The sequence below is a fragment of the Patella vulgata genome, chromosome 6, assembly GCF_932274485.2.
Source record: "Patella vulgata chromosome 6, xgPatVulg1.2, whole genome shotgun sequence".
NCBI lineage: Eukaryota > Metazoa > Mollusca > Gastropoda > Patellidae > Patella > Patella vulgata.
This window is the reverse complement of record NC_065884.2, coordinates 49,614,015-49,758,193: the sequence shown is the minus strand read 5'-3', so window position 1 is coordinate 49,758,193 and position 144,179 is coordinate 49,614,015. Positions and strand designations below refer to the sequence as shown.

The window sequence follows — 144,179 nt, the reverse complement described above, 5'->3', positions numbered from 1 at the left end:
AAATGAGAGTTAAAGACAACACATTTGGAGAGATTAACCAAAGCAGCGCCAACAGTGCAGCCAATCAATATACTACTCATAATTTTAAGGATCTATCCGTGGCCAATCAGACCATGTTATACACCTTGTAACTTTAAATGATGTAGTAAATTTGTCGTGTTTAGCTATATCAGTAGGCAGTGAACATGGGCCTGGCAAGATCTGCACAGGTTTTTTTTTAAAAATACAATTGCTGGACAGTCTGAAATCGCCCTGTTTGGTGTACATATAAGGATAAACATATTACAGTAACTCATTATAAAATTTGGATGTTTTGCTTTGTGTGTACATTGACTTTCCTGGTTGTATCTCAGAGGTGAATTTAGGGCTAATCACTAACCATATTTGTACAATGACATGAATTCTTATGTTTGGATTTAAACTTTCAAGAAATGGACAATATTATTATAAAGATCAGTAGGACGTTAAACCCAATTTCATTCCATTATTATTACGATAAAATGATGAACTCTGTATTCATTAAGTCGAACTTTGACACTGTGACCTTTATAAATAAACATATCGTGTACGGTAAGTAATGCCATTGCAATCAAATGACATACGTGTATAAAGTGACATTAAAGATACGTACAAACTGTGTAATTTGATGATTTATTTGGAATAAAAATATTAAAAGTATTTTATATTTCAATATTTTGCTTCAAATGCCGCTCAAAATTTTTAATCGAAAAAAAAATATATATATCCATGCCCCCTGCCGCAAGATTTTTTTTTTTTAATTTTTTTTATCAGCCATGTTTATCACGGGACTCCATTGGATGAGAATCCAGCGTTATCTTATATTTGTCGTAAGTCACGGTCTTTTTACCATAAAATAAATCACTGGATTTCCTACTGCCAACTTTTCTTTTCGCCATTTAATCGCAGTCTATTGGACGTTTATTGCGCTCAACGTTGTAATAACGGTTAGCCATTAGATCAAACATAGGAAGTTCTTCTCACAGCTTTCCAGGACACAGAGTGCCCGTCAGGGACGCACTAACAGTTTTGTCTTGTGCCCCCCACCCCCCTGGGTATTTTAGTAAGAAGTAAGATTAGGTGTCTCTACTTTTGATTTATTGCCATATTTGTATTGGATATAATATATAACTACTTTCGAGGGAATCCATCTTTAGAGTAACGGTTTCAGTTTTATAATGCTGGGTTCGGAGCTTCGGAAGCATGGCTAGAAAACGATTTATATAGTACAATAAGTAAAATATCCACGTCTATTTCGAAATACCAAAATAGTAATTTGCAATCACGAACCCCATCCCCAATAGCGTTAAATTAACATATCAGTATCTTTAGGAGAAAATTGTTATAAAAACTATAGGCGTAGAGTTTAGTGTACTGAAATTAACAGTATAATGGACTAAGCGCATAGATGAGATGTTGATATTATACCTAAACTATTTCTACATTCTAAGATAATCCACACAATGGAGGTGTGTGTGTGTGTGTGGAGCTACATTCCTTTTAAACAGAACTAATATCAGTCCCTGAATCCTTTTTCTTTGCGCTTACATCAGCTTTTTGCCTCTCCGTTTAGTAAAGGGGCCATAACCTGTCCACCATCCAAACCACATATTGGGAAAATTGGCTGTAGACTTTGTTAGAATTATAGGATTGGATATTCATTTATACCACCTATTTATATTCAACAAATACACACATTGACAGTGTACATGTCACACAAACCATTCATTTATAACACCTGTTTATATACAACAGATATAACACACATTATAAATTAGGATTTTTATTACAAAATTAAAAAACATGTAAAAACTGTAATCTTGTATAAATATGGCCAAAAATAAGCGTATATAACCTAAGAAAAACTATAAGTTTTATTACAAAATTCAAAATTCTTGTATAGATTACTGTATATAAAGTAAAAGATAAAGTATTGTAAATATTATTCCAAAATGATAACAAATAAATACATTAACACCCCCCTCCCCCACTTCCTTAAAAAGAAAAGTTCCCCCTCTCCGTATCACTCTCTATTTCAATAATAATAAAATAATTCTTTGTCCATTCATCAAAAATCAGCCGTGACTGGTACTTTAATTCATACGACACAAACAACATATATATATATTTGAATTAGCACCTAAAACAACTTTCAAACACGCTTATTGGCAAATATAACGGTTAAATTAACACTCAACAACAACTTCCGCCAATTCTTATTCATATATATATTCACACTTAAAACAGCCATATCCTATTCTTATTCACAAACATACTGTTGAATTTAAAATTAAATTGAAGCAACTCTCGCACAACATACAGTCGAATTCACGCTTGATGCAACTCTCACAAACATACATTTGAATTCAGAATTAAATTGAAGCAACTCTCTCACAAACATACAGTTGAATTCAAGCTTACTACAACTCTCACAAACATACAGTTGAATTCAAGCTTACTACAACTCTCACATACATACAGTTGAATTCACACTTGATGCGACTTCCACAAACATACAGTTGAATTCACAGTTGATGCAACTCTCACTAACATATTATTCCCAAATAGTAGATAAACCAGATACAACATCAATAAAATATGATTTGGCGTTGATTCTTTGTCTGTTAAAATGCAAGTTTCTGTTCATCGCCCATTCTGGTATATCAACGGGTTCATCTTCAGAAAGATCATCAGCCCAATTAACAGAAGCTTTTGTCAAATTTTCTTAAGATTCACTATCTAAACCTGATACTTGAGCAGGTCCTACTTGGCTGATTTTAGTAGTGACATTAATTTTAAAATCAGGAATCAAAGCCCAGCTAGGAATGTCTACGGCTCCTTCATACACAGGTTCTTCAGCCCAGTTAATGACATATGTATGGTAAATTGGGTCACATTCTTCAATATTTTCTTGGGCGATAGAATAGATATCACGGTCGTAATCTAATCCTGGAATCAATGCCCAGTCAGGGACATCTACGGGTCCATCATACACAGGTTCTTCAGCCCAGTTGATAATATATTGATGGTGAAATTGTTTGAACTCATCAATATTTTCTGTGGTAGAACAATGTCTTCTAGAATAACCATCTTTAGCATGTCCATTAAAATCCAATCCAGCTATCAAGGCCCAGTCAGGAACATCTACGGGTCCATCATACATAGGTTCGTCAGCCCAGTTAATAACATACTGATGGTGAATTTGGTTGAAGTCATCAATATTGTCTGTGGTGGAGCAATTATCTTTAGCATGGTGATCAAAATCTAATCCAGGTATCAATGCCCAATATGGAATATTTGTTGGTTCTTCATATGAGACTTCGTCAGCCCAGTTGACCACTGAATAATGTTGGTTTTGGTTTAAGTTCAGCTGAAAAGTGTCGCTTAATTCTTTGTCCAATTTCTTAGTATCTTCAGTGCATGATACTGATGCTGATGATATAGGTGATCTTGGAACTTTCAGTTCACAAATCTTCTCGTATCCTTGGTTGGATTTCTTATAGTAAGATACAACTGAAAAAGTGAAAACATTGTAAGATATGAAAATAAGACTGTAAAAGACAAATAAATAATTGACCCTATATAATAAATAAATGTTCAAATCCTCTACATCAACCAAGTAAAGTAGGCCTACGTAAAACAAAGGTCTTCGTACATAGTTTGGTATTGCGCATAACAATATTGCTTGGCAGTTGGAAACAAGGAGTAGGCCAAAACGCCGCCAATCCCTTCCCCATCACCGTATTCAACACACATATATATATAAATACAAAATCCCGTATGTTCGTGTCAAACGATAAGTCGACAACAAGACGTTAGGACCTCGGTCCATTCAATAAATTAAGAATTCCAACCATTTTATTTGTGCGATTTAATCAACCGCAAGCTGATTTTGGTCTTAATGTAATGTAAACGGAGACCGTAAAAGTGTTAAGACTTACTAGAAGTAATAACGGTAGGGTTGATTAGTAACGCGTTAGACTTACTAGAAGTATTTATTAGAGTTGACTAGTAAAGTGTTAGACTTACTAGAAGTATTAACTTTAGAGTTGTCCAAATCTTCATCAGTTAATATAACAAACATGTTATTATCATCATATATCATCTGACTTAATAGATCACCATAGTCTAAACTACTATCAATATAGTCTGGTATTTCTCTGGAATAAATATAATACAAAATAAAAGTAGACGTAAGAGAAAGTAAAACACTCTTTATGGTTCAAACTTCTTTAATTTGAAAAAGCAAAAACCTTATTCAAAACTTAGAACAGAGAAAACCAGTTTATCTATTTGCTTTTACAGGTTCTCAGCTCGACTACGAAAATGTGAGTTTTTAACGTTTGTTTTTTTAATTTTTAGAATTCTTTACAATATAATTAAATATACTTACAATACAGTCATAGTTGATGTTATACTTTCCTATCTGGATTCACAAAAACGTAGAAAATGTAATTAATTTCAGAAAATTATCACAGAGCGTCTTTCTCTTAGCAGATAAAATAGCTCAATGGTAGAACAATAAGATGACGTGTTACCTATTGTGACGTCATAATTAAAAGACGTCAAAAGTTTTTTATCGAAGTTTTCCAAAGAAAGGATATTTCCTAACCGATTCATAGATTACTGTTTTTCCTATTTTAAAGATTCATTTTCGACCAAAACAGCTAACTTTTAAATACTGAACACTGTCATCTTTACCATGTTAATGGTAAAACTCTGATAGTTTTTGTTCAATATTAATACAAAAAGAAACACCATATTGACAGCCTGGTGTCAAGCGGAAGACTACTTTTCCCCAAATGACTAAAAATATGTTCCAAACCTTCATATTCATATCTGAAATAGTCAAAATGTTAAAAGAATTCGCAGTCAACTTTTACGTCAAAATTACCGCACATGAATATGGGATGTCTTTAAAAGATCGGAGGTGTGGTGGCTCAGCGGGTAAGGCGCCGATTCACTATCCTGCACCTCGCATACACGTTCGGGTGATACGAAAAACAGTGATCCCGTGAGATCATTGAATTCGAAATAAAAGTAGCCCTATAGTGCTTATTGTTTGCCGCGACAGTTCCTCGCATACTAGTGCGGGTGATACGAAAAACAGGGATCCCGTGAGATCATGGAATTCGAAAATAAAAGTAGGCGTATTGTCCTTAATATTAGGCATATAGTGCCGCTGTACGGTCACAATTTCCCCTATGTGCACTTCATTAGCCCGGGTGGGGCAACAAAACAGGACGCTAATCGCTTCTTCTATATTTCATGTAAAGACTTTTTTTTACTTTAGATATTATTCTTAGCGAGGAACTGGATGCGATTATTTTATGATTAATTTTTCACGCATCTAGTAGATGTGCGGATTAAGTGTCAACTGAGTAATTAGTCAATTTCTATTGAAAACAATGGTGATACAATGGTTATTTTTTATAATCATTACCTGTGCTTGGACAGTGGCTTTTCTACCATTTCTTCAACGATTTCCAACTTCGAAGGATTGCTTTTACACGAATAGCATGAATCAAAACAAAGAGTTCAAATTTTGCTAGTAGTGTTTAGAAGTTTGAGAACGAGGTTAATGGTAATAACCCCAGATGTTACTTGAAATTGTTAAATTCTATAGACCTCACTAATCTGAACAATCCATATAAATTTCATACAGGGCGGGTGATAACATTTGTGGATTGAATGTTCAAAGTGATAAGGGGCAATAACTATAGAAGTTATTAAAGATGGGAGATTAGATTAACTATAATAGTTAAAAACTAGCTAATGTAAAGGCAATTTGCTGAAAATGTCAGTCAACGATGCCAACGAGAGTTGATTATGGTCTGGATAAGTTAATCAATGTCTATTTAATATTTAGATAACATTTCAGGCCTAAAGAAAGACCTGCAATAGGCAGATTTAGCTCTTGCATAATGTATGTTTAACTTAAACTTTCTTAAAGCGCTGAAATGCAATTGGATTCTTCATCTCACAATGTAAATATACAATAGACGAAAGGCAAATCTCTGATGAGTGTTCCCAAGAATTAGTGGACGGCAGACGGGCTGAAATAGGCGGCGCCGATATACAATAACAATTTTTGTTAATTCAGAAAAAATTAAAACTGTTCAAAAATACTTTTTATTTTGAATTCTAAGTTTAAAAATAGAAATTATTAGACTAGTATGCTCCACAAATCATAACGTGAACTAGTACCCACACTCAAAGGCATCCAGCTCACTATGACAAGTCTTCTTCAGTAAATCCATCAAATTCTACATCCTCGTCGTCATCGTTCAATATTTTCATAATTTCTTTCATGCTGGCTTCTAAATCTTCATCTCCATAGAACGAGTCATTCAGATCCTCCGTAGCGTTACCCAGATCCTCCTCCTCGCCATCGTTCGCGGAGTCCTGTGATATTTTCTTATATCTACGAATGTTCTTACGGAGTTTATGACGGTCCAAAAATCTTGTTGCCCAACTGTAAGAGGCCTTAAAAGGTCCTCTCCCACAATTTTGACCTTCAGCTATCACTAAGGCATTTGAACATATCTCAGATATTGAGGGGTAAACACCCGATTCCTGTTTACTCTGTACCCATTCAGCTAGCTGTTTTTCAATAGTAGGGTAATAAGGGGGACATCGTCTGTTAGATAACTTATTAGGACCCATGGCTAGCAATTCTTCTCTTGCTTGTTTCCATCGTCTGACATTACTTTCCGCTATGCCATATTTCCTTCCCGCTGCTCGGTTACCATGGAAATCGGCATACAGTATTATCTTTAGCTTATCACTAGCGCAATATGAAGCACGGTGGCCATTGTTTATGGAAGCATATCGGCGAGTATCAGTATCGGGTGTTTCATGGAATGCCATCTTTTTCTTTCTTTTGGTTTTGGTCGAGCTCTTTTTCGGAATGGATTTTACTGAATTCTCAGACACAGGGGTTTTCGAGCAAGTTTCCGTTGGTATGACCGGGCCATCTTTAATCGATTCCGTAGCAGATTGGACAGTAGGTATAGTCGATGACTCCGCCATGGCTTTTCGATTGGAAGCCGGCATCCGGTTTCTCGCTTTCATTTTCTTGTTTTGTGACAGGAGTGCCTTGCCATTGGTTGGCTTTGATAACCGCTTACGTTTTCTGGTTAAGCGATTTATCTGGGAATCGTCACTATCACAATATTCATCCGAACTTGTAGTTGCTTTATAACAAGGGTCATCCACACTGTCATCATCATCATGGATAAAAGATAATTCTAAAAATAAAGTATACTTTTAAAGGATTTAGTAATGTATCGATAAAAGCTGGTCTATTTGAATTAACACAAAGAGTAATAGAAGTTATAATTAATATTTAGGACTGTATAATCGTCATCTATTAAAAGGACATAAGTATTCGATCGTGAAAAATAAAAGATAAAATTACTAAATTTATAAATATAAACATTTTGAAATAAAAGATGTTTGTTCAAAAAATAGAAAATGATTATCATCCATTTTCCTATTCGAAGTACACTTAATTGTGGATGAAAGAACCGATGGCATACCGAGACGAAAATAGATATTATTAACAAAACACCGATATTTTAATCTCTTTTAAATAGTTTTGAGAAATTGCTCAAACTCTTTGGAACGCTATATGTTTATAACCGTACAATTAAGATATACCTTTAGATATTCTGTCCAGTTTATTAATATTTTCTTGGATAATATTTGAAGATTCTTCAACTTCGTGAAGTGTTTCAATGTTGTGTAATAAATTGGTTGAATCGCTCAATGTATGCTCTTCAGCTTCGTGAGGTGTTTCAGTGTTGTGTATTAAGTTGATTAAATCTCCAAATGTATGTTCATTAGCTTTGTGAGGTGTTCCAATTTTGTGTAACAAATTGATTGAATCACTCAATGTATGCTCATCAGTTTCGTAGGGTGTTTCAGTGTTGTGTACTAAGTTGATTGAATCACTCAATGTATGTTCTCCAGCTTCGCGAGGTGTTTCAGTGATGTGACGTGAGCTTATTGAATCACCCAGTGTTTGTTCTTCAGCTTCGTGAGGTGTTTCAATGTTGTGTAAGTTAATTGAATCACTCAATGTTTCTTCTTCAGTATCGTGAGGTGTTTCAATGTTGTGTAATAAGTTAATTGAATCACTCAATGTTTGTTCTTCAGTATCGTGAGGTGTTTCAACGTTGTGTAATAAGTTGATTGAATCACTCAATGTATATTCCTCAGGTTTAATCTTGTGTAATAGGTTGATTGAACCACTTAATGCATGTTCTTCAGCTTTGTGGAGTGTTTCAATGTTGTGTAATAAGTTGATTGAATCACTCAATGTTTGTCCTTCTGTATAATGGAGTGCTTCAATGTTGTGTTTTAAGTTGATAGAATCACTCAATGTTTGTTCAACTATATCATCATTAGCAGAATCTGAAAAAAAAAGAGAATAAATTGTCTGTATGCTATTTGTTGATTAGTCGAAAATAAATACCATTGTGATTATTTTTAATATTAAGTAGCGGTGGAATTGGACATAGGAAAGATTTTTAACAGTGCCGAACAGTGCCACCGAAAAATATGACACAAATTGAAAACCGTTAAAACTTTCTCCAAGAGAACATTCAGACAGATTTTGCTCCTTGAAGCATTCTCCAAACTTCGATACCTTCGTCATATCAAACATTATGAAGGGTGTGTCTTTCTTCTTTACTGTTAAACACAGGCACTTGAAGGGATTAAAATAAAACATCTTACTACTGCTTATATATTACTACTGCTTGACTGCATATTATATACATGTACTATAATATATAGTCAAGCAGTAGTAAGAAGTTTTATTTTAATCCCTTCAGGTGCCTGTGCTGTTAAATTAATCTCACTTGACTTGGCAAATGAAATTATCTTCCCCCATTATGTTTTAAAGCGTTTCAACTTGACTTATATACGACGTCCCGACTACGACTTACAGCTTTGAACAGGTGCTTACCTGAAGTCTGGATTGTTTCTGTTTTGAATTCCTTTTTATATTGTAATATTGGATCATCTGATTTTGCAAATTTAACAACCGTTGAGTTATTATTGAGCGATTTGTCGGATTCATCTTTTACTGAACACCGTGATTTTTCACTCGTGACGGGGCTATTATAATTAGGTATAATTCCAGTCCTTCCAGGAGATTTCATTTTATTTGGTCTGTCAACTGTTTGTTTGTGACTAGACCTCAAACATCTTAAGCTTTCACTGGCTGCGGTATGCAACGGCACTGGGGAATGTGAAGTCGTTTTTGGGTCTTCTTCACCCCGATTAGCTGAACTCGATACATTATGTTCAATTACATTAATAACTGGGGCATATCCTTTGTCTAAATCATAAGGAATGTTTAGTGAGTTAGCGTCATTCGGAAGGTCTGATCTGATATCGACTATTTTAGGCGAGATTTGTTCATAGCCTGAGGAGGTAATAACATTCCATTTATTTGCATTGTTTATCTTAATATCCTCAACATCTGGGATAATTTCTTTTGTTAGTGTAGATGAAGTATGCATGTGTTCCTCTGATGATGATAACCGGTTGCTCCCAGATGATGATACATTGCAAGAATTTACCTGGGCTGTCGAAGGAGAATTCAATACAGAAGGGGTGGAATTATTCCATGTATTTAATGGGGATAAATTAGTTTCTAAAAGCGGGCCATTTTTAATTACAAAGGTACAATGTTTGGGATTTTTAGAAAGTATACCAGTTGTTTGTAAATCTGTAATACTAATGGCAGTGTCTTTGTCCGAATTTTGACCAGCTGACCGTATATCGATTATCTTAGGAGAAAAATCATCGTAAATAGACGAGTTCTGCATGACACTACTATCAGTTGGCATAGTTAGCGTATTTTCTTTTGTTGTTGGTGGTGTATACTGTACGTCATCTTCTTTAATAGTTCCGACCATGCCTTTCTTAGACAACGACCACGAAGATGAACTAGGTGTATTTTGCGTGGTTACCACAGACGGATCCCACGACTCCTTGTTATCGTCTTGGGTCGATGGAGACGAGTTCACAATTGACAATGAATTCCAAATATTCCCATATCGTGTTGGATTCGATATATTTGCTTCAGTTGGCAGTGGCGAAATATGGGTAGTTTCATTTGTTAGGCCCAATGAGGGCGAATTACATACATTTCCGTTATCTGACGAGGATCTACACGTGATTGTTGATGGTAATGAATTGCACGTTTTTGCCGTCTCTAAATTCAAGGTATTTTCTGCAGGTGACATTTTCGATGTATTTTGAGCATTTTCCTCCAATAAACACGTATTTTCTTTTGGCGATACTGAAGGGTGTCCCGCTGTTTCGTCTGTTAATAATACTGGCATGCATACGTATTCCTTTGTTGAACGGCATTCTGTGGCAGATGGACTGTCTTTAAAACGCTTTTCAACATCGGTTTTCAAATTGTTAATAACTGTTCTATTGTTATTTTTTGTTTGAGATTGTGCTTGAAAACTGTTACTGGTAAACAAAGTCTCGCAAGAATCTGTCTTCGACACCACCTCGTTCAAAAAACAGTTGAATTTCGCAGAACAGTCTACTTTGATATAGATATGACCTATAACCTCTAAATTCTGGGTAAAGGGAACATGACCATGACAGAGAACTTGGAGGTTTTTAACCAAATATTTCATAAACTCTGTTGTGTTGAAATGGTGACCATCATTTATTTCGTCCATGTTATCTCCAATCGTCCTGGAAAAGTAAAAAGGTGTTGCTGACAAGAAAAAAAAAGACAAGACAGCAACACTTAAACGTGAAAAAAGAAATATCTGTTACTGTGTAATATATACTCTTCAAAAAATAGCACCATACACATGGGAGGGGTTCATTGTCAAATTTGACAGTTCAAGGAAGGGCTGATGAAAACTGCCGCTTGCTGGTTTATCCTATCCATGTTTGCTTTCCAATCGGTTCTTGCATACAATTTACTGTTTAGTGTATCTTTGCTTTAGTGTTACGTTTAATTTGATCGGGAGACGTGTTCGTCGACGTCAACATCAACCGACAACACTGCAACAATAATTGGCCGTGGCACTGCAAGAGGAGTGGACCAGATTGCCCCAAATCGTGATTGGGCGGTTGATTAGGAGCATACCACGACAAATTGCTCAATGTCTGAGGATTGGTGGAACAATTACTCATTATTAAGACAAAAATCAAAAACGTCAATTTTCACTTTTGACAGTGTATCTCTTTGCGAGTGAAATGGGCCCGTCAGATAAGCCGCCCATATGAACTGTTTATATGTTCATGTGTGCCCATATAAACTGTTTATGTTCATGTGTAGGCAATTGGCCTGGTATTAACATACACTGGTTGGCTCTAATAAAAACAGCAGTGCATTTCCGCTGTTTTGTATTGTTTCTGAATATCCCCTACTTTTTTTTAAGAGTAGGCCTATACATTTACACACTGAGTCGTCGGACGTTCAAGGGCGACATGTTGAATGGTAGAAGAACCAGACATGTTTAAATGACACAAAGTGTTCAATGTAAACGTTTCAGCTTCTGTGTTCATTATTTTAGCATGAACATTTACCGTTATATGTGCACTGTGTATGCCAAATGTAATGAGCAGCTTGTCGATTTCTTAAATTTGAAACACGTTCACATTGCAGGCCAGTCGGAAACAAAAGCAGCGACCTCGATACTGAACCTCTCTCGTGAAATGGAATTAGGTTTAACCGTTAATGTCCTATTTTTCTGCACCGACTGGGATAATGAAGGCGGGCATATATGCCATGCTATATGAGGGGAATTTTGTCCGGAAAGCAGCGCCACAGCATATGTCTTCTCTCGAATTTCAACTGCCAAGGCTTTATTTACGTGCAGGCCGCCAGTGTGTATAGCGACCTCGGGTTTTCGTCCCATCCGAACCACTATACGTTGTACCTTGCCAGGAGGTTTGAAGCAAATATAATATGTTGTTGTTACTGTAATTGGTTAAACAAATTACACAAGCACAAAATATGTAAAAATTGTAAATTCAGCCCGGACCACTTAATTATTTCGCCAACAAATTAATGAACCAATTATGATAAACAGTTTGACTTTGGTTACTTGTGATATCCTATCATTTAACCTACATTCATGGCTATAATGAAACCAGAAATCTATACTATATAATTGAATTTTACTGTTTCAATATAACTAAACTAGTCGTGACCTCCAGGTTGACAGTTTGAGAACGTAAATTACATAATTATACTACATTGGCCTTATAATAACTTCACATCGTGCCCTGCTCATTTATTACTAACCATGCGCTCACAAGTCAGGATTGACTTACCTTTCAGTTTTGCCAATATCTTGTAGTGTGGTGTAGTCTAATTATACAGACGGTGAAAGTAACTGACATATTCTACAGCCACAGAAACAGCTCAAGGCCAAGGATAAACAAGACTGGCCGAAAAGCAGCCATTATGAGATCATTTGATGGATTACGGATTGACTACAGAGTTTTGGCTCCATCTTAAGGCCAAACATAAAACCAGCTTACGACATGTATTTCCAGGAATTATTCTTGGAGATGGGTAAGCTTATTTTGAGATATACATGAAGTTGAAAGTAACAAATCTGTAATAAATTATCTCATACCTTTATGAAAATAATGGAATGCAATGGAGTTGAACACAATCAAGATGTGGAAGCAAAGATAGTAGCCTTGGTTATTCACTAAATTTTAGTCCATCGGATTAGCGAACAGATCAAATAAATGTTAATGTGAAACAAAATTAAAGCCGACTTCCAGCACCCACTACACTTTCTGTGTTCCTATCTGTATAATTGTACAGTAAAATGTAACAATTTCACTTATAATAAAATAAAAAAAACCCCAAAACAACCAAATAAACAAAAAAAACCCAACATGCACTGTTTATTTTTTTAAAAAAACACACCCAAATAAAACTAGTTCTAAATAGTATATCTGCAAGTCTCTGGTTACCATATTATTGTGGGTTACAGTATAATTGTATACAATATACATAAGATTATGACTGGTACATGTATTTTCTCTGTATATGACTATTTATACATTATATATAATAATATTCCAGAAGTGGTAGTCCATCGCCACCAGGTCTATGTTACTACTTGGTTTGAGCTACCCCAATACACCAAATTTCTGCCTCGGGACAGACCTAGTGTCGCCACCAACCCTGAACACACAAACGGACAAACAAACATTAATGGAGATTTTCAAAAAACATACAAAAATAAAACTAGTTATAAATAGTATATCTGGAAGTCTCTGGTTATAATATATATATTAATGTGGGTTACCAGTGTAATTGTACGCAATATACATTGATCTAAATAATGTAACTGGCTTGGTAGGCTATTTCGTGCTGTGTACAGTAGGCCTACATGTATAATAATAACGTATTTACGGTAATTGGAAGTCACAGTTTAAATATATTATTGTGGGTTACCAGATCATATTGATCTTTATAATTCAGTGCCTTACAAGTATATGGTATGGTGTACATAGTATTAGCGTATTTTCAAAAAAGCACTGATGTAAGTGTTTGATATGTTCAATCATTAGCACAATATTTCAAATTACAATCCTCTTTCACAACTCTATTAAACAACATTCCTAAAACATTCCCCTTTTTTTAAAACTGCTATATAACTATTTTCTACTTTTTAAAATGCCCATTCATAGTCAACTTGGTATTGAGCTTACACAACTGTTCTAAGAATCCATCATTTGGACACACTTCTCTTTTACTTCTGACCAATCGTAAGGCATCTCTTACAGTCATGTGTTGTTTTATCATTAAATAGGCGATAGTTATAGTGGCTGATCGACTCACTCCTTGAACACAATGAACATATACTTTCCCTGTAAAGAGATTAAATGATAAATCAAAGTTTTGGTTTACTCTAAGTCAAGGGTTGTTACTTTCCATAAAATTAAAAATCCCACGGCAAGCTTGAATATGTCAAGAAAGTTAGCTTACTTGCATCTTCAATAGAAGACTTGATCTTGTTTTAACACCCTAAATCTTATCAAGGCCTTCATGTAATACCCTGCATATTTGGGTACTAATTTCGATAGGGTTTTCACCCAGCTTGACGTGAGCCTATTAGATTCCTTGATCATCGCGAATATCAGTTCTTGCGCGTTTCAGCTAAAAATGTCTACCTGTGATAGTCGAGTTGCAAAGTTCAAAGTTCGTTCAATGTCAAGGTTTCTGTGGAGGTCGCTATAGTTGATTTGATTGTCTTAGTGTCACAACTTCTGATTGGACGCTACTGTTCACATGTCTGCAGAAAAGAGAGAAAATGTAGCTATAAGATGGGAATTACAAAGTAATCTAGCAACGTGCAGATGTCGTAAAACTTGCAGTCATCGCTTCATGAACATGGCTTTCTTGATGGTCACAATATGTCTTGGATATAATATGTATTTTGTTTAAAATACATCAACTTTTGATTCATATATGAGGGTCTATTGAACTGGATTTCACCGGATTGAAGCTAGGTCGAATAGGGTATTATTAAGATTAGGCACCATATATGTTTTTTTAATGACAGACATTACTAATGCAGTGGCTACAGTTTAACTCCCCTGAAAAAGAACTAGGTCATTTTGGGATTTAAATAGTAAATATTTATTTTAATAATTCGCCTGCTAGGCTAGCAGAGATCTTTTTAGTAACAGAGTTAGGAAACTGAAGAAAACCCTCAAGGTCAAAAACATGACACTTGACTGAACGATCTGGTTGAGATTATGGGATTGTCCGATTCGGATGTGTCAAATAATATGGAAATTGGGGTTTTTGATCTCTAATATTGGAAGATGTTTGCAGGGGCAGTCATGACACATCCTTTTTTGTTTCCAGTCCATCTTGAATTTACACACTTACCATTATTTTTAAGTGCTTCATGTATAAATTCAGCACAGGAATCAAAAAATGGTGTTAAGTCAAAGCTCATGTGATCTGTAGCTTCAATGCCTTTGAAAATTATATCATATTTTCTGTACATAACGTGGTTTGAGTTAACGTGGTATTTTGTCTTTCCCAGAGCTGTATTTACAATGTGTGTAATACCATGTTTCTTTAAAGTTCCGGGACTTTTGGCTACAGTGCTGAAAAAATAAAATGGGAAATTGAAATATTAATAAATAAGTTTTTCTCTTCGATCTTTGAAGACAGCCTTTAGACCATTATGAGAGGTGATACGTTTTTCCAAAACATAAAATACACAGAAAACACCAAAATGAAACCTAAAGCAATGAAAAACAGGTGTGAAAATGGATAGCCCCAATTAAGCTGTCAAAAATAAAATAGTTGATTTCATTGGATTTGGTACGTTGATTTGCTTTGTGGGATGAAAATCAAATCTGTATTTTTTTAAGAAAATTAGGACAGATAAAGCCAATGTTGAGTTATTCTATATTATATGTACCTGTACCAACACAAAATTTCCCCCTCTTGCATTGATAATTTTAGATTGACCAGAGTGTTTTTTTAAAAAATAAATATTGCTGTTTTTGTTTATTTGGTTGTTTTTTAAGTGGATTTTTTACATTTTACTGTACAATTATACAGATAGAAACACAGAAAGTATAGTGGGTGCTGGAAGTCTGCTTTAATTTTGTTTCACATTAACATTTATTTGATCTATTCGATAACTTGATAGACTAAAATTTAGTGAACGACCAAGGCTATTATCTTTGCTTCTACATCTTGATTGTGTTAAACTCCATTGCATTCCACTCTTTTTATAAAGGTATGAGCTAATTTATTACAGATTTGTTACTTTCAACTTCATGTACATATATCTCAAAATAAGCTTACCCATCTCCAAGAATAATTCCTGGAAATACTTCATCACAATCTGTATTTGGCAGCATGACAAATCCCCCGGTTGGAGCTGTTATAATTGCCATTAATTCTTCTATAGTACATGGTTTGTCTTCTTTACTATTAATATTTGCCATCTCTCTAGTTACAAGCTATAAATTTGTGAAAAGCTGTATTATTAGACAGACTCTGTTCTCACAAAACTGGCAGAGAACCTCCACACAAGATATTTCATAACATTGTAAACCCTTTATTTCATAACTTTACTTGTATTCGTACAGAGCAATGGGAGGCAACCAGATAAGAACAATGGGATTGAATTCATTAACCACAGAAGTAACAATAATAAAATCTGCCCCTCCCGTCTAGCTGTAAATCATCAAAATAGCCAGCTAAATATAAAAGCAATGGCAAAAGTCACAACAGTCGATTGTGTTTGACTTTATTTAACATCAGTCTTGTTAATACATTGGCAATAGACCACCAATTACTGTTGTTTACCAGTAAATGCCAGTTTTTATGACCCACACCAGTGGACAGTGTTCAGCCCTATGAAAATTAATTTAGGAATATCTTTGGTGGTCTGCGTCCAATTCTCCCAAGCAGAGTTGTCTTCCACACTCACCGCTAGACATGCACTAAGGCCAAGTCACTGATCTATATAATAACTGGATAGCTCATTGGCTGAGATGTGTGAAGTTACCGGAAGTACCAATTCCGCCATGTTACCACTCTCAAAACATTGGTTTCTACCGTTGACGTAGTTGTATTTACCTCAAGGTAAACTTCGATAATTAATACCGTTAATTGTTCTTTAAATAATCATAAATTTTCAAAATTAATTGCAAGTTATCCCGAATGAAATGTGCGACAGTTTATGAAAATAAAATAAACTAAAACGTGAAAATCACCGTTTACGTGGGCATGCCTTGGTCTTTCTTTTCATTCATAAACATATTCATAATCATCATAAATATGATCACATGGATGGTAAATAGACGTAAATCAGTCTTATTATTTTAATGAAACTTTTCACATCATAGAGGAAGGAAGGAGAACTGAATTCACGGGTGAAAAGAAAAGCAAATAAAAACAGTTCGACTTTATAGATTAAGCATTAAGGCCAAACATGCAGCTATTTATAGGCCTTCCATAAGGCTAACTACAACAGTCATATTTATGTATTTTAATATAATATAGTTCTTCAAGTTTTCTGTTCTTTTTTTTATATATATATATATATATATATTTCTTCTTTTATATTTATTTATTTGCTATTGACTTTGATTTAAAGAAAAAAGAAATTGGACACATATTTTGGCCTATATAATAGCCTTTTTTAAAAGAATAATCACTACATCCTGGGCTTTTTTCCTCTAGAATTAAGTGTACAATTACAGAATAGTAAAGAAGACAATGAGTTATGACTTAGCCTATAATACTATATAGTCCTATATGTATTTTTAAAGAATAAATTTGGACAGTGAATAAACAGTGAAAATAAAGAATTGTAAAGTATGAGAAGAAAATGGGATATAAGCAGGACTATACAATGAGTAAGGGTCTTTTAAGAAGAAAAAAGGATATAGGCCTAAGCTATGGAAGGGTTTTTTTTATCATACAATTAACTAATATATCTTTAAACTTTTCAAAAAATATAAGAGAATACAAAATAGCAGCAAAAAAAAAAAAAAAAAAAAATTCTTGTTACATGCATGTACATGCATATATTTCGTTCATTTTTATTTAGGCCCTATTTCCATTTTGTTTGTTTAAACATCAGTGAAAAAGAAGTAATAAAAGAAGCTAGACACATATCATATACACATAGACCTATAATTCTTTTATTATGTGAATAGCCTATATTTTTTTAAATAAAGACTTTATAATTACAGATTATTCTGTCCACAATACCAAAGAAATAACTAACTGGACATCAAATCTTAGTTTTTCCCCCACTAAAATTGACTGTGAAATTACAGAAAAGTAAAGACGAAAATGGTTTATAATGTAAGCCTATATATTTGTGAAAATATAAATTTTGACTATTTGTATGGGATATAGGCCTATAAAATATAGTTATATAATGTAATTCTATATTTTATTACAAATCAATTTGTGCTTTTATTCTCTCTGAAATTACCATTGAAAAACAGCATTGTAAATAGTAAAGAAGAAAATGTGATATAGGCCTATAATATAAGTAGTTTTTTGTTTTAAAAAACAGGATATAGGCCAATACTATAAGTATTTTTATAAAATAAAATAAAAATATGATATAGGCCTATAATATAAGTAATTTTTTTTAAAAGAAAAATGGATATAGGCCTATGCAATGACAGGTGTTTATTAATATAAAGACCCCACAATAAAATAACTTATATATAGTCCTATATATCTTTGAACTTTTCTAAAATTACTAGAAATCGGACGCAAATATAGGCCTATATGTGAATAGCCTTTTTTTTAAAAAAAAAACAACAAAAAAACTCTAAAATTACAGATTATACTGACCACAAGACGAAAGTAAAAAAATTAACTGAACAATACATCATGCGTTTTTTTTTTCCTCTCAAATTAACTGTGACAGTAAAACAAAAGTAAAAGAAGAAAATGGTGTAAGGCCTATATATTCCTAAAGAATAATTTTGACTGTTTTGTATTTAATTAACATTGAAATACAGAATTTTAAATTGTAAAGAAGAATATGGGATACAGGCTTGTAAAATATAGTTATGTATATTTTAAAAAAAAGATGAATTTGTGCTATTTTCTGTGAAATTAACACTGAAAACACAGAATTGTCAATTGTAAAGGAGATACATTTGTAATGGGATACAGGCCTATAATGTAAGTAGTGTTTTTAAAGAATATGATATAGGGCTATAACATTAGTAGGGTTTTTTTTTAAAGAAGAAAATATGATATAGGCAAATGCAGAGAAATGTTTTTATTAAACAATATACAGTTTCCATAATTACAGTTGACTATGAAGAAAATATACGACCCCCCTAAAAAGTAAAAAGAAATTCACTTCTATATCTTTAAACTTTTCTAAAATTACTAGGGCATTTAATGTAAATCTTTTTATATATACATAGACTCTAGAATTACAGACTATGAAGATAATAATATTATGTAATACCACATAAAATTAACTTTTCTATATATCCTGACCCTTTTTTTCTGTAAAATACTGAATAGTAAAAAAAGAAAATGGGTTATTTATATAAAGATCCTAAAATGTAAAAAAGAAAGTAGAATATAGGTTTAGATGTGTGTATGTATGTGTGTATGTATGTATGTATGTATGAAAAAGCTATAAAATTACATATTAGGATAAAGAAGAGCACACAAAAAATTAGCTGAACAGTATTTAAATTTGAATATTGTAATATGCCATACTTTTATTATTTTATCATGGACCCTATATGTCAATAGATATTATGTACTTTTTTTTTTTACCAAAGGACATGATACAATTTTAGTATTCATAAATATTTGAAATATAGTAGAAAATTCTGGACGAATACAACTGGCTGATTTCCAAACATTTTTAAAATCCAAAATCAAAACTATAATTAAAAAAACAAGGGGTGGCATCTTGCAGTTACATTTTCTTTTTCGTCAGATGATTTTATATTTTCCAAACAATGACTGATTTAGTATGTATAGTATTATTAATAGTAATGGTACTGGTACAAAAGCACATGCCTTACTCTATAATTTAGTATTTATCATTTTCAATTGTATATATAGAAATTGATAAATTCAGCGTAAAAATTAAAAAATCTGATTTACGGGCAAACTGTAGGCCCTATGGTTCGCCTCAACAAAACATTTTATCATTCATGGCCTTCAGCCGATATATTATAATGAGAATGTGCACTTTTAACTATTTTAAGAATAAAATCAATGTTGTACCATTGTGAATTTATTTAATATAAAAACGCCAACAATATTTTAGACACAATATAATGTTCTGTTGTTAATGTTTTCGTCGAATTTGCTTGTAAACAAAGCGCATACTGATAGTGGAAATAAGAGACTATCAGTTCTTCTGGGTGTAGCAAGATGGCGGACGGTGGCTTCAAGCTACATCATTTGTTGATTGCGTCATGAGCTATCCAGTTATTATATAGATCAGTGGGCCAAGTCCGTCTTTATTAGCCGCCAGTCTGTGCAGAAATGTAGGAAATTAAGCCCATTTCAATTTCAGGTGTTTTTGTATTCAGTCTAGAGATAGGGACAAACTCGGCGCTCCACAAAATCTAGTGTACTTGTAGTGATGTGCCAAAAATACTCCAAGTCTATAGGCATGGTGTTCAAGGCTATAGCCAAAATAATGATTTGTGTCGTATGATTTATCTTGTCATAATGATTAAAATCCTTGAATCATCTTACCTTACAATATGGTTATCTTATCTCTACATTTCCTCCCAAACCAATCCAGCCACGATAGTATAGTTGCCTAAGTCATAAGTGAAGAAATGACCAACAGTCAATAAGCACTATCAAGCCAGCAGACAATAACGATGAACCAAGCGAGCAGACAATGAGAAATTACCACTTGCCCACCCACACAGTGTTTATGTTCGGTTTTCTTCCTTAAAATAATTTAACAGCTTTCTACATTAACAATGGCAAGTGACTTGCAATTTCAACCAGATACGTTTTCTTTTTGATGAGTTTCAAAGTTAAAAAAAAAAAAATCTGTTTCCAACTAGAATATAAATAATTAAATTATTGCATACAATTAGCATCAGTACAAATTATAAGTTCAATTCTGTCCAAATAAATATTTTTTGAGCAACAGTTTTACCAATCTCGGCTCCCAAAGATAAGTTTACCCGTTGTTTATCTCTGGGAAACTCGCCGGCCATACATCGGCCATTTTGAATGTCATGTGATGTATTCTTCCATCATGATGACTCAGAAATTTCACCTATTTAGCCGAATCACTCACACTGTGCGCTAAAAATAGTTCCCAGTAAATCGTCAAATCGGCTGTTTTCGAATGGACTTTTGATGTCAAGCTGGGGGAAATGTTCCAAGGATTATTAATATCTAATCAGCAGTATTTCATTCTAACAAATCCTGCCAAGCAGGAGCCACTGGGTGCGGAGCATAGGACCCGATTGCACACTGATGAATGGCCGATAAGTTTTACCTTAGATAAACAAAGGGTAAAGAAATTATCTCTGGGGCCAAGATTGCAGTTTTGTAAATGAGTCCTACATGTTTCAATCAATAAAGATAGGTTGCCAGGAAACGAAACATACGCCCATAGCAGCTAAATCCTTCATGCGGTCAACAAGAGTTGTCGCATATTTATTTTTTTGTAGATAATTGGGGGCAATTTTATGCACATCAGATTATAATTTTCCTCATTTGAGGGTTCACAAGGTTCTACAAACGGAAACAAGGGCCTTAACTCTGGAAGTAATTTTTCGTTTTATTAATTTAAATAATACATATAAATTTCATACAGATCGGATGGTTCACAAAGTAAAACAAGAGCCATAACTCTTGTAATTAATGGAAGTTGCTGAAAATCAATAGGCTTATTCGTTTCACTAATTTAAATAATGCATATAAATTATTGGATGATAATTTTTAGCATTAGAGGGTTCACCAAAGTCAAACAAGGGCCGTAACTCTAGATATAATTAACGGAAATTGCTGAATTCAATAGGATTCTTTTACTAATTTAAATGAGGCATATAAATTACATACAGATCGGTAGATAACATTTGATGTTAGAGCATGCACAACTTTTTGCAATAATCATGGATATTTCATGACACACAGAACAACTCTTTGAATAAACATGGATATTTCATGATACATTAACAACTTTTTCATTATGTTTCAGGTGTCTTTGGCTATATATCTCACAACAATTTTAGTTCTAGATCTAAATGTCTATGAGGTAATGACCAAGGGGGAAGTAATTCATATCAAGACATACAAACAATGTTACAAATTTCACAACCAGTATAAATTTTATTGTTTAATCTAACAGTAGTAAAATTGTTTCATTGTGTATTCTTACACCAAATATTGAAATATGCATGGATGTTTGTACCACAATAATTACCTCTGTGTCACTATATAGGTCCATGTACAAAATAAAGATCATAGTCTTGATCACCCAGAACCTTCTAGTCTTTAACACAGGGAGGGTCTGGGTCAACATTTGCTAAAGAGTTCCATATGTAACCAGGAGTTTGGTTTCTTATGTTGTTAATTTTCCAGTAAATATCGTGGTCAAGTAATAGTTGTGCCCCTTCCCGAAATAAATCCCATAATTAACATTATTATAAACAAACATGAATCGTGATGACTTATTAGGATTAATTTTAAAAAAATCATAGATATGAAGATAGAAAGTTAATAATAAAAAATTGTTGGATATTGGACTTACAATGCAAATGGATTTTCTGAAATGGCAATTCTTAAATTAATTTCATTCTTAAATTAATTTCATCAGCATCGACATACTGTTTTAGGGTCTCCCCTAATTCATGATAATTAAAAGAACGGATAATCTAGCTAATTAAAGATACATTATGGGAGATTTTAATAGAGAGTTGGCCATTCTTGCTATAACAGTTCAAAAATAGATGATAAAAGAAGAATATATTGAAAATTTCAGTCAAATTACTTTATTCTGACCAAAGTTATCACCATTGTAATTTTTGACTAGAAATAGGAGTCAAATCCCTCTTCACCGTCTACGAGAAGGCAGGCCGTTTGATTGACAGGCGTTAACTCAACCTACATAATCTCGATTATCAAGTAACGTTTTCAATTCGTATCACATTTATTTTTACTACAAATTAAAAATAGGACTTTTATTATATAGATAATAAGCGAAAGTTTTAAAGGAATGGACCAAATCAATGAGGTATAATTATAGCCGACTTCTTCAATCTTGTTAGCCTGCGTGTACTAGCGAAGCAGACAAATTGAAATAGGAAACATTGATCCAACGGGTCTGCATGGGCTGAAATTCAACTGCCACTGGGGTGATGTTAGCTGCGATGTTTATCAATTTCCATAATTTTTCTGTAAACGCAAGTGACAAAAGAGCGTATAATACCGACATCCAAACTCTCATTTTAACCACAAATAAACATAATATCAAGGCCATATATAGCGAACTTTCAATCAAATTGACCGACATATGCGGCCTTGCTCAACAGCGGCCTCGCTTCGTACACTCTATCATTCAGCCTCGATCTAAAATTTCCCGGAGTATTACGTCCAATTAACGGTTAATCTCCGCTTAAGACGCCATTTAAAAATTTAATCAATCAATGAAATCCTGTTTAAATCCAAGCCATCCGTGGGTCTACAGAGTTGATTTTGTGCTTGTTGTGTAAATAAAGATCTAATTTATAATTTCTATGACATCTGAAGCCTTAATAAAGACTTGCAATTATCAGATTTAGCTCTTGCATAATGTATGTTTAAAGACCTAGTTATTCTCAAATGTTGACAACCCAGCCAGACTAATATTCGTAGAATATTTGACTGAATGATAGAGCCTATAAAGATCATGGAGATCAGAGAGATAACTATACCACTGTTTATATGACAAAATATAATCTTTTCTAAGATATATTTTTGTAGAATTTTTTATATATCACATGTTATGTGATTTTGTTCAATTAATGTACAAATCCAAACAAAACTGGACTTGAAAAAAATTAGATAAAGTCTGGTTTCAAAATAATTAACAAATAGCCACTGGCAATTTCTCATGTCACAAACTTTTCTTGCTTTACATTAATATCAGCATCCAAAACAGAATGTTCATTAGTGTCCACAGCCTCTTTTGCCCCACAATCCGTTGAAGTTACTGAATCATAAACTTCTAAAATTCCTGTTTTTTTCCAACCACTTAGAATCACGTCCTTGTTGTTATGCATAGTATTGAATGTTTTGACCATCCAACCAGCATGTAAAGGAGCTAATAACTTAAAATTTAAGTTAACACAACTGTCTGGTTCTTTTTCAATGCAATGCGCGTACCATTCGCAAAATTCGTTTTGGACTAAATTTCTAAACTCACTGTTAAAACCCAAATCCATGGGTTGTAAGTCCTCAGCATACCCAGCAGGTACAAAAAAAGGTATCATGGACCATTCATTGAGAATATTTATAATACTGTTAACTTGATCTAAATTATAAACATCCGAAATAATCAGAGCCTGCTGCGTTCTTGACAGTCCAAGTTCTTTTTTTATGTTATCTATATATTGTCTGAGCACATTTTTCGCATAATCTATCATGGATTGTTCATCCCACTGATGATTTATGTGTGAGACATGCCAATTGTTAGGAAACTGATATTCTGGACAGCATATGTCTGTTTCACCGCCATACAAAACCAATGGAGGAATCAACTTTCCTGATGCAGTCGATGCCAGAACAGCAGTTACTTCACAATTTTCCAAGTCTTTATTTGTTTGACTAGATAAACTTTCAATTGAGGTTGTCCAGTTTGATACTGGCACAATGTTGAGATGCACCTGAGAAAAATTAATTATCAATTCCTTTGGAATACCATATTTACTGACACATTTTTTAATATTGTCTAGAAAGGTACTTTTATCGTTGCCGATGTCTTGTGCAACTTTTCCTGCGGTCCTCTCACTTTTATGTTTCACTAAACCCATTCTAGTTAAAAATGATTGTGCCCAGGCACGAGTAATATCAATATGGCCACCATTTTCACGAAGCAAAGATTTATTTTCCCTTCTCACAGCACCTTTGGCAATAGCAGTCACAATGGTGCCATTTACTGTTCCACCTGTCTGGAGAATTTCTGATACTAGCTGAACTATTTTCTTATCGATGTCTCCCAGCATAAGGGGTCTACCACGTGGTGCCGACTTTAAAGCTTCTATCTCAGTATCCATTTCCTGCACGGACATCAAGTACCTTTTCTTTATTGATCGTACAGTACTCTCACCTACATCCATATTTAATTCTCTAGAAAATTTTTCTGCCGTTAATGAATTTCCATGTTCCACTGCATATCGACCAATTTTGGCACGTATTTCTGGACTGTAGTAGTTGTTTTTAGCTCTGCGTCTAATTCCAGCTTTTGTGATTGATGTTTCAGGAGGAGCAAACCAAGTATGAAGCGATGAATACATCTCTTCATTATCAGCTTCATTAGCAGGATGATTCATTTCTGGTAATAAAAATAAAGAAAAAAGATGAAAATATATATGTTGTGGGGTGGAGACATTAGATGTAAATGCCATAAAATCAAATTCAAGTGTGTATTCCAATCATATGTCAATTACATATTTTTTTTATATCTTGCTGTAACTGATCCACAGCAAATTTCCGCTCTGCCGCAACAATCACAGAGATGGATGAAACAGTTAAAGATGCATTATGTAAGATTTAGATAAAGAGCTGGTCGTTCTTGATATAACAGTTCCAAAATAGATAATTCAAAATTAATTTGAAAATTTCATTCAAATTACTTTATTCTGAATGATAATATCACTGTTTGAAGTTTTGACATAGTTTGTTTATTATCGTAGTTATGTTACTTGTTAATTGAGACTCAGCCTCGCTTCTCCATTTTTAAATTAAATGGCAATCTTATTTCATTCGGTTTACATCTGCGCTATCTGATGTTCTAGAGAGTTGATTATAGGCTTCTCACGTCAATAAAAATGTCAAAATAATAATTTATATAACATTTGAAGCCAAAATTAAATCCTGCAACAGGCAGATTTTGCTCTTACATAATGTATCTTTAATGACAACTGTTTACTAGCTGTAGATAAAAATCTGCAATTACTGTAACGGGTAAAACAAATTCGTGAAGAGCGGTATTCAGTTACTAGTTTGATACCCCATCTATTCAAAAGGATGGTATTCATCAAGGGAAGTAACTCCATTTAAAGAAAATCGTCTCTGTTATGAAATTATTTTACTTTTGTTTGTGGTACTTTAAGTGTAAAATCAATGTACATATCTTTTAATTTTAATGAAACCAAAATTAAAATATGATACACACAACTATGTTAAGGGTGTTGAGTACTCTAAAATGCATATTTTAAAGCTAGCACTTTAAGTTTTCTTTATATAAGATATGACATTTTTTGTTATTTAAGGTGATAAACTACATATTAATCACCCCAAAAAATACCAATATTATTTCCCAAGTATGTTCTAAACTTGGCTCAAAAGCATGATAATAAAGGTGGTTGATGACAGTAAAAGTCAAATTTGCTAAGTTATGAATCCATGGATTTTCATCAAATTTGGCATGAACAATGTGAAATGCAAGTTCAAGAAACCGGAAATTCTATGAGTTCATGCTAAAAAGAGATATCGATAATCACTCCCATAGATCAAAAGTAGAGGTTATAAGCGACATTTCAACACCAAACACATTAAAAAGATATATATCTGCTCAAAGTATTTTCATTATTTACTTTCATACGAGATTCTTTGAATACATCCATCTGTTACAATACAACAATTTGGATGTAAAAAATAAATATTTACTTCAGTAAACCATTTTATACATTCAAAACTGGTAGTCTTCGACCATCTAAAAAAGAAATTCAGCGATGTTCCAGTCGTGATAGATGGTAGACCTGGATAATCGTGTCTTAGACTAGAGGGAATTCCTTCTGACGTCCTATATAGATAGATGTCAATGGTCCAGTGTGAAACTGTTGCTGGAGACAAGGATTATGTGACCGATGTGTACAACGTCATAATTTATTCCAGAACTGATCTAGGTCCGGGAAACCTTCTTATTTGCTATAAATAGTTTTTTTTCTTCCATCTTGTACCTCCATTATTACATAACAAATTATCAGTCTGTTATGTGTCCTCTGGGTTATTTTACACATGGAACAAGTAAGCAAAGTTTTGATAAGATTGGCATTGAAAAGTTAGTGTAAATCTTAGACTACCTAATGCCCTTAAACATGCATTATGCAAGAGCTAAATCTGCCTATTGCAGGTCTTTCTTTCGGCCTTAAATAATATCTAAATTATTAATTAGACATTAATTAACTTATCAAGACCATAATCAACTCTCAATGCCATTGTTAACCTGCAATATTTCATGAATTTGAATACGTTTTGTGATGGATGACTTAACGTAAAAATGGATAATCAAGACTTTTTTATTATCATACCAACAGTAGTAATGACGGTCGAGACTAGCCTAAGCAATCTGACTGAAATTTTCAGCATATTCTGTTTTCATTATCTATTTTTTAACTATTATAGCTAGAACTGTCTACTCTTCATTAAATCTTCTCTAATGCCACGTTAATTAAGTAGGCCTTTTATTTTCAACAAAACAGAGAATGTCACATCATTAATTGTTCACATTTGTTTTAATGGTATTACACACATATTATTTTTCTTGGCCTTATCAGAGAATAACTCTCTAAGTCTAAATACTGAAATGAAATGAAATGGGGTTTAACGTCCTACTGTTCTGCTCCTATACTGGTCTAATGAAGACGGGCATACGCCATACAGTGTGCTATGAGGGAAATTTTGCCCGGGCAGCGGCACTATCGCCTACTCTTATATCGAATTCCAACTGCCAAGGGATCTTTTACGTGCATTCCAATGTATACACGGGAGCTCGTTTTTCGTCTCATCCGAAGGACTAGTCAGCTGTCCTTGTCAGGCCCTCCGTTCTGCACCACTGACAAGGGGAAACCACATCCGAAAATCTGGATGAACTTTCTCGGCCAATGCAGGGATCGAACACCCGACCTCCAGGCTAGCGAGCCAGCGTCTTAACCACCTAGCCACTGTAGCTCCGTCTAAATACTGGAATTTCAAAAGAATTAAATACCTGAAGAATGTGATTTTTCTGTTTTTGTTGGCTGAGTTTCTACAATACCAAGCGTATTCTTATCTGAAATCAAACAAAATTCAAAATTTTGCAATCCTCATTTTGTTTAACTTGGTAGAGAAAAACGACTAAATATCTTACAATTTCAACAAATAAATCCATATGTGACAATCTAGATGACAACTAATTAGGATTTATAAAAAGAAGTCCCAGTTACCATATAAAGGATCTTAATTCATATAAAAGATTCCTTCAAGTATGCACATCAAACACCAATTGAAGTGATAGCGTATGTACCTTGTTCGAAAGTTTCAGCTCAAAATATTAAGTTGTTCAAAATGAGGGCCAAAACCGTTTAAAGGCATTTTTTTTCAGATTTTTCATTGAGAGCCCTGATAATATTATTCAATACTGTTTGAAAAATTTGCCAAGAGATAATTAAAACACAGAAATAACCTGCAAAATTCTATGACTCGCTTAAACCATGAACATTCCTTAAACAACAGCTTAAAATTTGTTAGATGTACCATAATATAATTCAAGTTGAATGGAAAAATAAAAATTTTGATTGTGTATTGTCATAAACACTATATTCAGCCCTTTCCTAGCATGTTGTGGCTTTAATTATTTTAATATACAGTAGAATCCGTATTCAGGGATGACCTCTTAATAAAATCTCAGTGTTTATAAAGTTTTATGCATTGATGCCTTATTTTTTTATTAAATTATCATAATATAATTAAATACAAATTTTATATACCAATTATATCATATAGAACAAGCCAACAGTGAGGCTGATGTCCCCCGCCGAAATCCCAAAATAAATAGATGACACATTAATTAATCACACATTTATTTTTTTCAAAAGTATTGAGCAATCAAACTATACACTAAGTGTGACTAAGTTTCATCACTCTCTATCAGAAAGAATCAAGATTATCTTGTCCCAAAGCATCGACCAATGAAATTGATTAGCTCTGCTTAGCTTCAGCTCGAAATGTTAATCATTGAACTCAGTCAAGACATTCACCTAATGGACATCTACATCAAGTTTAAACATTCTACCTCAATTAAAAGCAGAGTTGTTATGTTCCAAACTGCTTATTGCTCCTTAGCCTAAGCAGAAATTTATCACTATCGAACTTAGTCAAAGCTAATGATATAATGAATCTATATTCAGAGTGTCATCGCTCTTATTTCAAGTTATCGTGCCCCAAAGCATCAACCAATCAGATTGCTTATCTCTGCTTACGGTAAACAGACAATTTTCATCATCGAACTCCATCAAGGCATTCACTTATTGCTCTGCTTAGCCTATTGCTCTGCTTACCCTCAGCAGAAAATGTTCATTATCAAACTTAGTCAAGGTATTGATGTAATAAAGCTATACACCAAGTGTCCTCACTCTCACTTAATTAGAACTAAAGTTATCGTGCCCCAAAGCATCAACCAATCAAATTGCTTAATTCTGCTTATTCTGCTCAAACTCCATCAAGGCATTCACCTAATTGACACCTACGCCAAGTGTGAACATTCTTACTTAATTAGAAAGAGAGTAATTGTGTTCCAAAGTCTCGACCAATCAAATTGCTTATCGCTCTGCTTACCCTGATCAGAAAATGCTCATTATCGAACTTATTCAAGGTATTGATGTAATAAAGCTATACACCAAAGTTATTGTGTCCCAAAGCATCAACCAATCAAATTGCTTATCTCTGCTTACCCTAAGCAGAAAATGCTCATCTTCGAACTCCATCAAGGCACTGACCTAATAAACACCTACACCAAGTTTGAACATTCTAGCTCAATTAGAGAGAGAGTCATTGTGTCCCAAAAAGTGTGACGGACGGACAGACAGACAGACGGACGATCTCATTTTAATAGTCCCCTGATTTCTTCGAAAGGCGGGAGACAAAAACAATGTGACTTAAATTTGGAGAAGTTTGAACAAATTGACAAAATTACTTCTTACACTGCGAATTTTGGTTCAGTATGGTGTCATTTGATATGACTTGTGAAGTATTTGGTGTGCTGTATATGGTTGAAGATTCTATTGGCTTGGTAGACCTTTTTTGAAATGTTGTCTTGGCTCGAGTTAATGATTTGTTTTGCTCTGCATTGCATGAAATCAGAACACCCTGTTGGACATCGTGTGAATCAGGTTCCGCATGAAAACTATTGCTTGTGACTAATGTTTCTTGTGATCCAGTTTTAGCCAAGACTTCATTTAAAAAGTAGTTGAATTTCGCGCTACAATCTACTTTAAGATATATGTGTCCTATGACCTCTATATTTTGATCAAATGGAAAATAATCATTGCAAATCGCTCGAAGATTTTTCACTAAAACTTTCATAAAATCTGATTTAGCAGCATTTTTGTGATGATTGCTTTCATCCATCCTGTCTTCCTCCATTGAGCTTCCATCAACCATATGTTTTTACTTTTTTCTGAAGAATTAAATATAAAATATTGCAAATAAACAATTTCAAGTCTTTTATATAGGACTTACTCTATTATTCAAATTTCCATCGGTCAGCTTAACAAAAGTTATCTAAACTCCACAAATAAAGTTTCCTCTTGAGATTTTTTTGTCTACTTCAGACGAGATATTATTTTAATACGTCCGCATGTGGGCGTATATTGTCTTCGCCCCTGTCCGTCTGTTCACAATTGTTTGTGAACAATCTACAGGTCACAATTATGATCCGATTTTGACGAAACTTAAAATAGAGGTTTATCTCCAAACGATCTTGGATCCTTTCGATATTGGCATGTATCGGATCAAAACTTCATGGAGTATGGCCCCTGATTGTACGAAAAATCATGATTTTAGTTTGTAGACACTCTAGAGGTCACAATTTTCATCTGATTTTGAACCCAAAGATCTTAATTGATTGTGATATTTGCGGATATTGGATCGTAGCTTCCTGAATTATGGCCGTTGATTGTACGAAAAATCGCAGTATTAGCTTGTGGTTCCTCTAGACGTCACAGTTTTTATCAGATTTATAAAACGTTTGAATATATCACTGTTACACCCTAATGATGGTTGAGTCGACTGGCCGCCCTTGTATGCCAATCGTGTAAATATATGGTATATCAAGGTTGTGGACCCTTTAGAGGCTACAATTTTGATGAAACTTTAAATCTATGATCAAGTGAAAGACGACCAACCTTGAGTTGCTGGTGTTGACAATATACCATAGATAACATTTATAACATAGGTGTTAACTGGTGCCAATACGACATCACTTGAGTCAATGTCACTAGTTAGTGGGGGCTGCAGTGGAAGCGTTGCTGCAGGGGTGGAGGCGCTCTGACTCTGATGCTGAAAGGTGCTACATTCATTAACTATAGAAACTATTCTAATCCTAAAATTGTTGGATGCAGTTATTAACAGTTGTTTCCAGGCTGTCGTGATTTCCTTTCTTATTAAAATATATTTTCATCCAAAGCTCTCATTTTGACAGAAAATTACATAGTCCTGGCCTACATTGGCTATGTTATTGGATGAAAATACTTTAAAATAGAAATTTGGAGATAGGCTATATTGTAGGCCTACTATAATTGAATGTTTATCACAGTGCTAAATGTACAAAAGAGCAATTAGCACCCACTACATTTTATAAAGACTCTGTAGGACTAGGGTCTAGTTCTTTCGACTGCTTTCTCGACCGTACCAACGTTTATGAACTGGAACAAGGGCCTTACTCTGGAAGTAATTTACAGAAATTGTTAAAATTTGATAGGATCTTTCGTCTTACTAATTTAAATAATACATATAAACTTCATAAACATTGGATGATAACTCTATAATTAATTAACGGAAATTCAATAGACTTCTTCATTTCACTAATTATAAATTTCATACAGATTGGATGAGAACTATTGTTGTTAGAGCATTCACATGGTTCAAGAAGGTGAAAAAAATAATCTTAACTCTAAAAGTAATTAACAGAAATTTCTGAAATTCAAAAGGCTTCTTCATTTCACTAATTCAAATGATGCATATAAATTACAGACAGATCAGATGATAAGTTTTGTCATTTGACCGTTCACAAGGTTCAACAAAGTGAAACAAGGGCCATAACTCTAGACGTAATTAACTGAAATTGCTGAAATTCAGTAGGCTTCTTCGTTTCACTAATTTAAATAAAGCATAATTTCATACAGATCGGATGATCACTTTTGTCATTAGAGCAACCAAAGGGTTTGACAAAGAGAAACAAGGGGCATAACTCTAGACATAATTAACGAAAATTGTTGAAATTCAATAGGATTCTTTGTTTCACTAATTTAAAGGATGTATCTAAATTTCAAAACAATCAAATGAATAAAAAAAAGTTCTCTCTTGAAAAATTGAATATCCACAAACTTCTGACATCGAAAAATACCAAAATGGAAACTGATTACGTCACTCTTCAGGAGAGATCATTTCGTATAAAGTGGTTTTCATGCCACGGTTTATGACAATTCAAATTTTGTAAAAGTAAAAGAACAAGCTATAATTCTCGGCTCGGTATTGAGTTTGGGCGTTTACAACCTAAAAGACACTTTCAGGGCTGCTGCAATAGATGTTATTGAAACAGTTATTATTGTATTGAAAGAATGATATCAAATTGATGATACACTTGTAGGCCTAATTGTCTACAGTTGATATTTTTCGTTGCCCAACCTCAAACGATCAAGCTTTGTTTTGATTGCAACATGTGGTTGTCAAAATCTCGGTAAAGTTTAAACAATAACCCCCACAGCTGCTTCACTGGTTTTGTCCGACACCTGATGAAAGCCATGTTGTCTTGAACTCAGTCAAAAATACAAATAAATATGATCAAATTTTTCAAGTGAGAACTTTGTTTTTATTCGTTGGAATATTTAATGTAGATGATCTACAATGGATTTTAAGGTGATTTCAAACACACAGGTAAGTTTATAATAACCAAAGTTAAGTAGTTTGTTCATAATCGAAGAAATCAGTTTAAAATGTATAAGATGGTTGAGGCAGTAGCCTTTTTTTTAGTTAAATCACACTTTTCCAAAATTTTAGTCTGTTTTGGATATTCATACACACGCTAATCAAAACTGGACGTCACGTTGCTTAGAATTGCTAATCCATTTTCTTGAATTTATCTAACAAACTGCTAATGAAGTTGGAAAAATTATCGAGACCCTTGCTTTAATTACCGTTTTTATTGTGTGAAATAGCTTTATTTAACGTCGCTTCCACCGAGGTGATATCGAGAGACAAGCCATTTACATTATCAGAGTCGGAAGTTTATAGACAGATTCACTCGGTCGCAGGGGGCCGCCATGTTGCCACGGATTGGCAGTGGATTTAGAAACGGTCGAGAGAGAGACAGAGACAGAGAGAGATTAAATTATACCTATTTTGAGAAAAAGTAAATGGTTTAAAGTGAACCGAAATGAATAGGAATAGTATCAATAACCCTATGACCATATCTAGCCCGATAAAGTTTAAGGCGCGGAAGGGGGTGGGGGTGCAACAATTAATGTTTATTATACTGGTTTTAAATGTTTTGAAGTTAATCCATTAGTCAATTTATAATTACGATTTCCGAAAAATGATCGATGCCTAAACGATGTCCCGCAAATCAGGACCCAGACAAGATGTATTCAATTAAAATAATGTAAAATTATTGTTTATTATCACGTAAAAGTCATATGATTTCAGGCACTGTATTTTGTCAACTAGAAGTCAATATTTTTTTCTTTCCCCAAAAAATGTTTCTGACTATGTTCCTAAACTTTTTGATAACTATTGTGATGGTGGGCGGTCAGGGGCGACCCAAGGAGAAAAGTTCTGAAATAAATTTAGGAAGATTCCATCCCCAACACACAAGTTCCTGAAAGATCTAAAAAATTATGTTTTTCGACTAATGTAGGGCCTATAATAATACCATATAAAGTTTTAGTGTTCTCAAATACTGACAAAACTGCATCTTCGCATTATTCTGACACTTTGACAGTGTTACTGGACTTTTCTGACAAGTTTTCGAGGTCCGAAGTTACTCCCGAGACGTGCAAAATTATCACATCAGATGTAGTGTTAGGAAACAAACAACAGTCCTATGGGACTGAGAAACAAGAATACCGAAGCTCTTAGCTACAACATATTACATAATGAGATAAGAATAAAAGAATATGCAAAAAACAGAATTATGTATACATGCGGGGTTTGACTAAATTTATAAAGGAAGTCATGAACAAGGTTTAATTCAGTCTGGCACGGGCGAGGGTTGGGTTTAAGAATTTGGGAGAGAGGTTATAGTGTACACATAAGCATAATATAGATTAAATTTATATACAAAGCTGATTTGATACTGGTCGCCGTTTTTGGTGTTGGTGGAGCTGATGGTCTTCCTTATGCGGTGCTTGTGATCTTCTGGTATTATTGTTTCTGAAGAAAAAAGAATAAATATGAGGCTCTCGGGCGAGAGCCACATTAGTGTTTCTTACTAGGGATTGGATTTTATAAAAATATTTTTGTTCCACTATCCCCGGGTTAGGGCTAAAATTCTTATTTTATTTACTAAGGGTTAGGTCTAGCGTTTGATATAAATTTGGCTTTGAGTTAGGACGAGGGTTGGTCTTATTTAGTCAAATTTACCGTGCACTATGTTAGTTTTTATATTTTTAGAATATGCAATATAAGTTTCTGTGTTAAGATTTTCAGGTGATTTTCTTGGAGATCAGTATAGTGTTTTCTGATGATTTTGTATGCACCTGCTGTTATTGCGCTAAATGGGACTACAAAGAGAGCTATTGCGCTAGCCGTATGAATATTCAAACCTAGAGGGGTTGTTGTTTTTCAATTTGTCAATCCAGAGTTTTTCTCTTGTTAGCCTAAAGGTTCGTCTTTTTTGGTGACTTTGTCTGACCGGTGACTGTTAATTCTTTCCCTAAGCGCATTTTGGGTCTAACCTATATGTAATGTTTGTCACATTGCCTACAGCAAATTGGATAATTATGCCATGCTTGAATTTCTGCATGCATGAAAGTTGGTCTTATTTAGGGAATTATGTGCTAGATGTTTTATTATAGAAGTGGTCGGATATGTTTATAATTTTGCATATTTGACATCTGGGGTGGTCACAAGTTTTGGTATCCTCTTTCTCTTAGTTTGCTAAATACTAGCGTACGTGCAGACCCAAAATCGGAGAATCTGAGATTTTATGATGTCAGAGAACGTATGTTTTGGGTAAATTGAGCTTTTGAACAGTTGATGTGTGTCGGTTTCTAATTTAGTTTCTAATTGGCCTGTGTTTTTGGTGTTGCTGCTTTTAAAGGAGCTAAGTCTCTAACTCAATATTATCCAAAATCTTCAACATTGAAAACACGATTTATTTGTCAAATTAAATCAACATTCATGTTGTGATCTTACCGGAAAAAGATGGGCTTTTGATATCCAATATTTAAGACAAAATAAACATTTTACCATTGGTACACGAACCGTGTACCATAATGCGCTTCAGCCCCAGATGTATCAAGAGACTCGAGGGACGAGGCTAGACACATTGCACCAAATCAAATGGCGTATGTAGACTTGAATAACCAGACGCTAGAAATTTGCACTCGCTTGAGACTGCTGGCTTATTTCGCCAAACATAACTGATTTGAAATTGGAGTAAAAACGGAAACCATTGAATGTAAATCAGTTTATATACATTCATATTACAGTATTATATGCGTTGCGACCCACTTTTGTCAATTTCTAGGTCCCAAATGTTAGCGATTTAGCTCCTTTAAAAACGGCGATTTCAAGTAAATCTATGCTGTTATGACATACATTTGTGACTAATTTGACAGATGGATGATGATTATTTAGAATGTCGAAAAACGTCCAAAATTCGTCTAGTGTACGTACGTCCAGACTATGAAAGCGTCATCTAAAAACGTCCATAGAAATCTGGTTTTAAAGGACAGAGTGGCAGAACTTCCCTTTCCCACTCCGCCATGAAGAGATTTGCATAACTTGAAAGTGAAGCCATTCCTTTGAGGATTTCTCCGTCCGGTCTTAGCTTGCGGGTTCCTAAGAAATGCTTTCGTAACCGCTTCAGCCTTCAACCCCTGTGTTATTGTGTAACTTTTCCGTTTCTGGATTTTTATGTATTTTTGGTAGCGTATAGAGATGTCGTTGTTGGAAGTCAGATTTAGCGAATAGATAATCATATTGTTTTGTTGTTATTACATTCTTTGTCTTGCAATTCGTATGAGATGTTGTTTATTAAGGTTGTGGTGTATTTAAAGATGGGTAATTTTTTGGTCTAATTTCATGTAATGTTTAGGGTTACTGACTATAATCTTACTAAACATACTGGATTCTCTGCAAAACACCCATTAGGCTCCCACAGGACCAAAATCTGACGTAACTGGCAGCCTGTCCGCTCGAGTGACGTAATTAATTAAGGGGCGCTTCGTATGTCTTAATCTAATGACTAACAGTTGTGGAAATATAACAGACTTAAACGTCCAGTAGACTCTGTGAGAAAACGGATGAAGGCGACAGAGGATAATCCAAGAATTTACTTAGGCTTTGATATTTATGGTAAATGGACAGAGAAATAAAACGACAAATGCATTATCCCTCAATCCAGTCAGGTGACAAACAAAACTGCTTAAAATAGTTTTCTTGCGACTAAAAATGTTTTCAGAGGGATTTGCATCAAACGTTTAATAGATGAATTAGTTTGAATATGTTTTTAATCCAAATATCATCACATCACACAGTTTGTACGCAGACGATATTGGTAAAATTTGTTTAAAACCTTCACTTTAATTAAAAGTTTCTTTTTTTTCTGGAACATTTAAAATACAATTTCATAATCCGAGTGACGATTTAGGTAAAATTAATTTTCAGCTGTTACTTTAACTCCACCTTTTGTATTTTTCTGGAAACCTTGAAATACAATATCATAATTGATTACGTAAGATATCAATCTAATATCGATATAAAATGATCATCTACATAAATTAAGATATCCGCAGATGAAGAGATTAGCTAAATTCTTTATTTTGAGTTTTTGATCATGCGACTACGAGGTATTGTTGAAAAACTTTCTATTGTTTAACAGTTTTCTTAAATAATTTATTGAATCAAAGACAAAACCTAAACCACAAATAAACACGCCAACTAGTCAATGATATGCATCTTTATTATCAATAGTTTAAATTTAATGTTCATGTAAATAGATTCAGATCAAATTTATCTAAGTAATTAAATTTCTTACTCGTTTGCGGCTAATAAATAAACAAGACCCCCGTATCTATTACTTAAAAGACACGCAATAACTTTTTATTGTAGTAGCCTACCTTTTGTTGTTTATGCTAAATGTGTGTTTGGTTCAATGCTTAGAGTTATTAATAAAACTTTGTCATCTTTCTATGAAAAAAATCGCGAATAAAGATGAAAAAGGTAAATATAGTTATATAATCAAACTACTGCAACGCATTTAGTCTATATATCTTGATTTATCTTTCCATAATCTTGCACAGACGTGAATGTCCTTCGAAGTTCATTGTGTTTCCTATCATCATCAGTATATCAGTTATTATAGCAATCTGGTTAAAACACAGCTCCTATTTCGTTTCGTTTTTATAGTTCAAAATTTCGTTTTACTTGTCTTTACTACACTTCATGCAGTCACTCGGCAAACCTCGGCAGATTCCGGTATCTTACATCTAGCCTCGGCTGTATGACAGTAAGTGATATGTACCTACGCGTTTAGAAAGAAGTTCTCAAAATTGCGTCGTTCGAAGAGTGTGTAGAATTTTCAGTGCAAATTTGTCCTTGTCTAAAGAAAATCGGATAAACTTGAAAGAAAAACAGCTTCAAACTTTGAAAATTTTGTAAGATAAAACATTCTTCAAATACGTCGTCATCAATGACGCCATTGGTCGTCATGGACAACGCCATTGTAATCCGGGAACGTGAAAGTAGTTCTAATGGCGGACTTTGTCATACAGCCGAGATTAGATGTAGGGTACTGGAATCTGTTGAGGTTTGCCGAGTGTTCATGTAGTGTAGGCCATCGAAAGTATAAAAAAACGAAACGAAATATAGATCTGTATTTTAATCAGATTGCAGTTATTATTGTTCCTTTTGATTTATCTTTGTGTTCTTAGAAGGCAGGTTCTGTAAAAGTCAATTAACCTAGCGTTTACAAGGTTTCGACAAGAGAGACAGTCACTCTGAATATCGATAGGGTTCCCCCTTATTGTTGATCGTAAATGTACTCCACCATCTCTGCAAGACTTCGTGATTTCCAATGTTATGTTGTTTACTTTGTCCTTGTTCAACGCTAAATGATACATTTGATTCACATTTCCCGAAGTTAAATATTTTCCAATTTTACATTTTCATCCATTTGTTATAGCTCAGTATCATCTCAAGCACGCTTAATGGGCATTAGACCTCCTGTAAATGCCCTTTTGAGGATCCCCATTTCAGGACCTTATGACAAGTTGAACAATTCCAAGACGCAAAATCACAAAAAACCTGGCCTGTATAGCGATTACAAGATTTGTGGGCCAACAGAAGTAAAGACAATATTCTCCAAGATGAAATGGGTTTGGTTGTTGTGTGTATAACTTGGGAAGTCACCGACTCAAATATGCAAAAGTTTTACAGTATGTAAACATAGTCAAATATCGATTTACTTGTATTTATTACTTTAAACTTTTAATTAGCTTGACATAAACCACTAATACAAATTGATCTTCATTTTTCTCACCAAGCTTGCTTTATGAAAATGAAAAAAAGGAAGAAAACTAATAAGTTTATCTATATTTTTCAGTCGAAAAAAAAAGAATACTAATTAATTCACTTAACAAATATGCATTTAACATTTATTCTATACGAGACAAGAAAGGCATGGAATACAATATTGAAGAGTTAAATATTCATGAAGATCGATCGAAGATGAGTTATGTTATTTGAATAGAAAGGATATTTGTTTACTGTCATAACATGGGAACACTTTTAATTAGTTGTATTTATAGAAGATATATATTGAATGCTAATAATGATTTCATAAATTGTTTCAATCATTTCATATAAAACCGAGATAAAAATAATAGATGGATTGTTTTGTCAAGATTTTTTTCTGTGGTTTAACGAGGGGTTTGTTGGTACGCCATTATTTATTCACAATTATCACTTGTTACAACAGAAGAGTTTAGTTAAATATTAATAAGATTCTGTATAATGGCGTTCTTCGACTGGTAGAATCCAATTACTAAACGACTATTATTTATAGGTCTGCTTTACCTTTTCACGTGCACTTCATTTTCAAACACTACATATTTTCTTTAATATATTTATTTCTATACGTCAATTAATTCCACGAATATCCTTTTATAATTACCATGAAGAAACATTTGAACACCTACTGGAAACGGAACGAAATTGGTGTCTAGGGGGACAGGGTATTCCTGACCAACCAATACCATGGATTAATTCAGTTTTACAGATACCAAAAAACAGTAATTCTAAATCGCATGTACTTAAAGATCAATACAAGATATCAGCACTTACTAGTCGAAAAAGGAGAATGCCGTTAAGGGTACTGTATTTTAATGGAGTAATTGATTGGACTTAACACTGGGAATTCTTTGTATCTAGCATGGCCAGGCCATACATTTAAAAAACAAAGCAGATAAGAACAATAACAATAATTTTATTAACTATTAATAAATTCTTAGCACTGTTTAAAAAAGCAGAAATTAACAATATACTAACAATGTAAAAGGGTACAAGCTGAAGTTTTAGAATAAGTGTTATACAATATGCACAATACATTTGATTTTACCAAAATAACATTTTAAAGCAGCTTAACATCTATGATTTCAGTCAAAATAAAGTACTGAAATATGTTAATGTGTTATGGGACATGCTCTATACGATTCAACATTTCTTTCAAAATATTAGGCCGAAGTCAGTTTAATTGCTCATTCTATATTCACGTCTTGCTTAGAGTTACTGTGCTAACAGAAAGCAGTGGAACACAAAACGGACATATCTCGACATTCGCTTTGTCTATAGACGTAACATTGTTCAACAAAGACAAATTGCCAGTCCACAAAACAAATCAACATATAAAATTCAATGAATTCGACATTTTTTTATTTATTTCTTTTTTTTACTAAAATCAAAGAGGTCTAGCCAGTTGAAAAGAATATGTTCAGGTGATATGCTAAGAATCTGCCCAGAAATAAAGCTAACAATATCATAACGCAAAGCTTACATTAAACAAAAGGTGAGAAATTCACCAAAATATATTAATAATACATTTACTAGTAATCCAAAACGGAATGACTGCTGCTATTATAAGTTCCTTGAAGGTATGGGCTTTTTTGACACAAATCAAATTGCTAATTTGAACTCGCTCTATTCCGTGACCCGGAATGCAAGTGATAGCTGCGCATAAAGTGTTTACACACACACAAAGTGAAAATTTCCTATATAAAAAATTTGTGGTACCCTAAAAAACGCGATCACAAATTTGTGTTCTCGCTGTCTGGTTATCGTTGTAAAAAAAATAGTGTTGTCTGTCAAAGAAATAATTATTGCTCATCAAAACTGGTGGTATTAATCAGTAGAAATATGTAAATAGAATAAAGTTCCGTGTGGTATCTATTCTCCAGAAATTTCTTTCTGAATTACTTTTATTTTGTTAAAATGATACCATTGGTGTAACAAGAAAGAAGAAGGCGTGTTTCAGCCCCTTTATAACACATAAGCTATTCCTTGGTCTTTACTATACTCTGCAGTATAACCATTCACCATGTGGCGTTAGCGTGGCATGTCACTTTCTTGAAAGTTAAATTCATTTTTTCGTAACAAAAGTTCAAACAAAAAGCAACACTAGATCTTTGATTGTTCAAGTTCATTTCCCATTTACCAATTACATAAGACAAAATAGTATTTGAAATCATTTTGTAGAACATTTACACTGTAGTGTCCAAAGTTATTAGCGAAACAGCCTAGCACAAGTTACTTTAAATAGTAATTTAATGAGTATAAAGATTTAGTAATGAAGAACATGGGATGAGAATTCCAGTCTATTAACACACACCTTTCCACAAGCATTACACTGCCAAGGATTATTGACATTATGGAGTCCCATATGCAACTGATAGAGAGTCTTGTCCAAATAAATGATTTTACAGTATTGACAATAAGACGAAGCGCCATGAGCAGCTAGGATTTCCTTGGGTACCTCCGATCCCTTGTCCATGGCGAGCGGTTCTCCCTCTGATTTGCTTGCGGAAGACTGCTCCCCCTTCTTTTGTTCTTGGTTAAGATGCTGACGTCTAACTAGGTTTTGCTTGGAGTATTTACGCAACAAGTGGTACATCTTAATTCGTTGATAATTCTTGTACTTTCCATGGTATTTTTTTTCGGCTAATTTAGTAGCTTTGATGCCGCTATCAAGGGATTTTGGTCGCCTCTCGTTGTTTCTTTCGTGGTTGTCCAGTCCAGCGTCAGAATAATGACTTGCGACGTCTCCCATATCCGATCTGGATTCATCGATTTCGCTCGAACAAACACTGAGGGGCGTATGGTTGGGTTCGTTCTGTAATAGCTGGTGTCTTATAGGGCTTGATTTGGGTGATTGGACTGGAGAAGGTGAAGAACTACGTCCGTGGGAGTCCCGTCCAGTAGACTCTTTGTTGTTCTCGTTTTCACTCCACTCCATTCGTTTCACTAACGCCACAGGTTCGTAGATGGGTTTAGATGGAGTGCGAACTTCTGTGGATCGAGCGTCAAACTTAGCCATATTCTCGTTGGTGAGATTGATAGCAGCATGGTGAAAAGCGGCCAAATTTCTAGCTGTCTGCATTTTGTTACCGGCTAATGCCAAAGCATTAACATAGTCTCTCATAGTGGTTGAAGCAAGGGGTGGCATCGGTAGTAGGTTCCGTTGTCCATCATCTTCGCCATCTCCTCGAGCATGAAACAGCATGTGCATTGCCAAGGAATCTTTGCTGTGCATTACTTCGCCACAGACGGTACAGGCCAGGGCGTCTGATGTGGGCGTCAATTGTCTGGTTGATTCTTGTGGCAGGTTTCTATATTCAAAAGCTTTTCTGATTGTCATTTTGTGCATATCCATCGTGGTATTCCAAGCAGAATGGCCAAAAGATGAGAGTATGGCTTCAATATTCATTTTTACTCTTTCGTTCTTTTCTTCCTTCACGTCGCACGTTAACTGAGAAAGTGTTGACTTTGCGAGGCTACAATTTTCATTCTTTGCTCGGAGCATCATGTGCATGGCGTATGTGTCGCGGCTGTAGAATATTTTTGCACATCCGTCACATTTAAAAGTGCCGTTTTGCTGATCTGATTTTGGTGAAAACTGTCCTGTGAAAGGAGAACATGGTAGAAAAGCTGCTGCCTGACCATCGCTAGAGTATCTGTGAGCATTTATATGGCCCCGGAAAGCACGAGCCGATCGAAACTTAGCAAAGCAAATGTGGCATTCATATTTCATCTCCCCGGTCATGTCGTCGGGAAATGTCTGTTTGTCGCTTTCATGAGACGTTACCGATTCTGCTCCATCACGTGACGTGGTTCGGACAGTAAGGACATCGGAATCAGACAGCCGAGATGTTTCGCCTTGTTGATATTTCTCTCTGTCATCGTGGAAAGACGTGTCGTTGACGGTGAACGGACCGATAAGATGTTGTCTGTAGGATTTCATGTCATCATTTCGTGCGTCTGCTGCTGCTGTATCAAGTACGTCAACGGGCTCCCTTTTAATATGACCGACTTTGACCGTATCACTAGCTCCGTTCATATCGTCTTCTTCAAACTGAAGAGAAATGAATGATAAAAACATTATGACAATTTCAAAGAAATCATTATTGCATATCAAAATTGATGCCAATGCATATTTTATTCAACGGTGGAAAGTGAGGTTGAACGAGTTCATTAGAAAGCAACTGGAGCCGAAAAAAAATATATGGTATTTTTTTTTTGTTTAACTACATTGCCCGTGAGATTACTATGGTTTATTCTGTCTACACGGCCTTATCTATATCAAATACAGGTAAATAAGCGATAACTAACCAAGAATGATTAAAGTAAAATTTACTGGAAACTATAAGTTATTCTTAAAAAAAAAAAATATTGGTTAATGGAGTATGGGCTGTATCGGTGAATAACAAAATTTAGTACATTAAAGCTGAGTTTATTATTAAATACAGATGGGGGTGGAGGTTATTTGGCATTATTTTCGTTGGTTTGTGTGAATTTGGTAGTAATTTATTTCTTTAAAAAAAAATTAAAAAAATATCGATTGTTGGTAATCTGAAAATAGATTAGGATATTATCGGAAATAACTCTTAAATAAAGACTTTATATTTCTCAGTAAAATCAATTTATTTTCAAAACGTTAATCATTAATAATAAAGAAAATATTATTGGAAGGGAATTCTTATATTGGTCGTGTAGGCACTGGTATTAATATAGTTCTGAATAATGTATGAGACATTGATTGATAATAATACCCAATATTTTTAGGATTATTTAATCTTTATAATTATGTTGAACCTGAAGCGTTAGCTTAACAATAATTTGATGCATACTCCTTTAGTTATTGGTAGTCGATAAATTAAAGGCGCGAATCTTAAGGGATTAGCCAGCATTGAATATCGAGATCTAACATGAATACTTATAAATATTGAACGAAATTATTAATGGCTCAATTCATATTATATAGTGCATTTTATAGTACGTTAATCATATTATGATATGATATAACTCATGACTGCAGATTGAAAACTTTTATATTCATTACTTTGACGAGATCGAAACGTTTGCTATGCATTTGGCTGTCCCAACAGTATAAATGACATCCCGAGCTTTAATTATTCAAAGGCTTCGGTCAACTTTGTTGGCGTCAGCAACGCCAGAAAAAATTCAATTCTGCCATAAATTGGTTTCAAACATTAATTTAAAAATAATTATAAGTAAAACTGTCAATTTCATTGATAATTTGACGTCTTCAGACAATGCAAGTAACCGATTTTGTGTTTCAATGTCGACTAACTAAGGCAAAAATGGAAATAAAATGAGTAAAATATCCAAAGAACAGTTTTGTCATATATAGCTTTCCCGATCGCTAATCGAAATGAGATTAAGAAGTTTTTTCCTATTCCTGTTTACATTGTTACCTGAAAAGCTCTATAATTAACATAACTTGGTCATTCTCTGTTCTTTTTAAATTATTCTTGCAGTAGTTATACACCACGCGGTTACTCAGTGAGTATGGCGCAGTACACAAAATAAAATGATAAAATAATGAAACCAAAACCAGAGACAGATTGAATTTTAATGTTTATGATCTATTTCAATCAATCTGATTAAAATATTGGGTCCGTATTCAAAGGTTTTCTTAAAGTTAAGTAAAAATACTCAATTCTTCCACTTAACCAAGTGTCTTACCTTAAAGGCTCAATACCACTCTTGTTGTAACTGAATAATATGTCCCAATCTTTATTCTGGTCAACAAATTGTACTATTTTAGAATATTTCAATTAATTGAAGATACAAATTTCATCTTAACACACCTTATTTTAAATTTTTGAAAAATTCAACATAATGGTTTGAAACGTCTAACGTAAACCTTTTTAAATGAAACTTCGATTTAAAAATATTTTCGAACCCTCTGGACAAGTAAAATAGGATGCAATGGATAATTTACACAACAGGTAGGACACTTAAACATCTAGTACTTAGATAGAGATATTATTTATTTTCTGGAGCTTTCAAGCCAGCAAGGGTGTTATTGTCCCTTTAATTCGGTATTCAAAGGCTCTATTTTGCATATACTTGGCTATGGAAAAACTTCAATGCACACTTAAAATATTGAATACCAACATTACACAAAAAGTACGAATTTCTAACTTATGGAATAACCTCCACTGCCAAAAATCAAGAATTACTTAATATACTCTATTAAAATCTTAGTTGTCATTACTAGGAAAATGTTTGTCGAAATATTATATTGTAACGCACGAAAATAGTATGACTATAATTTATGATTATGATGGTACGCATGTGTTATCGGAACAGGTAATTTCGTATAGATGTTTTTCAAAAAGAAAAAAAAAAATTTCAATAGCAGTTATCGAATAGTGGTAGTATAATGATGGGTATTGTAAACTTTATTATAACGAATAGAAAATAACATATTAGCAATACGCAGGGCTATTGGCTTTAAAGTTAAACTGAACAAATCATTCAGTGCTGTTTATCAATCTATCATTTGAGAAATTCATAGAAATTGTGTCAGTTCCAAAATTTTAGAATCCCAAAGGCCTGGCCATGACGGTACATTGTAAATCATTGGTGGAACGCTTTGGTCAGCAGTCATCATCATATACTTCATATAATATGTATATGGGAACGAATTGTAAAAAAATAAACCATGGCTTGCTTCTCGCGGTAGTATTGATATTTTCTGAAATCTACAATGGAATGTCATCGCAATGCCAAATTTACAAATAAATTAAACGCATCAAACTGTTTTATATGACAGTCGTGGCAAACATGATTGATTAAGCAATACGAAAATGATAGTAACCATTTCGCTGGTAGTAACCTTATGTATTGTTTAATGGTCGAGAGCGAGACATTAAGTAATATATGGTAACAACAAGAGGACCGTCAGGTCCGAGTGTTTTTACAATATATTACGCAATGTCTCAGCTCGAGACCATTAAACATCTTAAAATACAGACACTCCGCACGTGCGTTTACAGTGAAATACGTCACTCGAGTCTAATATTTGACAAGGTACGATTGGCAAGTTGCCCGTACGATTATTTGAAATAATGGTACGCCAACATCAAAGGGTGACGTCACATCTGTATTTTAAACACTATTATGGCTCTACAAAATCAAAGTTGATGATGGAAAAAAACAAAACGTTTGATGCCAGCTACGCTCAGCGACATTGTCTTTGTTTCAATCTCAATTCCCTAAAGGGGGGCTCAGATCGACCTTACGACGCGACTCAACTGCCGCCGATCGTCGCACGATTTCCGTCGCCGATTCTAGTCGATCTGAGTCTAGCTACGACCGTCGTGCGACAGTTTTTCACGATCGGCGACTGAGTCGCAGGAGTTGAACATGTTCTACTTCTACGACGCGACGGAACCAGTCGCCGACTCGTCATCGTCGATGTGTGCGTTTCTACGATCGGTTGCCGACTGCGCTATAAATTTTAGCCAATCAGAGCGGCGAATGAAAAATCAACATAATTTGAATCCCTCGAGGTAATTTAAATTGCTTTCTCACTATAATTTCGCTAATTAGATGGAGAGATTATGGAATAATTAGGCATATTTTGTATTTTTATGGGGAAAATTTGTGTGCGCGTACCTGCATTCTGTGTGGCGCCATTTTGAACAAGTCACATGATCTATTCGTGAGGACGCCACAAGTCGGTGTATCGGTGTCGATGTGAGCGCGCTCGCGTTCAATCGTACGACCGATAGCAACTGGTCGGCGATCATTGCTGAATTCGATCTGAGTGCAATCTACAATAGTCGCCGACAGTTGAGTCGCGTCGCAAGGTCGATCTGAGCCGGGCTTAACTTTTAAAATCGCCATTACGGGCCTGTTACTACATTGTGTACTCCGGTCAAAAGAAGTCATTATTATCTCACTTAACTTTAAGATACATCCCATAGGTCACTTAAAGTTAAGTGGATTTTTCTCACTTAAAGTGGCCCTTGAATACCACTAAAAGATTAAACACTTATAAGTTAAGACAGCTTAACTTTAAGGGAAAATTCGATATTTAACACTGCCTTTGAATACCACGTACCCTTAACTTACAGGAAGTTACGTATATTTAAGTGAAATCTAGTAGTTAAGTGACTATCTTAGACTTAAGATATCCTACGAATACGGACCCAGATCTATATTTCGTTTCGTTTTTTTTAAACTTTCGATGGCCTCTACTACATGAAGGTCTGGTCAGTTGTAGTGGTAGGTCGCATCAAGTGTCATACGAGCGGCTTTTACCCCGATGACGTCAGACACCTGATTAACCAATCAGCGTTGATGTCTCTAGTAGGAGACCCACAGTTCCGTGCATCGCACGCCAAGAACTCGCTGCATCAGACCGTTTCATTGGCTAATCCCCTAACAGAACGTGAGTTATATAACAACTCTTTCAGGGTAATGGTAAGTAAAACGAAGTTTTGAACTATAAAAAACGAAACGAAATGGGATCGGTGTTTTAATCAGATTGTATTTCAATACAACTAAAGTATCTTTGTAGAATATGACTAACTGCTAATTAGTTTACAGTTGAATTAGGGATGGTGGATGGGTGGGATAGGTGTATTACAAAGATTAAATAAGTAATCAGTACAATACAAAAAAGAAAATGTTATGTTAATGAACAGTCTGCAATAGCCATGTCGTTGCAGAAAAGTAGGACGTTAAAGTTAATGATCTCGAAAAGAACTGAAGTTGGGTTTAACCCCGACTGGGCTAATAAAAGTAGGACGTTAAAGTTCATGAACTCGACCAGAACTGAAATTGGGTTAAACTCCGACTGGGCTAATAAAAGTAGGACGTTAAAGTTCATGAACTCGACAAGAACTACAAGAACTGAAATTGGGTTTAACTCCGACTGGGCTAATGAAGACGGGTTAATGAAATCAAAACTGAACGACAGACTACACAATTCGAACAAAATAAACTGATGGAAATAATATGCTATGACTAATTTTAAGATTAAATTCGATAAAATATGATATGACATTAACTAAACTGAATGACTAGATTTGTTTGAAAAAGTAACGCAAGTTCGGTTAGTTGAGTAGTAGTTATTTTCCTCCTTAAATTGAGCTTTTTAATGTTATGTATTTTGTTTCATTGTTATATTAGAAGTGTAGTGTGTCAAAACGTGGATATATTGTGTTGGATAATTAGTATAATGCAGGCTATTATAATTTCATTAATAAGTAAATCTAATCAAATTGAAGTAATGAACTAATTAACCCCATGTTTGAAAAAACCCAACCAGGCTATCTGACTATTCCACAGGGCTTCTATTTAAAACATGTACAATCTGATTAAACACAGAGCCTATTTCGTTTCGTTTTTTTTTTATTTAAAGTTCAAAATTTTGTTTTACTTGTCTTCACTACACTAGGATCTGGAAGAGTTGTTATATTATCCGCGTTCTGGTTGATGTGAGAGATTAGTCAATGAAATTGTCTGTTGAGGCAAGTTCTTGGCGTGAGGTGCACGGAACTGTGGGTAGAAATGCGCAGCGAAGACAAAGCCAAAAGCTAAATTTATATTTCCAACTACCCACTTGACAAATCTACGCTGATTGCTTAATTAATGTCTGATGTCATAGGGTCAAAATCCGCTCGTATGACCCTGGCGCGACCCCTACTACAACCGGTCCTATCTTTATGTGGTGGAGGCCATCGAAGGTATAAAAAACGAAAAGAAATATAGATCTGTATTTTAATCAGATTGAAACACGTGGACATTATAATGGGCGGATTCGTGCACCGGGACAATTCCAAACGGTTTGACTAGTTTTCTTAATTTTCGTATTGATTTTAACGAGAAAAATGAAATCTGCCAATATGTATACATATGGCTTTCGGTGGGGTGCAGGGCCCTGATTCACGAAATCTTAACTAAAGATAAAATCCAAATTTGAGTACATACTTCAATTTTGATTGGCTAAGCACTAAAATCAATCTAATATTATCCAATCAAATTACTAAAATTTGGATTTTATCTTAGTTAAGTTTTTGTGAATAAGGGCCCAGGTCATTACTTCTTTTTGACTATAAAACAAAGTCTTTCGGTCGCGATCAAAACTGTTGAATATTTATTCTTATCCTTATAGTTTGCATGGATTTGAATTTATTCAACCCGAGGACTAGTATAACACTGGCAGCACATTAAAGATCCCCTGACAGTTGGAAAATGACGTAAGAGTAGAATGAAGCGCTGTTCTACAGATATGTCTCAGACAAATAAAGTAATAAAAAGTCGGTCTATTCTTCGTGGAATTGTTAGCTTTTTTTTCATCGGTCTTGTTTATTTGCATAACAACATAATTCATATCAAATGAGCTATATTTAGCTTCTTTGATTTAGGTCAAAATAAAGTGTTGAATTCATCTACTAAGGTTCGTTTTTGGATTCATGTGGACAGTCTAATCCAAACTCGCCCGTATTTCAACACTGGCACTAGCTGTGGACCTAAAGTTTTAAATGCAGAAAAGTACCCACATCACAACTCAAATTGATACACCAAACTTAATTCCGATGTAAAAGAAAACCACGTTCAAATATATCACCGTTACACCATAATTACGGTTCAGGTCAAATGTGAAAATCGAACCGAAACTACGGGACAAATTGGCCGCTCCCTGTCCGCAAACAGTGTTAAAGTATGTAATATCATGGATGTTGTGGGCCGTCTAGAGGTCACAATTTTTATCCGATTTTGATGAAACGCTAAACATGTGTTTACATGTATCAAATCTGGTTTAACTTCCTACTTTTGGTCGTTGAGCGGCGTTTCTGCCCACTCATCATCGATTAATAACTGCCGGGGGTCTTTTGCGTGCACGATCTTCATTAACCCAGTCGGTACAGAACAGGAAGACGCTAAACTCTATTCTATTTCACTGTATTCGGTTCTTTTCGTGCGCACCAAAAAATACACGGATGGAGTTCAGTTTTTGCCTATCATCCGACCGACTACACTCTATTTATTTGCCAGGCTTTTGGTGCTGGGCCAGATTGCACTGGGCCAAGACCGGTATCGAACCCAATTAAAACGGGCAAAGGTTTTATAAACAATTATATACAAAAACGTACGTGTAAGCTATTGTGTATGTCCATCTTATCTTCAAAGGGTTTATATATGTCTGTGTTCTAAACATAGCTACTAGTAATCAATATTCATCCCTATTGATTTAAACCATTTATCTATAATTGATGAGGACCTGAATGTGTAATTTCTATATCTGCGTTAATGAACAAAAATAAACGACCGCATTAAATAATTAATTTAAAAAGGATTGTCCTGGAGGTGGAATATCGGTATTCAATCGACAGAATGGTGACTTACACATACATTATGGAATGATAACCTAAGAGAGAGAACTCACGATCTTAAACGTAGGTGTTATTCCGCTCGGACCTTCACCCCCCCCCCCCCCGCTTTCTGTATCAGAGGTTTTATTCTCAAATCATAATCATTCCAGTCAAATGTTTAAAATGAACTGACATGGAATGGGGTTTAACGGCTGGGTTAATGAAGACGGGCATAAGTCATACAGTGTATTATGATGGGAATTTTGCCCGGACAGTGGCACTCCTACTCTTATATCGACTTCCAACAGTCAAGGGGTCTTTTACGTGCACGCCAATATATACACAGGACCTTGGTATTTCGTCCCATCCGAACGACTATACGTTGTCCTCTGCCAGGCTCTCCGTCCTGCAAGGAGGAACCACGCCGGAATACTCGGCCCATGCAGGGGCCGAACACGGGACCTCTAGGTCCTACAGTGTTAATATGTCTTTTAGTCTACTTTAAGCATGTGATTTAAAATATAACAATCACAATTGTAAGTTAATGGGAAATATACCCCCACCCCACCCCCAGCTCCTTAATCCTCCCTAAACATAATCAAAAATGATCAAATCAATAAACTCTTGTGTATGTTTTGACCATTTGAAGTTTACATTTAAATGAATTCCTTTGAAACAACCCGGTCAAAATATTATCTAACATATCGAATTCCAACTGTCAAGGGTTCTTTTACGTGCACGCCAATTTGACACAACGTCCATTCGCCATAAATCAGGTCCAACACAACAACTCACTAGCACGTATAGAGGCCATCGACACTTTAGTAACGCACTTGAGACAACCAAAGGACTAGCAGTTGAACCGTTAAACATTGTCCATCAATTTTGCAAGTCGATAGTTTGGTCAATTCTCTATTTTTGCTAAGGACTGGGGTCTACTCTTGTCCAATGGCCCGCGACTTCAACCTACGCCAAAGACACACATATTAATCCCGAAATGAACTACTCTGTGTCGATTGGACGCCAATTCTCTCTCTCTCTCTCTCTCTCTCTCTCTCAAAGACACACACACATATACAATACGCATCACAACGCTTTAGACCACCAGTCCATGACTAAAACCGAAAATTTTAAAAATTACTTTGCTTTATTTATCGGACACTTGACACTTAAATCAATTTGACGAGTCCGGAATCGTATTTTCTCTCTGAATGTATTTTGTCTTACATATAAGGTCTATGTACACATTGAAACAATCTCAGGAATCAATTATGATTGATTCCGAGAAAACAGCGATTTGCTAAAAACCTGATTTTAACTGTGAGATAATTCTTCTAAATACAGTAAATCATGTTCATTACGCTGTCATTCAGAATTTAACATTTTAAAATCAGTTAATTAAAATTGCTAAGAAGTTCAAACATAGAAATGATGTTTCAAACTAACCTTCTAGATAGAACTATACATAAGTAAATATCAGAAATCCTATAAACTGTGACAATATAATATAATCATGTAAGTATATATATACATCTATAAGAAATAAGTAAAAACTAACCTACTGTCATAAATAGATAGGATACTAGTAGTCTTCTATATATTATAGTCTTTCAAAGTCTTCTTCTCTACTGCCGATTTTATTCAACAACATGTACATTAATAGTATTGATGCAAAAGTTCAATCGGAATTAAATGAATATTGCTATAGAACGTAGAGAATACATGCTCATTAATTATTAACATTAGTGTTCGAGCGGCGCATTAATTATTTACAGCTCAGCATATTAAAGTAGTTCTGTTTACCGAATTTCCGGCGGTTGATCGTCAGTGTCATTAATAATAAATGCGCTCTTTGGAGAAGAACTAGTCGCTAATCGCAGGCAGACAATCTGTCTGAAAGCAACACAAATAACAGAATTTGTATTTATTTGAATGTTTATGGCTATTGGTATAAAATATAAATTAAATGTAATTTTGTTGATCGAATATTTTGGGGAATTCCGTTTACATAATTTATAGCGTCAATCAAGCTAAAAGATTTTTAGAGCAAATAATTCCAATTTCATTCGATCGTTGACTAAATAATTAATGTATATCGATAATACAATAGATTTTTCTACTCGTTTTACATTATTCTTTATTATTCCATTTTCCTCTGATGTTGCTATATGAATAAGATATCATTGAAATGATGAGGAGTAAGCGAACGATAACAATAGCCACAAAACTATTTACATTAAGAGAGAAAACTAATCTAGTCTATGTAATTTCAGGCATCAGGCCAGGGGACATTAACTAGATGAAAATATACAATATATAGAGATAAATATCCTTTACAAATTTTTAAAAAATACGTCATATAAATAAAAATATAGCCTCGAAAGTGTAAACACAATACGGCATCTTATATATTTTTGATATACACCAATAGACATATACCATAGACAATTAAAACCCATTTCAATAGATGTAGTTTGCTTAAAGGTTTCTATTAAACGTAATGTGATGTAGATTAAACTTTGATATTTAATATATAGAGTGCCTCCTTGTTCCCCACAAACTCTTTAAATTGTGTAAGAATAAAATGAAAATTTATCTCCCCTACCTAAACCTTTTACAACATTAGATTAAAGACAAAAAATATGCACTTATGTGTTCTGAAGATAATACAGTGAGAGTAATAGGGTTTAACGTCCACTAGGCACATTATAAGGCATCTCAGAACTAACTTAAAACGGCTCAATTTATTTCAATAATTCCTTTGCCAATCTGATTAAAATACAGATCTATATTTCGTTTCGTTTTTTATACTTTCGATGGCCTACACTAGCAAGTGTGGTAAAGACAAGTAAAACAAAATTTTGAACTATAAAAACGAAACGAAATAGGATCTCTGTTTTAACCAGATTGTTCATTTGCGGGTATGGTTCTTTAATAGTGAGAACCCACGGTGTTGGACAGGTGACTCTAATTCTAGTCACCTGAAGATAATAATTTAGATGATTAAAAGCAAAAGTAGATAAGATACGATAAAAGCTTTGATATTAAAGAGGTGTCGTTAGATTTACTTTATCACTGTTCGAATACGTTTTTAAAGCCCCAGTATCCCAGAATAATTTTTCAGTAAAATGCTAATTACTCTACGATAATGAAATTAAAACATACACGGCCTGCCAATTCAGATAAGTCCTACTGAACAAAATCAGATTCTAACATGAAGGGGCGTACTATGACCCAGAAACTGATTATGATATCACGGCCATTTTAGACATGTGGCGTTGTATCAAATTTAAATCGCTTACATCGACATACTAAAGATACACAGTTACCATGTTCGCAATGAAATGAAATGAAATGGGGTTTAACGTCCTACTGTTCTGCTCCGACTGGGATAATTAAAACGTCCTACTGTTCTACTCCGACTGAGATAATTAAAACGGGCATACGCCACGCTGTGTGCTATGAGGGAAATTTTGCCCGGACAACAGCACTACGCCTACTCTTATATCGAATTCCAACTATCAAGAAATCTTTTACGTGCACGCCAATGTGTACACAGGACCTCGGTTTTTCATCCCATCCGAACGACTAGACAGCTGTCGTTGTCAGTAGGCTAGTCTCGATTGTCATTAATATCGTTGTGACGATAATAAACAAAGTCTCGATTATCCATTTTTACGATAACCGCATTCAGCACAAATCGTATTTGTTTTTTACCCCCTAAATATCGCAGGCATCCGATGACATCGAAAGTTGATTATGGTTGTTCGTTAGTTAATTAATGTCTAATTAATAATTAAGATAACATCTCAGGCCTAAAGAAAGACTTGCAATAGGAAGATTTAGCTCTTGCGTAATGCATGTTTAAAGGTTATAATATTATTATCTTTTTAGGATTATAATTATGTACAATACCAGGTGTAACCTGTATTCACAACTTATTGACTTGGTTTCATTGGTAATGTTTATTGTATGTATATATCACATTCATTTGTAAATAATACTGTCTGAACTCACGACCTGCTGTTTCAGAGCCCGGAAGCGATTATCTGCGATTATACAGAATCAATATGAATATTGCTAAAGGAGAAATCGCAAGTATATGTCAAGAACCCGCCATTCTAGTCCCAAGGAACAATGTAAACCTCTGTGATACTTATTTTTAAAAGAATGCCAATGTCTATGTGAAATTAGAGACGAGCTTCTTTGCAACGTGCACCCTGTATTATACCTCGATAAACCCTTTTCAGCGAGTAACAGAATTAACAAGTTATTGCTGTGCTTTAACCGTTCTTGTGGCACAGATTATAATATGGTATCGAATAATCATGTTTATCTGGTCACGAAATGAAAAATTGATTGCAAGTGGCTAAATGTCTAACAATATGCGCTTTAGATCATAAGATCACGAGAAAGGGGTGATCTAAACCTTGGGTTTACCGTCCACTCGGCACAAACTAGGTCACTTCGCGATTAACATAATATGTTAAATCCTATTTCAGCAATTCACTTGCGCATAAGGATTTTAACAGTGGGAGGAAACTGGACGATATGGAGGCAGGAGTGTTTTGGGGGCTAGACCCGGCCTATGTACTTATTTTTTGTCCCACAACAGGGTAGGCTCGGGTAGGCTCCGTATGTTCATGTCATTTATGATTTATAGTAGTAATAATGCTTCATTATGCTTCAGTAAGTAAAGAAAATGACACTAGAAAGTTATAATGATCTCAGTCCAATTCAGTCCAATACAAGACATGAGACCACTAGACACACCCCACCCACGAATGGTCTAACAGGGTTAAGTACGTCCTATAAATTGATTTAACGATCATTCCAAACGGCTCAATATTCTGAGGCAAATCGGTTATTTTTTGAAACTTTAATATAGCGACAAGTTCAAATCTGTTTTACAATCCACATAGGTAAATTCAAAAACCTTCTTCTAACTCTGTGTAAGATGATTGACCTTTATATGTTCAAATGCCTTCAGCGCTAGATGTCACAGCACATGGCGTCGATAATTGGCACGATAGCGCGTGCATTGTTTACTGAAGATGTGGTAGCGTAAACTGGTGCGGGCAGAATGGTGCCCTTTACTCATTTTATATACCCTTTATATTTAAAGGACAATATTGGTGTCAGTCATTATCAAATATGTGATAGAACTGGTTTAACACGTTCCAAATATAATTTTAACACAGAGATCATTGCTACGATAGATGAGTAATCAAGTGTTCAACAAACGGAAGTGACAAACGCAAAAGAAAAACACGAGTTATCCTCTATATAACTGACTGAAGTGACGAGTGATAACAGATAAATGGGCAAATTTATGCTTACTTATAGTTCAATTCCTTTTGTAGAAATCTTCATAACGCATCTATCGTAGCAACGATCTCTGTGTTAAAATTATATTTGGAACGTGCTTAACAAGTTCTATGACATATGTGATAATGATTGACACCAATATTGCCCTTTAATAGGAAATATTTTTTCCTTTATCCAGATATACTTTAAACACCTTTATTTATTTTTCTAATACTTCAAAAAAGACATGTTCTAGACTTTAATTTGCAGAAGAAAAAAAATAATATTTTGAGATAATCCACACCGATGTCATCTCTTTCAGTTATATTAGCGGTCTAGCGAATATTCACTGCTGATCAGTTTGGACAAGTCCCTGTTACAGTCTATCGCAGACAACGTCATCACCCAAAGGTTAAATAACATAGTCCGTTTAATAACTAAAATGACCGTGGTAGACGATATGTTAGTAATTATTTTATCCGGTGATATTGTCGATTCTTTGTCGAACTCTATGAATGCGATTTTTTGGCGGTTATTAAAATTTAGTCGCCAAAAAATCGCATTCATAGAGTTCGACAAAGAATCGACAATATCACCGGATAAAATAATTGGCTGGTCTTTGTACATTGAACTAAAAGGGCCAAGGGGAAAAAAGACAGTCACTGGTTATTAAATGGAGCCGAGACGGTGAACCATAAAATTATACGAGATTTGCTTCGTTGATTATTCAAACATTAGCCTAAGGCCACGATTTGTAATTGACCGTACATGCATGGTGGTGAATCAGAAATAGCGACGAAAACTATTGTTGTTCATAATTAGATTATAAATATTTATCATTCCGAATTCCAACTGTCAAGTGCTCTCTGACACACACGACTGGACCTCAATTCTTCTATTCGAACAACACTTTACTTGTCATTCCCTGGCACGTCTGAAGCAGGCTGGTAAATTCCCTGGGTTCTTTTGGACTCACCCTGGAATACAGAGAGAGAATTTAGTTGGTGATCGATTATGTATAGCAGAGGCCAAAAGCCGTGTAAGAGAGAAAGAGAGAGAGAGAGAGAGAGAGAGAGAGAGAAAAATGGGGTTTAACGTCCACTCGACACAAACTAGGTCATTTCGGGACTAACATAATGGTCTTATGATACAGCACGCACACTAACCATTCGACCATCCAAGCTCCCTACTTACTACGTAATGTAACACTAGTGTAACACTTTTGCCAACTTTTGACTTGAAATAAAATGTTCACATTTTGCAAGAGATGGATAGAGAACAAGCTAAAAACAAAAATGATTTTTTGTACAATAAGGGGCCATAATCCAGAAAGTTATGGTCTGAAATGCGCAAGTATCAAAAGGGACTCAGATTTTTGGAATATAAAGATATGTTTTAAGTTCCATCCAAATCGGATAAAAATTGTGACCTATATAGAGGGTTCATAACCTTTGTATTACATACACAATTTCTATACAAAAACAAAATGATTTTTTGTACAATAAGGGGCCATAATCCAGAAAGTTATGGTCTGAAATGCGCAAGTATCAAAAGGGACTCAGATTTTTGGAATATAAAGATATGTTTTAAGTTCCATCCAAATCGGATAAAAATTGTGACCTATATAGAGGGTTCATAACCTTTGTATTACATACACAATTTCTATACAAAGAGTGGCCATTTTGTCGAGCACTTTCGTTTCCATTTTCCCGAAATTCCAATTCAAACTTCATTATGGTGGAATGGTGATATATCTAAACGGTTTTTAAAATCGGAGAAAAAAATTGTGACCTCTAGCGAATCCACAAGCTAAAAATGCGATTTTTCGACCAATCAGGGGCCATAATCCAGGAAGGTACGTTCGGATATCTGTGATTACCAAAAGGAACCAAGATCTTTATGATAAAAACATATATTTAAAGTTTCATCCAAATCGGATAAAAACTGTGGTCTCTAGAGGGTCCATAACCTCGATATACCATATTTTCTTTACACTATTTGCGGCCATTAAACTGTGATATATTCACACATTTTTTTTTAATCGGATAAAAATTGTAACATCTATAGGGACCACAAGCACAAAACGTGATTTTTCGTACAATCAAGGGCCATAATTCAGGAAGTTACGATCCGATATGCGCGAATTATCGAAAGGAACCAAGATCTCTGGGTTATAAACGTGCATTCCAAGTTTCATCAAAATCGAATGGCAATTGTGACCTCTTGAGTCAATGGGCGGCCATTTTGTCCGACAGTTTTGGTCCGATTTTCACGAAATTCGAACTCGGCTATCATTAGGATGTAACGGTGGTGAGGGACCACAAGCTAAAAACGCGATTTTTTGTACACTTAGGGGCCAGAATTCGGGAAGTTATGCGCGAATATCGAAAAGAAACAAGATAATATGTTGGTTATAAACATGCATTTCAAGTTTCATCAAAATCGGATCCACAAGCTAAATACGTGATTTTTCGTACAATCAGGTTCCATTATCCATGAAGTTTCGCCAAAATTGGATAAAAATTGTGACCTGTAGAGTGTCCACAAACAAATCGTGGACGGACGGACAGGGGCGACGACAATATACGTCCACATATTCTACAATTTCCCGCTTACCACGACGACAAGCTGCTGTTAAAGCTGAACTAATAGGTAATTATTTTATACTTTGATATGATGTGTTTGTTACTTATAACAACAGGGGCGACGACAATATACGTCCACATGAAAATATGGGCATATAAAAAGGGAGACAATTGCACCTTCAAACGTTTAGTCCAACTGTTGATAAAATTACAAAACAGAATTTCCAGACAACCATGGCTCAGATTTCCTGCTTTGATAATTTCTTGAATTATTTTATAAAGAAATGATCCCATGAAATCTCAAAGATATTGTCCTATTTGGGCCCAAATTAAAAACTGGGGAAAATTCTCTGGGCCGAGAATCGGGAAACACTAGCGTAATTCTAGTGTTGAATTCACTTCATTTGTGTAATTAAGCTAAGAGGGTGTTATAAATCAGGTTGATGTGAAAACGGTGAAATAGTGTTACTGTTAAGTTCTGAGGTAAAGGATTAAAAATATATGTTTTAAGTCAATCTGATTAAAACACAGTTCAAAATTTCGTTTTACTTTTCTTCACTACAACTAGGATCTGGAAGAGTTGCTATATAACCAGCATTCTTGTTGATGTGAGGGATTAGCCAATGAAACGGCCTGCTACGGCGAGTTACTGGCGTGCGCTGCACGAAACTGTTGGTATATCAATAGAAATACCAACGCTGATTGGTTATACAAAAATATGACGTCATAGGGCCAAAAGCCGCTCGTATGATCCCTGACGCGACCCTCCACTACAACCGGTCAGATCTTCATGTAGTAGAGGCCATCGAAAGTATAAAAAAAGAATGAAATATAGGTCTGTATTTTAATCAGAATGCGTCTTAAGTGCTTTTCTCAAGGGAATCGTATAATTATCCACTAGTAAGGTCCCAATATGTAAATAGAAATTAATTATTAAAAATGGCCACGAGTTTCAGTTTTGAATTAGAATTAATTTTCTAAAGTAAAATCTTTTTTTTCTAACCTGAACAGGGGCTCGGGTAAAGTTTTTTGCTAACACAAACACTAACACTTTTAGAGGTTCAACTTTAAAGGCTCAATACCACTCTTGTTTTAACTGAATAATATGTCCCAATCTTTATTCTGGTCAACAAATTGTACTATTTTAGAATATTTCAATTATTTAAAAATTTTGAAAAATCAACATAATGGTTTGAAACGTCTAACGTAAACCTTTTCAAATGAAACTTCGATTTAAAAATATTTTCGAACCCTCTGGACAAGTAAAATAGGATGTAATGGATAATTTACACAACAGGTAGGACACTTAAACACCTAGTACTTAGATAGAGATATTATTTATTTTCTGGAGCTTTCAAGCCAGCAAGAGTGTTATTGTCCCTTTAAGTTAACAGTTAGTTTGTAACGGAATATACGATTTTTCAAATGACAATCAGACTTTAAAACAGGGAATATCAACTAATACAGGGAATATCAACAAATAAAACAGAAAATATCAACCAATAAAACGGAATATCAACCAATATAACAGGGAATATCAACAAATAAAACAAATAAATATAATAAAATCATTTTACGCGCAGTTTTTCCGGGTAATTAAACTATAAACTGCAACACCCCTTTCACAAAGCAAGGCCACCGTACACGTAAATTGAATATAATACTGATATTGCAATTTGGAATGAATGAACGGTTCGCCTATACTACGCAACAACCCGTCGATCATATGTAGTTCGCCAGACGAGCATTCGATCAACCGGATTTCAGCTAACTGGGTATTTAACGTCCCTCTGCTGGGTGACACCACAGACAAACCTTTATTCCCAGGGGTCTTTGCAGTGGATCCCATCAAACGTATACACAAAATGGAATGAATGAACCTTCCGCGCTAATGAAGACGAATATACGAGATACAGCGTGCTATGAGGGGAATTGCATTCCAACTGACAAGGGGAAACCCACACTAATCAGCAGTGAATATTCGCTATACCGCTAAAATCACTGATAAGGATGACATCGATTCGACTTAATGAGCCCCAAATATCAACTTTTTTCCTCCGAAAAATGAAATTCTAAAACATTTAATTTTGTTTTATGTGTTAGAAAAATAAATAAAAACGTTTAAAGTATCTGTAGGTAAAAATTATTTCCAATTTAATTTAATGTAAATGGGTATTAAAATGAGTAAAAGGCAACATTCTGCCTGAACCAATGCACGTAAACAATGCACGTGCCATTGAGCCAATGAATGACACCGCGTGATGTGACGTCACGTGAGATATTAGAAGACATTTGCAATCCTCTTTGAAACAGATTGGGGGGAACCATGATTGAAAAATCTTAAAACACCCTCACTCAGCCTCCGCCAAATAATTATAAAAAAAAACCCAAACAAAATACAACGTACACATGCAAAAAGAGTACATGAAATGGAGTTCGCCTTTTCTTTTCTAAAACAATTACGAAAACGCTGGTACGTTTAACGGTGTACTTTTCCTTTAACCTTTCTTTGAAACTTTAAAAACATGCTACTCAGGCACCATGCCTTGAAACTATTCTATATAATCAGAATGAAGACGTAGAGGAAGTTGATTTTTTAACATAAAGTATATTTATTTATTTTTTATGTATTTATCTACCATAAACATAGACGTAAATGTACCTCATCTACTTTAATCATATATATAATATATACAGTTTTACCAAAAAGGATGTAGACAAATATGTAAAATCGATAATGTGTTTAATGATGCACCTTTCTTTCAAATCCCCCCAAAACAATTCCACGTCCCAAATGGCTCTGGAAACATGCTTCACGTGTCCCATGCCTGGAAAATGTTGTATTAATTATGATATCAGTTTTCGCACAAATGCATCCATAAATCGAATCCCCCTGTGATTTTAAAAGTACCTTTGGCACAAGGCGTTTCTTTGTATGAGTAGCGAATAAAAGACAATTATAATATAGATTCTTTTTGTTGAACAAGTCCATGTTTAACGGTACCATTGCAGAAAGCAAGTTTGCGTAACAAGCAATTATTTATTAATTATAATCATATATGTCTGGTTTTGTAAAATTTTACGAATTTCTTACCGTTTTGTTTCGCTCTGTTGACCGTGAAAGAAAAATTCCATTGTGACAGTACAACCTTATAAGTAATTTATGCTCGTTTCTCAAGAGCATTGAATATTCATACAACATCTTTCTTGTCTTATCTCAACCGTCAATTCATATCATCAATTATTTAAGCGAAGCATAGCTAATTGTGCACAAAGAAATTATTTCATATTATGATGAAAATATGAATTTGGTTATAATGGTAGAGAGAGGTTAAAGCGTCTCAAAACTTTTATGCCAGAGAAATTGGGTCTAATTTGAGTTAAGAGTACACTATTTAATTGGAATCGGTTATTCCGTCGCAAGAGGTTTAGGCGATTTGAAGCTAATTCTTTTCTCAGACCATGGTCGATTGGCAGGCCCACTGTTTTATTTTTGAAAGCATTCACTCACCGCAAAGCCTTGTCGTCTAGCTCTATTGAAACCTTATAATGGGTCGAACAGTACAGTCATATTGTTGTAATTAATATGAATGTATCAAAGTGATATTATATTATAATTTCTATTTTTCTATTCAATTATGTTGGTGTTCACGCGTAAAAGAACAGTTGACGTTTTTTTTTTCGAAATAAGTGTAGGCGCTACTGTTCGAGCAAAATATACCTTCATTTGGACCATCGGTGCAGAGACATAGGATGTTAAACTCCACTTCATTTCATTTCATTTCATTAATCAGGTCATGGAATGACGTTTATCAGATAGAGCTCTTACATAAATAGTACCTATATTACGCTTAATCCTTATTTGTGAAAAAAATGTTTTACAATATGAAATGAAATATAACGTTAACACGACTGCAAATCTCGTCATCCTGTAATCTTTCAGCGTCTAGCTTTACAATTTATTTTCCACCTTTTCGTAAATTTTCAGCATACCCACTCTTTAATGCAGATATGAATTTACAATACTATTTAGACTAGGTATCAATTGTATCACAAGTAACGGTATCTTTATCATCGTCACGTTCATCCTTATCAACACCGCCAGTATCACAAAAGGATAATCTAAGGGTAATGACAATAGTGATAATCACGATAAACTGTTTACCAAGGCATACTAATTTACACTGATCTATGAATAAAAAAGCAACGGGTCCAAGACAATGGCTGCGATTTAGAACACGATAACTGATTTCATTATTTTAATTTACAATGTATATCGATATAGATAAAACAATATGTAACATGTGGGCTTCCTAGAAATGGTTCCACTACTGATGTCTTCCATCTTAAATTGCGTCCAGTCACAGAAGTGGATGGTTCCAAGGAAAGGTCTAAAAGGTAAGGCTTACTACAGATTTGGTCGTAGGTCACCAGATGCATACAGTGCTAGCGCTAACCCTACCCCTACCCCTAACAACAAGATTATCTTTATTAGGATTACATTAACTCTAACCTTAATATGGTTACGAATAACTATTGTCAATAATATAAAAAAAAAATGAGTTTATCCACAGATATTTCCCTTTTATTGCTGATTTTTATTCAGTTTCACATGAACCCAGAGCCCGGAAAAAAAAAATTGGTATATAAAAAAAAAATTCTTTACTACCCTTACATTTTACATTATTGAAGACTATTTATCAAACAGGCAGTTTATAGATTTTTACTCGTGGTTTGAGGCCGTAATACATGAAACCAATCCAACAAGTTTAATCCGCCCATAGATTTGATATTGTCGACCATCACCTAGCTCTAAATTCAGAAGCGTAAGTAATTTACACGAGGGCCCAAGGTCCTCCCAAGCCTGTGTGGGGTGGCGCCCCAGGGCAAAAGTTTCAGTGACACCCCCCCCCCCCCCCTGTATACTGTAGAGAGGACCACTCGACACAAAGTAGGTAATTTCGGAACTGACATATATGGTTCAATTTTATTTCAATAATTCGCTTGCGCGTAGGGGTCTTTAGCAGTGGGAGGAAACCGGAGGTACCAGAGAAAACCCACGAGGTTGGACAGGCGACCCTACTCCTTGACACGTACAACCGGGGAATCAATCCACGCCACTTGACTCAATGACAGACCTTATGATACAGCGCGCACGTGCTAACCATTTGGCCATCCCTTCCACCCCCACCCCCCTTTGCATATTATAACTGCTTTACCTAAATAACTATTTATCAAATCAATTACCTATACATGTATATAAAATTTGTATATGTATTTTTCCCCTTCAACTCTCCATTTGATCGAAAAACCCTATAATATATCTTTGAGAAATCATAATTCTAGCCTCTCTTTGCTGAAATATGTTCTGGTTTACACGGTGATTTGCTATATCAGCCCCCAAGGAGATTAGTCCATAAATTATTCAAAGATTTAACCCTTCGAATATTTCTGGTATGCACTTGCCATCCCCAAGAAGTGTCGCCCCGGGCATATGAAAATGGGTTGGTCCTGGTGAATGGCGACCGGTCGTTGGCTTGTAAAATTTTCTTTATTGTATTTACATTAAAAATTTTAAAAGCAACGATACCAGCAACACATGAAACAATACAAAAATATTTAAAAATATCGTTTTGGTCACCACACCAATAACACGGATCAACGTTGACGGTGTCTGTCTAAGTATCAGGGACTAAACAAACAAGACTGAGGAAAGTTATCTAGCTGATCGATTACTTTGACCAAGTCAAGAACAAATTTTAGGCTGTCACACTCAACTCTCCGTCAATATGTGTATACGCTGATGCGGTTTTAAATAATAAGATCATCGGATGTTGAGAGAATTACTAGTCTGAATCCAGTCTGTATGAGAGGAGTAAGCTCCCTTTTTACACGGATTCCAATTAAATCGATTTGAGGAATGTGCTAGTGGCTAAGTGTGAAAGACGCTGGCTCGCTAGCCTGGAGGTCGGGTGTTCGATCCCTGCATTGGCCGAGAAAGTTCATCCAGATTTTCAGGCGTGGTTCCCCCTTGTCGTAGTGGATCAGATCGGGGCCCTAGGGTACCGCCTGATAAACACAATTGTCATTAATTACTCTGTTTCTATGAAACGTGTTAATTTGAGCGTTTCGTTGTTTGGAGTGTTTTAGCTGATGAAGTTAAACGTTTTATTTGGGTCACAAATCACCAATGACACCCAGTTTTGCTTTTCAAACTATTTGCTAGGGTACGCTTGAAGGGATATTGGTTTCCCCAATTTGTAGGTATTTCTGACAGAAGTGGTTCGTACATCATTCAGTCCTACATGATTAAAAATGAAATGGGGTTTAACGTCCTACTGTTCTGGTCCGACTGAGCTAATAAAGACATGCATACGCCATACAGGATGCTATGAGGGAAATCTTGCCCGGACAGTGGCGCTACGGCCTACAGTTATATCGAATCCAATACCCCAATGTGTACACGGGACCTTGAGTTTTCGTACCATCCGAATGACTAGACAGCTGTCCTTGTCAGACTACAAGATTAAAACACAGATCTTATTTATTTTAGACTGAATTATAACCATCTGAAGTAAGATCATTTACAACTAGCTATAATTAGTATATATGTGTCGTATACAGCGCAGAGTATGCGTAGCAATGTTCTGGACTAATTAAGTTGATCGGCATTTAAATACATTTTAGTTACATAATAGAGAAGCAGACAAAATACGCTACAAGAAAAAATAAAATTTTATTATTTCATTTTCTTACAAAAACTTAATGAAACTGGAATGGAATGGAATGAAACTGTTTTCAAACAGAAGTTTTCACTCGGATAATGTACAAATAAAATATGTAAATTATATATTCATATGCGTTTTAATACTAGGCGAGAACATATCTCTACATTGTATCCCTTGTCGGTTCACGTTGTGAGAATCACATAGCAGGTATCAAGGGGTCCATATGGACCCCAGTTATAATTCAAAGTTTTTACGTACAGATATATCTGAATTAAAAGGCAGGGGTTTATTTGACAACTGAAAAACAATTAAATTTCAGAAAGCATAAAATATGTGCATGGGGTCCATGGAGACCCCACGTGCACCGACAAGGGGTATGGGATAGCGTTTCATATACAAAAATATATATACATGTACAATTTAAATGATAACTACCCGATATATAAGTCACTCATACAACTGAAGACTGAAGTTCCTTAAATGTCTAAATCTGTCTATCATTTCCGGTCACAATGATCTTTGATGTTAAAGTTTAAGAAAAGGTCGAGTCTTTATTTTGTCACATTTTCTTAACATAATTAAACCCACTTTTATTTAAGGCGTTCTGGGTAAATCGGGACAGCTCCTTTCATTCAATAACACGTGATTATACATGATTATAGTCAATGTCAGGTAAGAACATAGTTATTAAATATACATTATAGTATATGTGTTATAAAGCTTGGTGACACATTATATAATAATGTCATTTGAAAATCTCTGCAAAATGTCTTACATGCCACCTTACCGCCAATCTTATAAAACCATTTTCAGTCTGATAAATATTTTTTTACGTTAACCACCCTGAAAGCATCGCTAAACCATCTAAATGTGAGTGAATAATCGTAATAATAAAAATATAACAAATAGTAGAATAATATAAACTATATTCATTTAAACTATTATACAAGTAAATGAACACAATTCTTTTAACTATATGTTAACACTTTGTGTTGATAAGAACTATTTCTATATTAATAATTGTTATTTAGGTAATCTGCTTCCAATAGAATATAGCAGAACAATGACATTAATCTGAACAAATAAATAATGAATGATAATATCAACAGTAAACACATAAAACAATATGATAGTCAATGTCGTGAAGTCTAATAATCTCTACTGGGCCCTTTTTAAAGACACCGTGCGCGAGACAGTCCATTAATATTTTTATTATTAAAACTTTACGCTCTATAGATAGTAATCTAAGTGATTCAAAGAAAAAATGTAAGTTAGATACCATCTTGAACTCGATATTAGTGGAGTGAAATGAAATATCATTCAGACGTAGGTCTACAATCTTAGTGAAAACCAACTATAGAATGACAAATGGCTACTATGATTGATCGATTTGAATAAGTTATTGACCAGGATTACTTTTTATTGTGATTTGTATAAAAGCTATATTTGTCTTTCAGCCGTAGGGGTGCGTGTGTGTGTGTGGTTGGGGGAGGGTGTGTGGAGGTGGCTGGCCAAATGCTTAAAACGTGCTCTTAAGGTTAAACGGTATGCCACACAGTCAAGTAGCATGGTTTCGATTGCCCGCCTATACAACTGCTAAAGGCGGTATATAAAATGAAAATAGGGAAATATTATCGAAATTGTATTTCTTCTTGATAATGTAGCTCCATGTTTCAATTAGGATTCTTTCAAATATCCTATTCGTGAAGTGGGAATTTCCGATAATATTTATATAACTCGATCTTTGGATTCTTGAACCGCACTGCACGCAAAACATAACCGAAAAGACAAACCTAACTAGACAAACTACACAAACATTGGAAGAAATAAACAACAATTAATATCAATTCAAGTGAATTGATCCGGGTGGGGGGGTGGGGCAGCAGTAAGCGTTCACTGCGTTAGATGCATTATGATACGTACATACAGCTAATAAAACTTAGTGTGTTCAGAATTCTTATCGCTCAATTAAACTTACGTGTATGATCCGATAGAAAATTACTGAACATATGAATATTTGATATTACTAAATTACGCTATCTTAAAATGACTTATCTAATATCTATAATAATCTATTATCAAACAATGCAAGTTAGTGTCATGATTTTTTATGTCTATGTTTTGTTAGGTAAACCACAGTTAATAATGTTGTAGTTAGTAGATTTAATTGGCATCTACAAATATACTATTTATTTTCATGGTTGTATAATCAAGCAACAGTCTTATAAATCATTCGATCCTTGCTGAAAACAATATAAACAACAGTTATAATAATAATTTGTAATCAACATTTCATTTAACTATAATGCTTTAAAAGAATCAAGCCTTGGTTATAAATAAATAGGAGTTTTGTAAATCTAATACTTTCTTAAACACATTTGTTCAGAAATCTCTTGCAAAAATATAAACTATAATACAGCTAAAACATATGTGGCTGTTTATATAAAAAAATAAGTAGTTTTAAAACATGCATCAATGTTGTAAATAAATTATATAAAACGCAATAACTGTTGCTAAAAATAATAATAATTTATAAAAGTAGGCCGTTGTTTTAAAAACGATGCCTGATTAAAATTTATCAGTTATAACAACTACAGTATATACAAACTCGTTGTTAATAAATATAAGTTTATGATAACTTGATTGTGGTTGGCTATATACAACATGGTCGTCGTTGTTTTTTTTTAAAAAAAACAATGGTTTGCAAAAACTAAATCTTCGATGTATTAAAGTAAATTATGATTGTTACAATGGTTTACAAAACAATAAGATTTTTTCCCAACTCTTATGTTCTGATCATAAAGTCAAGTAATGAATATAGAAGGACAATTTTGGCTTCAGTCAATATTACATATGTGATAGCACTAGTTCAACACATTCCAAATATAATTTTAACACAGGGATCATTGCTACGGGGTAGGATACGCTTACTCTTCCTAAAACACCTCATGCCACTTCCCATGTTAGGAATTCGCATACCTAGCCAGTATTTTTTATGCTTTTGTCTGTTTTGCAGTTGCAGAATACAAGCGAATTTCACATTTTGTTCCAATCTGACCAGAAGTAGGCTACACAGGAATCCACGCCCAATTGCTGTTTTAGAGCGCATACCAAATTGCAATTTGTAATCCACGTGGCGGAGGCAGAAGTAATTCTAAAAAAAAAAACGATATGACTTTAATTTTTTCATAGGTCTACCGTGACAAACTATGGTTATCGCTTAAAATTTTTAAGTATAGAATTAATCAAAACAAGGTAATCCACGGACTATTTCTGTTTTTCTGGCTTTCTCTTATCTAGTGACAGCCAATTCTTTTATGAATTGTCAGATTCGAACAGATATCCTCTCACAATCTCATATAACAACTTTTCGTCTTCAAAGGAATTATCAGTGAGCTGAAAATCGCAGAATATCTGTTATCGCTCTCTTACTTCAGTCAGTTACAATGTATAAGGAAACTCGTGTTTTACATTTGTTTGTGTCACTTTTCGTTTCTTCAAATCATGTTACATATCTACCGTAGCAATGATCTCTGTGTTAAAATTTGGAATGTGTTTAATCAGTTCTATCACATAAAATATTGGCTGACACCAACATTGTCCTTTAATATCAATGTTATCAATCCATTAACAGACGTTTCGCTATATGTGTGTCCGCGCACTTATTTGACAAACCACAGTACCAACATCATATATACCTGCATTCTATAGTGTTAAAGTTTCCCCTCACTCTAAAGTTTCACATGGTTCACATTGTAAAATAATCCCATGACCACTGAACTTTTCACAGGGATAGATTTTCTTTAAAAATTGCACACGTTCTTCAATAACTAAGTGTCCCTCAAAGCTATGTACTTTGTTTTGTGAAATAATTACCATTTATTCATTTGGTGTTCATTTATTCCCAACCTTTTGACTTTGGTCCAAACTTAAAGCACAGTTTCTTGGGGAACTTCTTTTCCTTTGGAACCGCACAGAAATAACCCTCTTGTTTAGAGTATCTATAAAGATAAATAATAAAACATGAAAGTATTTATTAAGGAAGTATCTGAAAGAGAAGGACTTTGTGTCTTTAAATCTCAGCTGTTGAAAACTTGGTAATAACAATAAAAGTCTACTCATACTAGAATTATGAGGATAATAAACCCTTTCCTCATTCGTGAGCTTTAAGCATAGTGCTCAAATATGATACCAACAAGCGCTTCATAGCTAGACATAAAATGTACTTCAAAGATAGGACATATTTACTTTCCTATAACAGTTCTGTTAGAAACCTACGAAATCTTCAAATTTGAGACAACTGTAGCGAAATCGCACTTCACCACCAAGATCCTCAATTAATATGAGCTAACTCCTTGAACAACGAAATAGTCACTTATCCCCAATAGTTAACATAGTGTATGAAAGCTACAAAAAATAATATAATCCGTAAGAGGAATTTAGTGATTGAGCACAATAAAACACAAGAAAGAGGAGAAAAAAAAAAAATAATTTCTTAACATCCTACATTTCTGCTCCAACCGAGCTAATGACTTTCCCAATCTGATCATGGAATCTGAACCAAACCTTTGGTTCAAAGCTAGGAGAGATCGCCTTCCCAAGGTAGTCATTAAGCTTGAGTCAGTCTAGGGTGCTAAAGCTAAGTAAAGATCAACCACCAAGACTATTCTGTAATCATATGGATACAATGGAACATACCTTAATGAACGACTCATCTTCTCATAGGTCATTTTTCGTTTATTTTTCTTCTTTTCTCCCCACAAAGTAGCTACCTCCACGGATTTTACAATACGAAATACCCCGTGTGATTTATCTTCCCATTTTATAATTCGACCAGAATAATTTGGATCTTTTAATAAGTCGCGGATGAATTCCCACAAATGTAATACACGGGAAACTGAAATAGAGCAAAAGTTGGATTTAATATTCCAGGCATGGACATCGGCGGTATTGGATGAAGTTTAACGTTTCGTTAACAAAATACTTTGGTCATTTTATGACTAGAAATAAGGTTATATATCCCATTGCCAAGTGACTGATTTTAAGGATTCGAATTTTACCCGGACTACTCATCCAAGTACAAGTGTGAAGCGTTCATTTATGTGCATGCCATCCGAACGAACAGAGAATACCCTAGGCGACTCTTGTCAAAGGGAACCAGCATGGAAATTCACACCGTGAGTTCAGTACACCGACTGCTCAACTGTGGCGGACCCTCGGTGTCATTAAGTTTCCTGCCCGGCACAACTGTATGAATATGCTCTTTTCTGTTCCTTAACGCCCGCTTCAACTATAGTGATATCGCAGAGAGTTGGCGAAACTATTAGATTTCAAGGTTCTCCTGCAGTCTGAGTTACCCAACCTGATTATCTTCATCTTGTATTTTGAAGTCTTTGTGTAAATCAATTTCTATATTTAGTTTTTTTTTACCTTGACCCTTCTTTCTTCCGGGTTTCTTGCGTTCTGGTTTGCTGTCCTGGGAGTCGTTGCTATCCGATTCGGATTCGGAGAAGACATGCGGAATGAGATTGCGTACTGGTTTAGGAATGTTAAAGACGTCTGCCGTTCTGGCATATTCATAACAACCATCGTTGGAGCAGCTATCATTGTCAACGGAGACAGTGTTGTCTATGGGCCAGTTTGGCTGCATGACAATGTCTGCTTCACTGATGATGTTATACTGACCTAAAATAGCAACGTAAATAAAATGAACATCGTGTGAAATTAATAAGGAAATCTGTTGTCTTAGATATTTTTTACTGGGTTCGGCAACTGCAAAAGGGCACAAATAAAGTCAGTGACAATGCTTCTTCGTGGACCACCACGAACCTACAGTAAAAAGATCATGCGCAACTTCTCATTGATTTCTCCGTATAGATTAATGTCTGGACAGACAACGGGGAGTTAAATCCTATAGGGTCTCCGACTCTCCCCTGCAACCCCGTGTTTCCCGAACCGCACTTGCAATCCCCACACAAAGCCAAATATCTTTAATGATTGACAGAGCATGTCTCTTGTCAAATCTTTTCAATCTAAAATTCCGTTGTTTCTGTATTCCATTATATAAGCAACTTACCTATTTCAAACTCGTCCAACTCAGGTTCTTCTTTGATTAAAAGTCGAGAGTGAGGAACGTCCAGGTCGTCGTCTGTTATTACTCCCGGTGGGGTACTCGGGTTTAATACATGATAGCTAGAGCAGATGGTTAAATTTGTAGTAGACATATTGGGGATTTCACGACCTGAAAAAGAAACCCGTGTTCATGGGTTATCCGATTTGTAAACAAAGCATTTGATTAAGTAAATACACCTGGATGTATTAAGGTTTAAGAATACAAAATCAAAGCATGTGCTACCGCATGACCAATACCAACCCATATTCTGAAAATTAAAGAGATATTATCACTTTTGCTATGAACAGCATTTTAACTACCCTTAAATGTGACTAATTATCGACAAGCTTAAGCCCTTTACTTATGTAAACTGCGTTAGCAAGTATAAAAAACGTTAGAAAACACGTATGGAAGTCTAAACGCCCATATTGCAGCCATGTACTGACTGATTTGTCTGAAGTTTTGCACAGCGACTACTTTTAATATCCCCAAAATAGTCAAATAATGGTTCGGACTCCATACGCTGAACGACATGCTTTGAAACAATTTCTAAACTTATCGATAGCTGAAGGATAACTCATTTCTCAGTCAATTTGGTATGTAACCTATGATATATTGTTGAATAGTGTAAATTACTACTATCTACAGAAACCGTCCGTTCTTATTCTTGTGAAATGTGAATAAATCCCTTTTGGGCATTTCGACCATAACGTGATACATGGAATTTTTAAATTCATATCCATGTCAGTGGTGCAGGACAGACGATCTGGTGGGACGAAAAACCGAGGTCCTGTGTACACATTGTCGTGCACGTAAAAGAACCCTTCCCAGTTGGAAGTCGATATAAGAGTAGCCGTAGCGCCACAGACAGGGCAAAATTCCTCATAGCACACTGTATGGCATATGCCTGTCTTCGTTCGCCCACTCGGTGCAGAGGACGTTAAACCCCATTACATTTCATATACAAATCTACGATCTGAAATATGATACACTATTTATACCGCACAAGTCCGTCTGCTTTTCAATTTTTGGCTTCATATTTTAAAACGAAATGATCTGCATGAATATATGATTGGATTAACAAAGGATTTGATGGCAGTCATCCAACTTCAGATTGCTAATCCACACTTACATCGATTATAATGAAACGCTCAAGAATAAAAGAAGTGTTGAACTGAACACATGTCATATAAATCTTGTAGTCAAATTTGTTTAGCTAGGTACTTTTGTTACTGTCAAGAATGGCAACTAATGATTTAGTTTAGATAGCTCATCATGAAAAGAACTGGTTGATAAGTGTTTGTTATATACATGTATATATTATACTATCAGCTATTGAGTAATAAAGCCTACATTTACAAACACTGTTAATTTAACCAGGAAGAAACCTTGACATTCATATAGATAAATATAGAATATATTTCATCGCTGTTCGCCGACCATATCAAACGTGCATACAAGTCACATTACTTAAAAATAAAGGGTCGTATGGACTGAATACATTCTGCAGTGGCGGTGTAAACTTAATCTGTTCGGAACACATGCCCCAAACAGTACGGACTGACTGCAGTCTATAGTGGCGGTGTAAGCTTAATCTGTTCGGAAGACATGCCCCACCCAGTACGAACTGGGCAAAAAACGTTTTATGGGGCTAAAAATGCGTTTTTGAAAAAAAGTGCTCCTGCAACCGCAGTTTATTGCTTCTTCCACACGTGCTAGGTATTAGTATTCTACACATCCTGGCAAAAAAATTATTTTTTTTGGAACACGGGAACAGTGCCCGCTAATCTATCCTAGTTGGGGGCGTGACAATTTAGGGCGTGTCTATTAGGAGTAACCCACCGCACAAACTGTCTGGCAGTGGTCATTCATGATGATTCCTGTGGTGGTACTGAACAACTCCAAAGCTGTTTTAGGTGGTACAGATTTTAGCTAATCTAGCGTAGCTGTGGTCTGGAAATTAGATAACTCTTGTCAGGGATATTCCCCCACTACAAATGTCTGGCAAATAATCTGTTCGGGACACATGCCGCACCCATTACGAACTGACTTCAGTCTACAGCAGCGGTATAAGCTTAGAATGTTCTGAACACATTTCCCACCCAGTAGGACTGACTTCAGTTTACAGCGGCGGTATAAGCTTAGAATGTTCGGAACATATTTCCCACCCAGTACGGGCTGACTTCAGTCTACTGTGGCGGGTGGAGGCCATAAATGAAATGAAATGGGGTTTAACGTCCTACTGTTCTGTTTAGACCATAAGGCCCATGTCAGAAGGTTACCCCCCCCCCCATCTCTCTCTCTCTCTCTCTCTCTCTCTCTCTCATAAAATATGCTCCTGATGAATGACATTTGACACGACTGGTGACTGGGTCGTGATCATCAAATTAGTCATGCTAATACTGCGTCCTACAAATTATGAAAGACAACTGTGTCTTACAGCTAAACAATAACAGACGTTTGTATTAAATATATGCATGTTTTTTTTTTATTCATATTGTCTATCTTACATGAGATGGCTGAAACGTGCGTACCATAAAAATCATTTCACATATACACACACAGGAATATTATTACTTGTGTTTACAAAATAATTTCATTAATTCAAGTCAAAGAGAGGACATTATACACATATATAAACATAGACAAAATGATTAATGATATGCTTGATGAATTGTAAAAACTGAGTTTTATTATCAAGATGAAGATAGCATCCTGTTTAAATGGAATGTTTTATATAAATTGAACAGCACAATAGTCTACTTACTAATTTAAATAATTTGTCGACTGTCTTCTATACAAGGCATTTCACAAATAACTAACATACGAATTAGAGCGTGCAGTAATAAAATAGATAAAAAATAGATTAAGTTAATAAAAGTACCCTAGAGTGTACTTAGATTGCACTTAAAGGAGCACGATACAGGGGTAACACTAGAGTTTAAAATCATGCATTTTCCTTTAAAAAAAAGAGAAAAAATATTTGTCCAAAATATATTCCAATCGATCAATTATAACTAAAGAGTTTGCATTGGTCTCTATTGATTTCATATCACCATATTTTTTTGTCTTAAATAAAGAAATAGTAAATTCTGATATCTTTCCATTCAAGCCAACGCATTCTCCATGTTTTATACCCGGATGTAATGACTCAGAGCTCCTTAAAATATTTTTGAAAAATTGTAAACATGTGCTTAAAGACCATCATACTATGTTAACATATTATTACGCAGTATTATCTGTTTCTTTTATTGAATAAAACAATACAATTAAAACCTCACAAATTGGCGAGACTTTAATACAAATAAATATTGCCGAATACACGGTCGTTTTAAACTGACTTTCTCATAAAAAAGTGGGTTTCTTCAAATGTTGTGTTTTAAGGGGTCGGCCCTACTTAGTCTTAGCCTATTAATCTTTCAAACCAGCTAGTACCACTTATAAATTGGATTTGCTTTCCACTTTTCCATAGCCCGATCGCTATCTCGCTTACCATCAGCTGTGTAGTATCTATGCTATTTATGAAATGGTGGAAGATTTAGAGAGTAGATAAATTCTGTGATGTTGTTCAACTAGAGCAATACTACCAATATCAAAAAAAGAAAGAAAAAGAAAATCGTTAGAGTCTCTAAAAGCTTTAAATGAAGGTACTGAGCAGTAATTCTAAACATATTTTAGTATAATATCCCCTTTGTTGTTTGTTTGAGAATTATTAAAAATTCCTCTAATGACGGTCAGCAACTTTATTAAGACAAGATTGGAGAACACAGCCATCCACACGAGAAATGGGCTTACAAAATAATTGAAAATGTTGATTAGAAATGGTGTTATACTTAGGACGTACTGTGAAAAATGTCTACTATTAATATAATAATATGTGTATTCATATTATTATATTTATTTATGTCGACCCGCCCCAGTGCACACAAAGAAACATTGACTCATTTTAAAGTCATGTGTCCTTGGAAATCCGAGGTTTTAATACTATACTTATTGATTGAAGAATACAGCCAAATTATCAGGCACATAAATGAAAATTTGGTATCCAAAAGAATAAACTTTATCAATACGACATGGAAAGGGTATATTAATTGCAAAATATAATGATACAGTCATTATGGCCAACGCTTCGTTATATTTAGGTAGGCGTTTGACTCTTATGTATGCGCTTATTCCAATATGTTGACCCCATGCGTCAGCATCTATACCGCCATAATAGATAATCACTTTCAATCTATAATTTTAAACATGCCAAGTACAAACTGGGTGATATGAGGATATATTTAGACTAAAAACATATTCAAACTAATCAATCTATCAAACATTTGCCCAAAATCCCTCCCAAAACATTGTACCCCAAGATATAAAATATCTATTTTTAGAACCCATGTCTGTCACGTAACTTGATTGAGGGAATGCCCAATTTCAGAATGTACTTGTCGTTATTGACTTTACATCTACCATAGATATTGAAGCCTGAGTAATTTCTTGGATTATTTATGCCTACTTCCCAAAACCGCTTGACCATTCGATCAAGAAATAACAACCGCTCCCTATGTCAAGCTGACAAACAATAAGCCGTCGGGTTGCCAGTTAGTGATACCCTGGCATTTTTGCCCAGTACTTTCCCCGTGGGTGTTTTTCAGAGAATCGATTAACTTTCTAGTAAGATTGGGCGTCTCTACTTTTCATACATACCAAATTTGTCATACTTTTGGAAATAACTAGCCTATAAATATATTAGTGGGAATGCATCTTTAAATGAAAGTCGTGAGAAATTAAGATTTTGGATTAGCATATTTAACCTCAATTATGGAACTATGATAAATATTTCTATTTTAAAACGTGACATAGTTATATCTTTTATTTCTACTTATTAATCGTGCAAAAGCAAAACAGCCTAAATTGTTAAAGGAAAGGTAATGGTGATTAAGTGAAAAGAAAGAACTTTATGAACGAAGACTTTTAAATTAAATATACAAACTTCGTTTAGTCTTAATGGTTCTGTTTTAGGACATTATATAAGATCTAACATAAATTCTGAATACCATCTGATCAGACGGCTGACTTCGGTCGCATTATACACGAGACTTTGCAAACCTCTAAAGAAATCCCAATTCTGATATGGTGTATTTGTCTCTCTCTATTCTACCTATACCAAACCGCCCCACCTCCAAACAACCAATTACAACACGCAAGGAAAACAAACAGTTTTAACAAATTTATTATTTTATATTATAATGGTCGATAAACACCCAAAAGGGATGAAGCAGTCATGGAATGAGAACGGAATAAATGCAATGCTTATAGAAGGTGTTACCCTCCATTGATTCTATCGCTCCAACTACACGCGGTGTTAAACGGTGGCGCTCTTTATTATGATATAAATCTTTTGTAATTTAATAGTATAGTTAAAGAATTGCACATACATTGCTGAATAATGAATCTGGACTTAGTTCGAAATTAATGGATCTAGGGTTTTGGTGGGTAAGTGGGTAAGACGCTGGCTCGCTAGCCTTGAGGTCGGGTGTTCGATCCCTGCATTGGCCGAGAAAGTTGATCCAGATTTTCCGGCATGGTTCCCCCTTGTCAGTGATGCAGAACGGAGGGCCTGACAAGGACAGCTGTGTAGTCGTTCGGATGGGACGGAAAACCGATCCCGTGTACACATTGGCGTGCACGTAAAATATCCATTGACAATTGGAATTCGATATAAGCGTAGGCCGTAGTGCCGCTGTCCGGGCAAAATTTCCCTCATAGCACACTGCATGGCGTATGCCCGTCTTCATTAGCCCAGTTCGGAGCAGAACAGTAGGACGTTGAATCCCATTTCATTTCATTTCATTTTGAAATGAATGGAGAAACCCAATAATCTTGAAAGATATTAGTAATTGTCGCCAAATAACCCTGTTCTTTCTTAGTAATATATGGGTGGTCCTTTAAAAATTTCCACCACAAAATTCGAACATTTTTGTTTTCGGCAATGACATACGCTGGAAATGCCATTTTTCTCTTAAATAGTAAATGACGTACAGTCATAAACTTGTAAGGTCGCGTTGTCGCAATGGGTATTTTGCATCCGGGTAGAATTCACCTTTATCACCGCCTAGATTTTACAATAACAGTTTCAAGTTTACACGGGTTTTTCCCACATAAAACCTGTAATTGAGTATGAACTCGTTCCGTATCACTTCAACTGAATACGCCAGTGTATTCGAAGGGTATATTTTACATAATTTGAAGTAAATTAATACCGTCAAGAATCAAAATGGATAGACATAGTTAGAAGTGTATAGTTACACCAATTGCGTAAATAAATGTAAAAAGGATAAGCCAAGGACATTTATTTGGTATCAAGAAAATAAAACAAACATCCTGCCCTTTGGCGGCTTTGGAAGGTGTGGGGTGGGGGTGGGGGGTTACACAATCTCAGTTTTATTGGTATTCGACAACCAAATAATTAGACATGTTATATCAGATGTAGCATCCATATTATGCTACCTGATTTTTAGTGGACAAAGTTTCAATAGAAACTCCTTTAAAACGTCACCATCAATAAATCCCTTAAAGCACATAATTATTATAAAGGATATGCGAGTATGTTTTCTCGCTGGTTAAATGATTGTTTGACAAGGAAGATAGGATACAAACAAATTATTAATTTTAAAGACCTATACCCTCCCTTAATCGTTGTGCGGATACAGGGGATATTTCGGGACACCATGACCATGTCCTTAATATTAATTTGTGGGTAAATGGTTCATAATTGTCTCGCGATTTTTTAATGTCTCTCAGCAATTTAACGTTGGGTATATAGCTGCAAATAGAACGGAAGTGAGGCAGTGGCTACATTCACCATTTGACAAGAAACTAAAAGTAATACATCATCGGTAACAAGGGGTCTTGTGGCCCTCTCTGCTCCCTCCTTTAAACATTTGCTGGTTATAATGCTTAATCGGTTCTGCGCTCGGTGCAAGGATTCTATTTGGAATCCTTCTTACTGATGATATTGTGTTGATCATTCTAGTAATTTACATCTGAAAACAAAAATCTAGGTACTCTACCAACCCCGTCAAAGGACGATTCTACACGGAAATGTCAGTTAAGTTATTTGCTGATTTGTATGGTTTCAAAAATATCCTATAATTCATATCTTCACTGTTAATACCTCAAATATTTTTTTTTACTTTGATTATTTCTCAGTCTTTATATGAAGCTCTAGTTTGATCGTATTTGAATAAAATTATGCATACAAAAACCTATTTATGTCTGGGGTCATAGATTACTCCTTGTTGTCGACAAGGTTTTTCGTGCGACGTGTTCACACAAGGGTTAGAGCCAGGACATCTTAATAAAGATTGGCATACACCATGGCTAGTGGTCCTTTTCCTCGGCCCGGCTCCACTGACATGGGAAAGCTAGGCCTAAAACCCCATACGAACCGTCTTGAACCGGGAACTCTTAGTGAGTGAACCAGGACCATACTCTCTGAGCCATCGTAGCTCACAATAAAATCATACCTGAGCGGGATACAATATTCTAAACATGACTGTCACCAAAGCCCTTTCAAATCGGAAAACCCGACGAGACACAATAATTATAACCTGTGAATCTTAATTCGTTTATTACAAAGCTGCTTGATTCTCATACGTAAGAACCAGTAATAAAACATGCTCTTGTCATGGAATAAGATAAATAAATCACTTAAAACAGAGGAACGAAGATAGATGTCAGACATAAATGCAAATAACTTGAAAATAAAAATCCCAATAGAAATACTCAAAGTATGTAGTATTAAGGCGTGTTTATCAGAAGGTGTTTGTATCTTTACGTTCAATATATTACTGGCCATTGAGAACAAATAGACCACGTAGGTTAGACATTGGCGATTAGTGATTATTTCAGGAAGTTACTATCAAGGATTCTGAATTTTTTGTTAATATAATTTTCATTACCTCCAAAAAAATCACTTAGCGATCTTATTCTAGGAACTGCTAATATTTTCTTATGAGCAATATTATGCCCTAAAGCGATAGAAGTAAATATGTACAATAAAGATTATTAGTTTTTTTAGGGACTAAGATCTTATCGCAAGATATTAACTATGAGACATAAACTGTTCTCACAGCACATGTATGTATGTCAAGTTTAATTTTTTTTTTTCATGTATTGATTTACACATGGCTCTATACAAGGTTACCTTTTACATGGTATGCTATTATTACTGTGTGTTAATGGTTCTCTAGATAGAATACGCTTATCCATTATGACCCAACATCCAAGGCGTTTAGAACTCGTAGGAGTCGTAGATACGCTCTAATTGATAGATCAAGCTATCTGTTTTATGTAATAATACCACACTCCATGGAGTAATAGTAGGATGATACATCCATGTACACAAAACATGCTATTAAATCTAAGCTATACATCTTGACATATCATATGATATGATTTATTTCCCTATCATTATAAACAGAATGAGCTTTATGTATGCAAATTAAAGCCCGATGAATGTAATAAATTCCGTATATAGTAATATTATATGCACGTTATTTGAGAAGACTATAACACATAACTGCATGTATTATTTCATGTCTATGTACATACTTAATATAAGAAACATACACATCTAAAATGGAGAAGGGTAGCAAGGAGTGTAAAAACTGGCGATGCTGGTGCATTGTGTCGAGGTCCCCAATAAAGTTTTTTCAATCTAATACATCTAATAAGTTTATAGTCCATAGTATACGCCCAGTGTTAGATAAATGCAATTCGATCACGTCGTACAGTTCCAATGTTTAAGTGGGGGGGGGGAATATTGCTATTGTACTATAAAACATTATATAATATTGACTGTGGTTTTTTCTAAGTTGTATTTGATCATTCTGTGATCCACCATGCATGTATGGGAAATTTGTATTGTATTCCCAATAATAACTTTGACTTGTGAGATAATCCTGTACTGCAAGTTGGATTATTATGTAAGATGTCAGGGTTATAGAGATCTGTCATGGAACAACCTCATTGAAAAGACAACGAACGTCGTTGCAGGTGGCGAAGGACCAATAATTCTTCATGGCTCAGCGTTTCACTAATGCAGGTCCGTGTGACTGTGGTCAGCAAAAGTTAGCTGAGACTACTTGCTGTTAGATTGCAGTTAGCTCCGGGATGTTTTTTTTTCCGAAGATCCGTTTAGTCCTTAAGCTAACCATGCATATGCTTTGCTCCAAACAACCTGTGTTCAGCATATGCTTTGCTCCAAACAACCTGTGTTCAAAGTAAACACCAGTTATCAGACCCCATTCAACACCCGATGCATTAAAATGCAAGTAGCACAACTAGTTTAAATCACATTTAGTGAAACGCAAAGATTGATACATACTTTCAAAATAGTCAGTGTAACGAAAACGTTTGTCTTACCTTCTCGAAACTCTGCATTGGATAACTCTGTCAGTTCCTGGGTTTCAAATTGGGGGTTGAAGAAATCGGATTCTATCAGTGGATGATGAGAAGACACTAAGCCGTAAGGTTCCATGATTCCTAAATCGTGGCCAAACTGCAAACTCTGTCCGTGTGGTTCAATATCAATTTCTTCAGAGCCTGTTACCTGTCAAACACAAAGCATACCAATGACATGTAGACCAGGAAGTTTGCTCGATTTATATGTATCTTTTACAATTTAATCTTTGTGGGCCAAATATTATTTCTAGCCAGTAATGTGCGTTCTTTGTTATATAGAGAGATATGAAGACTTGGGTCATGCGTATAATATGGAAGCATATTGTTGCCATTTCATAATCTAAAGGGCGAGAAAGCGAGATTTCGAGAGGGCATGGAGTTGAGGGCGAGAACGCGAGAAAACAGGATGAAGATGCGAGGATCTTGCCACGAGACTTCCCGCGTTTTGATCTTCGACATCCCGCTTTCTCGCATTCGAAAATCATCGCGTTCTCTCGCTCCCTCGAGACTTCTCGTTTTCTCTCCTCGGAAGTTCAATTCGTACGCATATTCACTGACTACCACCAACAGCACAATTTACCCAAACCAACACAGATGCACTTAAATACTATTATTATCATTATATCGTTATTTGTCACAAGGAATGTTCAAATAACGATATAATGATAATAAATGTGATTCGAGTTGGAATACAAGTAGATGGGGGGGGGGGGGGGATTTGAGTATATTTTTGTTGTTTTGGGGTAAATTGAGTTGTTGGTGGTAGTCATTGAACATGCGTACGAATTGAACTTTCGAGTCGAGTAAGCGAGAAGTCAAGGGCTAGAGAACGAGAACGTGATTATTTTTAATGGATTGAAAGCGAAAACCGAGAAGTCGTGGGCCAGAACGTGAGAAGTTGAGGTTAATAATCTTGTGTTCTCGTATAGAGATCCTCGCATTCTCGCCCTGTTTCTTCGCGTTTTCACACTCTCGCTCCCGCTCTTTTCGGCCTGCACTTCCCACCTTCGTGATGATATGACCGCAATTGGCTTCCATAGCACAGGGATAGTATTAATGTTGACAATGACGGGTGTTAGAGCATATAAGTTACTATTAAAAGACATGGGGGAAAAAACTCCTAACAACATCCTCGTTGCAGTGATTGGATTAGAAAAGTTAAATACACTTCATATGTATACAATCAAAGCTCGACTATTACCTACCTATGTACAATAGATAGATATTCGGGTATATAGTGTATTATATATACACAAGTAGATTTCGCGTGGGTTATTTGCTTAATTTTAACACGAATGGACCTGCTTTTCTTGGAAACGTTTTCTATTTTCTGTTTAATTGTATTTCGTTATAAGTTTTCACAAAGTAAAACACTTAAAATATAATTAAAGACGCATTATAAATATACATTGTCTGTTTTCAATGCATTAAATTGAAATTTATAAATAGTAGTACGCCAATGGAATACGTTTAACTTATTAATATATCAAAGTTGAACTATATCTAGTTTACTGAATGTTAGTACAATCTTTAATAATGAATCGACGCGTATGTGTTCGCTATCTGTTGCACGAATAACTTAATTTCGCGACATGCAAATTGTGTTTTCTAGAGGTCCTCCGGTTTCCCTAAACTCCTACGCGCAAGCGAATTATTGAATTATAAATCTTACAACGTTATATCTAAGGAAATGGACAGTAGAACATTTCGACTAAGAAGTTTGGGTTACAAATCTCTGTGGCCGGGACGTCGTACATTCGAAATGGACATGCCGATAGCCTACAGACATATTGATGAAACTGACAACATATCAATATTGATATATTGAACTAGTTGTACGGTTTGAGATCCATGATCACACCGAAGCAAGTTCAAGAACTCGCCAATATAAACTTTAAATTACATGCAATTCGTTATCAGTAAAATACTATATAATTTAATGACAACTTGTTCATGTGGTTAACAACTGGTTACATAGTTACATGCCATTTTAATGAGTTCAAATGTGTTATGTTAAAAGGAGTTGTTTAGGGTTTTAGAATAAAGACTTCCAGTTAGCTTGTAATTATGTTTGTTATACAGTTATCTCAAATTATATTTGTTATATTGTATTTTTACAATTACGCGTGTATGTACACCTAGGCAGACCTAGTGTAGCCGCCAACCCCGAACAGACAGACAGACAGACAGACAAACGACAGTCACGAATATATATATACTATTCAAAAAAAGTAGGGGATATTTGATTTTGGGGGCATAATACTAAAATATGCAAATGACTACGAAAAAAGTCACTATAGAACCTAACAGAAGAAACATTTCCAGTTACATGTGACGCCCAAACGCACCAATAGCTACCGCATGGAATGCAGGTGATGCTTGGGATCATCATGGGGGTCCAACCCAAGATTTGCACGACTCTGACTTTGAATGTTACAGTCATTGTGGCATTGAATACCAGGGTGGAAACATCAGTTTAATTGTTTTAGTGACCAGAAAACAAATTTTGATATGCGTCGGCTTACCCAAAATGAAAGGTTACGTGCCCTTGGCATGCTACAGATCGGCACAACACAGGCGGTTGTGGCGCGGACGATGAATGTTTCTCAGTCTGTCATAAGCAGGCTATGGTCCAGATACCGTGATACACAATCTGTACAGGACAGACCACGCTCAGGTCGACCAAGGGCGACAACTCAAGCCCAGGATCGATTTATCCGTACCTTGGCCTTTAGAAATCGTGTCATCACAGCAAATCAGATCAGCGCTCGTCTTCAAACAGACACTGGTGTGAGAGTGAGTGGCCAGACGATTCGGAATCGGCTGCATAGGGGTCACCTTCGCGCCCGACGTCCTCGCGTGATCCCTTGTTTGAGAGATCATCACATTCAGGCAAGACGTCGTTGGTGTAGGGATCGTCAACACTGGGATAATCGACGCTGGAGCAATGTGATGTTTTCAGATGAGTCAAGGTTCACTGTTGATTTTTTGGACAGACGTAGGAGGGTGTGGCGTCGTCGAAACGAGCGCTTCCAAGACGTTAACGTCATCAGACATGATCGATTTGGGGGTGGTTCTGTTATGGTGTGGGGAGGCATCACTGTTGCTGGAAGAACGGCTTTACATGTTGTTGCAGGGCGTGTTACAGGCCAGTACTACCGGGACAACATCTTGGCAGTCCATGTTGTGCCGTTCGCACGACGTCATGGCCGCCGTTTCATCTTCCAGGATGACAACGCAAGATGTCACAGGGCCAGGATCGTTACAGGTTACCTCCAACAACAGAACATCACCACATTACCTTGGCCAGCACTGAGTCCCGACCTCTCCCCCATCGAGCATGTCTGGGACATGCTTGGACAGAGGTTACGTCAACGTCAACAACGTCCTGCCAATGTCCAAGAACTTGCTGCTGCGTTGCAACAGGAATGGGACAATCTGGACCAAAATGACCTTAGACGTTTCATTAGGAGTATGCCACGTCGGATCAATGCTTGTTTGGCAAACAGAGGAGGATTTTCCCGTTACTGACTTGGTTGTGATGCTGTGGTAACTTTGCTGTTTGACCCCGGGTATCATTTTACCCTTATAATGGTCAGTCTGTGCCTTACTTAGTCTAACGATCATTTGGAATAAATCGATGAATGTGAACTTCATTTCATTTTGTCATTTGTTTCTTCGTCAGTTTCATTAGGTGACTTTAATAACACTTAAAAATCAAATATCCCCTACTTTTTTTGAATAGTATATATAGATAAACATATCGTTCGGTGTAGATCTTCTTTATTAACCTATAGTTCATTTAGGGTATCAATATACCCATTGGTTTACGTGCTATATTTCTATGAATTTGAAAGCAATAATTGGTCAAGGACATAAATTGGGTGCAGCGACAATATATTTTTATCACGTACAGGTTAAAATGTTTCGCCTTGTCTATGCTATTTATAAACACATAAATACCCAAGTAAAATTCCCCTAAACTACTAAGATAAGAGCAAACAGAAAAAAAGATACTTAAAGCAATGGGTATTTACTAAGATGTTCAAATTTAACTATTCATGTATAATAAACTGAATATATTCATTCACATGATAATTGTTTAACCAGTAAATATTGAGATCGGGGACAACAGCTCTCCGTTACCCCCTTCACAAATACACCACAACCTCGCTACGGCTTAAGAAAAATAGCCAGATCATGGCCTTTGTCAGCATAACTCTAATTCTTTATACCCTTCATTGACTTCCTGTATCTTTCAGAATTGATTTTAAAATATAGTTTTAACACAAATGTCTTAATGGTTTAGCTCTTCCATACTTTTCCGAATTAATACAAATCCGCACTTCAGTGAGAAATACGACAAGGTCTTCTAATCATGATTTACTGTTAGTACAACTTCGAGCCAGACTAGCATCCTATAGCGAGAGGGCCTTTTCATTTTATGCACCGTTACTTTGGAAGCAATTACCTTATTTTATTCGGGAATCACCTGCTATCATTGCGTTCAAATTGCATTTGAAAACTCATTTATTCAAACAGGATTTTTACTGATTTTACACATTTGAGTGTTTTATGTGTAGTTAAATTTTTTATATCATTTTTCTTTCACTGTTTTTAGGAAATGTTTTTTGTTATTTTTTATAACTTTTCTTTTTTATCATAAATTGTATTTTTAGTTTGTTATTGTTAAGCGCATCGGAATACTTCGTGAAAAATGTATTAAATAATAATAAATAATGATAGTAAGATATGGTAGGAACGTAGAGAGCGGGGTTGGTCACGACCTAACTACGCTGGTATGGAGCATGCATGCTATCCGCGCAGCGAAGTAGTGATGGAAAAGAAAGCGTGGACAGTATACCGGGAGCGAGGAGATCGGTTATGGTCACGCTCTCATACGCTGACGAAAACCTCGCCACGCCCTCTCTGAGACCACCCAAATAGGCTACCACGCGTAAAAATTATAGAACTTGAGTGGACCGCGCTGAGAGTAGTGAGTATGTGGTGAGGTCGTGTCGGGAGCGTGATGGGCGCATGGTCAAATTCTTGCCGATCGCTGTTGCTAAGCCGCCCCTATGCTCCCACCACGCTTTTCCACCGCGACCTCGCTACGTGGTTGTGTATGTTGCTGACGTGTAGACATGGAAGTAGCATGTCAAGAGCGTAGAGGGAACGTAGTTGTCTTCACACTTAGTCGATTTTCCGCATTTCCCCCACAACCTTACAATGCGTAGTGCGTAGTTCGGTCTTCGTATGCGAAGGGCGCTTTAACTCGAATTTCTCAAACTAGGATTTCCTTTTAGTTCTCTAACAAAATGTCTCGATGTCGCCATGTTTCTATGCTATCTAAGGACAATATTCCAGATCCGTTTTACGTTAACCACTCATTTGTCCCGGATTCATTTCATGTTAACTATCACGTTAGTTAAAAGAATAGAATTCATCTTCACGTAAAATATAACTGATCATCAATTTAAAGATACATTATGTAAGATTTAGATAAAAAAAAAAGCTGGCCATTCTTGCTTTATTAGTTCAAAAATAAAGAATGCAAAAATGCATGTTTAGAAAATTTCATCCCGATTATTTTATTTTGAGCGAAGATATGACTGTTTAAAGTTTGGACAAGATGTGGCATTATTTCTATTACGTTTTGCGTGTAGTTTGGTTTTCCTGTCCTTACTCTATAGAAGAGAATTCATCAGAATTCATCATTGATTTCATGTTAACATACATGTAGATTAAAACGGTTCTATTTTAATCACCGACAAAAGAGATCGTGTAAACCCCGATTTATTACTATTACTACACCGAGAACTAAATGTAGAGCATACAGGAAAAACCCACCTAATATTAACTTTATACATAATTTCCTCTTTCCTCGTTTCCTTCCGAAGGTCAGGATACAACATGACTTATAAATTCGTCCACTCGACACAAACTAGGTCAGTTGGGGACTAACATATGGTTCAATTTTATTTCAATAATTCGCTTGCGCGTAGGGGTCTTTTGCAGTGGTGGGGGAAAACCGGAGAACACGAAGAAAACCCGCGAGGTTGGACAGGCGACCCTACGCCTTGTCACGTACAACAGGGAAATCGAAACCACGACAGTTGACTCAATGACCGACCTTATGATACAGCGCGCACGCGCTAACCATTCGGCCATGCAATCCCCACTGCCGTGGGATGCGTTACGATAGGATTGTTCCTATTGAATCCACGATCTGCTACGTGCAGATACGTTTCGATATGGTCAACACGGTTGCCACGACTGACCTCAATGTATGATAAGACCTGATAAGATCACCACGATTTCAATCATAGCACAAATCGTGATAGTGGGAACCTAGCATACCAAATTAATTTATATTCTTTGATAGGCATTTTGCAATTGATCATATTTTAATATGGACACCCAATTACTGAAGTTATTACTATGCAGGGTTTTGACGAGGATAATCTCGTCTTTAACAAACAAATACAATCTGATTAAAATACAGATCTATATTTCGTTTCGTTTTTATACTTTTGATGGCCTACACTACATGAAGATCTGACAAGTTATAGCGATAGGTCACGTCAGTTGTCAAAAGACCGACTTATGACCCTATGATGTCAGACATTTGATTAACCAATCAGCATTGGTGTTACTAGCGGATTACCCACAGTTCCGTGCAAAACACGCCTAAAGCTCGCCGTAACAGACCGTTTCATTGGCTTATCCCTGACATAATTAAATAATAACTCTTCCAGATCCAAGTGTAGTAAAGACAAGTAAAACGAAATTTTGAACTATAAAAACGAAACGAAATAGGATTTGTGTTTTAACCAGATTGCAAACAAATGTTACAAATATGTAGATGGTAGATAATTGTTTTTAGTACATGCAACAACATTGTGAAATATATATTTTTTTGTATCCACTAGCGTCCTATGGATACTGTTCATGGTAAATGAGTCTTGTGGGTTTGTTTTGTGTGTGTCTGTTTCCTTCCACTTTTAAATGCTGTGATTATAATCTCACTGGTTGCAAGAACACGCAATTACTTTTCATTTCTGGAGGTAAGAAACAATCCTTCCTCAGGTAGAGAAAAGGCCGCGATTGGCCATGATACGCCACGATAGTCTAAGATCAATCCTCAAACAATTTGAAATTTCTGCACAGGCTCAAAACTCTACGATAGGCTATGATTGTCTACGTCACGGTAAAATATCGTAAGAATCCTAAATCAAGTTATAAACTTGAGTTTTTGTGATTAGGTTCCCAAAATTACATTTGATTTACATTACATTTAGATTAATATAAGTATTTATAGATGATATCCTTCATTTCCAACTCCTGGATGATTGTATCTATTATAATGATTGTTGTTTGAAATCAAACATATTATATTAAAACAAACCAAATCATTTATCTGTGGTTGGTATGGGATGGAGCAAACTCGGATACAAAATTCTGAACTGGCTTGCTTGGACGAAAATGATAGCAACAGTATCATTATCTCTAAAGGGCGTTCGGTGAAAGCGATATATATAATAAAGGGGCAGCTTTATGGATGACATTCACTAGGTTTATTAACTGCGACGTTTCAATGAGGATACTCTCACCGTTATCAAGCAATGATACAATCAACATGTTACAGGAAGTTATATACAAATGGTTAACAATAAACAATTAACAAACGGAAGCCATTCAAAGACAATGTGATATGGTGTTAAGCATTAATCCGACCTCAGACCTAAAAAAAAAAACCTAATAATTAAAGGGATGGGATGCCCTTAAAGAAAATGGAAGGTCCACGACTCTTGTAAAACAACAATTAATTAATGATGATCACTTAATATGTATTGCTAACTTAAGACCACAATTAAAGAATATAAAACCATAAGTGTGATAATATGCAGGATACCCTTGCAGGGTTCCTTCAACTTTCTTAGATTGACGCATGTATAGTTCCTGCCACCATTTCTTTCTAGACGAGGGCTACTGTTGTCACGTTTCGTTAAAAAATAGGATCAGACATCAGATCAGAGGTCTTCGCACCTTTGATACAGTACAGATTAGCCCTAATAGTTGACGCCGTTAAACTTTTTATATAAATGAGACGGTTGGGCGAAATGACCAGGGTAGGTTTAATCGTGTGTCACTTTTAAATACACGTACCTATAGAACAGTTGCTGTAGTGATGTTGTAGAATATGTCATTGTAACATATAAAGATACCTCCAACATACAGAAAGGAGTTTGAAGTTTATTGAACAACTAAAGTGAAGTCCTACCTAGACACACGACACTGTGACATTGAAGAGTTAGCTACGAGAACATAGGATATCTATCCCCAAAGTGTCACATTAGGGCTTCTCGAATTACTCATTCTGAACATTTTTTACCATTTTCTTTAGCAAGACTATTTTCTTTTTTACATTTGAGCTTGCCTGATTATTTTTGACGTTTCCCGAAAAATTACCCCCCACCGCCTACGCCTATGCATGTTGGGACCATAGGGATAATTCAAATCAATTCAAACTGAAGTAAAGCGCCCCCATTTTTCAGATTATGTTATCCTAGATGTGCAACCATATTCAGGATGTTATTGCTTCTATTTTAAAGACCAAATTGTCTGAATTAGCTACACTTGTCACGTATGTCAATTGTGTTTAAGTTGTACATCCGCCCACATCCGTCCGAATCCGGAATAGTGGGAAACAAGATAATGCGTGTACAGGATTCAATGTAATTTCCCCAACACATGTATATATAGTTTACGCGAGTGTGATCATATTACTCGCATCTTAACCTCTGATTGTCATTTTAATAATAACCCTAAGGTCATTAGGATATACGCCCACATTTTAACGAAAACGTGTATAACGCTCACCCGTTTTGGTTCAAGCCTGCCTGTTTGCCAGGGGCCAGTTTCACGAAATTTTTAACTGAGATAAAATCCAAATTTTAGTAATTAGATTGATAATATTAGATTGATTTTAGTGCTTAGCCAATCAAAATTGAAGTATCTACTAAAATTTTGATTTGATCTTTAGTTAAGATTTCGTGAAACAGGCCCCCGACTTCTGGACAGATTTTAGGTTTTCAAATTTACATAAACGAAAATTCAGTCAATACTATAAGAAAGTATGATGAAATTATGAATGTCACCGTGTTGATTTTTAATTCCATATCTCAACACCGAGCTTATGTAATATATTTAGCCCGATTTAAATGGAATGGTATGGTATCGTGGGGGTTCAGATAGCGAAGACTACCGTACTCCTTTCCCTTATTTTCACCCCATAAAGTACATTTTAAAACCAAAAACAATACATTGTTTTGAAATATTATCTAGTGCAGAGAGAGTGGAGGTGACGTGTCAAATTTCTACGTCAAATAACATACTAGAAATATACAGCGAAGGATTCCAAAAACATTATATACAATTGAAACGCAAACAGGGTGCCATCGCTACGGTTTTGTTAAACGCTCGGTAGGAGAGCATAAAATTACAATCAACAACTACCCGCAACACACGCACACGCACAATATTTAATTTTAGTATTTTAATTAAACATTAAGGTTTAAAATATAAAGCAGCTCTGTTTATAGATGAATTATGCAAATACACTAATCTCTCTTTAAACCCCATCAAAAGGATTAGAATTATAAATCAAAATACACCCAGATCGTATTATTATGGAATTAAATGAAATAAAATTAAATGGGGTTTAACGTTCTAGTATTCTGCACATGCGCTATACAGTGTATGAATGTTATTTTGCCAGAACAGCGACCCGAGGAAATAAACAAAGCTCGAACTTTCAGAGACTACCTTAAGACCCCTAAACGAAGAGGTGTGACGACTATAGAATTTGGAGGAATAAAACGAAAAATTTCATTACTAATGGCAAAGGAACCTTTATTAAAGACTCTATCGAAACTGAAGAGCAATCTAAAAATATCTGGCGGTATTTTCGTGATATTCAGAATAAAACCAACTATGGCCATATCCAAAAAGTATTAAAGACGATAAAAAAAATTAATGATATAAATGCTATTGCTAATTTGATGAATGATTACTTCACTATATAATTTAATATATGACATTGATCCCCACTATACACCGCTTTCTCAAGAGTGTAAACAGAAAATATCAGATCACGTAAATGAAAAGGTGCCCCCCCCCACCCAGTAACAACTTTCTATTGACAGAGGTATTTAAACATTTATTGAGTTTAAATAGAAACGACACCAAATTTTAAAATGATCTGCGTATATAATTTGTAGTAGTTTGGCATACGATCGTATATCAATAATCTTTGTATTTCTCAAGCACATATTCGATGGCGCCCTTAAACTGGATAAATTTAAATTATTCCTATACATAATAAGGAAGCTTAAGATGATCGGAACAATTATAGACCATTTCAGATTCTCCCCTGCACAATTTGAAAAATATTCAATGACACTTGGTACTCAAATTCATTCTTAGTTGCACACATTCAAGGTTCTTTAAAGGCTCAATACCACTCTTGTTGTAATTGAATAATATGTCCCAATCTTTATTCTGGTCAACAAATTGTACTATTTTACAATATTCCAATTAATTGATGATACAAATTTCATCTTAAAAACACCTAATTTAAAAAATTGGAAAAATTCAACTACATGATTTGAAAAGCCTAACGTAAACGTTTTCAAATGTGACTTGGATTTAAAAATATTGTCAAACCCTCTGGACAAGTAAAATAGGATGTAATGGATAATTTACACAACAGGTAGGACACTTAAACATCTAATACTTAGAATAAGGCTAATATTTATTTTCTGGAGCTGTCAAGCTAGCAAGAGTGTTATTGTCCCTTTAAGGGTACCAATCTGGATTTAGATCAGATCATTCATGTGCTACTGAAATAATTCGTATGACAGAGTTTAGCAAAAGCATTTGATCTCACTGGTCACAAACATATTATTCAAAAAACTACATCTTTATCGATTTGATAAATATTCAGATAATTTGAGTGAATCATATCTTGATTCGCGCGAACATAAAGTCTAGTTAGGGTCAATTAACTCCTGAAAATGGTAATGGGGATAAAAATATATAGAACCAAATGTGGTTAACGCGTCGTGTACCACACTAATTATTTCTAACGTTTGAAATGAACGATGTTTTAAGCTTATATTTCAGAATTGTGTGTTCCAGTGAAGGGTCACGGACATAGGCGCATAGGCCCGAAAAATGAACCACATAAATTTACTAGATAGCGCCTGATCAACAATCAGTGAAACCGCTAAGAAGAACTACTATGTTTACATACGACTGATCTCATAGATTATTATTCATCATCACACACAGTGACATAATATATATATATATATATACACACATCACTCTAATCTACAACACTACAACAATCTGAACTGAAATCAATATATATACAAAATAGTAATCTGGCTGTGACGAGGGATATTTTTGAGGGGAGATACATCATCGGACCTAATAAGGAACTTGTTTTCTAGTCCAAATACACAGGATTATAGTAAAATACAGCAAAACAACCTAGTTCACGGGCAAACGCACACAAAAATGACTTAAGGAGCTAAACATCCTTTGACCAGGTTGATCTGGCGTGCTGTTTAGATAAATAACGAGGCTAGCTCTAATATGACTAAATTTTTCTATTGAAATATTAAGGGGAAGTCAGCTTGTCTGCTAATTGTTGCTTACCGTGATAATAGTAGGAGACACTATTGATTATACCTCAGCGTTTGCTTTATCTATAGATGTACAATATTCAACGAAATGAAATGGGGTTTAACGTCCTGCTGTTCTGTACCGACTGTGCTAATGAAGACGGGCATACGCTATGTAGTGTGCAAACGGCGAAATTTTGCTCGGACAGCGGTGCTACGGCCTATACCCTTATTTCGAATTTCAACTGTCAATGGTGTCAAGGTGTACACGGGACCTCGGTTTTCGAACCATCCTAACGACTATATGTTGTTCCTACCCAGACTATCTATTCTACAAGAGGGAACCACGCCGGAAAATACATAAATGACCCCCAGGATCAAACACCGGCCTTCACGTTTGTGAGCCAACGACAGAGGCTCCCAATTTGCAACTAAGATCAAGGTATAAATCCACAATGAAACCGACAATTAAAATATATTAAAGGTTTAGCCAATTTAAATTTAACTACTGACTTTAGGTTATATTCGATTTTAAGATTTTGCCTTCTTAGAAATAGACCGTTAACAGCACAGCTAGTTAGGTCGTTCACATATAATATAATATAAACCCTATTATTAATAATTAAGCACATTTGAAAATTGGTATTATTTTATTTGTCTATGTGCCATTGGATTGTGGAGTGAAATCAATAAACAATAGCCATCAAATGTCAGTATGTAAGTGAGAACCAATTAAGTTGAAAATTGTAATACAAATGTCAACAAAAGTACTTGTGTGCATATAGGTTTTATAAATTCTGTATTTTAAGTCAATTCTGACAAATAGGGGCTTTTACAACAAATATTAAGTCACTTACCCCATACATATCCATCAGATCGGAGTTAGTTATATTCATCCTGAAAAACAAATACGAAACCTCGTGTACAATTCAGAAAACGAAGAAATGATAGTATAGAATAATTAGACTTAGATATTTAGATTTGTTATGTATCAAAATATAATCGAAACTAATTTCTTGATATTCTCTGAAAATTCTTCCTTACCATAACTTTGGAAAGTATATCCGACTCTATAGCCAAGTGATATTAATTTTACTTCTGGTGAGAAGGTTAATTATGACAATGCAAATACATTAAAGCTGTATAGCCTCTTACACATATCCTGTTCTTAGATATGTCACACTATCATCCCGTTGATCATCTTTATAATAGTGATAACAGACTTGTGTATATCTACATGGTTAAAGCTAGGTTAACATTAAAGATACATTATGTAAGACTTATGAAAAAACCAAATCTGTCTATTACAGGACTATCTTTTGGCCACAAACGTTATATAAATTATTATTTAAACATTTATTCACGCGACAAGCCCATAATAAACCCTTTAGATCATCGGATCGCTGCGATTGTTAATGGATTGAAATACATTCGAATTTTACTAATTTAAAAATGGACAATCCTGACCTTATTTATGATTGTAAAATTACTAACAATTGTAGCAATGAAAATCGAAACTACGTTATTCTGATCAAAACTTCCAACACTTATAACTTAGACCATAATAAAGTAATTAGACTGAATTTTTTCTTTATTTATTTTCAAACTATTATAGCGATTCGCTCCTTGTGATTTTCCGGCGTGGTTTCCCTATGTCAGTGGTGCAAGATGGAACGAAAATCCGAGGTCCCATCTAAACATTGACGTGCACGTAATGGAACTCTTGATAGTTGGAATCCAAAATAAGAGTAGCCGTGGCGCCTCTGTCTGGGAAAAATTTCCTTCATAGCACACTGTATGGTGTAAGCTCGTATTCATTAGGCCAATGCGATTAAATAGGACGATCCCAAAATTTAAATATTTACAGAGTAGAAATTCCCAAAAAAGATTCCCAAAATGAAAAACCTTACTCATTCCGTTCTATCTATAATGGCTGGTGCGCTGAATCCCTCTAAAATGTATTTAATTGTTTTGTGTTCTAATGTTTTATCTCTAATAGTTGTGTACGGAATCCCTCTAAAATATGTTTTATCTCTAATAGTTGTGTACGGAATCCCTCTAAAATATACTTAATAATTGTTTTGTATTCTAATGTTTTATATCTAATACATGTAGTTGTGCACAAAATCCCTCTAAAATACACTTAATTGTTTTGTATTCTAATGTTCTATATCTAATAGTTGTGCAAGGAATCCCTCTAAAATATACATAATTGTTCTGTGTTCTAATGTTCTATCTGTAATATTTGTTGTGCTGAAACGCTCTAAAGATTCAATTCATATATTATCAAGGGGTAATACAACTTTAATTGGAATGCATAACCTACCTATGATGCCCTGGCAAGTCAGTTAGTGTCTCTCATATTGAGAATGCCTCCTTCCGACAGGATATCACACAACTTGAAGATAAAGGAAACCCGCTTGTTAAGTTGCCCATCGAGTTTGAATTATAAATCTTAATAGGATATGTTCATTTGCTTAAACGACTTCATAATCATTGCAAGCCGGATTTATATTCTAAGGATATATTCATATTCGAACATTTTTCAATTTTATAACTAATAAAAGTTTCACTCAATTACAAACCAGACATTAACCGCAGTAGGGGCTGGTATTGTGTAAATAAAATGTAATGAAACGAAGTTTAACGTCCTACTATTCTGCTCCAAATGTGCTATGAAGACGTACATACGCCATGTCATGAGGGAAATTTTACCCGGACAGCGGCGCTACGGCCTACTCTTGTATCGAATTTCAACTGCCAAAGGATCTTTTACGTGCACGCCAATGTGTACGAAAGACCTGGCGATGTGTAAGAGACGGTGTGTGTAATCTGTCTGGGACACCTTTTACCACTTTTCATCGTTTTGTTAATAACTATTGATGTGAATGAAGATGAGGGTTTGGTGGAAATGTTTCTTGATGTGCACTATTAAAGTGCATTTCAGAATGTCCATAAATTGTTATTAGTTAAAGTTTAAAATTAATGTCATTTAAATCAAATGTCAGATCCTCATAATTAAGTCCTAGGCCTAGCTCACATTTTGTTTAAAATTTACAAATATCATTCCAGCAAAACTGTATATAAAGAAAAACCTGAAATATGGCGATATTTCTTCTATAAAAAAATCATTTTTTGGCAAATTATCTTTTTACTTTCGTTTTACCCGGACAGCGGCGCTACGGCCTACTCTTGTATCGAATTTCAACTGCCAAAGGATCTTTTACGTGCACGCCAATGTGTACGAAAGACCTGGCGATGTGTAAGCGACGGTGTATGTAATATGTCTGGGACACCTTTTACCACTTTTCATTTATTTGGCAAGATCGTTTTGTTAATAACTATTGATGTGAACGAAGAAGAGGGTTTGGTGGAAATGTTTCTTGATGTGCACTATTAAAGTGCATTTCAGAATGTCCATAAATTGTTATTAGTTAAAGTTTAAAATTAATGTCATTCAAATCAAATGTCAGATCCTCATAATTAAGTCCTAGGCCTAGCTCACATTTTGTTTAAAATTTACAAATATCATTCCAGCAAAACTGTATATAAAGAAAAACCTGAAATATGGCGATATTTCTTCTATAAAAAATCATTTTTGGCAAATTATCTTTTTACTTTCGTTTATGATTTAAGGAGCCACGGTGACTCAATGTTTTGAATGTTCATCGGGAATTCCTGGCTTGTTTCCCACTTGTCAGCAGTGCAGGACGAAGAGCCTGGCAAGGGACAGCGAGGTTCCGTGTATAGACATTGGCTTGCACGTAAAAGAACCCACGAGAGTTGATATTTGATATAAGAATAGGCCGAGGAGTCGCTCTCCGGGAAATATTCCTTTATAGTTCACTGTAAGACCTATGCCCGTCTTCATCCGCCCAGTCAGTGCAGAAAAGTAAGATGTTAGACCCCATCTCATGTCTGTATCTTGATCGGTTTGTGAGCTTAAAGGGGCATTGCTTACTTGTGGGGGTGGTGGTGAGGGGGGGGGGGTCATTGAATCTTTTCACATCAAACTTAAAGCATTAATATGCCAGAATAAAGGTAAAAAATAGAGTCTAAGACTTAAATAAAATGAAATGAGGTTTAACGTCTTGCTCCGACGGAGCTAATGAAGGCGGGCATACACCATACAGTGAAGTATGAGGGAAATTTTGTCCGGACGGTGGCGCTACGGCCTACTCTCATATAGAATTCCTACTGCGAAGGTATCTTTTTACGTGCACTCCAATGTGTACACAGCACCTCTGTCCTTGTCCGGCCCTTCGTCCTGCACCAATGAGAAGAGTCAGCCTCTGGCTCCCGAAAGTTTAAGATCCTACATACATTAAGACATTCATTTCAGTGCGAGCAGTATACAAATTAATCGATTTTAATCGTACCTATTCCGTTTCTGTCAATTTCACACTCCAGTGCAGTGGTAGGCTCGCCTTGTCCTTTAGGTTTAATTTGATCTAGATATGAGCACTTTCCTTGAACAATCACGGCAAAAACCAAGTAACGCATTTAATCTCAACTGTCTTCGACAGCTTTATGAAGGAAATATAGTAAGAAAACCTTCTTAATATTTAAGGAATCACATTTGCTAAAAGATTCGACCATAACGAGCCATGCGTCAGAGACGATTTAATAATTTTATGGGACCAACTCTCTACTAACGTCTACATCTTCATGGATAAAACATTTTTTATTTTGGTAGAAAACAAAAGTATCGATTTCATTAATAATTGTCCATTAACTTTGTGAAGTGGGTATACGTTAAAATTTGGCGAAGTGGGTATAATATATCTAAACTTGTGAAATGGGTACATGTTCATATTTCGGAAGAGCATTATGTCTACCACCCCAACCCTGAAATTTTATTTATTTATTTATTGATCAAATTAAAACAGCTAATCAACACAATTCAACATTTTATTCCGATAGAATTCATAGAAATTTACTTGCCTTAAAATGACAACATAATATTGACGTAAGGGGGTGCTACAGTAAATACAAAACCGAGTCTTACCTTTGAGAAACTGCTGTGTTAATTCCATATGAACAATCAGAAAATTGATAACGATTCCGTCGGTTTAGAACAATCCCCATGCTATGAGGCAATAAACAACTATGATAGCTCGTTTTAGGTTTCTTTTTTATACTTCATAAGTTCATACACAACAGTAGGCTATATGTAAATTATTTGGGAATTTAAGGAAGAATTTCCTGATACCTTTACTTACTGAAGTAAACAACTATGTCATTGTCGTTTTATAAATAAAAAATAACTTTACTTCTGAAAGTTTAGGGGAATACCCGTGAAAGACGTTTTAGTCTATTAGTAAGTCGGGGCGCACTATGGAGTTCTATACACATTATATACCCACATATTATGTGAAGCGTGACTGCCGTAAAAGTTTAGCGTTTTCCCACGCATTTACTTATGGAAGAGAGAGAGAGAGAGACACACACACACACACACAAGTATGGGCAATTTGGGACTAACATAAGGTCAATATTATTTCAATAATTCCCTTAAGCCTCGAAGATTTCAATAGTGGTAGTAAAGTGCAGGACGCAGAGAAAACTCATGTTGTTGGACAGACGATCTTACACTTTGTCACGTACAAGCTGGGAATGGAAACCACGCCACTTGATTCCATGACAGACACCACAGTACAGTGTTAAATCTATTCTAAGAGTAGTATTAGTTACGAGGATGCGTAATGCAATATATCTCTATAGTTGTTCATATTTCACATGTAATATAATTAATTGACTACCGACGTGTTGTCTACAATGAAAAACTTTGTTTATGAAGTTTCGTACTTTAACATGACAGTTTTCTATACCCAATCCAATTTAAAACAGATATATTTATTTGGCTGCAACTTTGATATATTCATTGTTGGTGAACTTGTCACGAGATCTAATTGTACTTCTTTAATAGTTATATGTTTTCTTTTATTGCCAAAAGAAAATAATATTGGCTAAATTATGAGGGGTGAAGTCAACCCATGTGAAAATAAAACTTCTTAAAGCTGTAGTTAGATTTTATCCTATACGGTAGTGTGAAATGAAATGAAATGGGGTTTAACGTCCTACTGTTTTGCTCCTAAACTGGGCTAATGAAGACGGGCATGCGCCATACAGTGTGCTATGAGGGAAATTTTGCCCGGGCAGCGGCGCTACAGCCTACTCTTATATCGAATTCCAACTGCCAAGGGATCTTTTACGTGCCAATATGTACACGGGACCTCGGTTTTTCGTCCCATCCGAAGGACTAGACACGCCGGAAAATCTGGATGAACTTTCTCGGCCAATGCAGGGATCGAACACCCGACCTCCAGGCTAGCGAGCCAGCGTCTTACCCACTTAGCCACGTGATCCCCCTATACGGTAGTGTAAATAGAAATAAAGATATTGTGTAAGTTTATCGATAAAATAACAAGGAAGACTTCCCGTTAAACATTTAGATAAAGATTAATCTGTAAAAGAATTTAATCTATGACCGCACAAGGTGTATTATAAACTATATCTTTAGTTGGTAGTTCGTTTATGGCAGGGAGGGACTGGGGGATGTTGACCGATAAACCTAGACCCTGGAATGTGGGGGCGGGGTGGGGTCTCTGTCCTCTCCGACCACGCGGCAGAACATGTTTGAAAAAGACGACGTAAGATTAAAACTAAAAAATGTCCCCCAAACTACGTGAGAATATAAAGGCACCGAGCCTCCTTCTCAGTCTTATAGAAAGAAGAATACCTTTATTTACATATTTAAACCTCACACAGAATTCAGGTAAAATTATTCAAACATCATGTTGGCATTAAATTGAAACATTATAATTTTACAAGTCACGCAGAATCCAGGTAAATTATTAAAACATCCTGTCTAGCATAAAATTAAAAAAATATAATTCAAATGTCACACAGAATCCAGGTAGATTCTTAAAACATCCTGTTAGCATATCCTGGTGACATATAATCAGTAGAGGACGTTAAACCCCATTTCATTTCACTCCGAAAAATGCTGGAGGTTTGGCAAGACCATACTGGCATAGCTATAAAAGGGAAATAACCCAATATAATGGAGTTCTATTGAGTTCAAGTCATGGCTATAATATCTGAATTATCCCTGCATTGGCCGAGAAAGTTCATCCAGATTTTCCGACGTGGTTTCCCCTTGTCAGTGGTGCAGAACGGAGGGCCTGACAAGGACAGTTGTCTAGTCCTTCGGATGAGACGAAAAAACCGAGGTCCCGTGTATATATGGGAATGCACGAAAAAGATACCCTGGCAGTTGAAATTCGATATAAGAGTAGGCGATAGTGCCTCTGCCCAGCCAAAATGTCCCTCATAGCACACTGTATGGCGTATGCCCGTCTTCATTAGCCCAGTATAGGAGCAAGAACAGTAGGACGTTAAACCCCATTTCATTTATAATATCTGAATTATATTCCATGAATTATTCAATTCCTGTGTGCATTATTGTAATAAAAAAAACCCCCTAAAAGTATATTGTTTCAATGACTAGTAATTGCACTGGTAACACACGGGTGACAGTTCCATGGAATACCAGTGTATTCCATAGAACTCTGACCATATGTATCTAAAAGTATGCTTGTCCTCAGTATAGTAATCTCTTGTCTTAAATTCCAGTTGTGGCTTTCAATGAGAGTTAGTAATTTAACATCTGTGTAATCATGTTATTAAATGATCCAATTAAAAAAAAACAACAACAAAAAAAAACCCCAAAAAAACAAAAAAACAAAACAAAACAAAAAACATGGCGTTTTCGAAAGATCCGTACTGTTTCTCGTACCTATTCTCAATTATCTATAGATTAAACCAGTATTTTATTTTCACATAAAATTCATTAATTATTTGTAGATTAATTCATTATTTTATTTTATTCCTAGGGCCACACAGACCCACCAAGTTAGGAACGTCCTTCCGGTTTCAAGGTAAAAGTATACGTTTTGAAGTTTACATTGTACCCTAGCATGGGAGGATAGTTTAAATTGAACTTTATGAAAAGTAGCAGTTTTTCCCAGGAATCATGACTCTTGCTTGAGGTCTTTCTTTTAGCGAGGATTCTTCTCCTGGGTTTTAGCTGCCAAATCAGTATAAACGTTCGCCAAGGGCCGCAACTCCAATAACCCCACAGAATTCTCATTAAAGTAGAGCCTCATACGTTTTCGATGCTATTTATCATTGTCGAAAATTGTTGATGTTATGCACACCCAGAGCAAAATCTCCGTCGCAAGTGCCAAAGACGAAACACGTACAGCAAAAGGTAAGGCAGAAGTCTTAACACTTAAATGTTATCGGGTGTTCATAGTCGGCACCTAACGCGTTTATTTATGGAAGACCAAACAGCTCTTTATTCAGTGTTCTTAATTCTTAGTTCTTAATTCATAGTCCTTAATTCTTATTTGTTGTCGTATTTCGACATGTGTACACTAAAATTAACATTTGTATCTAAAAATCAATATTTGTTTTACAAATCAGATATTTGTCATATCAGATTTATAAAATGTATTTTTGTTTAATTTAATTTTATTTTAATATAAAGATAGAATTTATTTTAGTAAATAAAAAAAATAATCTACATTTACATTTCATCATAGACATACAACGAAAAACAAATCCCGAACAACAAATTTCTAAATACAAATTTACAAATACAAATCTTGCAAAACATTTCTGCAAAAACATTTCTTCAATAACATTTCTCCAAAAACATTTCGTGAAATTCATCGAACCGGAACATCATGACGACATAAGCAGAAATCAACCTGCATACAATAAGGCACCATACAACAAAGGAGAATCGAACAAACTATATATACAATAAGAAAAATCGCTCGATGACCGCGACTTTAGTGAAATCGCGTGCGTGCTATGTCTCTCTCTCTCTCTCTCTATATATATATATTGGTTAATCTGATCTAGCATTAAATAAAATATAAAATAAATTGAAAGTAGTCTATTTTCAGAAATTGGGTTTTGTGTGATAGCGACATATTTCTTTGGACAAACAAAAGAGGGCTTTATCTCTTCTGAATCATGTAATCATGAATGTGCCAGTAAAATAGCTAATACTCGTATATTCAAAGAACGATAGACAAATACTTTCTGGTGAAGCATTATACGATAATTGGAATTTCGTATTAAGACGCGTATTTTGACTTTTAAATTACAAACTCCCTTCACTAAATAGAGCTCAGACGATCCAAATTTTATCTGCTTTAACAAGGTACGTAAATATCAATATGTCAGAAAATATTTTACAATTTTGAAAATGTATTCGGGCCTTTTTATTGGTATGCATCATCCCGATATCTTGTATTTTGTGTTATTTTTTTTCTTTTTTCAAGGTATGTAAATACAAATGTGCAAGAAAATAATTTACATTTTGTAGCAAACAATAAACATACTTTCCAGCTGTATTTCTTATTAAGATCGTTTTTTTTACTTTAAATATCCCTTCCCCTCCCTCCACTTAATAACGTTTGGTACCGTGTAACTTCGATCTTTTTTCAAGGTATGTAAATAGAAATGTGCCAGAAAATAACTTGAAAAGTTGTATACGCTATTAGACTCTATTAATTGACTGGGAGGGGGTGGGTGGGGTCTTAAATGTCAAAATAGGGTCATACTACGACATTCCAGGTATCACACTGAATACCACTGAAAAGAAGTTTCATTTGCTTTTTCAGAAATGTAAATTATATTCTGGCACATTTAAATTTACATAGCATGAAAGGGGTATTACAGTTAATGTATGAGTGTGGGGCGGGGGGCTGTTGGGTGACGCTAGATACTATAAAGTTAGTGTGGGAGCGAGGGGAGGTATTTAAAAGTAAAAATACGGGTTATCGTATATTGCATGAGCGGAAAGTATTCATTTCTTTATCCCTCTTTCAATATATTACTTATTCCTGGCACATTCATGATTACATGATTTAGAAGAGATAAAACACCCATCCCTTCGTTTGAGCAAAGAAATATGTCGCTATCAGACAAAACCTAATTCCTGAAAATAGACTACTTTCAATTTATTTTCTTTCTCGAAGACCCGGTCCGATTAACCATACGACGCACGTGGTTTCGCTAGAGTCGCGGTCATCGAGCGATTTTTCTTATGGTATAATATGCTTGCTCGATTCTCCTTTATTGTATGGTGATTTATTGTATGCAAGGTTGATTTCCGCTCATGTCGTCATAATATTCCGGGTCGATGGATTTCGAGAAATGTTTTGGGAGAGAGAGAGAGAGAAATAGGGTTTAACGTCCACTCGACACAAACTAGGGATTCGAAACCACGCCAGTCGACTCAATGACAGACTTTATGATACAGCGCGTGCACGCTAACCATTCAGCCATCCAACCCCCCCAAATGTTTTGGGAGAAATGTTATTGAAGAAATGTTTTGCAAGATTTGTTTTTGGAGATTTGTATTTAGAAATTTGTTGTTCTAGATTTGTTTTTCGTTGTATTTCTCTGATGAAATGTAAATGTAGGATAAATTTTGGTTTTCTAAAGTAAATTTTATCTTTATATTGAAATACAATTAAAATATATTTTACAAATCTGATATGAAAAATGTCTGATTTGTAAAACAAAATATTGATTTTAAGATACAAATGTTAATTTTAGTATACAAATGTCGAAATATGACAACAAATGAAAAAATAAGAATTAAGGACGATGAATTACGAAATAAGGACTAAGAACACTGAATAAAGAGCTGTTTGGTCTTCCTTAGTTTATATCGTTAATTTTAACAGTGGAAATTAAAAGTCAATCTAAAGATAATATAGGAGGCAGACCACCATTAAACGAATTGTAGTTCGTCTATTTATAGCAATTCTCTCTCTCTCTTTTCTCCCCTTTTGCATGCCCATTTTTGTTGATTTTTTGGTCTAGAATGGACGAAGAGGGTTTGAATTAACATTTTCTGTCAGGTTTTGGTAAATATTCATGATTTTGAGGCGGAAGGATAAGAGGGTTATCAGGTTAGCTACGTCGATATGTACGGCAACTAGTTACATGTTTTTAGTATGCTTCTTCAAGTTTGTGTATCTCAAAATTTTGGTGGTCAACCTCATACAAATTTTAGTGCAAAGACATGACCATTTGTTCCTCTGTCTGTAGTGAAAAGCATTCAGCCCAACGAAAATTTGGGGAAAAGTTGGAGGTGGGCAAAGAGGCCAGAATTAACATTGAAGTCAATGGGGAAATTAATGGTGGTCTGCCTCCATATAAAGAATTTGTTATCTCCCTTTGACTAGTCACAGAGGTTGCATAACAAACATGATATGAATGCGAAAGCGCAATTCTTGTAAATACTTATGTGTCTGGTTGTTTTCTTAGAAAATAGTGAAGATTTTTATGTGTTTTCCCGCACACGACCTCTCCCCGTTTTAATCCAATGAAAACTAATTATAGAGTTAGAAAATATAATACTTTTGACCAGCAAAGTCACCAACATAACAGAAACTTTGTAGAATTTAATACAAATTTTATGGGTTCTGTTGTTTTGTTTGTGTGTGTGTGTGTTTGGGGGGGGGGGGCACCCTGTATATTCATAGCTCAGCCCTTTAATGATTTGGAAAATAACTTAAAATTTAAAAGACAAACGCATGAAGGAAATCAAATTCGGAAAAATATTTTGTAAGTGAATAAATTTGAATTGATATCATTGGTATGCGTGTGCATATAGAATATATATTGTTTTATCAAATGGTTGGATATAAAATGGCATCCGGTGCAAACCAAGATGGCGAGAATTGAATTGATGATATTTTAGATACGTGCAGAACATGTAATGATAGGATGTTGACACAGTTTAGTTATTGTTAACTTGGATAGGTCGAGGTCATACAAACGGAAGAGTTCCGCGCCAAGATATTAATTTTGAACAACCGCAGATTGATGTATAAGGCTTACTTCGTGGGTTTTATTGTGTAGATCACAAAATCTCTGAGATCTCGCCAATTCCAAAATACTTCTACTGTTATTACGATAATAGATATTATCCATCATGATTGTAAAAAGGTCTTGCAAACAATACAGCAGCTTTTTGAGGTTTTATGAGCCATGCCAAAACAAATGTCAAACATATTGTAGACTATAGTCTTCATATTCCATGGAAAGAAAATCGTTTCTGTGGGTCTTAGATGTAAATGAATAAACATGAACAAGTAGGAAAATTTAATTCGCTATGGTAAAGGGTTATTATCACTGATATTGAAGTGGTCTGTTGAATTTGGATTTCAGAAATCGATGACTACTATTGGTTTGGAAACGCTTCAAATGAATAGTGATATCAGGTTTTATAAAAAAAATCATCCAGCTCTATCTCGTGCACGACCCCTATCCCTATTTATAACCCACACAATTCAATGCAAATTAAATAAAAATGGGGCTTAACATCTTACTGTCCTGCCCTGACTGGGCCAATGACGACGGGCAACCACATAGAGTGTACTATGGGTTAAAATTTTGCATGGGACTTTTATATAGAATTCCATCTGCCAAGGGATCTTTTACGTGCACGCCATTGTGTACACGACGGGATCTCGGTTTTTCGTACCATCCGAACGACTAGACAGCTGTCCTTGTCAGGCCCTCCGTCCTGCATCACTGACAAGGGGAAACCACGCCGTAAAATCTGGATGAACTTTCTCGGCTAATGCAGGGATCGAACACCCGACCTCCAGGCTAGCGAGCCAGCGTCTTACTCACTTAGCCATCATGGCTCCAAGCATCTAATGCACATTTAATCTAAAGTAAATCACAATAATGCAGTAAATATTCAAAATGGTATCATTATACATTTGGTATGCATTAAGGCGCAAGTTCTGTTGTTTTAATATTAACGTCATCATCATAATAATCATCATCGTCGTCGTCATTCGTCGTCGTCGTGACCAAAATAATGGGACCACCACAAACTAGACAAATGTTTTCTAAATAAGCTATATTTTCTATTTTCATATAATTTGGCTTCACGCCCCGTCAACGCAGTTCAGATTTCTATTCAGCGTATAGACATATACAACGTTATACAAACGCACAATAAACAATAAAAAGCCCCCCCCCCCCACACACACACACAAAATAAAAAAAGAAAGAACCAACTCTCCCCAAGACCACAAAACGGGTTTATTAAAGAATAAAGGCAAGTAAGATGTATTTTTGATTTCTTCGAAGTGGACTTACTTTGTCAGTCCCGTAGGCGCCAAGTCAACAACCCAACTGTTTATTATCACTTTAATTCTTAGTTTTCTATTTCTTATTCATTTATGTATATACTTCTTATTTACTTATTATTAAAACCTTTGGGTGCACGTAAAAGAACCCCTGGCTGTTTGAATTCGACGATGAGTAGACTGAAACGTTGCTTGTCGGGACAAAATTCCCCTAAATGCACACTACGTGGCTTATGTTAGTCTTTATTAGTCCGGTTGGTATAAGACGTTAAACCTCAATTCATTCCATTTCACTTATTATTTTTAGAATATTGTATTGCATATCATATATACCTATCAATTTTACTTGTAATAATGCCAAAGTCAAGGTCGCTTATTTGCAGTTAGAGAACAGCGGGGTCGAAGGTTCTCTTTTCAATCGGCAAAAGCAAGTGGGAACAATCGATTCCAAAGTCCAACTCGCTGAAGCCCGGTTCGGGAATGAAGAAGACAGTTATAATAATATACTGGATGTCACTATACCATTGGAGAACGGTATATATGTATACTGTTTTGATTGGAGTTGCCGTTGGATTACTCATCTGTACCAAGTGATTTAGGAAGATGAATCAAACATAATATTTATTATTCGGAAGTATTCCTGGTTGCTTATACTAAAATATAACGGGACCTTGAAAATAGACTTGATTGTGAATATATTTACTTCCCATTGTTAAACTTTTATATCCTCGACTACTTATCAGTAAGATGTTTTGCAAGCTTTCTGTGGAAGTAAAATTAACTTCTAATTTTCTTAAAATATCTGTACTCAAAATATAATGTTTAGTATCTTTGTACGAGAGAGCACTTGGAAGAACAAAAGTTACTCAAATAAAAAATAAAGATAAATTATAACATTGCAAGGAATTGAAATGAAATGAAATGGGGTTTAACGTCCTACTGTTCTGCTCCTAAACTGGGCTAATGAAGACGGGTCAAGGAATTGAGAAGCTGGTTGTCGAATGGTCTAACATGTGCACTTTAGATCATAAGGTTTATCATTGAGTCACGTGTTACGGTTCGCTCTTAAGCCGGTGCCTGACAAGGGACCGGTCCCCCTGCTTTACTTCATAAAATAGGCTTCAGTTTCGTCGATTCACTTCAATTGCTAGAGATCGTTACAATCTCCGACACAACACCAAAGAGCGTCAAATTCTCAACAAACACAAAACAACACGCAGGAGATGCCAAATTCTTAAATTATTTAATGTTTTTCAAAACCTTTTCTCTCGTTTCGCTCGGCGCATTTTTCTACACGCTTTTTCATATATTGTCGCATTATTTCTCAACAGTTGGGTTATTTTGTTCTCTTTAAATAACCCTTTTGGCTCGCCTTTTCAACGATCTTTGTTATTGTTTTCTAAAACATTACAATATAACCGTTCCCGTTTGTTACATTTCTAATAACACGTACTGTACCTTCTCAATACTTTGCAATGCTGGGAGTGGAGATTGCAGCCCGGTCCTGTTTTAATAGGCCCTTTTCCCATTAACGAAATGAAATGAAATGGGGTTTAACGTCCTACTGTTCTGCTCCTATGCTGGGCTAATGAAGACGGGTATACGCCATACAGTGTGCTATGAGGGAAATTTTGCCCGGGCAGCGGCACTATCGCCTACTCTTATATCGAATTCCTACTACCAAGGGATCATTTACGTGCATTCTAATGTATACACGGGACCTCGGTTTTTCGTCTCAACCGAAGGACTAGACAGATGTCCTTGTCAGGCCCTCCGTCCTGCATCACTGACAAGGGGGAACCACGCCGGAAAGTCTGGATGAACTTTCTCGGCCAATGCAGGGATCGAACACCCGACCTCCCTCTCCCATTAACAACTAGATAGGTGTATATAATCCTAATCATCGTTAAACAATATGCAACATCATCAAAAACATTTTCTAATCTAATTTCAACTTTTGCGCCACGCTCCGTTTGCATAATATATATATATATCAAAAGACCACTACCGAGTACATATTATATCTACCAATTTTATTTCAGTCATTGAATATTGTTATGGGTAAACTGAAATGTGATTTAGAGACGGAAACGGTGAAGTGTGATGAATGCAATTGTGCGAACAAAGCGCTCAAAAAGATCCGATCAACACTATCTTCGTCGTGTCGGCAGTATCATATAGTTTATACGTATTCAAAAAATTTGAAGGCGAGGTATTCAAGAAAAACTGTGGACCCCACCTCTACCCCCTCGCCGGAGACGAGGGAATGAACCTTATACATCTTGTCACGTTATCAGTAAAAACTTGAAATCAAACGGTACAAAAAGTTAGTTATGTGAATTTGGAAGTGGTATAACGTGTTCTACAAAAGGTAGCCATTCGAATTGCAATGCCACGTGCACAACACTAACCATTATTTATTTCAAAATAAAACGAGAAATAGTTGGGGGTTTCAGGGACAGAAGGGTACCTCAGAACCGAAGATCACCATTAGAAACACCAGTCCTGTATTGTTGTTGGCCATGTTAGTTCCTTAATAAAGAAGTGGTATCAGATGTTCTAGAAGGATATGTGTGCACCTCGAACCACATCTCTAAGACGTGATCAAATTCACCCAACCTGATTTCAGATAATATGTTGTAGGTCGGACTTAAAACGCAGAAAACTGATGAGAATGTTTAATTGTCCTGAAGTAATTTTTATACCTTTGCTAAACTGCTTACAAATAATTAATATGGAGTCATTTTACTCACACATTTCTCAATGAATTATGAATTTACAAATTGCTTTTACTGGGAGGGAAAAAATCACTATTCAAAATCATAGTGGAAATAAGAAACTTAATTACATTGGTTGAAAGCGCGATGATGTTTATTTGACTTGTTTTATTCAGATCATTTCAGGTGCGTGCGATAAACATAAATATTCTCATGGCTTATTTCAATTTTATAAAACTCTAATTTGGGGCAAGTAGGGCAGAAATATATAATGATGACATTCTGATAAAAAAAATTTATACCCGGGTCATCTATATTATACTGCATGTCGCCTGACTAGAAATTAAAGAAAATCCCCAAATTTACAAGGTCAGACATGTGTGTATGTTCAGTGGTGAACCCGAGAAGGAAGTCTTCCGTTTCAAAAATACTTCTTTCGACCAATCGTATATCATTTTATATTTACTTCCACTTATTAATAATGTCTATATTTATAACTACAATAGTCATACATTGTCCATACAGTGTAAATAGTATACAGCTTATACTCACCACCAGTGTAACCATTAGATAAAGGCTTTATACATTGCCAACATTTTCCTAATACAACAGTCTTAACGGCCTTAAATAAAATGGCAACGTAATATGTTTGGCTTAATTTGAAAATCGTGTAGGCCAATTTGCAATGATAATGATCACGAACTTATCGAATATATTGAACGTTTCATTTTTTGAATGCACAATGTGTTATTTAATTGCACTTTATATTGTAGTATTGGCGATTTGCCATGACTGGTAAAATAGTTTACTGCAAAGACTTTTAAATTTCCAATCTGATTTTAACATAGATCCTATTTTGTTTCGTTTTTGTGACCTCCTATGACCTCTGATAACCGGTCAGATCTTCATGTAGTGTAGGCCATCGAAAGTATAAAAAACGAAACGAAATATAGATCTGTATTTTAATCGGATTGTTAATTTTCCGAACAAGCATGTAACTTTAAGTTTAAGTCAACTTGAATCAGAAATAACATTCACCTATATACCAATGTGTTTTAATCGAACTCTTTAAATGAGACGTAGTCCAGGATCATTATACAAAATGTAATTTATTTAATGCCCCCGTCAGACCGGGTGGCGTCCTCACTGCGCTGCTGCGACCGTACAGGGACCAGAAAATTCACAAGGAACCAGATCAATCGAAATCAGCACTGCATTATTGATTTGACCAAGGGCCTGACAAGGTCAGTTGTCTAGTTGTTCCAAAACCGCTTTAGCCCCACCCTTTGTTCCAAGACCGCTGTAGTCTACCCCCACCTATTCTTCCAAAACCACTGTAGTTTATCCCCATCCCTTCTTCCTAAACCACTGTAGTTCAACCCCACCTGCAGTAGTTTATCCCCACCTCTTCTTCCAAAACCACTGTAGTTCATCCTCATCCCTTCTTCCTAAACCACTGTAGTTTATCTCCACCCCTTCTTCCAAAACCACTGTAGTTCATCCCTACCATTTCTTCCAAACCCGCTGTAGTCCCCTCTCATTTCTTTCTTCACAAAGATGTAGTGCTTCCCGGCTACATATATTTCCCTTATTCTCCCCTTTAACAAGTGATTTATTCATTAGCCCAGTCGGAATAGAACAGTAGGACGTTAAACCCCATTTCATTTCATATAAACAGAAAAGAAAGTCATACACATCTTTATTATAAAATCTATTTTTATTTCATATTTTGAAACGTTGGGCATAACATAAACAGTGTATAAAAAATAACTTACCGATATATGTAATATACAAACTCAACCAGCAAGCCTTTTGTTCTATATATGTATACATATGTATTGTATGTACATAACAATTATATTTACATTATTTACATAATATGCATACACTATCATACAAATGTTGATTATATACAAAGTGTACAAATCGATCATCGATTAATAATCAGATTCGATCATCGATTCATAATCAGATTTTATTTAGGATAACCTAGTTAGTCAGCATATACTATAATAATATTATATCTATATATATATATTTAAGCGCCCTACTGTTATGTATAATAAATCTCCGATAGGAGATACGTAAAAACTCGAGACTTCTCGAGATCATGTACACGTTTATCCTGCGCAGTGAGAGTGACGGAGCAACATGCAAAGAAGCATATTATTATGAAGACAAAGTTTCGTAGAGTTTGTTCAAAAGCTAAAGAGTTGAAATTAAATCATGCAAAACATACATGTTACAATACTCATTGAATTTACTGTCGTTTTAGAAGTTGTTTTAAATTTAAAAGTTCTATATAATTTGTGCTATATTATTACATATAGCCCAAGCATTATATTAAACATAAACAGTGAGGAAGCTTTTTCAATTTCTTTAAAAAAAATGAACAAGAAAATGAAGATAATATTTTAAAAATAAAACTCCCCCGTTTTTGTTTTTTTTAAACTCAAAAAAGGTGCCAGAAAATAAAATCTTAATTCAACAAAAGATAGAACTAAAGTACAAATCAAGTAAAAAGACATACAACCAAGAATATTTTTGAAAATATACTTTTGACAAAAATATTATTTTTATCCTTTGACAACGATATATATACTCAGTGTTGAATAACTAATATCATTCATTCGTTAATTACACAATAGAGACATTTCAAAGAAAATGATTCAATATCTTCAACGTTACTTTGTTGAAATGTCCCTTTAATTAAAAACCCTATATGAAATATGAAACTTAAGGTTTCTTTAAATGCAATATTGGGAGAAAACTCTCTTTAAGATATTTGATTTGGATGCTCGCTTGGAATGGTATGACGTCATTTCTCCCACAGGCAGAATATAGCCATGACTTGGCTGTTGTAAGTTTTGATAAAATAATACAATATGATAAAATATGGAATACTATGAAGATAATGGAACAAAATAATAACATAAATTATCTATGAATAATATCTACTAAGTCACGAAATTAAATATAATAGTCAGAATCAATCTAAAGATCAATCAAAGGAAATGAAGAATAGTATTAAGCTATATGTGGAATAGAAGACAGGAAACAATCCCCTTCAGTTATTACATGATGGAATCTTTGCAAGTACTATATGCATTTCGAATGATTTCAGTTCATAAAAGCTCCAATTATTCTATCAATTGGAATAATATAATTAATAAAATCTTTGTAATTACTGTATTAATTGGAATGATTTCAATTTATAAATTCTTTTGTAATTACTTACGTTTCCAGTGCAAAAAAGGTGGAATTGGACGGTTTACATTAAAGAACGCAATCGAATTGCAACAACATAAATTGTCTACACTTTTCATAGGCGCAGAATTGTTTACAAGAAACTTCTGTTGATTACAATAATTGCCTTTTTAAGAGCTTTTGTGGGTGTGAAAATTGTTGGAATGTAATAAGTTCTACATGTTTAATATATAATAAATTATATCGGATAAATGAAAAAATGTGAAAAATTGAGCACGAGATGATAACCGATGACTAACAGCCGAGTAACCTCCCCCTTTCTTTGAGCTGAGTAAGGTGTGGTGGTGGTAGTGTTTGGTTGCCATGACATCTAATCTTGCCAGCCATGTGCCTTGGGGCCAAATTTGAAGCAAAGTTTCTTGGGGAATCGGCCATTTTTCGGAATTGTTTCAAAGTATCCTGCCGATCTACAGAACCTGAAAGACACAAACAAAATAATTCCTTTAAAATAAATTTGATTGATACAAAGACCACGTTTAAGACATCGACTCAACCTGTGAAGAACAAATCGTATTAGAGCAAAACCATGGACCTTATAATACAGGTCCATGGCAAAACTAATCGCTTTAATTAAATATTTACTCATAAATTGGCGTGTAATTAAAAAGGCGTTTAATAGTAGATCATAATTAATGTCACTATGACATCTACACCCATAAATCACAGGTGTCACATTTGACTGAGTATTTACCTTTGGGTATTACCTACGTGCAGGGTTGGTTATCTAGATTTAAGAAGCTATTTTCGTTTGAATATCCGATAACGGCGTGTCTCCCTGATAGCATTATCAAAACTAACATATTTGTTGAATAAAAACTCCTATTCCTTACCTCATTGCACGGCTAAGTTTTTCGTAAGTCATTTGTCGGTTATTTTTCTTTCGTCCCCACATCTGTGCTACAGCCTCTGAGTTAACAAAACGAAACACACCGATAGACTTATCCTCCCATTTTAATAATGAGGGATTCACTGTATTGTCTTTTAATAAATCTCTCACAAATTCCCATAAATGGTTACCTTTAGATCCTGTAAAAGCAAAACGAAATAATTTGAAATAACGTAAAACTGAATTTAAATGCATGAATGTGTACAAAGCAAATCAATGATACAATTTTTAACCTATTTCGACTGGCTTTTGAGTATACATCTAGGACACTGATTAGCAAGCGAGGGGACGTTTGTGTATCCAGAATGAAGATCGATCATGCTGCTGCTTGATCAGCGCCCGCCCCCTCACTATCTATTTATTTAAGGGATTACTACATTTTCTCATATTTACTGTATATATGCCTACCTCCAGATCTGGCTTTGTTGGGTCTGGGTGGCCGTGTATCTTGACACCCTAAACTGTCTCCCTCTTCCGAAGAAACACTGTGCGTTACCATGCGTCTTTTGGGAGTCTGGAAAACTTTATTACAAGGAATCATCGACAAGGGATTTATTTCCATCTCCTCCTCTGCGCTTAAACAGTCATAGGCGTTTGGTGCTTGCATACCCCAATCTTGTTCTTGGTCCGATTCTAGAATACAAGATGAAAAACATGAGTAAAGTTGAATTATTATTTCGAGTTTAACGAAGATTGTGCATTTAAGAAAACAATATGAAAATACTAAAACAACAAATACGATAGATGTGAAAGAGCACAACACTACAAAACGACTAGATCTATTTGTTAAGGACAACTCAATTATCGTCAAGGTCGCTGAGATGTAAATAAGGTTAGGCACGTACGTGATTGTTGGCGAGATTGTAGGTTAGGATTAGCGCTAGCCCTGTTTACATCTCATGAAGTTGGCCTTATCAAATAGATTTTACCCTACAAAACACTTAGATCTCGCACGAAACGTGTTCAAGATTTTAAAAATAAAGCCCGAAAACAATTTCCTTCAGATTTAATTAGCCAAAAATTCGAGAGTCTGAACTTACCACCACTGACATAACCTTGGTCAGATGTCTCGGGAAATAAATTTTTTTCGACGTCAAAATCGTATTTATAACCACCAATAAGCACAGAAAAATCAACAAGATCCGCTGCAAGAAAACAACAAAAAACAAATAAACCCCAAGCAAATAAAACAAAATAAAGCAACAGGTCACTCAGCACCAAATAAAATATTTTTTTTTTTTTGTATCAAATTTGAGATAGAATTTTGTATCAAATTTGAGATAGAATTTTGTGTCGAAAATAATAGAAATGTGCCCACGTCATGCAAAAAGATGAAAACAAAAATAGATTGCAAATGTCCACACACTAAAGTTAACATAACGAGCAACACAAAAAGATAATCACTGATTACAAAACAGTACAAAATACTAACAATATGCACTAAGGAAAAATCTATCGGCCATATTTCAAAACGACTGCAGAACTTTCTAAAGATTTCCGGGTTCCCAAGCCGTACTGAATATGCAGTATCCGTTAACACTATTTTTAGATTTAGCTAATACGATATGACAGCCGATGTGATCAAATTGATACCAACGTAGGTCGCTGTTGAGCTTAATGTGATCTTGACAGTCACTCGGCAACTTATATATCATCTAGATTTAGCGACCTGTGCATTAAGCACCTCCCACATTTTGAGGTGTTCACACTAAACATTTTGCCTTATGTAATCGTGATATTAATATTTAATAAAGGAGGTGTCTATCATGGTGCACATTATTTATTGGAGAATCGCTCCTGTCATAGTTAGCCCAGGGCCGGCTTTAAGACGTGAGAAATTAACATTTATTGACACTTACTGTTTGATCCATCCCCGGGCACGAAAGCTGTGTCGTCAGAGCTTGGAAAGGGGACGTAGACAGGATCGTAATTAAAAGTCTCGGGCTTGGTTGGGGCAGAGAACGAAGCTGTCAAAAACAAATCAATCAAATAATCAATAAACGAATGATGATTAATCATAAATAGCATCATTTATCTCATTAAAGACACATGATGAAAACGTAATAGGCGTTAAATATTTGCAAACAAATCCCAAATCTATGGCCATTTATCAATTCACTGATAGGTATAGCACACGATAAGCTACATCCCCAGAAAAGAAAATCAATTAAAATAGTTAATGTTAGTAAAATAGTAAACCAGCTTTTGTTTCATTTTAAATCATTCTGCGAATTGAAATTCACGCCAATAGTGAATATTCCATATCATACACGTATCAATTATGTTATGCGTATAGAAAAGGATTGAAAAATAATAGTATTATGTATTAAATTACCAAACTGAAAATTAATGACCCCAGGCAGAATATTAACCCTTTTCTGTGACAGTCCAAATTCTTTATAATTTAGCATTAGTAAGATAATTTCCAACTCCTTGCTTGGGCTATACTTAAATAAAAGAATTATCGAAAATTCTTGCTTGGGCTATACTTTAATAAAATAATTATCGAAAAATCGTTAAGAAGGTACTCTATCCGCAGACCCTAGCTACACGTCCACATCTGTTACGAGTCCTTTTTGATTGTGTAACGCATGGCGTACCGTCACAATATGAAAAAGCCAAATTAAAAACTAGATTTTCTAGGCTCCCCAGACCTACAACCGTCAAAGTTGACAAACTCCACCCGTGGCCCGTTATACAAAATGAAAGAAAGTTAGAATACTTACCGGTATCTACCAACTGTCTGAAGAGATCATACATGGCCGAACCAAAGAACGGATCAACATTTAAAAAGTCATTTCTCGTCATGCTGCATAGTTTGTCTCCAGATAAATTTTGGTAAGCTTCACCACAAACTTTTGAACCATCAAAGCGCTGTTTGTCTGCCACAAAAAATACCCAATCTAAAATTTCTGAATCGCTCCAGTTTTCGGGGTGCTTTGTCGTCCAACTTAATAAATTGTTTGCGGTCTCTGTAAATACTGAAAGGAAGAAGAATAAATATTTAACTTAAAAAATTAAATTTGCCTAAGCTATCCTACCGATAAAGCATTTGTTATAGTTTATACATTAATTAACGACTTCTCTTATTATGAAATTAATAACTCTTAAGTATAAAAAGAACTGCATAAAGAATGGGTCGATTGGAAAAATTTCTGTACCAAAATGTTCTTTTTAAATAAAAGTATTTCTGATTTTGCATTTTCTTAAACGCTATATTTTATCTTTATTTTGACATGTTGGTGTTTTGATCATTTCGTTGCAAAATAAGTTTCTTTGAAATACAAGCATTGAGCATTTCTTGATATTATTGAGAATCATTTTTTTAGATTCAAATATTAAACACATTTTGATTAACAGGTATTGATTATTCCCTTTTTACTTACATGGACTTTGCTTAATGGAATTAAGATTACGTGTGCAGGCATCGTTATTGAAGTTTTGATTAGATCGGCAAGACATATTTGTGTCATATGAATGTTCCATGGGTTCCAGCTTTACAATTGATCGGGAATCAATGTTATATAAACAACTAGTTGATCGAGGAGCATCGTATCCAAATGGAGATTCTGTGGGCTGAAAAATAAATATGGGGGGTGAAGAAAGCTATCTAGATTCAAACTAAATTCTATAAATCAGTCTCCCTATATATTCCTATATTATATTTTGTTTTAGATTTCGCATTGTCGATATTTTAACCCAGGTATAATAAATAGTTGTAGATATTTTGTAATTGCCATTAAAGTAAGCGAGCCTCGCATGGCATCATCACAGTTACAGTAATTGTAAGACTGTCTACATCAAAGTGTAAAAGTGCCCCAATCAAGCAATTATACGTGAATTTATTTCATATATATTTGGAAATTAATCTTTTAACAAACAAATGGCAAATATATCAACAAATTGGAATTTCAGGAAACCAGGTCAAATGAACGCGTGCAACTCTGCGATCAATACGCAAAAATCAATAATGTTATTTTCTAGGTTGATGGTCGCTAAAATATATAAAATGAAGCATGCATTCTGAATTCTTAATCATCTCTAATATCAAATACTAATCAAGTGCATTCAGCTTTCTTAATCAAAGTTGTTTATTTCATTTCAATATTTTTGAAGATCACCGAAATTCCTTTGTCTGATATTTAATTCCCTAAATAAACAGTTAATTAGGCAAAATCAAAAATAAATGATGATTACTTTAATAGAGAGTATATAAACCCTGATATACCATAATAGCAGGAATTATAAAAACATATAGCATAATAGAAAATATATGAACATAAATACGTTAATAAAATGTTAGGAAAACTTACGGATATAGGGGGATAGGCTAAGGTGGTCATAATATAGATTTGGAAACAAAATCCAACTAAATAATGATGATTCTGAAAATGAAATGATGAACAAAATAGACTGAAGTAGGAATGTAAACAGAAAGTTGTGCAAGATAGATCATAAAGAGGGAAAACAAGGATTAGACCTACTGTATGCAATATAAATATTTTGAATTCTTCAGTAATAAATCGCTATTTTGATTCATTATCCACACGAAAACGACTAATGGATAAGAACAGCGAAACTCGACAACTATATTGACTTTTCCTCGTATTCATTTTTTGCAAACTAAAATTTGTATTGCAATCATCTGATTACAATAAACAGACGTCTAGATTGGAAATACACACACATTACCCCTAACCGAAATCGCTTGTCGAATGCTTCTGCAGTCGGCAACTTCAACACGTGGTTGGAGATGTCATTCATAATCCTATAGTATTTCTGTTACCCATAAGATAAGAATGTCATCCGCCGTGCATAAGATAAAATCATAAAACAACATAACCTAAATTTACGCTAATTAATCATAATTCTAGTATAATGCATAAGATATAGCCCTAAACCACTGATGATGAAATGCATCTTGCTAAGGATCTTGAAGATTTACGAAAACAAAAAATATATATTGTAATGTGACTCACCTAATAGTGACTCGTCTTCAGTTTCAGTCACAGGACTTGTGTGTTAAAATTCCAAGAGGGGTTTATTATATAAGTACACTGACTACTACAATATTGTCATTGTGAAATTTATAGAGTGGGCACCGGCAAGATAAATCCAATGTTTTCATCACGTGGTCTGTTGACAATGACCAATCAGAAAGTTGTAGAATTTAGGTGGTTCCCCTTTTTCTAAATAGGTCAACCTAGGCTCTTTTGATTGGCTATACCGATTGTGACGAACCAAGCGCTGTTGTCATTGATTTTTTTTGTTCAGTCTCTTCAGACTTAGTGTGGATAGCTCGGGTTAGTTCTCTATTCACATGTTTCATTCTGAACTTACTATTGACCACTTGTTTATATTTAGATACGTATATCTAACAATATCACGAAGCGAGATGAACAAACTGTACGTAATAGAGCGACGGATTGCCAATAAAGTATCGTTACCTATCTATGTCAAGGTATTTGGGGCTTCAATCAAGCAGTCAAGCGCATGAATTATAGTCCAGCCAGCTTTAAGCCGCATTGTTATCGGGTTCGTTGAAGGCTGCTTTACACAGTAGAAATTCCCAGGAGTATCCAACTTATCCCCCACACCCTAAACAAGACGATTCGGTCACAACGCTTTTGGAACCCTATCGTCCACTGTCACCAGAAATTTTAGGTTCATTGAAGCAAAGATTCAAGAACATTATACATAAGGGATAGTAATATGCACATTTTAATATTTTTATGCAGCCCACGGGAAGATGGCCAAGGACCAGAAGTACTTAAATGAGTTTAATTAAAAAAACAAAACAAAGAAGCACAATTAATTGATTTTCAAATTCAAGCTTGAGCGGACGAATTCGACAAAATCGGGCAACGACATTAATGCAGCGGAATCGCTACATGACAAAATCCCATCATGTGGCACCATGATACCGACTTATAAAGAACAATCAAATTAACGAATATGGCACAACTGATTACCACTGAATGTACTATAAGTTAAATCACTTCACGCCATTTCGTTTACAAAGCCGGATAAAACGTCTTCCATGCAAATTTTGCTTTCGAATATCTCAACTGTCCACACGTGGGAGGAAAGATGGACACCTGTTCCTGGTTTTCAAACCGACCCTTGCTGATTATTTTTTCAAAATATTGCACAAGATCGCCCAGAAGAGGAAGAAGCCGAAATCAGGATCTGGATGGGGGTGTAGAATGTGATTTCATCATTCTTGTGACCTGTACACACTTTTATTTTCTCTCGAAAGTGCTAATTTAAAAGATGCTTATCTTTTAGATCGATATACATAGGTACATCGTTCATACATTCAATATAGTAGTGTATCTGATCACGCATCGCAATTTTGTTACGTATCGTTACTGTTGAGTCAGAAACTGAAATGAAATGGAGAAGGGCATAAATCATCCAGTGTGATACCAGGGACATTTTGCACGGACAGTGGCGCTACGTCCTACTCTTATTTTGAATTCCAACTGTCAGTGGTTCTTTAAGTACACTCCACTATATACGTCGGTTTTTCGTCGCGTTTCATTGCCAGATCCTCCACCCAACACCACAGACAAGGGGGGTACCACGACGGAAATTTCTGATGAACTTTCTCATCCAACACCAGGATGGAACCCAGGTTGGCTAGCCAACGCCTTACTCATTATGAGCCACCGTGACTCCCTGTTGAGTCAGTAACCAAAGCATTGATAGGACTGGTATTTAGTAGGCTTTAGTCGCCGCCTAAGAGCATGGTGAATCCTTTCTATTGAAAGGGCAATGCCACATTTACAAATTTGCTCATCGTGCATTTCACTTAAGGGAGCCAAATATCTTTGATTTATGTCAAATTAAGAGTTAAATGTTGCTGATTTGATGTGTTTTTTGCAATTAGTGATAAGTTAAAATGGTAATCAGACCATTTTCTATTATTAGTTTTGTTTGTTTTGTTTAGTTCGAAAGTTAGTGTTGGCTGTTGCAAACGGCAAAATGACGCGTTCTAAAATGTCGCCGCCCAAGTACAAAGATACACAGCTTGTTTATGTGATATTATCTAACATAAACAGCAAATTAGTTATAACCATTCATTATCACTTTAATATATTTAGTCATTAAAATAACAAATAAAAGGACCGAATCTGAATAAATCATAAATCACGTATGACATCATTGACCATTTCGTCATAGTCTTCGTTCTGCAGACCGATTCCTAGCAAACTGAGGAGTCACAAGTTCACATATTCGTTCTTGGTGTCGGTGTATTGTCAACCAAGTTCTACTTTTTATCGGAGCCACGGTGGCTAAGTGAGTAAGACGCTGGCTCGTCTTTTTCGGTGTGTTTTCTCTTGACAGTAGTGGAGGGCAGAGGGCCTGCCAAGGACAGCTGTCTAGTTGTTCGGATGGGATGAAAGACCGAGGTCCCGTGTTCACATTGGCGTGCACGTAAAATATCCCTTGGCATCTGGAATTCGATATAAGTGTAGGCCGTATCGCCGCTGTCGGGGCAAAATTTCCCTCATAGCACACTGTATGGCGTATGCCCGTTTTCATTTCATTTCTTCTTTTTATCGTAAACGAATACCTAACAACTAACGCAACGCCTTATATAAGTTTATGTTTAAATTTTATCGTCAGAGAATATCTAACAACTTAGGCAACGCCTTATCTAGAGTTCCTTTAATATCCTTAACTAAAATTTAATGAACCATCATTAAAATTTAAAATTAAACCAATAACAATTTCAATTTTGTCATTCAATCTAAGAAAATGCCACATCTGAAATATTGTAGACGAGAATATATAGGTCAATCAGAGATTGTGGAGGTGTAGATGCTTAATCATTTATCTGATGAATCCGGAAGAAAATAAAATCTTGTCTTTTAGTAAATCATTGAATATACTAGAACACGGAAAGGTAAGAGGCATCTTAAATATTATAAAAGTTATTTACGCATTACATTTAGCGCTCGTTTCGGCCCTCGACTGGTTTAATCACTTTGTTTTGTTGTTTAATTGTATATTGGTTTCTGAATATTTCGAAATCGGTACTATACATCAGTAATAAAATTACTAAAGAAGAACTTTTCGGTCGACTATGTCCTGTCTACATCCCGTGTAAAGGTTGTTTCTAGCATGGTAGTAAAGTTTGACATTTCAAAACAAAGTATAGATCATTTCGGGCCTAACATATGGTTCAATTCCATTTCAATAATCCGCTGCGCGTAGGAGTGGGGGGGGGGGGGGCGGAGGACCCAGAGAAAACCCATGAAGTTGGACAGGCGACCCTACTCCTTGTCACGCATAAGCGGAAATTCGAAACCACTTGACTCAATGACAATTTCTGTTACAATAAAACTATGTCGCATATATAAATTGTAGCCAGTTGTGAATAATAAACCTTCGTCGGATTCCCAATTCTTCGAAAAGGAATTGAAACTGGCTTCCGCCTTATAGCGTGTCGGTAGTAATGGAATGCAAATCCTTATATTAAAAATGTAAGTAGGGTACTAATTAAATATCGAAATTAACAATGATTGGATAAAGAAATGCCTGATTGCATCACTCGTACATTTATTAACAGTAAATCTTGTAATATCGATATTAGAATTTATAACGTTCATTCGACAAAACTAGCTCATTTCAGGACTATACGGGTTTAGCAGCGGGAGGAAACCGGAGTACCCAAAGAAAATCAAATAGGTTGAACATGCGACACCACTTGACTCAATGATTGACGTTATCTCGCTTAATATCGATATCCATGCATTATAATCTGCGGTTTGTAAATAATATTTTCGTCTCCCCCATACAAGCGTGTGATTTTGACAATACATATTTCCTTTCTCCTTGAATGTGATGTTCATCAATGAAATCCTGAGGTCACAGTGATATTATCACAGTAATTCAATTAAGAATTAACGCTGATATTAATATTAAGATAAGCTCTTAAGTTGGTTAAAACTAGTCGCTGATAACTCTGGGGCATGTCATCTAAATCTAAATCGAATCTCGCCGATTAAATTTAACTTGATAAAATCGATTAATCGTGTCAGGTTTTACACTGACTAGCTTATTTTAGCTCGATTACTTATAAGTCAATTGAAAAAAAACGCTAACTAACGATATCTTAACATAAATTATAAATTCCCGTTCCTATAAAAATACAACATATAATCATGGTATCTAAAAACAATTTGAAGATTACATTAATCTGCCGTGAGAAATTAAGCACAAAAAAACCCTGTATAATATCAAAGATTTATGTTGGATATATCATGATTTAGATACGTACAATTGAGTTACAATATACAGAAGGTAATAATATCGTTAGCGATACAATCTTTTGCAATGATGTTGATGGTAATAGAGGGGTGGGTATGTGAACCTCGATTTGTGGATAGTAGCGAGAAAAGTCTAAAACGGGAAAATGAAAGGCATCTGAAGTAATAGAAAGATGTGATCCTTTAAGCCGATCACTTGGTTATACACTAACTTAATTCCATAACTGCCTTTATTAGTAAGTGTATTATCTTAATCCAGAAGCAGAGCAGATAGTTGGGGATTACTTAACTCTTGACTTTTTGAAGAAAAGGAAGGCGCAAAGAAAAGTCAATATTGTTGATGTGTGTAATTATTTGTTTAGTAGTTTGATAAAGTATTTATTGTAATACCACTTACTTACTCTTTGTTCTACCCTTTGTCCCAATCACTCAGTAATTCCATTCAGCATTAATTGTATCACATTACATCCGATTGTATTTCCAAGTGAAACAACCAGTGCAAATTTATAATCTAAAAACGGGCCATCACTTTATTAAATTATGAACTAGAAGCACTTCATGTATTTGGGGGTTTTCTTTTATAAACATCTTATCCAAGATTTTTTTAAATATAATTATATAATTTCAATTATTGAAAGCAATTGCTACAATTATCTCATTGTATTCAATGTCTTGTTTTATTCAAATTTTATTTGATAATAAATAATCGATTTTTTGAAATAAATGTATCGATTTAAAAAAAAAAAAAAAATATATCGATCTTTCAAAAAAAATAAATATCGATTTTTCAAAAACACCGATTAAGCAACCGCACCGTGCCACTCATCTCTCTCAAAAACACCAACAAAATATCGATTTTTTTTATGTTTAAAAATCTCAACATAAATGAAATATCAGATATCAAATTAACAAATTTATATAATTTTATTTTTTTTAAATGCCCCACCCCACCCCAAAAGAAGTATGAAGGTAATTAGAGTCGACAATACTTTATTGCCCGTATACATGATATATGATATCTTATTTATTTCACAGTGTACTAATTTATTACCAGTTTAATCCCAGCAAATAAAGTAATGCCGCCTAAGACAATAAAATACTTGTTGTTATGTAATTATATCGTTTTTCACCGTTTAACGGACTTTATGGTATTACCTCAAAAGATGAAATCGTAAACACATTGATCGATCGTAAATCACTGAAACTGTTAAATGTATATAAAAAACAACAAAATAAGGTTGCCGACCTTTATAAGTATAATTTATGGATCTCTTCCTGTAGAAAGGCGCCCCAATATTCCACTTTTATTCATATTAAACGATTTATCACATAATCATTGTTTAAAAATGATTAAATAAATGGTTCAATAATAAAGATACCATTTATTCGCGTTAACAACAATGAAAGCTGTAAAAATTTATAAGTGATTACAATTATTTTTTACCATATTCGTCCATTGGAGTTTGACTACATAATTATTGATTATCGACTTGAAAACGATTAATTTTTTTTTAAAAAAACAAAACATGTAGCCTAAAAAACAGTTTTCTATTTTAAATACGGGATAAATAAGGTGTAAATTTATTTTATTTTAGTTAGGAATACACTTTTTATCATTAATTTACACGTCTATGTTTAAAAACAGTTTTTGACAATCGAAATAGCACCTTTGACAATCGAAATAATCGAAATAACAGATGTAATTAATCTCAGTAATCAGCTGCGCCCGAATTATCTTGAGGAATTGCGAAAATGGAATTAAAGTACCTGTACAGCATAACTGGACCTTTTTTGCATTACATGTCATAGAGGAGGCTATATAATGCAAAGCAGTTTTTAATATAGTGGTCAAATTGATAACTCAGTCATGAAATGAAGTTGGGTTTAACGCCCCAGGCTTCTGCACCGACTGGCTAATGAAGACGGGCATAAGCCATACATTTGCCCGGACAGTGGACCTACGGCCTACTCGTATAAATTTCAACTGTCAAGGGTTTTTTTACGTACACGCCAACGTGTATATCGGACCCCGGTTCTTCGTCACGGCCTACTCGTATAAATTTCAACTGTCAAGGGTTTTTTTTACGTACACGCCAACGTGTATAACGGACCTCGGTTCTTCGTCACATGCGAACGATGAGACAGCTGTCCTTTTCAGACCCCCCGTCATGCACAACCGACCAGAGGAAACCGCGCTGGAAAACCCACGTAACCTTCTCGACCAACACCGGGATAGAACCCCGGACCTCATATATAGTTAGTCACCAAGTCATCACAACTCCCTATATCCCCGAAACAGGCGGGGATAAATGCCCCTTGTTAACGACATTTGGACCTTCTAGTACCTCCTGCTAATATTGTTTTCTTCAAAAAAAAAATATAAATAAACAAGTATCTATAAATATACCCTAGTGATTAAATATGGCAATTAATCTAGTCGCACTCTATAGATGGAATTTTCCTGGATTATAGATTGTAAACAAAACTGTTATACTGATATGTAAAATATAGTTATCGTGGATTAGTCTTATGACGCAAGACAATATGTCAACAATCTTCGCCAATCCATAAATAGCACAATGAATAAAATTAGCTTTTTAATTACAGTAACAGGAGGTTGCTATAAGTCTATTTAAGACTTAGTTTATTAAGAGTATTAAGTCGTATTATGTTGAATGGTAAGTAGTTTTCCACAGCCGTGTCTTAAAGTCTCTATGCGCTGGAAGATAATATGCACTCAAATTGATTAATAAAAAGTTTTATTAAAAAAAAAAATAAAAAAAAGTCTAAATATCAACTGTATTATCTCTTGGCTTTTATTGTAGGTGGCGCTGACTTCACAATATCCCGTTTATGTCCCTTTCATTCCTCAATCACTCAAATGACGTTTAAATTTAAAGACTTTAATCACATCAACAAAATCCGTTTTCAACGACATACACTGTACTAAAGATCCTTGCCAAAGAAAACGAAAAAAGGGGAAATTCCCTAGTCGTTTTAGTGTTTCACCTAATTGCACAATTTCACATGTAAGAATGTATGGCAATGGCATGGTATGTTATATATATATGCAGAATACCCGTACTATATATATGGACCAGGAACTTGAAATTGTGACATCATATCAAAAATCTAAGTGCACCAATCGATGCGAATTTGGAAAAGGAACAAGCACGCGACGTTTCATGTCGAGCGTAGAACAAGATAATTGGATTATCGTAACAATAAATAGATCCCGAATGCGACGAATTGTCAAAAACTCGGGTGACTAATTTTTCATGTTTATTGATCGCTTGTGTAGTCACTCATTGGTGGGTAATCGAATATTGAACGCAATTAGGCCAATCTCAATAAAATTGCATCTTTGTTTTGATTACTCTTTTTGGGTTTTAGCTTCTACACTTCATCAAATCGAAAATATTATACCCGGAACGGTTTCCGTTCAGACAGCTGATGTTCGCTGTGTTATACTTGAGACGTACGTTATTCAGATATATGACATGATTGAAAAAAGAATGGTGTTTTCATTGACTGTTTACACATAACTAACAATCATACAATATGTTAGTTCCGAAATGACCTAGTTTGTGTCGAGTGGACGTTAAAGCACCACCCTCTGTAATAGGTATTTAGATAAATTTGAGCAAGGTAAATAGAAAATAAAGAAGAAAATGTGAAAGAAAATGAACCGAAAACACCTTTAATGAGGGTGATGTAAATTATCAGATTAATCGCAGATTCTCTTTCGGATAAGATTGATTGCAGATTCTCTTACGGATAAGTGACATCAAATTCTAAATGCCATAATGATCTATAATAAAAAGCACAACCGAGACATTTCAGAATGTCCTAACCTATTTTAGCCTGTCAAACCAACGTATACCAAACGTCAGTTTATAGCGGGGTTGGTTGGTCTAGTGGTTTAAAGTTGCCAATCCCGATAATATTTTGGAGAATAAAAATGCTTAATTTTGTTTTAAAATCCCTTAAAATCCTCTACCTTAGGACCGAGCAACTAACTCAACATATGATATACGTTTTCAAACAACTTAAACCCGCCAGTCTTCATGCGGTGTCTGGATAAAACCAGACTTTTATTTTATAAAAATAATGTGTAGGTGAAATTTACCTTTCGTTATCAAGTACAGCACATGGGCCATTCACTGTATAAACCTCTAAAGGAACGGGAATCGATTATCAGGTCACCCAACGAAAGAATTGACCCAAAATCTTAAAAGGGTTACGTGTCCGGATAAGCAGTTTTGACATTCACGTCCAAATGACTCAATATTTGAGCTGAAATTTTGAGACAGGGTAATACAACATTCCTTTATATTTTGGCCCCTACATTTCATACGTACTCGGACTTTTATTTTTGAGACTCTGTTCAATTCGGGATAGTCCCTTTAACGCGTGCGCATGGACTCATAGGATCTGTCATTGAGTCAAGGGGCGTGGTTTCGATTCCCCGACTGAACGTGACAAGGAGTAGGATCGCCTGCCCAACCTCGTGAGTTTTCTCCCGATCTTCCGATTTCCCCCACCGCTAAAGACCCATACGTGCAAAAGAATTATTGAAATAAAATTGAACCATATGTTAGTTCCGAAATGACAGTTCGTGTCGAGTGGACGTTACCAAACACTCTCTCTGTCTAATGAGAAGTGGTATCAGATATTTTAAAGTAAGCATAATATGTATTTGAATGGCATCTTTGAGAGTTATACAAATGTTACCCACATAATAATTTTACATTGTACAAATTAATTAATTTACCTGTTATCTAATATCTATTTAAAATTTATAAAAAGTAAAAGGACTTTGAAAGCAATCTAGATATCTAAAAGTATTATCTTTACAGAGAAATAAGATAACATGCCGATATGACCCTACTTATATCACGACTCTTTGTTGTTCATTTATAATGAATTGAACTCACACAGCGAAGTTATTTTGGTCTAGTCATAAACGATATTTTTATTTTCGCCTTATTGGGATATAGAGATCGTGACAAATCGATAATCAAGACAATAACACATCGCTCCAGTTAGCTTACGTAGTAATGTGTAGCGATTCCGAGACAGGATAAATGTGTTTTTAGCTAGAGCGCCCGACACCAGATACCACAACATCACGGGCCTAACCAGTTTTTGGTGTACTTTTGTATCCATATATTAGGAACAGGGAGTAATTTCAAATGTAATATGATTAAATGAAAATTCGAAATGAAATGGGGTTTAACGTCCTACTGTTCTGCTCCGAACAGGGCTAATAAAGACGGGCATACGCCATACAGTGTGCTATTATATTAGGGAAATTTTGCCCGGAAAGCGGCCTACTCTTATATCGAATTCCAACTGTCAATGGATCTTTTACGTGCACGCGAATGTGTACACGGGATCTCGGTTTTTCGTCCCATCCGAACGACTAGACAGCTGTCCTTGTCAGGCCCTCCGTCCTGCATCACTGACAAGGGGGAACCACGCCGGAAAATCTGGATGAACTTTCTCGGCCAATGCAAGGATCGAACACCCGACTTCCAGGCTAGCGAGCCAGCGTCTTACCCACTTAGCCACCGTGACCCCGCAATGTGATTAAGGAATGAGTTTGGGGAACAGTCAACGAAATAGTAATTTTAAGATAATATGTACCACAATATAAAGCATCCATATCGCTGAGAGGTCTTTGGCAGAGTGAAAAGCATTCTGCACACAAAGATCTATCTACTTCATACTTCGAGAATAGATCTCTTCCCTAAATGGCCACCATATGCAAAAATTAGTATGCTGTTTTTTTAATGTGGTTCTACTCCGTTTCACATCTGTCATACAAACAAAGACTAAATAAACTTTTTCAATTTATTAAATGGAAGCAGAAGAATAAATACTTAACACAATTCTCGAAGTATATTTAGTGTTTTCGACTAAAATCGTCGATTTAGGACTTAAAATGTCGGTCAACTAGCTTAGTGTCTGTTCTCAAGTGGAGCTAACTGTATACAGTCTACGTCGTTTAGTATGAGGGAAAAGAGGAGATCAACGACCTTTAATATAATAAATTCCATGACAGTTTTTTTTTTTATTCTACTTCCTTTGTTCATTAGTTTACATTACTGACTATTAATAGTATTTCACGGCTTTTTCATTAGTGTACATTACTGACTGACTATTAATAAAAAATAGTATTTCACAGCTTGAGTAACATGTCCGAAATATCCGGTACATAACACGCACACACACCTGTAAATTGAATGTTCTTTTCTCCTGCTGTAATAGTTGCAAATACATGTTTAAGCGTATACTTTTCTTCTAGGTAAAGAAATATCTTTTTCAAAGCCTGTCCCCATGTACCTGTGGATCAAATTACTATTTTAATTTCAATTTTATGCATAGCTTTGGCCTTTTCTCCAAGGTTGTTGTTCGTGTTCAGCATTAGGCCCGTTGTTATAGTAGAAAAATGCGCATGTTTGTGTGTGTGCATGCATGGGTGTGCATGCATGTACGTATGTATACTATAACCTACAAAATATACTATACATTTTCATCCATTTTATATGCGCGCGTGCGTGACATTTTAACTATGTATACACACAACTTTGTTCTTTTGTACTGATATTATTTAAGGAGAGGGTTTTACATAGACCAAGCCTGTTCCCCAATCCCTTTCAGATATCCTGAATAAAAATATTGTTTTAATAAACCAAGAAAACAAATGTAATTAACTTATTATAATATATTTTAAAATAAAAACAAATTATCTAGATTCTCCTAATCATCGAATATTTTAGCACTGACTAAGTTATCATTTTATATGTGCACCCACTGAGCTGCATTTAAACCAATATAATCTGACATTCGGGTTCATTCGGTTGATAATAGTCATTATGATGTTGTAAAGGGCTGTCGTCTGTTATGTGTTTTTATTGGGCAGTTAGAATATCACCACTTTTTAGGCAAAATGCTGTGTAATGAAGTTATGGCGTTGGTTTCCCAGAACTGACTTAAGATTTTACATTTAATATAACCTAGACCTATGAAAACAAATTGAAAGGTGGGATGAAGGTGCAGGGAATTTGGAGTGGGTGAATATCGTCCGACCTGATATCTGTTCAAGTTAGTTCCATCGCCTGACTGACCTTGTGGGTTTTCTCTGGGTAATCGACTTTCCCCAGAATTCTAAAGACCTTTCTACGCTAGATAATTATTGAAATTATACCGTACGTTAGTTCAGAAATGACAGCTTTAGTGTCTATATAGTGGACGTTAACGCCACCCCCTTCCCTGGCACAAGGAATATTGGAATAGGGGAAACCGTGGCTTGAAAATGAACACCACGCATAATAAAAAAATAAAATGAATTGAAAAAGGATAAAACAAGCTGATTTGGGCACACAGTACAGAGTTACGTGTTTGGTTTTTTCTCTTTTGCTTTCCATAGAATTACTTAAATGGACATAAGGTGAGATTAGATAAAGAGCTGACAGTTCTCGTTATGATAGTTAAAAAGTAGATAATGAAAGCAGCATATATGCTAAACATTTCAGTCAAATTGCTTCACTCTGAAGCGAGATATTAGCGATTCAATTTTAGGCTAGCCTCGATCGTCTATACCGTTGGTACGATAATAAGCAAAATCTCGATTATCCATTTTCACGTTAAATCATCCATCACAAACCGCTTTCGAATCCACTAAATATTGCAGGCTAACGATAGCATCGAGAGTTGATTATGGTCTTGATAGGTTAATTAATGTCTAATAATTTAGATAACATTTAAGGCCCAAAGAAAGACCTGCTAATAGGCAGATTTAGCTCTTGCATAATGCATAATTAAATAATGTGACGAAATGTCATGAAAATAAAAATACTATTCCGATTATGTTAAAACAGTTCGTAAAAAAATTGTACCCTGTTTTTTTTTTTTACTTTTTTAGAAATCGACATGTTACAGCATTTATGTATAATGTTACAGGATGAACTCTTCCGGTATTATATACACTAAATGGGTAGAAACTTTATTGATGAGTCAATTTCTAACTTTTATAGGGTTTATATTATTCATATGCGAAAATCAAAAAAGGCACACGCTGCTCATACATAAACACCCTTATCACAGACCATCTAAACTTTGGAGGGCCTGCCAAGAACATCTGTCTAGTCGTTCGGGTAGGACGAAAAATCGAGGTCCCGAGTACATATTGGCGTGCCCATAAAAGATCCCTTGACAGTAGGAATTCGATATAAGAGTAGTCCGTAGTGCCACTGCGTGCACGTAAAAGATCCTTAACACTTATATTCGATATAAGACCACGCCGCAGCTCCGCTGTCCGGACAAAATTTCCTTCATAGCACACTGTATGAAATATGCTCGTCTTCATTAGCCCAGTTGGAGCAGAACATTAGGACGTTAATCCCATTTCATTTCATTTCTAAACTTTGGTTTCATTTGGACACCATCGCCTTACCATCGGTTATGTTTTTCGACTTTCTATGTCTTGTACAATTCTATTTTATTTTTTAGGTATGGAGCTAAAATAAATAATAGGCCGTTGGCTTGTTTAATTCTTGAGAAAATCGTTGTTCATAACTATATGCCTTCGTACAATTTTTTTTTCAGATACTTTACTCAAATTTAATTCAATGTTTCTGATAGGATATTCTTAAGATGAAAAGACGCGATTATGAAATGAAATGGGGTTTAGCGTCCTGCTGTTCTGCTCCGACTGGGATGGACAGCATAACTACGGTCTACTCTTATTTCAAAATTCCAACTGTGAAGGGGTCTTTTACGTGCATTTCAGTATGTACTCAGTACTTCGGTTTTTCGCCACATCCGAACGACTGTACGTTGTCCCTTGACAGACCCTCCGCCCTGTACCACTGATAAGGGGGAACCACGCCGGTAAAATCCCAATGAACTTTCTCAGCCAACATCGGGATAGAACACGAACCTCCGGGTTACCGACCCAACGTCTTACTCACTGAGCCACCGTGGCCCAACCGACATGATTACGCACTATAATTGGAATGTATGACCAAAATATATTGAAATGATTACACAGTATAACTGGAATGTATGACCTAAACGCTTACTTTAGATATCATTATGATCATATATCAATACATTAGGTACAATAACAGCGAAATCGAAATTTCTCGAAAAACCCCGAATATTTCGATATTTTATTTTTCTAAGTAGCTTGTCAGTAGTTTTTACCTTTAACCTCCCACACACGGATATCCTTTATTTTACTATAATCGTTGTAACTTACACGTAGGTGTATACATAGTTTTCCAGGTAATTTTCTCAACCGTCAAGCCCATTCGTATACCTGAGGCCGCGATGGCTCAGGTGGTAAGGTGCTAGTTCACTAACCAGGAAATCTGGGGTTCTTTCCCGGGATTTTCCGGAATAGTTTCCATTGTCTGTGGCAAAGACAGTGCCTTGATAGCACACTGTATAGCGTACTTCCGTCTCCATTAGTCTAGTCGGTGCATATATTCGCATCTCTTTGCATGGGGAAAGCACAGTTTGCAAGATTATACAAATACTATTAATTCAATTAATTGATAAAGGAAGAAAATTAGTTTAGCGTTCACTCAACACGACTAGACTATTTCAGGTGCGCGTAGGTTCTTTAGCTTTGAATGGAAACCGGGGAGGTTAGACTGATGACATATGCCTTGTGTGGAACCTACAGTACAGATAGGTTACAACTATTATGATTCGCGGCGAGGGGGTGTTAGACCTTTGAATAAGGAGGGTTTGTCTATCTGCTATATCACCAATGTGGAAGTAGACGTTAAACATCAATCAACTAGCAAGCTAACTTGGTAATAAATAGGTATTGGAACTCATTAAAATGAAATGAAATGGGGTTCAACGTCCTACTGTTCTGCTCCAACTGTGCTAATGAAGACGAGTATATTTCATACAGTGTGCTACGAAGGAAATTTTGTCCGGACAGCGGAGCTGCGGCGTGGTCTTATATCGAATATAAGTGTTAAGGATCTTTTACGTGCACGCAGTGTGTACACGTGTGCTCAGTTTTTGGTCCCATCTGAACGACTATGCGTTGTCCCTTGCCCCCTCTGTCTCGCACCACTAACAAGGAGGAACTAGGCTGGAAAAATCCCGGTGAATTTTCTCGGCCAACGCAGGGATCGAACGCGTGACCTGCAGGTTAGCAAGCCAACGTCGTACTCCCGGAACTCAATACAAAGTTGTGTGATTACCTTGAACCGGGATACAAATAGCCGTAAATTAAATAGATTAAAATACCCAGAAAAACGGTCAGAAATATAAATGAATTATTTTCACAAGGCTCATCAGACAATAAACTTTACACTCTTATCTTAACAAAGTTTCCTAGAAAACGAGACTCAAATGTAAGTATTGGATATTGTGAACATCATTCAGTAATTGATTCATCACACCCTCTAAATGTATTCACTAACTGATTAAATAAAAGGGCGTTAGCTTGATTAATTGTTTTATACGTGCACCGCGAATCAAACACGATCAGTAGATTGGAAAATTTATACTTAAAATAATATGTCTACCAATTTCAAGTAAATGTCAATGACAGTGCTGGACTGGTGGGTCGAAGGCCCACCTGTCAGGTCATTGACCAAGGCCCACACAAGTACGCACCGAAGGGGCGTCACGAGCGCGCCGAAGGCCCGCGAGCATCTGGGGGGGGGGGTCTTCCATCAGGAAAATTTTGAAAATTGACAACCGCAAACCCATTTTCCAAGCATTTTAGACCAAAGCAGAGGAAGGCAAATTTTTGATTTCCTGATACAATTAGATAACAGAATGACCTAAGAGCACTATCATTAGAAAAGAAGGAAGGAGAGGACAGGACACAGGCTGTGTCCTGTCCTCTTCTTCCTTCCTTCTTTCTTTTCTTTCCTCCCCTCTCCTTTCTTTCTCTTTTCTTTTTTTTCTTTTTTCTTTATAGGCTTAGGCCCACTTTTTTTTAATGAGCTTAGGCCCACCTGTGGACAGGTGGGCCCAGTCCGGCACTGGTCAATGATTAGTGATAATGTAACAAATACCTTTCAGCCCGTAACCAGTAACGTCACTTTTGATCTTCTCTTTTTTATATATATATTTTTTCTGCACCTGGAAAGTTTATCAGTTTAAAATGTATATTGTGTTTAAAGTAGATGGGGTGTGTAAACACAGGTGCCGACCAAGGCAGTTCAAGCTAGCTCTATGTGGGCCTTACATTATCATTTTAAAGAAATGCAGTCTGGGCCTATATATTATCTTTTGAACCGGTCTTCAAATCTCGTGCGGCTCGGTATCACAGGACAAGAACAGCGTGTGTATATAGTCGCTCGGAGAGACAGAAATTTATGTCCCATATACAAACTGATATTGCGCGCAATTGATCCATTCTAAATCGAAGTAAGCTTAGAAATAATAAGCCTCGTTCTCTTTCAATCCATTTATATCAAAGGTCTACACAAAAAACTTATTTATTTCTAATAGTCATTTCGTTTTTGGTAGCAAGAGAAAAGTTCTTAAATGATATAACTGAACACACGCGACCCCTTTAATATCAGAAATACGTCACTGCTTCCGACCATTATAGCCTAATAATAGCAGTAAATGAGGAAGAAAACAAAGTACACCAAAAGCTACAATATAGCAATCGGAAACGGTTTTCAATGGGTGTTTTCCCGTTTTTTTAACGCGTCTGTCTACCACCCCATATTAGATAAATTAATGGGCCACCATTATTGAAGAACTACTCTGCACGCTCCCTCTGATTGTGTTATTAAATCTTTAAATGTCATGCATTCTACAAATGATTCCTTTCTTCTAATAGAGAGAGAGAGAGAGACAAAGGGAGAGAGAAAGAGAGAAATGGGGTTTAACGTCCACTCGACACAAACTAGGTTATTTCGGGACTAACATATGGGTTAATTTTATTTCAATAATTCGCTTGCGCGTAGGGGTCTTTAGCAGTGGGAGGAAACCGGAGGACCCGGAGAAAACTCACGAGGCTGGACAGGCGACCCAACTACTTGTCACGTACAACCGGGGATTCGAAACCACCCCAGTCGACTCAATGACAGACTTTATGATACAGCGCGCGCACGCTAACCATTCAGCCATCCAACCCCCCTTCTTCGAATAGATTAGGCGTGAATTAATTCTAATTTGTTATATCCATTCTTCAAATAACTGCGCCAGGTGCTCATAAAATTTCTACATAGCTATATAGTGTATTAATATACATGTAGTTTTCTCTCTCATTATGCTGATATCCACGAGTTACTTTCACAACGAAAGCCCATTTCCCATTACAAGCTCGATGAAATATTGCACACCCCCACCCTCCACCCCACTACCGCCGCCAATCCTCAGTACGCCGCTGAGCCCATCGTATTAAGGTAGTGTCTCCCAGAGATGAGGCTAGAAGTATGCTATTTACCTGTACCTACGTGTACGTATTATGTTTACAGCAGATAGGATGTTAGAAAGCTACAATATGCCAGACTAAAAGTCACACATAGGGCTTTAAACTATAAAACCCCTACACTCAAACGAATTATTGAAATAAAATTGAACCATATGTTAGTTTTGAAATGGCCTAGTTTGTGTCGAGTGGACGTTAAACCCCATTTCTCTCTTTCCCTCTTTTTAAACTAAACTCAATATTCCAGTCATTCCATAAAGCAAATCGGTACAAAAATTATTAAAATCGACCAATCCTAAAATTAGTTATCGCATCTAAAGTTCAAAAACCATTCTACCCACGCCGCCATCTTTATCTTACCTGACGTCTACTTTAATCGAGACTTTAAGTCATGGTGACATACAAATTCATTCAGGTCATCTATAACATAATATAATTTCTATAATGTTAATGGAGTTCTGATCATTGGCATCCCACTTGGCAATGTATAAGATATATAAATTTAAATGCTAATGGGGCCATAGCTGTATGCTCGTGTAAAAAACTATATGTCAATTTCATTTTAATAAGAAATGAAATGGGGTTTAACGCCCAACTTTTTTGCACCCACTGGGCTAATTAAGACGGGTATACGCCATGCCATAAGGTCCATGCGCCACGGACAAGAGGAAACCCACGCCGAACTTTCTCGGTCAACACCGAGAGCGAATCCACGAACTCCAGGCTAGCGAGCCAGCATCTGCCTCACTGAGCCACAGCGGCTCCCTCATGTTAATAAGCGACCTGAATTAGATTCGCCAGAGGTTAAATTTTGAAGATGTCCATAATGACGGCATTTGTTTATACCATGCCAGATCAGATGTGTCGATAGACATGGCTACTCAGTATTGTACAAACTGCTGACTATTATAATATAGGTTTCTTGCATTTCAGCAATAGAGACGGTTGAATCCATAGTTGGAGGTCGTCTAAAAATATGATCTATTGTCTTTGATTTATTTTCTACTCTGAGTGGTTTTGCGTAAAAACAGCGTAAACATAATATTGCGTATATATTCTCAGTGAAAGCTTACACAAAACACAGGTTTTAAGACGGCGATTGGCTGGAACACCGACCAATCAATCTCAAGTTTAGAAAATTATCGATTGCATGACTGTGGTATACGTCTGGGAAACCATGGTAACTATTTCCTACTGTTATATACCTGTCTATTGCTGTACATGATAAATGTTGATCACTGTTTTTATAAATGTATTGTTCACTACAGTCGTAATGTGTAAATTTAAATGGTGTGGCGGGGGAGGAGGAAGGGAATCGATGTTGTCTCTTCTGTCATCAACTTTCTATCTTCCTGGTCTCAGTCTTCATGTCGCAATTTAAAATGGAAAATTTTTAAATGTTCAATCAGAAAAGGACAACAGGCTCACATTGTTCTTGTTTATTGAAATATATTGTTAAAATTGGCATATGTGTAGGCTCATTAATATGAAAATAGTGTTGGTTTGGAAGTGGGGTTCAGCTTTCTGGGACGTGCATTCAGGAAGTAACATTCATTGTGCCACTGGAGGCCGATGTAACTGCCAAATGAATCAAAAACCAATAATGACCAAGAACCGTTTCCGTATAAGAGTGGTTTCTGAAGCATACATTTTTACCAAACAACAACTGCTGTACTGTAAAGTCTACTTAATCTTCCATACTATAAAATTTTCACTTTATTTACCAAGAAAACCTATAAACTAAGTAATTTAGACTTTGCTCTGATATAAGCAAAATCGAATATAAGCAATTTCAAGCTGTCACCCGACCGGTTGCTTATATCAGGGCTCTACTGTACCAGCAGATTATTGAGAGGATTTACTGAACCAAGCTAGAGCTTAGGGAAACACAGCGAATGATTACGCAGGCCCCCTAAAAGCGCAGGGTCCTAGGCCATGGCCTAGTTGGCCTGTGTCTTAATCCTGACCGGACTACTAGCCCAATATCCCAGTTGCCAAACCCCACTTTATGCCCTGACGTGGACATTTAGTCCACCTAATGTTTTTTGGTGGATTATATATCTTCAGCAAGCGTAGATTCAGAATCTGGATGATGCCATCCTTGGGAAATTTAAATATTCAAGATGGCTGCCATGTGAAATTTTCTGGTTATTTAGTGCGACAGATTCCCTCAGACCTCGGTTTGAAGATGGGTTCTTTAAGAATTCGACCCGCTGAATCCAATGAGTTTGGGTATTCCTCCTAAAAGTGATGACTAATTCCTCTAGGGAGCCAAATTCAAAATGGAGGTTTATTTATGCAGGAAACTTATAAAGTTCCCTAGAAAGGTATGTAATATATTGAAATATAAGTTTTTCGTGTATTATATAGCTTCAATATGTGTGGTTTCAGAAATCGAATTCTCTGGAACCTCGGTATGAAGGTGATTTCTATCAGAATTTGACCTGCTGAATCCAATGAACTTGGGTATTTCTCCCCCAAAAAAGATAGCTAATTCTACTAGGGGGACAAATTCAAAATGGAGGCTCATTTGGGGCGGGCGGGGACTCATAAAGTCCCCAAAAGTTAGACAAATACGTGAGGTTGCATATGTCAAATACGTGAACCCTTGTTAGCTATTAGAAACCTTTGCTTTCAACCCAGTTAGTTGTTTGTATTTGACCGTGTATAATTTGTGTATTTATAAGAATACAAAGGGAAGAATATCATCGGTTTGGAATACATTTTGGTCGAACATGTTTTATGTTTATATCTGTAGTAATTGACAACGAAAACCAATATTTCAAAATATTACACACCGTATTAGGGGGAACATTATGAGTTTACCCCATGAATGAGCCACCATTGTGAATTTGTTCCCCTAACGAAATTAGTCGTCACTTTATTAGGAATACCCAAACCATCGGATTCAGCTGGTCAAATTCTTATAGAAACCACCTTCTTACTGAGGTCCGAGAGAATCTGTCACGAATTTTACCACACTGAATTAAAGTAAATAACCAGAAAATGCCCCATGACGACCCGCCATCTTGAATATTTGAATTTCCCCAAGAATGTCAGGGTGGCATCATCCGGATTCTGAATCTACACATACTGAAGATATATAATCCATCAAACACATTAGGTGGACTATATTTCCAGGTTTGTCAACCTGCTGCCGGACTACAACAGTGCACAAAGGAGGGCAGCGAGTCTTAATCCAAATAACAAACAGAATGAAACGGCATCAATAACGTATCTGTTTGGTTCCTTGTTTTTTTTATGGAATCTATTCTATAACTATATATGGCTTATCATGTTGCTTCACTATTTTTGAACTTCCGACAATTGAGTTATCATGTTACTTTATCACTTTTCTCACGCCATTGTTAAAGAATATATCACCAACCCAACCGTTTATTATTAGAATGAATTCTATTGTCGTATGGCTTATATATTTACCATATTTTTTCTTTTTTCCTTATACGTTTTATAGGTCTACTCAAGAGTTATTGGGTATTGAATTGTATATTACGTATAACTATCATTTCACTAGCACAAATAATACGCCAACGTTCCAAACCCGGTAGACCAACAAGTACACGGAAAGTTCTGGATATAATCAGCATGCCCTGCAGTAGTAGTAGTGGTAGTAGTAGTTTGGATTTAACGTCTGCTTCCACAATAGTGATGTTGCAAACACCTTCATCACAAAAGGATATATTATGTTATGTATTTGTCAGAATCATGAAACATTACGTCAACATTTACGATCTAATAAAAAAAAACAGCAACAAATAAATCGGTTAGATTAATAGAAAGATTAATAGAGATTAGATAATTGACCTTGGGACGAAGGTGTCACCCCTTGGCAGTAGAGGGTAAAAAGGTGATCGAGGGTCATTAGGAATCAATCATTGAAAAATACTGTTTTGGCATATTAGTGCCCAAGGGCAACTATGATGAGCTAAAACATAAGACCTGCGCTCTAATTTGATTAACTACGTATTGCAGATTAGCAGATTTCGTGATAAAAGAAATGTCACTTACAGTGTCATATCTTAACGACTTAAGTGCATAAGTAAAATCATAGTTTAAGAGAGAGAGAGAGAAAGAGAGAGAAAGAGAGAAAGAGAGAGTGAGAGAGAGAGAGAGGGGGGTATACTAACTTATACATAATGAACAAATTACTGAATTCCTTTTTTTATTTGTAACTTTATAAGGACTAACATAAATTGACTATGCCATGTACGATCTATAATGAAATCCGTTTAACAGCCAGTGATTAAAGCGCACGTAATATAGCCAATGTAATCGATGTTCCAGTTTATATTTCTATCTATCTCTTTCAAATTGGTGTTGTCTGTATTCAATTGTCTCCCATTGTACTAGCAGTTTTGGCAACTGCGGGCGGAGACAAGATGTGGTGGGGCGGTGGGTTTTCTAGGGAAAAATTCGAAATTTTGTCCATCTAAATGACCGATCATGCCCCCGCACTTCGAAGATTTTAGCTTCACAAGGGGGCAACAATTTTCAGTACAGGGGCATCTGCTCAGTACTGTGGCCTTACAAAATGGCCTACGTATTAGTGTTTCTGTTAGAGGTCAGCATTGTGTGTGACATAACGATATAATATTGCTACTTATTTTGTTTGATTTTTCTGGTAATGTTTATTATTCCCAGTGCTCGGATACTGAAAACAGAATAAATATATAATGAGTAATATAATGTTTCATTAATTTCTGCCCACATATACATGTAATACAATGGTTATTTCCATTAAAATAGCATTGACTGTCATCCTCTCCCCCCACCCTCCCTCCAAAACTACTCCAAGTTAAGTGAGAGAGAGAGAGAAATGGGGTTTAACGTCCACTCGACACAAACTAGGTCATTTCGGGACTAACATATGGTTTAATTTTATTTCAATAATTCGCTTACGCGTAGGGGTCTTTAGCAGTGGGAGGAAACCGGAGGACCCGGAGAAAACACACGAGGCTGGACAGGCTACACTACTCCTTGTCACGTACAACCGGGGATTCGCTGCGGGGCTTTCTGTAGGCACACTCATTACAAATAACTGAAAATATGTGTGGTGACAATAATAGGGTAATATATATATATATAGTTAAATATTATCAATTGATGATTGCTGATTGATTACCTATCATAGATCGTGTGATTATTAATCACCTTTAAGGTGTGTTGTTTTTAATCAAGGTAAAAATAATGGGAATTAAATTTGTCCTTACTTTCATTTTTTAAGATTGAATAATTCCCAAAGAGAATGAAAAATAAAACAGAATCTTATGTTTGACTTCCGTACGATGATTTATATTTCATTAAATTTACATTGAACTTAAAACTTGGTGTTTTCAGCATGGGTCTGAAACCCGTCTGGGAATCGAGAAAGTCTAAAACAAATGTTCAGCCTAGGGCTGCAATCACTTACAGTTTTATTATCATTTATTATCATTACATAATTTATATTGCACAGATTACAAGGTAAAATGTTTGGATGCGCTGAATAATAATAATCGTATAAAATCATATTAAACGTACATTATGCAAGAGCTAATCTGTCTATAGCAGGTCTTTCTTTAGGCCTTAAATGTTATATAAATTATTAATTAGGCACATTAAGACTATAATGAACTCTCGATGCCATCGTTAGCCTGCGATATTTAGTGGATTTGTATACATTTTGTGATGGATGATTGAACGTAAAAATGGATAATCGAGACTTTGTTTATCATCGTACCTAGGGTAGTAATGACGAACGATGCTATCCTAAAATATTGAATCGCTAATCTTCATTTCTTTGTTCAGAGTGAGGCAATTTGACTGAAATTTTCAGCATATTTTGTTTTCATTATCTATTTTTTAAAACTACTATAGCGAGAGCTTTCAACATAAATTCCCTATATGAAATAAAGGCAAGTTATATCATGATAACCAACAAAAGGGACTGGACTCGAAATGGGCATAATATGGGATCCCTGTCACCAGCCGAGCAAAGTAACGACGTGACACAATGCTGTTATGTATAAAGGATGATGCTGTTCTAAGATATTTATAGATTTGTCGGCGAATAAAAGTAATTTGACTGAAATTTTCAATATATTATTCATTGTTCATTATCTATTTTTGCGCTAATATAGCAAGATCGAACAGCCCTTTCTCTCATAATGTATCTTAATTCTGCTACATGACATAAATATTTACGTATCAAACATAAATTCGTATCTATAGTTTTATAAATAGTTCAGTTTTGCTACACAGTTTTTGTTGCGTGTATTCTGATTTTTGCGCGAGCCCCGGTGGCTCGGTGAGTAGGACGCTGGCTCATTAACAAACTAGGATGCCCGGGGTTCGATCCTAGTATTGGTCGAGAAAGTTTTCCCCGAATTTCCCGCGTGGTTTCTTCTTATCGGTGATGCAGGACGTAGGGCCTGGCAAGGACAGTGCCCAGTCATTCGGATGGGGCGAAAACCCGAGGTCCCGTGTACACGTTGTCGCGCAGGGAAATTAATTCTTGACAGTTGGATTTCCTACAATATTTTCCTCATAGCACACTTATTGACGTATGCCCGTCTTCATTATGCCCATCTTCATTAGACTTTATTTAAATCTTAAACATGCATTATGCAAGAGTTATGTCTGCCAAGTGTGGGTCTTTCTTTATGCCTGTAATGTCATCTGAATTATTAATTAGACATTAATTAACTTATTCAGACCATAAACATCTCTGGATGGCATCGCTAGCCTGCGATATTTACTGGATTAGAACCCGGCCAGCTGCTTCTGATTAAATAAGAAATGGACAATCGAGACTATGTTTTTATCGTACCGACTTTAGTGACGATGATCGAGGCTAGGCCCAAAATTTAATCGCTAAATTTTCAGTAAATTCCCTTTACATTATCTAGTTTTTAACTATTATAGTGAGAACTACCAGCTCTTTATCTGATCTCCCATAATGTATCTTTAAGTAAATTCGATATCGAAAAATAAATTAAATGAAATTATTAATTGTTTCTTTGATGGTGTGTATTAATAATAAGTCGGAGCATAACATTAGGACGTTAAACCCCATTTCATTTCATTTGTATTAATAATAAAAAGGTGCACGAATTTAAAACTATATGAACAGCTTGTGTATGTAACACACGTTCAAACTTTGTTCGTGACTTTGAAATAAAAGACTATTGACTTGGTGGTGTAAGTTTAGAAAGAGTGTTTTCCCGAATATACTAATATTAACATCTTGGGATTTCAATGTTAAAGAGACAATGTTGCGTTAAATGTTTGCGGAATCTGCTACACTACCAGTTGATTGTTCAACGTATTGTGGATTAACCCTTATAGCAATTTCAACAAACAGAAACGCATTTATGTGATTATCAGAATAAATTGCACATCTGCAAGGACAAGCCCCCCCCCCACCCACACACACCCACACACACCCACCCTTCCCAACACACACAGACACATTTTTAAATTCACAACAAACCCCCACAGAAAAAAAACTAGGGGCCACATAACATAATATTTCTAGCTATTTAGATATAACGCAGCGTAATGTCAATTTTAAACACACTAGCTTGAGCTGTTGAGAAATGTAGATAAAGTCGGGGTTTTACCGTAATATATAGGCCCGCATATCATTCAGTATGCCCTGAAGAATGTTTACATTGGTTTATATCACGATGTTCTTTTATCCAGGTATGACAGTATATGCTACTGTTTTGTTTTATAAATAGAAATATCGTGACGATGCACAGGTGATTTAATTTCCTACATTTCAGGGTCCTTTATATTTCCGCTCTGAAAAATATGTTTACATTTTAGTATTACACCTACATGTATCTTAAACTCAGTGCACAATGGCGTCAATCCGCATGAAAGCCACATTATCACCGACAAGCACCAACTAGAGTAGATTCAATATCGCTCTAGGTATTGTAAAAAGTAAACAAGGAACGATGTGTTAAAGATATGCATTATTATTATTCGCATCATGTCCAAAATTTAAATGTTTTCATAAAAAGATTAACAAAATTACTGTGAACTAATATTTTGACAAAGTGATGTAATAAAGCCAACGAGGAACTACTATACTAGCTGAATAAATTTATAAAACCCATGCACAAGAATAAATGGGGGTGACATAGATATGTCATATTACTCATACAAAAAATTAAAGTCAATTATACGAAAATAAAGGAAGATATGTATATTGTGAGAGCCAAAGCAATTTTGGAGAAACCTTCTTTCTTCACCAATGAGCGAGATGCAATCACAAAACAGAACGCTACCGATATAAAGCAATATACCCGAAACCCGATAGCCTAATTATCATACAAAAATCATGAAATGGTTACATTTGAAAAAAATAAAATTAAAATAAAAACTATATGCGATATCTATGCCGGTTATTGCGGTTGACTAGAGTATTGTAATTCATCATTATCTTTGCGAAGGTCTCCGTAAAATAAAATTTAAAAAAAAATACAAATAATGGTATACTAAATGTACACACGTATTCTATTCCTTATATAAACCTTAGCAAATATGCTTACATTTTGTCACCTGTAAATATATTGAATAAATAATAAAGTAAAGAGACAAATTTGCTAATTCAAAAAGAATACGTACTTTATCATTTAATGAAAATTCTTACACCAGCAATCTCTTCTATGATGTACGCTCCCCATAAATAATAAAATCATATCTTTGATTAATTATTTTCTTTTTTCATGGAAAATTCATAGCTTTGATTAATTATTTTTCTTTTTTTATGGCAAAATCAGAACTTTAATTAATTGTTTTTCATTTGGTATGGCAAGCACAAATTGGCGTTTTAAATGCAATGCAAAAAAACGCAATTCGTCTCCGGAATTTCAAACTTACTGTTTTCATATTTGGTTCTAACTAATAAAGAAGAGACTGCGAGACTAGTCATAACCGTGTAAAAATCCCCCCAAAATGCCTCGCTTCCATTTAGGCTTCATTTTTCCCATCATATATGAAATATTAATAGTAAAGATTAAAATAAAAGATATGAAATTAGGAACGATATTGACTTGACTAAAGTTGGAGAGAAAAAGTTGTGCTATGGGTGTATTCTTGTATTACGACAAGATCCACAAATTTCTGATACAGATAATGCGATGTCAGAGCATGTTTCATGGTTAGGTATACGAATCTGGACTCCGTTATTTACGTATATTCATATTGTTACGGGGTTGGATTTTAAATTTGATCGGGAAGAAAATAAACGAAACTTAGTTATTTCTGTACAACTCAAGTTTGTTAAACATACATTATGGGAGATTAGATAAAGAGCTGGCAGTTCTCACTATAATAGTTAAAAATGAAATGAAATGAAATGTAGTTTTATGGCACGTCAGCTCCAACCGGGCTATATTGCGCCAAACATATGGTGAATATAACGAGACAGGTAATAGTTAAAAACTAGATAATGTAAAGGGAATTTGATCCAGTCTGAACCGAAATTTTAGCGATTGAATTTTCGGCCTCCCCTTGATCATCATTACTAAGGTCGGTACGATAAAAAAAACATAGTCTCAATTACCCCTTTCATGATTAAATCATGAATGAAAGTTTAACAGCAAATCGGTTCCTAATCCAATAAATATCGCAGGCTAGCGTTGACATCGATAGTTGATTATGGTCTGGAAAAGTAGTTAATGTCTAATTAATAATTTAGATAAAATTTCAGGCCTAAAAAGACCTGCAATAGGCAGATTTATGTATGTGTACAGTTTATAACAAATGAATGGTTAGCAAATCAGACGTTACCCTTTTTACTGCTAACTGTGATGTCAAAACTAAACTCCATCTGCACCATTCAGTACACACCTGTACCTAGAACAATCCTGTCAAGTGTCAAGTATGATTATAAAATAATAAATATTATATTGTTCTAGTATTTAACATTACTGTACTTGTACGTTGTATTCACAATGTCATCATGTGTTAACATATTTTCTGTGACAAAACATTTGATCTTTCAAACAGTGAACATAGCTCGGTTGGGATTCCGGTTATATCCTCTTGTTTTGAGTTTTATTCAATATGCTTATTCTGGAGAGCTTTGGTTTATTTGATGGCTATCAATAGAAGAACTACATTCATGGGTACCAAGATAAAGGGAAGCAATTACTTGTCTTAACCCAGTATTGGAGGCAGACCTCCATTAATTTCTCAATTGACGATAATGTTAAATAAGTTGTGTTCTGTATGGTGTAGGCATTCCCTAAAATTCCGCTGAGCCCCCATTTCACCCTTTACTGCACAGCAAATATGGCATTGGGTGATCATCAGAGTAATAAACTTGTATGATATTGGCCACAAAAAGGATAACATCACCCCCAAAAGTCTTATTTTCTTACGCAGCTATACCTTTCTTTTTTCTAACCACGAAAGATAAAGGAACCAGATCTAAATGTACTGAAACGATTAGGAAAGCTAAAATCTGTTGGAAATTTAACCCGCAAGGGACTGAATTGATTGACCGGCAACTAATCCTGCTAATAGTGACCGGAAATTTGGAATCTGGTAAATCGAACACGTGTATGGAGAAGTATACCCGTATTTGGCGAGGTGTCATCTATGTACGTCTGTCAGGCATGGGTTGAGAAGATTACATTCTGTCA

At 35.4% G+C, this 144,179-nt stretch overlaps 5 protein-coding genes across 11 annotated transcripts; all 5 read right to left on the bottom strand.

The window, feature by feature from the left end:
* Positions 1-6,136: 6,136 nt before the first annotated feature.
* On the bottom strand, positions 6,137-20,553 carry LOC126823473 (dual specificity protein phosphatase 3). 2 transcript variants are annotated; one of them, XM_050552338.2, is made up of 7 exons: positions 20,279-20,553; positions 15,869-16,026; positions 14,933-15,156; positions 12,346-13,905; positions 8,993-10,749; positions 7,681-8,436; positions 6,137-7,268 (listed from the first exon to the last, which is right to left on the bottom strand). In XM_050552338.2, the coding sequence occupies exons 2-4, from the start codon at positions 16,009-16,011 to the stop codon at positions 13,700-13,702; spliced, it is 573 nt and encodes a 190-aa protein (XP_050408295.1). In that variant the 5' UTR covers positions 16,012-16,026; positions 20,279-20,553; the 3' UTR covers positions 6,137-7,268; positions 7,681-8,436; positions 8,993-10,749; positions 12,346-13,699. The 2 variants fall into 2 exon arrangements, with proteins under 2 accessions (XP_050408295.1, XP_050408293.1); XM_050552336.2 differs by lacking the exons at positions 14,933-15,156; positions 15,869-16,026; positions 20,279-20,553 and having other exon boundaries at positions 12,346-13,699.
* Positions 20,554-21,309: 756 nt separating this feature from the next.
* On the bottom strand, positions 21,310-33,054 carry LOC126823474 (uncharacterized). 4 transcript variants are annotated; one of them, XM_050552342.2, is made up of 5 exons: positions 32,926-33,047; positions 30,916-31,453; positions 29,706-30,188; positions 27,741-27,803; positions 21,310-25,082 (listed from the first exon to the last, which is right to left on the bottom strand). In XM_050552342.2, the coding sequence occupies exon 5, from the start codon at positions 25,078-25,080 to the stop codon at positions 23,641-23,643; it is 1,440 nt and encodes a 479-aa protein (XP_050408299.1). In that variant the 5' UTR covers positions 25,081-25,082; positions 27,741-27,803; positions 29,706-30,188; positions 30,916-31,453; positions 32,926-33,047; the 3' UTR covers positions 21,310-23,640. The 4 variants fall into 4 exon arrangements, with proteins under 4 accessions (XP_050408299.1, XP_050408296.1, XP_050408298.1 ...); XM_050552339.2 differs by having other exon boundaries at positions 29,713-30,188; XM_050552341.2 differs by having other exon boundaries at positions 29,713-30,188; positions 30,916-31,069.
* Positions 33,055-39,467: 6,413 nt separating this feature from the next.
* Positions 39,468-51,478, bottom strand: LOC126823591 (uncharacterized). Its single transcript, XM_050552512.1, has 2 exons — positions 51,416-51,478; positions 39,468-42,575 (listed from the first exon to the last, which is right to left on the bottom strand). The coding sequence occupies exon 2, from the start codon at positions 42,558-42,560 to the stop codon at positions 40,788-40,790; it is 1,773 nt and encodes a 590-aa protein (XP_050408469.1). The 5' UTR covers positions 42,561-42,575; positions 51,416-51,478; the 3' UTR covers positions 39,468-40,787.
* Positions 51,479-64,466: 12,988 nt separating this feature from the next.
* Positions 64,467-96,764, bottom strand: LOC126823820 (ETS-related transcription factor Elf-1). Its single transcript, XM_050552837.2, has 7 exons — positions 96,750-96,764; positions 92,599-92,638; positions 80,010-80,196; positions 70,554-70,718; positions 69,908-70,162; positions 69,176-69,374; positions 64,467-68,478 (listed from the first exon to the last, which is right to left on the bottom strand). The coding sequence occupies exons 2-7, from the start codon at positions 92,635-92,637 to the stop codon at positions 68,376-68,378; spliced, it is 948 nt and encodes a 315-aa protein (XP_050408794.1). The 5' UTR covers position 92,638; positions 96,750-96,764; the 3' UTR covers positions 64,467-68,375.
* A 12,591-nt stretch (positions 96,765-109,355) lies between these two features.
* LOC126824000 (ETS-related transcription factor Elf-3) lies at positions 109,356-116,934 on the bottom strand. 3 transcript variants are annotated; one of them, XM_050553080.1, is made up of 9 exons: positions 116,790-116,910; positions 116,124-116,195; positions 115,197-115,386; positions 114,537-114,791; positions 113,670-113,777; positions 112,851-112,955; positions 112,219-112,443; positions 111,755-111,950; positions 109,356-111,340 (listed from the first exon to the last, which is right to left on the bottom strand). In XM_050553080.1, exons 2-9 carry the CDS (start codon positions 116,151-116,153, stop codon positions 111,235-111,237), a joined length of 1,215 nt encoding a protein of 404 aa, XP_050409037.1. In that variant the 5' UTR covers positions 116,154-116,195; positions 116,790-116,910; the 3' UTR covers positions 109,356-111,234. The 3 variants fall into 3 exon arrangements, with proteins under 3 accessions (XP_050409037.1, XP_050409039.1, XP_050409038.1); XM_050553082.1 differs by lacking the exon at positions 116,124-116,195 and having other exon boundaries at positions 116,790-116,934; XM_050553081.1 differs by lacking the exon at positions 109,356-111,340 and having other exon boundaries at positions 111,751-111,950; positions 116,790-116,911.
* Between the last annotated feature and the right edge of the window lie 27,245 nt (positions 116,935-144,179).

What these genes read in the sequence shown, in the direction of transcription:
- LOC126823473 (XM_050552336.2), bottom strand. Translation starts at nt 10,733, where the DNA reads ATGGACGAAATAAATGATGGTCACCATTTCAACACAACAGAGTTTATG. An exon ending in AGAAACAATCCAGACTTCAG is followed by an intron (nt 8,437 to 8,992) that starts GTAAGCACCTGT and finishes TTTTTTTTTCAG; the next exon opens with ATTCTGCTAATGATGATATA. An exon ending in ACTGGACAGAATATCTAAAG is followed by an intron (nt 7,269 to 7,680) that starts GTATATCTTAAT and finishes CTTTATTTTTAG; the next exon opens with AATTATCTTTTATCCATGAT.
- LOC126823474 (XM_050552340.2), bottom strand. Translation starts at nt 30,172, where the DNA reads ATGGTTGATGGAAGCTCAATGGAGGAAGACAGGATGGATGAAAGCAAT. An exon ending in ACTGAACCAAAATTCGCAGT is followed by an intron (nt 27,804 to 29,712) that starts GTAAGAAGTAAT and finishes GTTTGATTTCAG; the next exon opens with ATAAGAATACGCTTGGTATT. An exon ending in AGAAAAATCACATTCTTCAG is followed by an intron (nt 25,083 to 27,740) that starts GTATTTAATTCT and finishes TTTTATTACCAG; the next exon opens with AAATGAATCATCCTGCTAAT.
- LOC126823591 (XM_050552512.1), bottom strand. Translation starts at nt 42,560, where the DNA reads ATGAACGGAGCTAGTGATACGGTCAAAGTCGGTCATATTAAAAGGGAG.
- LOC126823820 (XM_050552837.2), bottom strand. Translation starts at nt 92,637, where the DNA reads ATGAATATAACTAACTCCGATCTGATGGATATGTATGGG. An exon ending in CGGAAGAAAGAAGGGTCAAG is followed by an intron (nt 69,375 to 69,907) that starts GTAAAAAAAAAC and finishes GCTCTATTTCAG; the next exon opens with TTTCCCGTGTATTACATTTG. An exon ending in AAGATGAGTCGTTCATTAAG is followed by an intron (nt 68,479 to 69,175) that starts GTATGTTCCATT and finishes TTATCTTTATAG; the next exon opens with ATACTCTAAACAAGAGGGTT.
- LOC126824000 (XM_050553080.1), bottom strand. Translation starts at nt 116,153, where the DNA reads ATGACCACCTTAGCCTATCCCCCTATATCC. An exon ending in CAGACAGTTGGTAGATACCG is followed by an intron (nt 113,778 to 114,536) that starts GTAAGTATTCTA and finishes TGTTTTTGACAG; the next exon opens with CTTCGTTCTCTGCCCCAACC. An exon ending in AAACTTAGCCGTGCAATGAG is followed by an intron (nt 111,341 to 111,754) that starts GTAAGGAATAGG and finishes TGTGTCTTTCAG; the next exon opens with GTTCTGTAGATCGGCAGGAT.